Genomic DNA, 129,801 nt, shown 5'->3' with positions numbered 1-129,801 from the left:
GGCCCCTGGGTGGAGAAGCAGCTGTGCTTAAGGAAGCACTGGGGAGAGTGTTGTCCAGACTGGAGGCTGGAGACTGGAGGCCTCTAACAGCCCATGCCCTGGTCTCCTGCGACATTGTGACATTTAGCAAAGGCCAGAGAGGCCAGAGAAGAAGACCTGCACCACAGCTCAGGAGGGCTAGCTGTGCCTCAGACCTATAGATACACCAGGGCTGAGACTTCTGGAAATTGGTGTGTGTGTGTGTGTGTGTGTGTGTGTGTGTGTGTGTGTGTGTGTGTGTGTGTGTGTGTGTGTGTGTGTGTGTGTGTGTGTGTGTGTGTGTGTGTGTGTGTGTGTGTGTGTGTGTGTGTGTGTGTGTCAGTCCCAGGGCTTGAACTCAGGGCTTGAGCACTTGTCTCTGTGCTTTTTTTTTGCTCATGGCTGGCACTCTACTACTTGAGCCATAGTCCTACTTCCAGCTTTTTGCTCATTAATTGCAGACTTTCTTGTTCCAGCTGGCTTCAAACCACAAAGCTCAGATCTTAGTCTTCTTCCTGAATAGCCAGGATTACGGGCATGACCCACCAGTGCCCAGCCCTGGAAGGAAATGTTTTGAGACTTGAAAACTATGTTTAAGTTGCAAAATGTGAGCTCAAATTACAAATTCAAAATGAACACAAGCTTTCATCAAAGTACAGCTCACAAGCATATAGCCAGTGACTCACCCCTGTAATCCTAGCTATTTAGGTGATTAAGACCTTCCAGGTCACAGTTTGAAGAAAGTCTAAACAGAAAAGTTTGAGAGTCTAGTGTCTACTTCCAACTAACCACCAAAAAGCTGGGCTGGAGGTGCCGATCAGGTAGTAGAGCACCAATGTAAACAAACCCAGAGAGGATAAGGACCCTGAGTTTACACCCTGTTAACAGCAAATACAAATATGTATAAATATATATATATATATTTATATATATGGAGAGAGAGGGGAAAAGATGCATATATGCATATGGAGATGAGAAAGAGACACAGAGAAAGAGAGAGAGGCCAAGAAATACACGATTTAAAATGTGTGCAGTTCTGACTCATTTCAGCTTGAACAGTACCCAGAGCAAGAAGCAGGATATGACCACCACCCAAGCCCTTCTCAAGACCCCACAAGGACATTCTGAACCCACCATTCTGAACATATTTTTATAGTTCTGCCCATTTTGACTTCACATAAAGGGAGCCAATAGCAAGCCATTTCTCTGGAAGGGACTGGTTCTTTTTTTTGTCAGTCATGGGCCTGAACTCTGGGCCTGGGCACTGTCCCTTTGACTCCAGGCTAATGCTCTACCACTTGAGCCACGGAGCCACTTCCAACCTTTTCTGTAGTTTATTGGAGATAAGAGTCTCATGGACTTAGAACCATGATCCTCAGATCTCAGCCTCCTTAGAAGCTCAGATTATAGGCATGAGCCACTGGTGCCCAGCTGAGACTCTTATCTCCAACTAACAAGCAAAAAGCTAGAAGGGGAACTCAGCTAAAGTGGTAGAGAACCAACCCTCAGTGAAAAAGCCAACTCTGAGTGCAAAGCCCTGAGTTTAAGCTCCAGTATCAGCGCACATGTGTGCGTGCACACACACACATACACACACAGAGAAGAAAATAGATCTTAGGTGGAATATATGTTCCTTTAATGTGTAGGAATGTCAAAGGGCTACAAAGACCTGGCTCCTGGCCAGGAGGGTGACAAGTCCCTCTAAGATGGGCCAGTAGACACGGGAGGGGATGGGTCCAGGAGATCCAGGCTGTGGCAAGGAAAAGGCCTCATGAACCTTGAGGCAGGGTCTCCCAACACCCATGAGTCTGAGCCCCCATGGGATCTGAGCCTGGAAGTCATTTCTTCCCATCCTCTTTGCAACTCTGCTGAACTAGAACTCAACTCCCACATTGAGCCTAGGTATCAGATATTAGAACTCAGTTGATCAGATATTAGAGCTGTGGTTGGAGAAGAGTGGCCAGTTGTTCAGAATAGCAAGGGCCTTTGGTCCTGAGTGCCCACAATAACTCCTTTCACCCTCAAAGCTTAGGATGTTTGTACCCTGCTGCGACCCGTACTCCCCTTCAACCAGGCAGCACAGGGAATTCCAATTTACAGATGAGAAAACTAAGACACAAAGAGAGAAAGCATCTTGCCTAATGCCCCACAGTAAGTTCACAGCAGAACCAAGCCTGGGTGCAGAGCCCCTGTGTCCCTGCCAAAGAGCTAGAACAGACAGCGATGACAGCTGCAGAGCAGACACTTTGCATGCTCAGGTATCTAGTGAATCCGCTGCCTTTCGCATCAGAGGACGTGTGTGGTATGAAATATGGTTGTTGTGCGGACATGCTGACAAAAAAAAAGGTTCTGATTCACAGAATATTGGCCCTGCACAGGTTTTTCTTACCCACTTTGCTACCCTGCAATGGCAGGCGCCGAGTGGGTGAAGGGTATTTAACTGGAGTTTTTCCAGATAGACGTAATGAGGTAAGAGCAGCGTAAAGGAGTTAAGGTATATGGAAGGAATGACGATAGCTAGACCATGATGCTGACTAGGAAAGTGAGAACGGGAGGAGGCTGAAGATTAAAATGAAGATTGTAGAAAGTACAGACAATAGGAATGAGCTGTCCGAAGGTAATAGTCACACAGAGCGCTGCGTGAAATGATGGCTTGGAGTTGTTGGCATGGACACAACAAAGTTGGCCAACCACAGGAATGAATGGCTAAGGGAAGATAAAGGACCGATCTCCAGAAGAGGAGATCAAGGAATGGAGACCCTAGACTTGAGCGGGATGTTAGAACCACCAAGACTGTCACAGACAGAACTAGTGATACTGAAATACTGCGACCTGGGGCTGGGAAGGTGGCTCAGTGGTAGAGCGCTTGCCTTGCATACATGAGGCCCTGGGTTCGATTCCCCAGCACCACATAAGCAAAAAGAAAAAAAGCCGGAAGTGGCGCTGTGGCTCAAGTGGTAGAGCGCTAGTCTTGAGCTGAAGAGCTAAGGGACAGAGCCCAGGCCCAGAGTTCAGGCCCCATGACCGGATCCCCTCCCCCCCAAAAAAGTCTTATGAAATACTGTGACCCCTGGATTAGGTCTTTTGTCTCTATCGTCGATTAGGTCTTTTGTCTCTATCGTCTTAAAGAATGAGTCCATAAACACCAAGGGAAGGAATAAGCTAGCAAACATTTATTGGGTAGAGAGGAAGATAAGCAGAAGTCCCACTAGACAGGAGGAGTCCCAAGGGAGGGGATACATTGGGCAGGAACAGGGTCATAAGGTGTCTCTAGGAAAAAGCTATGTGACTCTCCAGATCACCAGACAGCCTGTGGCCAATATCAGTCCCCAGACCCAACCCGAGGCTCCACGCAGCCTGCAAGAGCTCTCCATGTATTGTTAGCCGCTCTAACTGGATGTCTGTCCTGGCACACACCCCTGGGGTCCAACCAGATTGTGTTCTGTGCAAGTATTCCTGGGGGCAATAGGCCCTGGGGTCCAATCACATTGTGTTCTGTGCAAGTATTCCCGGGGGCAATAGGCCCTGTCGTGATGCCATGGGACCCACATTCATGACGGCTCAAGGCCCTGCGATGAGATGTCTAGGGGCCACCCATGGGCAGGGTTGTGGAACCTCTATGAGAAGAAGTCTTTGCCCTGATGCCCAACCAGGCTCTTTGCTCTCACTAGTATTGAGAAAAGGACAGCAGACTGGAGCTGAGGTCCTCATCGAGATGAGGGAAGTGTCTGGAGGGTTTATCAGTGACCACTGAAGGGACAGCAGGGCCGTAGTGTGACCATGTGTGACATTTGTTTGGCTAAACCAAGGTAAGTCTCCATGACAGTACCAGACTTCCTTCCCACCTGTACTCTGCTTTACAAGTAGCCTGTCCACGCACAAACAGCAGCTGGTGATGGAGAAGGGCTCTCCTCCATCTCTAATACACAGATGGCCCACGAGCAAACTGAGCATCCATGCTTTCTCCTTTTCCTGAGCTCACCAGGTCCCCTAGAAGCACCACAAACCCCAGGCCTTGGCCTTATCTGGTCCTCACTCCCTGGCCTGACAGAGGAACCAACAGCGTAGCATCCTGAAGTTTCCCACACCCTCCTCTGCTCAGCCTTCTCCACCACACTGTACCCCTACCGGCGGGAAGCCGGGGCTGAAGCAGCTGTGAGTCAGGCTGTCAGAACAAGCTTTGCCAGTTCCACCTTCTATCTAACCAGAATGTCAGCAAAAGCCAGGACAGGGTTTGGTTAGGAATCCCCGTCACCACACAATCTCCAGACAGGCCAGGCACATGGAGCTGCTCACCTAAGCCACCAAGCACGCCGCTTGTCGGTCCTCCTGTCCTCCCTCAGGGACCTTCCTTTCCAGTGGCCTCCAGATCACAGGAAGTTTCTTTCCCGCCAGGATTAGGCAGCAGTGCTGGAGCACACAGAGTATTTGAGACTTGAAATAAAAGCAGAGCCCCAGCTGGATGCAGAGGCTCAAGCCTACAACCCTAGCTATGTGGGAGGTAGAAATCAAGGGATCATAGTTCATAGACCATGAACTTGGGGATAAAGGTTCTAGAGACTCCATCTCACACCTGGAGCACACACCTGTGGTCCCAGCTACAGGGAAGCACAATGGCTTAGCACCGTGGTGCACACCTGTCATTCCCAGCAAAATGGGAAAACACAAATGTAAGAATCATAGTTCAAACTGGCCAAGGAATAATGCAAGACCTTACCTTGAAAATACCCAAGGCAGAAGGGGGCTGGGGTGTGGCTCAAGTGGGAGATCACCCGCCTTGCAAGTGTAAGGCCCTGAGTTTAATCCCCAGTATTGCCTTTAAAAAATTAATAAGGAAGCCCCCAGGGCACAAAGAACTAGAGATCGGTAAGGACGACTGCCTCATAGATCCTGACTAAGGCAACCTGTCTTCCCAGCCCAGTCTTGCCAGCACCAGACTAGCTTCTCACTTGGAAAATGGCACAGAAGTCTCAGCAACCAAAGGATGTCACCTAAGAATCACAGGGATTGTGGGAGGGGGGACAGGTGGGAATTGGAGTAGTATATTCCAACCTCAGTTATTTCCATGGAGTGTTCATAGGAGATCATGGGGGTTTCATTATTGGAAATGTTGGTCTAAATAAAGTTAGCCAGTTTTCTCTACCCATAATTCTCAGAAACTTCCATTCTCAGGAGGCAGAGAAAGAAAGAGAAAATGATGGCCAGAAAAGGCCCAGAGCTCTCCTGAACTTATGTCACTGCAAAACACTGCCTAGCAAAACTCGCATGTACAGCAAGCCATCTGAGTGGCAGGACTTGGATGGAAGACTCTGGAGTCCCGGGCTGAGTGTCTTCTGGAACGTGGCAATAGTAAAGCAGGTGTTCACTGCCAGGAAAAGCCTATTTTCTACCGACCTTGTGAAGTGGACGAGGCCTTGCAGGGGAAATTCTGGCACTCTGTAGAAGTAGGGTGCAGGTGTTAGGCCGGAGCAGGCTCTCTCCTTGTTTATAGAACTTGAAATGTTCTTTCCTCTGTCTCTGGACAGGCTGGTACCAGCTGACACCAGTTCCTAGGCTCTCTTTGGAAGGATTGGAAGGTCATGAGGACAAGGAGAATGCAGCACAGTCGTCCAGTGGATTCCTGGAGATCCTGTTACAAGGCGGATTCTGAGTTCCGTGTGTCTGCATGCTCCATGCTCCCAGGCAACACTGCCCTGCTTCCGCTCCGAGTAGCAAAGTTAAAGCTGATCTGGGAAGGCTTCCCGGATGGGAAGACCTACGAGAGAAGAGCCACGCCAGGCGCTGGAGGCTCACATTTGTAATCCTAGCTATTCAGGAGGCTGAGATCTGAGGATCGAGGTTCAAAGCCAGCCCAGGCAGGAATGTCCATGAGACTCTTATCTCCAATTCACTACCAGAAAACCGGAAGTGGTGCTGTGGCTCAAATGGTAGAGCACTAGCCTTGAGCTAAAGAGCTCAGGGACAATGCCCCAGCCCAGAGTTCAAGCCCCACGACTGACAAAAAGAAAAGAAAACAAAAGAAAAGAAAAGAGAGGAGCCACTTGGAAGGAAAAGAGAAAAAAGAAGAGCTAAACTGCAGGATGATAGGAAGTGGGCAGGGTATGAGTGAGGTGGATTTGCAGGGACGGGGAAATAACGCCTGAGCATTGAGAAGCCTAGATGTCTTCTAAGAGACACTAGGGACTGAAGTCAGGGCCTCACACTTGCGCCTCCAGCCCCTTGAAGCCTTGGTTATTTTCAAGGGAGTCTTGTTTTGTGCTCAGGCTGCCGGCATCTGTGCTGCTCCTACTTGTGCTTTTCTGTGTTGCTGGGCATGACAATCACACACAGCACTGTACCCAACTGTTGTGTTTTTTATCCCTGTAGCTGGCATGTGCCACTCTACTCTGCCAAGTCAGAGATTGGTTGAGATGGGGTCTAATGAATTTATTTTTGCTTAATCTGGCCTCAAACAGGATCCCCCAACCTCTGCCTCCCAAGTAGCAAGAATTATAAACTTGAGCCATCATCCCCAGCTGGAGTCCTGGATTTTAAAGTTAGGAATTGGAAGAAGAATGGGAAAGGACCTGAAGATAGGCACTGAAGCCTGACACCTGGCAAATCTCAAAGACCCTCATTGGGGTAGACAGTGGACTGTTCAGAACAGTCAGGATACTACAGCCAGAAAGAGCTCTAATCCCTCAGGAGAGAGTATGGTACCAAGCATGGTGATAAATTCCTGTGATCCTAGCACTTGAGAGGTAAGCAAAGGATTTCAAGTTCAAAGCCAGCCTAGCACATATAGTGAAATCCAAGGAGGAAAAGAAGAAGAAGAAAAGAAGAAGAAGAAGAAGAAGAAGAAGAAGAAGAAGAAGAAGAAGAAGAAGAAGAAGAAGAAGAAGAAGAAGAAGAAGAAGAAGAAGAAGAAAGAAGAAGAAGACAAAGAAGAAGGAAGAAGAAGGAGGAGGAGGAGGGGGGGAGGGAGGAAGGGGAGGGGGGAGAGAGGAGGAGGAGGAGGAGGAGGAGGAGGAGGAGGAGGAGGAGGAGGAGGAGGAGGAGGAGGAGGAGGAGGAGGAGGAGGAAAGGGAAAGGAGAAAAGAGAAGAGGATGATGGATGTGGTTAGTGGGGCTCTGGCCCTCTGCTGTCCAGGGCGCCTTCCCAGCCCGTCCTGCCCCTGGTCTGCTGCACACAAGCCAGCAGGCCAGGCAGTGTGGGCTGACTCACCCAGCCAGGCCTATCTTCCCATGACCGGCAGGCCTCAGGCCTACCTCAGCCAAGGAAAGGGTGGGGAGGAGCAGCCCAGCCAAACCACCCCCTGTCTTGGCAGCGTAGGAGAACCTAAACTGTGGGGGGCAGAAGGGGGGGGACCTGGGAAGAAAATGGTAGTGGGTGAGCCCCACAATGTAGGAAAAGGAGTAGAGAAAGCCGGGGCACACGCTCTGCCCCTAGCATCCCAATGCCAACAGCAAATGCTCACATGCCTCTCCTGTGAGCCTGGCACAGTTCCGAGCACTGCTATTTACCTACGCTCTCTTAATCCCCACAACAACCTGGTGAGGTCATTGCTAATGTCAGCCTCATTGTAAAGAGGAAGAAACAAGAGCCCTAGCAGCCCGTTCATGGTGGAACTGGGAATGACCGCAGGGAGGTGGGAAACAGAGTTTGTGTTCTTACTTTTCAGAAGCAGATTCTGGTGTGCATGCGACTTCTCTCTCCCAACTTACCCCCCTCCCCCCGATCCAATCAGCAGGATGCAGAACACATTGCTGGTGGCCAGGCAGATGAGGAGTGGCAAGGCAGCTGAATCTCTCCCTTATGAAAACCACTCACAACCGTTTGTTCAGACTGCCACAGTCCTTGGCCTCTCTCTCCCAGCTGAACCACTTCAGAGTATCATATATCCAGTGGCCTCTGCTCCAGAACCCCCACCTTTCTGAAAAGCAAGATTATCTCTCTGCCCTCTCTAGAACTCTATGTGTATGTACTTACTCAATAAAAGAACCCAACCCAAGCTGGGTACAGTGGTTCATACTTGTAATTCTAGCTAGTTGGGTGACAGGGATTGGGAAAGTCGTGGTTCAAGGCCAGCCAGGGCAGCAAGTTCACAAGTCCTCATCTCAACCAACAAAACCTGAGCACAAGGCTTTACATCTGTCGTCTCAGCTATATGGGAAGTGTACATAGGAGGAGCTTCCAAGGTCCTAGGATACAAGGATGGGGCTGGAGGGAAAGTATGGGCAAGAGGCTTACATGCTCCTTGAAAGCATTGCTCTTTTTCCATATCTGATTTCGGGAACTCCATCTCAATGTGCTCTCTCCCCCCCTCTTTCCCTCTCTCTCTTTCTCTCTCTCTCTCTCCCTCCCCCGCTCATTCTTTCGCTCTCTCTCTCCCCTCCTCTTCCCACCACCTGCCTGTCACCAGCTTGCCCCATCAAGTAACTGCCTCTTGTCCAGTCTTCTTGTATAAAACTAAATTACACTAAAACACAAACCAGTGTGTTCTCCCTTTACTCAGGTCACCTGAGGTCTGCCATGATCTGCCTCCCTACCTCTAAGACTCTTCTCCCACCTCTCCTGCAGCCTCTCTGGCCTCATCTTGATCCCTTGACCACGTAACACTCTGCACCTGCCAGCATCCTCTCTACTTTTCCTTGGGCTCACATTTAAGAATATAGCTCAGCTTCTGCATGGAAACCAATCCAACTCTCAGTTTAAATCTTATCCCCACAGGCCTTCCTCTTTGTCTCTGAATTTCTTTATACAACTTGATACATGGTCACACACACAGTTGTGTGTTTATAACTTTCTAGCTGTTCATTGGTTGACCGTTTAATATCTTCCTCTTTCAAGCTTTGATGCTTTGGAATATAGCACCTGATACATCTCCCCAGTCTATAAAAGTACAGATTAGTCTTAGTCTATCCTTTGATATAACTTGATAACCATCTTATAGTACCTCTTGTCATAGAGTAGGTGCTCAATAAATATGTGTTGAATTTATAGAAAGGCTGAATTAATGAATCAATAAGTCTTTCAAAAAGCAACATTGACAATCAAGCAGGTTCAATGCTTACGTTGATGCCATCTGAGAGAGGTAAATATATAATTATTTCAAGTTGTCCTTATAAAGCAATCATTGTTTTGCTCTGTTACGGTGCTTTGACAGCTGCCAGAGACAATACAATTCCATGTGACTCTTTAGTCATATATTTTCATTCCTTCACTATTTGCTATTCAAAGATCAGACCCTGGGCAATATACTCTAATGTTGGAATGAATTCTTCCTACACTCATTCAACATGTTTAGAAAGAGCACTGGGGTCTATGGATGAGCAAGCCTGGGTCCCAGGGCCCAGGAAAGTGCTCAGCCCAGACGGGAGGAGAGATGGGGAATTCAACAGCTGTGATAGAATGAGATGAGGGCCATTATAATTCACCAGCCAGTCGATCCAAATGAAGAGCAGTGGTAACACCTTAGATCCTTAACCTCTGCTGCCCAGAGTTGTCAAAATTTGGCAGTAGGTAGATGTATGCATTTCACATGTTTTCATGTGGAAATGACTGATGTATGTACATTCTGTATCATATAACCAGAAATTCAAGTATTTGTTAACTAGAATACAATCTTGAAAATAGGCTTTTTTCATCAGATATATGACTTAAGAGAAAATGTGCCATGCAAGAAAAATAGAAAGCCTACAGAATGGGAGAAGATATTTACTAGCTATGCATCAGACAAGGGCCTCATAGCTAAACTATACTTTGAGCTGAAAAAATTAAACTCCCCAAAAACAAATCCTCAAAGAAACAACAACCCAATTAGTAAATGGGCTAAAGACTTAAAGGGAGACTTCTCAGAAGACAAGTAAGAATGGTCAAAAGACACATGATAGACAATAGACACATCTCTGGCCATAAAATAAATGCAAATCAAAACACATTGAGAATCCACTTCACCCAGTTAGAATGGCCATTATCAAGAAAACTAACAATAATGGGGGCAGGGGAGATGCTGGTGGGGATGTGGCCAAAAGGGAATGCTACTACTCTGTTGATGGGAATGTAAACTTGTTCAACCACTCTGGAAAGCAGTATGGAGGTTCCTTAAAAGACTAAACATAGAGCTTCCCTATAATCCAACAATTCCACTCCTGGGCATTTATCTAAGGCTACACTAAAGCACAACCATGTTCATTGCAACATTTCTGACCATAGCCAAGATATGGAATCAATCCAGATTCCCCTCAGTGGACAAGTTGATCAAGAAAATGTGGTATATATTCACAATGGAATTCTATGCTTCCATGAGAAAGAATGATATTGCCCCATTCATAAGGAAATAGAAAGACTTAGAAAAAATTATATGAAGCAAAATAAGCCACACCCAAAGAAACATAGGTTGCATGGTTTCCCTCATTTGTAGTAATTAGAATGTGCCTATAAATCTACAAGTAGATAGTAAAAAACAAAAAAAAAATACACTTGGTCATGACAAATTAAACAGGACTCTAAACACAGTGATACCAAAGGAGGATATTCTTAGGAGAGGATCACCAAGGCTCAATAGCTATTTGCATATGATCATATAAAATGATGCTTGTTGAAATGAACTCCAAGAAATGGAAATAGAGGTTTTTATTTAACTTTTTGTGGGTTTTTTTCCTTTTAGCACTGTTTTTTGATTTCTGTACCTTTTGTCTTATATGTAAGTTTATCCAATTTGGGGAGAGTGAGGGGGAGCACAGAAACGGTGGAACAAAGGGTGAACTAGTTTAACAGTGAGACTCTATGACACTATGTTGGTAATGAACTATACAACCTGTGGGGGAGAGCAGTCAGGAGAGAAAAAACTGGGAGAGAACAAGGGAAGAGGTAACACTGTTCAAAGTCTCCTTATGTAAGTGCAACCCCTTTGTACATCACCTTAACAATAAAAATTAATAGAAAATGTACCATGCAAATGGTGTGTGTGTGTGTGTGTGTGTGTGTGTGTGTGTGTGTGTACCAGAACTGGGGCTTTTTTGCTCAAGGCTGGCTTTGAACCACAATCCTCAGATCTCAACCTCCTAAGATCTCATCCTTCCTGAGTAGCTAGGACTACAGGCATGAGCCACTGTCACCCAGCCATGCAAATAATGTTAAAATCATGATAAAAGAAATCCTGATCCTGTCCTCTCTGACCTGAGATGAGTCACCTAACTTCTCTGAGCCTCAGTTTCCTTACATATAAAATGGGTTTATAAATGTAGGGCCTCACTTGGCATGCTTCCGTAATTAGAGAGTACCTAGCACTGTGCCTGACACACAATAGGTCCCTATGGTACCAGGTGGGTGGATATCACTCATTAGTAATGTCCATCGGTTAGAAACAACGTCATGTCCTGGCAGTGCCTCACCTTGGCCTGAGTCAGTAAAGGATGTGGGACCAGCGGAGACTCAGAGTCAAACTCAAAGGGGGGGGGGGACTTCATTTTGTTCACTTTACCCAAGTAGAGATGAATTCTGCTTCATCCTAGCCAATCAGCATCCCAGTTGCTGGTGTCTTCTGGGAATTGGCAAGGTACAGGGGGCGGGGGGAGGGGAGAGGGGAAGATGAGACAGTTCTCCCTCACCAGGCCTCCCCCCACCTGCAAGACCAGCGCAACCTCAGCAGATGCCAACCTGGAGATCTCCCTACCTCTTGGCCCCACCCACCACCCTCCTCAAGAGCAGCCCAGCCTGGTCCAGTTTCCTTCAGATTTCCACTGTCTGCATCTGACCTTATAGGGGAAACTGCTTTGGGGCTGGGTTGGGCTACTGTGACCACACAGGTGCCATCCCATTGGGTGGGGTAGGGTGGGGTTTGGGCACACCCTCCCCCTACTCCATATCCGTCCCCACCTGAGTTCTTTGCATAAGTGTAGGAACATTTTCCTCCTGAGTCTTCAATTGAGAGCAATTTAAATTCCTGCAGCTGTAGGGGTGGGAGCAGAGAACTTTGATGAGCAGGTGGGTGGGGCTGAAGCTGTGGAGCAGTGCCAGGGAGGAAGGCCTGGCTGGGCATCTGGAGCTGATTTCTGAGAATCCTCACCCACAGGAAATAGGTCCTCAATGTGGGCTTCTCAAGATGGCACCAGGGATGTCCATGGAGGGAGCCACAGGAGCTCAGGAAATGGCCAGGAGGCTTCTTGGAGAAACAGGGACCTGAGCAAGGTCCAGAGGGCTGGGGAGAAGCTGGAGAGAGGGACTGAGGGGAACTGAAAGGCAGGAGAAGGTATCACAGAGGCTGGAGGACCTAGAACATCTGCAGGAAGTGAGAGCTGACTCTCTCCAGCTAGAAAATAAGATTGGAGAGACACTGTGGAGGCTCCTGAAACATCCATCTCCTGCAAGCCTCCAGACCCAGGGCTCAGCCCACCCTGAGGTGGGAAGAGAGATCGGGGTTTCCATGACCCACGGGTCCCCTCTACCTCACGATACAGAAAGGGGCTGTTGGTGCCCATCCCTTAGAAGGAGGAGGCTGCCCACCTGTGCCCTTGAACTCCAGCAAGAGTTTTCTCAGCACCACCTCCAGGCTGGCCTCCAGATGCCAGACAGCATCTAGCCTCCCATCAGGCCCTAGGTCTACAGGGCAGGAAAGAAGCAGCAGGTGCTGAGTCCCTGGACTCTTGCCTACCCAGCCCACCCCTAGCCAGTTTCTAGGAGGCTCTGAGCCTGGCTCAAGTTTTGTAGCTCTACAGAGCTTGGGGTATTCCTTCTCAATCTACAAAGTCTCCTTGTTGAGAAGAGTCCTGACTCTGGAGTCACATAGTCCCAGGGTTCAGATCCCAACATTGCCACTAACCAACCAGATGTTTGTCATGGCGCTTTCACTGTCTGAAGGTTCGATTTGCTCACTTGTAGCACAAGAATGTGGTCTGGGATTGGTGAATGACCAGAGGAGAGGAGCCAGCGTAGTGCTGGGCACAAAGCCAGAATAGGAGCCCCTTGAAGTAGGTGTTCAGAGGAGAAGGTCTTCTCTGGGCTCCATGACAGGACAGCTGGACGTTGTAAGGAGAGTCACACCCAGGGAGGTAAGGCCTGCCCACAGTGACATGGTGGGAAACTGGAGTCCAGCCTGGTTTCTCCGGCATCCCCATCTGCCCCCACCCCCAGCTGGAACCTTCACACAGACTGGCCCTGGGGCTTCCATGAGCCCAGCCCCCCCCCCCCACCAGGGTGGTTCCTTGAAAACTGAGGGCCTGCCCCACCTTTCCCAGAAACCTGGCTTTGAGTCAGGGGTGGAGACTGGCCTGAGAGAGAAAGCACGCTCTGCCACCTCAACTAGGTGATGGCAAGGCATGGCCACATGCCCAGAGGGGTACCGTATGTATCACCCCAGTGGTCTTGCCAGGGACGAAGCTCTGCCCTGGAACTCAGAGGGCAAGAGAGGCCCTAGGGGGCTCAGCAGCCTTCCTCCTCCAGAGGGGTTGAGGCAGCCCAGACTGAGCAATGGGGAGCTGGCTTCCAGGACCATAGGTCCTTGGGAGAGGCTGGTCACACGTGATAAGCCGAAAGCAAGCTCTGTGGCTAACACTGACTATGCACATCGCCTGCAGTAGGCACCACCCTAACTGCTACTCATCCTGTAACCATCCTCACCTTGTAGACAGGAGAACTCAGAAATAGAACAGCGAGGAACTTGGCCGAAACCCCAGAGCTGGGATAGGACAAAGCTGGAATCTAATGGGAGAAAGTGAGGTTCCAGATCCTGAGCATTGAAGCTCCAGGTGCAACAGCAAATGAGGTCCTGCAGAACCTCATACCCTCTAGGCTTTCTTTCCTTCCTCTAAGGGCACAAGCAGGGGTGAGCTGTCCCAGCACACCAGCGTGTCTGGAGGGTGAACGCTGATGATTGGACAGAGGCACTGTCTCCAGCTGTTTGACTTGAGGCTGAGTGGAGCAAATGGGTGTGCAACAGGACACAGAGAGACGCCTGGGGATAGGGGTCATGGACCCAATGTAGGGCAAGATGGGAACTGGGAGGAATAAAAATGGTGGATCTGAGGAGTAGGCAGGGGATGGTGGGCACGGCAGAGCTGAGGGTGTCTGGGTTGGCAGAGGGCATCCACTGCTGCCCCATCCATCTCTTTGGGTGATCTCGCTGGCTCTTGGCCATCCCTGAACCTTTCATGTTGGCTTCAGCTCCATGATAACCACAGAGGGGTGAACAGAGGGGATGAACCGAGGACAAAGCATCTGAGTGAGTTCCCATGCATACAACTGTCACCACCCTCTGTTCCCTAGGAACAGCAGGAGAGCGTGCACCACCTCCCGGCCCAGGAGCCCAGGAGGACTCCTTGCCCTGGGTTGATGCCTTCTGTGTGCCCTGCACTCTCTCACTCTGTCCGTGGTGAGTGGGACAGGACAGGGCCACCTCCACAGAGTCTACTAATGTACAACCATTCTCAGCAACATGTGGACCAGAAGGTCTCCCAGCGAAACAGCGTACGGGCTGAGCTGTAACCGGGCAGGGCCTTCTCCACAGACAGAGTCTCAGCATCCAGACCCTTTCTCAGAGGGTGAACCTGGAGTTCTTTCTGTTAAGTGAAGTAAGTTTGGCACTGAGAGACAAGTGATTTCACATGGATGCGGAATCCCAAAGCTGGAAACGCAGAGAAGCGGAGAGTAGAACCGTGGCTGCCAGGGACTGGAGGGGGCGAGATGAAAGGGAAGACTTGGCCAGTTGGATACAAAGTTGCAGTTAGAAAAGGTGGGAAGTTCTTATAACTCAATAATGCATATTTCAAAATACAGAACACCGTCTTTTTCTGGAGAAAAGATTCCCAGCGGATACCTATATACACTGTACACACAGAAGTGTGATTTACAGATAGGCACAATAAAAGATTAGGAAAACAATTAAAAATAAAATAGAACAATTACAACAAAATTAGGCAATTGGCCAGGCACCGATGGCTCATGCCTATAATCCTAGCTACTCAGGAGGCTGAGATCTGAGGATTGTGGTTCAAAGCCAGTCCATGAGTCTCCTGTCTTCAACTATGGACTAAAAAGCTGTAGCTCAAGTAGTAGAGCACCAGCCTTAAGCACAAAAGCTGAGAGACAGCACTTAGGCCTTTAGTTCAAGCCTCAGGACTGGCACGCACACACACACACACACACACACACACACACACACACACACACATACACACACACACACTATCTTGCAATGAAAGTTGTCTGAACATTCTCCCTCTTGCTCTTGCTCGCTCTTCCCCCCCCCCCAAGAACCAACTGAGAAGAGAGGAACTGTAAACAGGACCAAGTCCATGCCATTACCACTTTGTTCCCCCCAGGAGACCCTGGGGTATGGGAGACAGTAACCCATGGAGACTTGATGGTGGCAGGAAGATTCTAGTGCTCCAGTTCTGACTGGTACCTGTCTTGGGCTGCCATCTCCAGCCCCAAGGTGGCTGGGAAGGGACGGGGAGGAGGCTGGGTCCCACCTGCAGACACAGGATGGACTGGGCTCCTACCCAAAGGCTGCTGGTGGGTCCCCAGAACCACAGTGGGCTTTCTCCCTAGTCCTCATCCATTCTCAGGACGCTTACACTGAGGCTTTCTTGTCCCCTACAAGGAGATGCTTAGACTCTGCTGACAACCACAGCTCTCCCAATGTGCCGGATTAACTTCTGCTTCTAGGACTGGCTGTGTGCTGTCTGCCCCTGCTTCTTCTCTGTGGCTTTCTCCTCTTCCTCCCTTCTGGAACTGGGGTAAACACAAAGACCCTGGCTTGCCAAGGCCAGGTGGGGCCCCTATGTGAGCTCCCCTTGCCTCTGAGGTCCCCCTTGCTGTCCCACTGAGCTCTAACCTCCTGCGTGCTGTCTCTCTTCCTCTGAGTTTTATGGCTCCACTGGCATCATGCCTACCTAAGCCACAATGACTGCTCCCAGCAGTGGTTGGTATAGTCAACTCTCAGGAGATAATTGCTGAGCAGTGGATGGATAGATAGAGTAGAAATGAGATCAGAATCACAGGCTAAGCCCCTCCCAGTTTCCCCAGGATCCCATCCTTTTAATTTTTTTCTGCCTATATTGCTAGCATGTATCACAGAATTGGCACTGGACATGGGGCAAATCTAACAGTATGGCGTTTGATGGTATAACTCAGCTGGCAGATACATGGGGCCCAGGGGGCTCAGCTCAAGAAGAGATGGCTTCATTCTGCCCAAGAGATGATGGCGAGGCTTCTCAGAGGCCTCCTCAATTGTTGGACCTTGTGGATGGGTGGCAAATGGAGAGTGGGGCAAAGGCATCTGAGCAAGAGGACACAGCCTTAGCATGGCCTGGCAGGGCCAGAGAGCAAGCCTCCTTCAGAGAGCTATCCTAGCAAGCTGCCAAATGGTTAATCTCCTACCCCATGTCTTCTGCTCACAGGGATCTATACCACCATGACGTCCTTGTCAGCTCAGAGACCCAGGGGTCCCCAGGTTGGGACTTTCAGCTCTCCAGAACAGGCAGACCCTGAGAAGGGAAAAACAGGGGCACCCAGACCAGCCCAGGTCTCTCCAACATTCTGGCTTGAACAGCTGCCCAATGAAACCTCCCCCAGCTCCCCGCCCCTCAGACAGCCAGCTCTCTGTGCCTGGGCAGTGTGAGGAAACAGGAACTACCCGGAGAGGCCTCCATTGTGACTCAGGCTGGGAATACTCCCTCCGCATGCACACCGCTGTGCTTCTCTCCGTTGTGCTGTTCCTGGTGACTCAGTGGCTAAAATCACAAGCCCAGTCCACTGGCCATGCACCCCTCCTAGGCTCTGAGAACATAGGCACAATCACCTGGGCATTAGCCTCTCCCCAGCTGGAGGGGGGAAGGAGGGGAACAGATGGATGGATGGTGGAAGCTCCTCCAATCATGGCAGACCTTGCCAAGGTCACGATGACACCAGACTCCCTGTGATACCAGAGCCTCAGGGGCAATGACAGACCTGCCATTCCATGCATACAGTAGGCATTTGACTTTTATTCCTGGCATAGTGCGAGTGAGGGACAGACAGGTGGACTGGCTTCTAGCTGAGCTAGTTCTCCATTTCTGCGCAAGAATCTGTCTAGGTGAATCCCAGGGTGCAGGGCAGGAATGCGGGCAAGGAGCAGAGCTTTCCTGGAGGTGTGGGGAGAGCGCTCAGCAGCATCTATTTCCAGCGTCCAGTGACTTTGGCCTTCCCACGGGTCTTGGAGCTGCAGGAAAAAGAGAACTCAGTCAGATGGGGGACCCAGGGCAGGGTGGAAGGTCGGTAGGGATGGGGGGACAGGATGAGGGATGGGGAGGATGGAGAAGAGCAACCTTGAGCTGCCTCCCAGAAGCAGAACAGTTCAACAGCCATGAGATCTTTCGGGTCCTCCATTCCATCCCCTACTGGCCAGCCACAGGGAAGGGTGAGAAGAGGGAGGTGCAGGAGAAGCTTGTAAACTGAAGGGGTGGGGTTGGGGTGAGGATGGAGTCCTCTGAGGGGAGCAGAATGAAGAAGAAAGAAAGAGCTCAGACACTCACACTTTCTGGTTGTCATTGATCCTGTTTCGGAGAACATTGATCTGCAAGAAAGAAGGGAAGATGAGGAGTAATGTCGGAGTGTATTCAACTCAGACCCTAGGAGGCCTGGAGTGGGGGAGAACGGGACTGCGCACAGCATCTGGGAAGATGGTGGAGAGGACCCTGTTGGAAGTAGGCATGCACCTGGCGTATGAACTGAATGGCTGGATGACAGGGAAAGGGGCCTGGGACCCATTGTGTAGGGACACAATGACATGAAGAAGCATGGGAGCACAACACAGCACTTACCTCGTATTTCTGCTGCTTGAACTTCTCCTGCAGGTCAAACTTCTCTGCCTCCAGGTTATAGATGCTCTGCCACAGTTCCTTGGCCTTCTCCCTGCATGGGCCACAATGGGAACGAGGTGATCAGCAGTAAGGACGGGGCCTTCCTTTGTCAGCCTTCACTCTGGGCCTCACTCATCCCCCAGTGGTCCCAAGCCCTCTCTCCCGCATTCAGGCCTGTGGACAGTGTCCATAGCCACACTATGGGCTTGGCCAGCCTGAGTCCCAAATGGTACCCAGGGGCTGTCAGGGCAGAGTCCCTGACAGGAAGGAGGAGGAGGAGGAAGAGATCCCATAGCCTGGCAGAGTCTCTAATTCAATCTCCTTGCCCACCTCCTGCGGGCATGTGGGAGAACTGAAGCTTAGACAAATGAGAGGCCTGCTTAATTCTCTTGGCCTACCCATAAGCCCAGTCAAGGGGCCGCTCACCACACCACCAGCTCCAGTCCCAGGAACCTGTCTTGGGAAATGTGTGGTGGCCAGCGCCCTCTGGTGGCTCATGGCAAATAGTTCTCTCCTCCCTGCATTGCCTGAGATGAGTGAGCAGCCCCAAAAGAGCCCCACCTCAGCTGATCTTCATTCAGGTGGTCGATAGCCAACACCTTCCTCCTCTCAGCCAGAATCTTCTTCTTCTTTTCCCGCTCGGTCTGCCTCTTCCCACTCTTCCGTTCTGTCTGAGCAGGGTGGCGAGCAGGAAGACTTGATTAGAAGCTGTCCCCCCTATCCTTACCCTCCTCACCCCCAGGGAAGTGGGGTGAGGCTTGCAGAGGACCAAGTTCTTATTCTCTTGTTCCTGTAACACCCCCACACCATCACCTGACTGGATCCTCCAGAGAAACTGAGGCAGGAGCAAGGAGGGTCATTAGGCCCCTCCGCCTATACCTACTCAAATCAGTCTGCCACGATCCAGCTCCCTCCCATCCCCTCCCACCCCAGGCCAACCCCTGCTCTCCTCCCCAAGCAAGGGACTGTCCCTTCCCAGAATTAAGGGGTAGAAAGGGTTTAAGGTCTCAGTACCCACCTGGGCTTGCTAAACCAGGAAACCATGAGAGAAAGACTCAGAGAGAAAGACCGAGACCGCGACAGAAACACAGAGAGAAGGCAGGGCCGGGGACAAAGACAGAGAGACAGGAAGGAGAAAGTGATTCAGCTGTTCTACATAGGCTGCCTGGTGTAGGGCCCTGAGTCTGGGGTCAGGGTGAGGACAAGCTTGAAGGTTTTTCAGTGGTATAGTCACTGAGGGGACCAAAGCCTGGTAGTAGAGCTAGGAACTTGGGAAATATTGATTCCTCCATGCATAAAGACAACCAATTTTAAGTCTCAAGCATGACAGTGCATGCTAATAATCTCAGCAACCCAGGAGGATCTTAATTCTGAGGCCAAACTGGGCCGAACTTAGCAATACTCTGCCTCAAAAACAAAATCAAAATGAAAGGGCCAGGTAGCTCGGGTTGTAGCATGCCCACCTACTAAGTAGGAGGCCTTGAGTTCAATCCTCAATATCAAAAAAAGAAATCAACCACATATCCCCTCCTGTTTGAGAAGGGGGCTCTAGAACAGATAGTGTATGGCCAGGAGCAAACCTTGCATCTGTGTAACACACTGACCTTCACAGAGGTCCCAGGCAGGCAACATTATGTTCATGGGAGGAAACTGAGGCTCAGAGGCTGCATCCGGCCCCACATCTGGATGTGGCAGTGCTCTGACACCAGGCACAGGGCTCTCCCAGCTGTGCCCAGACATTTGGGGGGCTCTGAGAGTGCTCTGAGGTAGGGCGAGGAGGCACACGGGGCAGGGCCCTCGCCACAGCGGGCTGAGAGCCAGCTCATGGGCTGGGCAGAAGAGGAGGCCTTGGTTCCCACCCACAACTGCGGGGAATTCCTTCCTGTGACCCACAGTCTCTCAGGTTCCCAGGGCTGCTGCTCCGCCTACCTTCTGGATGTATCCTCCAAAGTGCATCATGTTAGACAAAGCCTTCTTCTTCCGGGCCTCATCCTCGGCCTTCCTCCTGTTCTCCTCCTCCTCTCGCCTGGCCCTCTCTTCCTGATTTCCAGGGGAGTGGGAGGAGGGTGGTGGAGAGCAGGGGAGAAAAAGTAGAAAATCCTGATTCTGGGCTGCAGGTCATGACAGGTAAGATCAACTTTCTCCTCAGTGGCCAGGGGTTTTCTGAGGGTACCCTAACAGAGGACAGGCAGGCAGGAGTGGAATGAATGAAAAAGGAATGAATGAATTGGGTCCTGGATGAACGAGAAAGGAATGAATGAATGTGAGGTCCTCTTATGTCTGTCCTGTCCTGTTTACTGGTTCTTGTCAGAGCCAGGCCGTGGTGCACGCTTGCATGGTGCACGTGCATGCTGTCTTTTAGCTGACTTGATGTGCAGACAGAGGGGCCCTGGGCTGGGGAGCAGGGAGCATGCTGGGAGGGGGGGCGGCGCCTGCGGGCCGGGCAGGTGTCACTCACAGCCAGACGGTTCTGTCGCTCTTTCTCACGCTCATTGCGGATGCGCTGCTGCTCTGCACGCTCAGCCCGCCGCTTCTCCTAGGAAGAGAGGCAGAGGTCTGGGTATGCCCAGGAAGGGGTGGACCCCAGTGTGGCCAGGAAGTGAGCGGGGGGGGGGAGGGGTCATCTGAGAGCCAGGGGACCCAGGTGCCCTTCTTCCTGGGCTTCCATTCTCAGCCAGCTCCACAGATGTAGGCAGGGGCCAGTGCCACAGCAGAGTCACGTGGCAAACTGTAGCTCGTTCTCTGCTGCCCCTGGGGAGGGCGAAGGCAGCTGGCAGACTCACAGGCTGTCAGCCAGGGCTCACACCAGGAGAAAGGGGAGTTGGGTGTAGAGGAAACAAAGGGAACCGTGAGCTCTGCACCCCCAGGGGAATAGCCCTGGATTCTGCATGACCGTGCAGCTGTGTTCCACGGCAGGAGGCAGGGACAGTTAGTCATTCCTCAGCCAGAGCCCTGAGAAGACATCAAGTGCCTTCAGCGCCTGCCCTCTAGAGCATCAGACAGGCAGGAACACGGGCAAGGACCCAGGGATGGCAAGCGTCAGGAGACGCCGCATCCTGCAGGTGAGCTATTGAGCCAGGGTGGAGAAGAAGTGGACCTAATGCAAGGGGGGAGTGGACAGGGACTTCAGGGAGCACCATCGGTGGGTGACCGGATACTCACGATTCTGTCCTTGAGAGAAATGAGCTCCTCTTCCTCCTTCTTCCTGTTCTCAAAGTGAGCCTCGATCAGCGTCTGCAGCTCATTCAGGTCCTTCTCCATGCGCTTCCGGTGGATGTCCTATGGGGGGGGGGGGGATCCTGGGCCTGAGAAGCTGCCAACCCCCCTCCACAATCCCCTGGAAGAAGTGAGCAAGAGACCCTCTACCCAATGCAAAAGGAGCTGATCCCAGGCAGTGTCCACACTCACACATAGTCCCCATAGGCTAAGCGCCATCTAGCCTGTGACCCCCCAGCCTACAAAGTCCCCAAATCCTCTGTGACCACCCCAGCCCCAGCTTGCTCTGATCCCAGCCAGACTCACATCAAAGTCCACTCTCTCCCCATCGGGGATCTTGGGTGGTATCAAGTTGGGCATGAACAACCTGTGGGAAGAGGAATAAGGAGTCGGGGAACAGTGACCCCACTGGGGATCTGGGGGGAGGCAGGGTTTTCTTCTACCCCCCACCCCAGACTTCTGCCTCGCCACCAGTCACTGACTGATGCTGACCACAATGACTCAGAGGTTGGGAAGCACAAAGCTCTTTCGTGGGATTTCATTTTGGCCTCATGCTAAATACGCTTATGAAGCAGGTAGTGTTGATGAGCCTCGGGAAGGCTGAGCGCAAGCTAGGATGGGGACCTGGTCCTTGTGTCCTCGTCTCCCCCCAGGTCTGGGTGAGGATGAGCAAGGAGCGGCAGGAGAATCCCATGGCTGGGAAAGATTCCTCTGAACAAAGGAACAGAACCCGGGGCTGGCAAGGGCAGGCTGGGCTCACATGGGCCCACAGAAGTGGGAGGAGGCGCCATCTGCTGGTAGGAGGGAATTTCCTGTCCCCCAACTCCCCCCCCAATTCCCACTGCCTCCCAGTATGCGGGTCATAGCTTACCTGCTCTGCCCCTTTACAACTTTCTGAAGCCACCATACCTAGGCCAACATAGTTTCAGTACTTGATTTCCCAAAAGTAATTTGGCTATCTTCCCCCAGGTTCTACCTCAACCACCGAAGAAGCTGTTCTGTGTGTGTGTGTGTGTGTGTGTGTGTGTGTGTGTGTGTGTGTGTGTGTGTATGCGCACGCACACAACAGTCCTGGGGCTTGAACTCAGGGCCTTGCATTTATGTGGCATTTTCTCTCAAGGATGGTATGCTGCCATTGAGCCACACCTTCAATCTGGCTTTTTGATGGTTAGAGCTAAGAGTTGCAGATGTTTCTGCCCTGGCTGGCTTCCAACTGGGATCCTCAGAACTCAGTCTCCTGAGTAGCTAGGATTACAGATGTGAGCCACCAGTGGTCAGCTTTGGAGGATGGTATTCTAAGCACCCCAAGGGGTAGAATCTCTGTTTAAGGTCATCCCTTTTCTATAGGTGCACATAACCCCATTAGTGCCCTGGTACATGGCGGGCAGTGGAATACACGCTCCTCTCCTGTCTTCACTGTCCTCCATCGGACCTCCTCGTCCAGGGCTTGCTCTCAGGTGCATTCCACTCACCTGGGCTTGGGTTTGGACTCCTCCACTGGACCATCTGGAGGAGAGAGAATCACAGCCACAGGGTCAAGAGGCCAGATCTGGCCAAGACTCTACCCCCAATGGCTGGGCACCTTTCAGGTTTGGGGGCAGGAGGATCCCAAATTCCAGAAGGATCCACAAGCATGAAGCCGTCCCCAGAGGGTCTCACACATGCTCAGCACGGCGTGCCAAAGCCGTTCTGCACGAGGCAGCTTGCTTCCCACACTTCACGGTAGGGAGGTGGCCTGTGGAAAGTTCTCCAGGGGTCCTGGCCCTGGCACCTCTCCCAGTTGCCCCACTAACTTTTCACCTGGGCGCCAGCAGCCCCCACACGAAAGTGACTTGAGAACCCCCCTGGCCCACACAGAACGGGGACCAGATTCCGGTCCCCTTCCCTAGCGGGCAGAGCCAAGGCAGCCACCCTGGGATGAGAAGAAGCAGAGGTTTATAGTTCAGCACCCCAAAACCTGCAAGGGCCACCAAATTCTATGCTGTCCTCACCCCATGGGGTCTCCCCGAAGCTGCATGGGGGAGTCCCACACTCTGCCCAACCAGGCTCACCTTCAGCCTCTTTGGCATCCTCCTCGGGTCCATCCTCTAAACAGAGCAAATACAAGCAATAAAGATCTTGTTCTGAGCTCAGATTTCTCCCCCAGAGTTTCCCCCGGGAGGTAGGCCCTGGCCAAGTCGGGTGGGGAGGGGGCGTGATCTACACACAGGAGCCCCTGGACCTAAGACTGCGTGGTGCAAAAGAAGCAGAAGCATTCACTCAATGGCCATCCATCTATCCATCCGTGAGACAGGGGGCATGGGCACCCAGGGCGGACGCTTCCTCGCTGCCTCTCCCAGAGCCCTGTGCACACTCACTCCAGAGCCATACCTTCTGCCTTGGGCTCCTCTGCCTCCTCCTCCTCAGCCTCAGCCTCGGCCCCACCATCAACCTCCTCGTCCACTGCCTCCTCCTGCTCTGGAGAAGTCAACCAGACACTGTGAACAACCAGGCTCCACTTGGGCCAGCACCTGGGTGCTGCACCCAGGGCAGAGAGTGGACAGGGAAGGAGGGGACAGGGCCCACTGCAGCCCGGTCCACATGAATTGGGGGGCAGCTGATGTGAATGAATGACAGCAGCCGCTGAGCTCTTGGTGTACATCAGAAGTCAGCAAGCTACAGAGGGCCCGTGACTCTTTCTGACTGCACCCAGCTCCCAGACTATTTCTGCAAATAAAGTTGTATTAGTACACTGCCATACTCACTCACCTACACACTGACTGTGGCTTCCCGGGTGCCAGTTTAGGACCACAAAGCCTAACTAACACACAGCGTGTGCCTTTACAGAAAAGGTCCGACACCCCAGTGAACACACAGGACAAGCAAGCCCATGGAGAGTCTGTCTGTCTCCAATCTGCCTCTCTGGGCGCCTAGAAATTCAAACTGGGTCTTTCTAATATGGAGATCTATTGTCTTCCTAGAGACTGGGGTTGAAGGGATGAGGTGTGATGGATGCTCTGGGGAATGCCAGAGACCGCCCAGGGCAGCCCCAGCAAGACGCGCTCTTGGGGGCTGGATCTGGATGAGGGCCTATCAGGCCTCTTTCTTCCTGACTTAGCCCTTCTTCCCAGCCACCTCCCTGGTGATCTGACTCCGCCCGTGCTCCTGGTGAAGGTGAGGTGGGGGAAGCCATGTCCTGAGCCAGGAACTTGACCAATCAGAGCCTCTTCCTCCATAGCTAAGAGAAACCCATGGCGTGCCTGTGTGGGGGAGATACATTGGCATCACCCAGGGGGTGGCCAGGAATGTTCTATTTTCATCTATTTGCTTGGCAGGATGCAGCCTCACCCCTTCCGGCACTTGATACAGAGATGATTTGGACAGGATGGCACCCAGACTGGGCCTGGCCTGTCGGAAGTGTTTGGTGATGCTCACTGACAGATAGATGGACAAGTGGCGACCACTTGGCACAGGAGGAGGCATGACTCAGGACAGAAGGGAGAGGCCAGCGAGGGGGCAAAGACCGTCTCCATTTCCTGCTGCCTCTTCCGCCCTGCCCCGCTTTCTGAGAGCTAAAAGGTAACTCTTCTTCTTTGTGGTAAGCAAGAGGCTTACCTCATGAAAGAATCTTCCAGCAGGCGTGAGTAGAGGACCAGACAGGATGACCCCTTGTGAGGTCCACCTTCAAGCCCCCATGTTTAGCACTTCTGCCCACTGGCTGCTTGTTTTCTCTGTACCACACCTGTTCCCCAGAGAGGTGGGAACTGATTTCCTGGGCTACCCACTGCTTCTGGGGACATTGCTGTGGGGACACGTTCTAAAATTAAGCCTGATCTGTCTCGCTAGCACTGTCTCTGGGCAGGAGGAAGAGGTCCAGCCCCACCTGGCCCGTCAGCAGGGCACATCTGAAGGCTGACGTTTCGTCCCCTCTGCTCTGGCTATTTCCAGTCCCCCAGCTGCTCTTCAGAGGACCTTGTCCCCACCCCACCCCCAGCCACCTGCCTGGGAGTGGCCAGCTCCCCAAGGAGGGGCCTTCACCAAGCCCTTGCATGTAGTCAGGAGCTACTTATTCCGTGGCCCTCCTGTAACCACCCGGAGCAGGTGGGAAGATAGCCCAGCCCAGGTCCTTCCCATTGTCCAACCCAGAACTATGATCCTGACCGCCCCCCCCCCACCTGCCCAACACTCCCCACCCCAAGCCCAGAGCCCTGAGTATAGGGTGGTCGGGGAGCGGGAAAGCAAGGCAGGAAATGCTGTGTACCATCATCGTCTTCTTGCCAGTCTTCCTCTTCTTGGTTCAGGGAGTGGCAGCAGCAAAGGGGAGAAGCGAGACAGGTTAGTTTGGAGCCAACGGTCCCGGCAGCCAGCCGTGCAGGCCTGAGCGGGGGCTTTGAGGCGCAGGGCCCGAGGTTAGAACTGAGTGGCGGGTAGCGTGTCCACAGCCCAGCGGAGCCTGGCCCGGGGGAGCAGCCTGCAAGCGCTGACGAAAAGCTGTGTGCCCTGCCCGGGGCCCACAGAGCCTGGGCTTCTCTCTGAGACCCCAAAAGAGCAGGAAATGAGCTACAAGCCTCTCCCATCCAACTTCTCCTGAGATAGGCGGAGGCTGCAGGAGGCTCAGTGGGGAATTATTTTTGTCTCAGGGCCAAAATCATACTGTGTGCAATAGCCAGGCTGGTCCCAAACCAGACAAGGTTTATTTCCCAAAGCCACCGCCCCCCCTAAAATCTGTTGTATCAAGTGGAAAATCCTCCAAAACAAAAGACATCTTCACCAGATTAAGAGTCAACGCAGGGAGCAGGGCAGAAGTTGGAGCCCGCTAGGGTTTTGAATGGAAAGGTGTTTCGGATGATTCCAATACACGTGTGGTGTGGTGGTCTTTGAAAACCGAACTAATGTTTGTGGGGCCTTCTGATTTCACCTGTGTGTCTCTCTTCCACCTCAGTTTTGTCTAGATACCCCCAAAGGAGGCTTAAATAAGCAGGAGGCTCCCCCATTTTCCCTAGAAGTCCCAGAGAGCAAGAGAAGGCAGCTGCTGAGCTCCAGCTTCTGCCCTTGGATCTTCACGGAGACCTCGTGTGTGCACACCGCGTGCTGATATCATGTGTTTGAGCATCAGCAAAGCCATTGTGGGCTGGCCTTTGGTGTAGAAGCCTAGAAGCCTAGGGGCCACATGGACTGAATAAGGGCTGGAACAAGGTCTCTCAATCATTTCCTGGGTCAAGATCTCTGGAAAGTGAGACCTGGCTGTTCTTCCAGTGAGATGAAACTGTCATTTATCACCATATCCAAGAGCAGGGACAAGACGGCTCTTTACCAGGTAATAGTAGTAACACTTCATGCCTTTATAAAAGGTTCCAGGCAACTGAGTACTTTTGTATTTGTCATTGCATTTGAAAAATATATTAAATGTAATGTTCTTAGGGGAGGCTGTGGTATTTGGTTATGATTGTGTGTGTGTGTGTGTGTGTGTGTGTGTGTGTGTGTGTGTGTGTGTGTGTGTATGTGTACCAATAATGAAGCTTGAAGTCAGGTCCTGGGCACTCTCCCCTGGCGTTTTTACTCTGGTGCTCTACCACTTGAGCCATAACTTTGCTTCTGGCTTTTCACTGGTTAAACAGAGATAGGAGTCTCATGGACTTACCTGCCTGGGCTGGCTTCAAACCTCAACCCTCAGATCTCAGCCTCCTGAGTAGGTAGGATTTCAGGTACAGGATGACATAACATTGTTATCTCAAGATCTGAGCAGCCAAAGTGGGGCTAACTCTCATGGTAAGGGAGTCTGCTTGGCTGAGAATTGGGCCAGCGGAAGACAAACTGATTCCCCAGGGCTCCAGGGAATTCTAGCCCGCTGCAAGTCCTCCCTCCGTCCCTTCGCTGCCCAAAGCACATACCTTCCACAGCATCTTCTGCTCAGAAAAGAAGGCAGGGCCGCAGCAGCGAGAGAAGGGAGAGGAGCTGGGTCAGTTTCCAGCTCTGCCTTCCTTGTCCTCAATAAGCACACGCGCACACGCTTACCTTCCTGCTCCCTGCGTGCAAAAGAAGATGCTGTTAGTGCTGTGCACATGCTCACACATGCACACACACCACATACACACACACTCACACTCGGTGCCTTTCTTCAAGTGAGCCTGTTTTTTATTTCCCTCTTCAATAGTGGAGCTGACAGTCTTTGGCCTCCCAGCCAGCAGTCTCCTCCCGGGCTGACCTCAGCCTTCTCCCCACGTGCATCTCTCCCCGCTACCCATGCCTGCTCCATTCTAGAAAGCTCTTCCCAAATATCTTCTTTCTCCAGGTGCTCTGCAGAAAAGGCATGCCTTCCCCACCCAGTAGCAACTGATCATCCATGTGCCCCTCCCTCTCTCCTCTGAGCTCCTGCACCCTCTCAGCTGCACCCCTGCACCTCACACCTGCTGGGAACGCCCTCCACAACATCCATTGGGATGTCTCAGCATCCCAACGAGACAAAGAGTGGTGTGTGTGTGTGTGTGTGTGTGTGTGTGTGTGTGTGTGTTGTGTGTGTGTGTGTGTGTGTGTTTGTGTGTCCCCTTTGGACACCTCTACCAGAAGATCTCTTGGTTGGATTGCCTGAATGTGCCCCAGCCCTGGCTTCTCTCTAGGACAGGACTTTGGATTGGCACCGCCCAGATGACCAGGATGGAATGATAACGCTGGCTCTGAGCTGGACCTGATGGACTATGCTCAGCTTTGTGGCTTTGGGAGAGGCAGTGAGCCACTCTGATTGGTTCAGGAACCCCAGCTTCTCCATTCCCATCACCCCTAGAGCTCAGCTCCTGTATTCCCAAGGTCCCCCACAGAAGATCTAACTGGAATCTACTGCCTGGAGGTCCAGACATGGGAGGAAGTCAGGGGCAGGGTGGGAAACCACCCCTCTGGGTCCTGGAAATAGGCCCAGTCACTTCTGCCAGGATAGCAGCTGGACTGCACTCGGAGCAGGCGCGAGGGTCAGGCAGACAGGCCGGCGCTGGGAGCAGGGTGCTTCCAGATACTCACTCCTCGTACTCCTCCACCACCTCCTCTGCGTCAGACATGGTCCTGCGCTCCCTCCAGAAGAGAAAAGCAAGCGTCAGTGCGGTGGAAAGGGAGGTCTGCCTTCCTCGGGAGCACACTGGCCCCGTAGGAGGGGGGCCAGGGAACCTGGGGGAGACTCTCACCTTCACCCTGATTTACTGCAAAAAAAGCAGCCCGTTTCCTCCTCTGCAAATGGGCAGTGGTGACACCTGCTCACAGCAAGGCAGTCCGTGGCAGTCCCTCCTATTACCTGCCCTTGAGCAGGCAGGGCTGTAGCAGATTCATGCTCCTACTTGGACCTCTCTAAGCAATCGTGGCAAAGTTTCTCTACCTTTCCAGCCCACAGGGGTATTCAAGGAGGCAAAGCACGGACAAGTCCCGCCTCTGTCCTCACTGACAGGTGATTCCCTGTCACTAGTCTCCCCAGAGAGACCTGAGCCTTTCCACACCATGGACTGCTACTCCGCAGTGAAAAGGGATGAAATATGAATAATACACAGGACAATCTGATGGGTCTCTGAGTGGAGAAAGCTAGCTTCGGAAGGTCATACGCTGCTTGATTCCATTCCTATAATATTCTTGAAATGGCAGGGATGCAGAAGTTGACAGGAGTGTAGGGGATAGTTAGGGGATGTGTGAAGGGTCGGAGGGAAGTACTTTCAAGAAGCACCCTTGTGGGTTTGCAACTTGCTTAGTGTCTGACTGAAGGAATGAATGTATGAAACTTTCCAGGTTAAAACTATATAGAATTTAGGAGCTGTGGGTATAACTCAAAAGGTACAGCCTACCTAGTGAGGTCCTGGGTGCAATCCCTTAGAATTGAACACATGGGCCAAAAATAAAAAACAAAACAGAATAATACTATGGATTGATTATATCAATGTCTTCGTTCTGGCTGTGCTATTGTCCTACATAGTTATGTGTTTTCAGCAAGGGGTCTTGGGCAAAGAGTATAAGCAATTTTTCTGTATTTTTTTCTTAGTACTACATGTTAATCTATGCTTTCTCAATGAAAATCCAATTAAAAATAGTGTCTCTGGGAACTTGGTTTTCAGAGATTCCTCTCACGGTGTAGGAACAGGTTTGGATTGAAAGTCCCTGTTATAAGTTTCTGGGCATGTTTGGAAAAGTCTTTCTGAACCTCGGCTCTCTCTGCACGGTGGAGATACAGCGCAGGGAACACTTTACGGGGACCAAACTGGTCTTCGTGGCAGTAGAAGGCGTCAGACACAGCCAGGCGTTGCTGTGCCTGTACCATCATGGGAGAAGCTTCAAGAAGAGGTGCAAAGAGCAAGGTCTGAGTGTGAGATGAATCTGGTTTTGAATGCTGGTTTCTCGCAGCCTTTGTGTACAACCTTGAGAAAAGCCATTTCACCTCCCTCCCTCCCCATTGAAATAAAATTGCTCCTCCTTAGGGAAGAAGGTAGAGAGTAGGGTTATCCCAGAGCAGAAACTCAACTTACAAAAACAAACAAACAAAACGATTATAACTCAACCCTCTTGAGCCTGCACAGCAGGAGGGGTAGAGGTGGAAGAGAACAATCACATTGATTGCGGTGTAAACAGCGCCCCCTGCTGGCTGCAGTAGGGTGTCGCTGTGACCTTCTGGACAATCGGGTTCCCAGGGAGAGAAGGGCTCAGACTCAGCATGGTGAATGGGACTGCCCTGGAAGCCTTCCCCTGTGCCAGGTCGCCTGCCTCGCACTGGAGCATGCCAGAATGAGGACAGCAGGACCCAGAGCGTTCTGGCTCCCTTCTTCACAGCCTCAAAGCAGTGATTGAGACCAAGTCCAGGTACCCATCTATCCATCCCCGAGAGCCACTGCTCTGGTGTACTTCAGCGATGTCCACCCCAAGGCGACCCCGTTGAGGCTGAGAAGTTCCAGGAGAGCGGCCACTGTCCCAGCGGTCCCTCTAGACTCAGGACCCTCTGCAGCTTGGATTGGCTTAGGGACATCATGGCTGTCCCCGGCTCTAGGGCATGACAGACGCATGCTACCCTTCGTCCCCCTCTTTGGGAAGGTGGAGAGGAGACCTCAAACACGTCAGGCATCACAACAGGGTTTGAGCAGTCCTCTGCTAAACAATAAAAATAATTTTAAAGAAAAACAAACTTCAAATGGGTCTCGGGATGAGAGTGGCCAAAAAGCCTAGAGTGCTTGAGAACCTTGTCCCAGACAAACATTACTGGCACCCTCCTGGGAGCGGCTAACCTCTGTGAGCTAAGGGTTTGGGGAGCACTCCCTGAGCCCCAGGAGGAGCCTGTGGCCTCAGGGAGGAGGGAGAAGAGCGTCGGGAATTGTGTGTGGCTGGTATTGCTCCCAGCAGCTCAGGTCCCCAGGCATAGAGCCGGGCTTGGAGCCACAGAAACGGAGCTGGGCTCAGAGGAGGAAAAAGCAACCGAAAATAGCACACCGAGCACAGGGGCTGGAGGAGGGCTCTCAGCCAAGGGGACATGGCCACGCCGCCCACCAAAGGCAGGACTTCACAGAGGAGTTATGGGGAGGCTGAATGTGGAGGCTTCAAATGAGAGGTCAAGAGCTGGGCAGAGTGAGGTATGGCATGTGGAGGTTCCACACCTCCCCCACACACACATCCAGGCCCATGCTTCCACGGGCTGCTTGGCAGCCTAACTCTGTCACTCACAGCAGGAGATCAGCATCCATTTTCTTTTTTTTTTTTTTTTTGGGTCCGGTTGTGGGGCCTGAACTCTGGGCCTGGGCGCTGTCCCTCAGCTCTTCAGCTCAAGGCTAGCGCTCTACCACTTGAGCCACAGCGCCACTTCCGGCTTTTTTCTTTTTGCTTATATGGTGCTGAGGAATCGAACCCAGGGCCTCAGGCTTGCAAGGCAAGCGCTCTACCACTGAGCCACCTTCCCAGCCCAGCATCCATTTTCTTGGGGAACAAAGGAAAACAAAAAACAATGGAAGGTGGAAAGAAGACTGGCGTTGAGGGTCAAAAAATCAGGGTGCAAAAGCATTGGGCTAGGTGGCCTTTGGTAAGTGACCTAAAATTCTCTGGCACTTCAGTTGACTCTCTATAAAATAGTCTCTGAGCTGCTGAGAAACGCAGGCCCTGTCCCTGAGTTGTTTGTCCCTAGATCTTCCTAAACCTACAGCTGTTAGCCCAGGGCAGGGAGGAAGGCAGGCTGGGCCCCCCCCCCCCCCGGGGCAGGGGGCGGGGGGGGGGGGGGGGGGGGGGGAAGGGGAGGGAGAGGCGCAGGGAACTTGATCCTCTCACATTCCTCTTTCCCTCCAGAGAAGAGCTTGAGCCCTGTGTGAGGGTCAGGGGAGGAATCCCAGAGGTCAGGTGGCTTCCTGGCTGTACTCCCAACAGAATGTGCTGGAAATTCCTCACCGCAGGCAACCCCCTCTCTAACATCCCTTCAGAGAAGCTAGAGAATCAAACGGAATCTTTCTCTGTTCACATGGAGCTTGTGGCTGTGCTCAGGTGGGGTATGCCTGGGTCATACCTAGGGGGAATGAGCAGGGCAGCTAGACCCGCGGTTAACCCTTCAATGCCAACCAGCATGGCTGGGCCCAAGAGGACGTCCAGGGAGGGAAGGTTGGCCCCATAAACCTCCTCCTGTGGCTCCATCCCCAGGGAGGGGACTGGCACCTGGTCAGGGAGCCCAGTGGAAATGAGGCATCTGCTTGGAGAGGCCCGGCCAGCCACCTGCCTGTGGACCTTTGGCCTTTCTCGGAGGTGGGGGGGGGGGAGAACAGGGGAGGGGTCCAGAACCCTGAGTTCCTGGGACACTGGGACTCACCCTGCTGTCTGGGCTTTAGAAAAACTCTAACTGCAAAGGTTCAGGTAATGTTTGGCCAATAGCCAAGTAAGGAGGGGGTGGCGAGACTAGGCAATTTAGGAGACCCCCTATTGGTCAGAGCTCCACTGCCTTTAAGACGGGCAGAGAGGCCCAGCAATGACTCCACAGATGAGGAAATTGAGGCCCAGGAAGAAAAGTGGCCTCCCAAGACTTTACAGGAATACATCATCTTTAGTGGCAGACTGGAGCCTCCAACCCCCATCTGTGGCCCCTGATTATCAATGCAGTGCTCTCCACTCCCAGCCCTAGTCCTGGCCTTCTATTCCCACAGCCCCTCCTCTGAACACGGCTCCCTCTGGGAGGGCCTGTGGACTTCACCCAGCCTGGCGCCCACTCCGAGTGGACACTGGAAGATGCCAGGGAAGATGCTAGGACCCCCCTAGGTGCCCCCTGCATGCTCTACCCTTCCTCAGAGCCTTGCTGGAGTCTTACCTCTGATCAGGGTCGGCCCACAAGTCCTGGATAATGGCTGGGCTCCGGCGAGGACTGACAGGGGCAGGAGATGAGGATGGCTTTAAGCAGGCATGTGGGCCGGAGCCTGAGAGCCAAGCCCTGTGGTGGGAGGAATGTGCAGCCCCAGACTGCGGGGCGGGGGGGGGGGGGTGGGGGCAGGGAGGGGACACAATGGGGGGTGTTGGCTGCTATTTTGGCAGGTGCCAGGCACAGGGCTAAAGGGACATGTACCCCACGCCATATAAGCCCATGTGGTCCTCCAGCTGCTCAGATAAGCTATTTAAAACCGGAGCAGATACGCAGAGAACAGGCTTATGACATAACCCAGCTGTCCCTCTTGAGAATCCTGATAAAGTAGATGGCAGCAATCCAAGCCAGAGCAGGGCTGGGGGAGGGGGTGGGGGGAGAAACAGATGAGTTAGGAGGGATGTGGTAAAGAGCTTCATTGTAGCTGATATGAGCCATGTGTTCTTCCAGACAGGTGGTTGCTCCTAATGGGCCAAACAGCCTTAGGCAGAGTGAGTTTTCTCCACGACTGACCATCGAGGCCATGTACGAGGCTCTCCTCCCGAGGACCGGACTTAAACCACCAGAGGTTAGATACCAGTGAGAAGAGCCATTCCCTTTAGATGGATAGCCAAGCTATAAATGCATGGCTAACGATTGGGACCTGCTAACTCACCGGATCACAGAGCCATCGGGGTAAGGCCAGGGCTTTTGTTTTTAGCTCTGATGCATTATAGCCATGACCCTGGCGACAGTGACTGGAACATCACAGAGCTTGGCGTATGATGAAATGGAGAAAGGATGACACCAAGGCCGCTGACAGCTGAGCTGCCTCTCCCCAGCTTTCTCCTTCCATCTCCCTCCATCTCCCTGGCTCAGATGGCATCTGACTTTGAAGAAGGACAAGATGCATAGCCTCCTCTCATCCCCAGGCCCTGAAACCCTGGGGGTCCTGGTCTCACCAGATCTTGCTCATTCAAGAAAAGCGATCCACTCTTCTTTCATGGACCAAGGAAGCCATCTTTGCCCGTTCTCTACCCTGCTCCCCTCCCCTCCCCATGCATCCCACCTTCCCCGGCTCGTTCTCCCTCAGTCCCGCTGCTCTGCTCACACGCTCTCGCCCCTCACTTGGCTGACACTGTCCTCTGTGATTCCAAGCAGCCTCCTCCGAGGCCGGTGGCCTCCATCCCCGGACTCACAGGAGCCTCCTCACTGCCAGGAAATGAGTAGCAGTGAATGCTGAAGCCAGGCCCCAGTGGCCAGCCACCAGGAAGAGGGCTACAAGGACTCAGGGGGAGTTGACAAAGTCGGATAGAGGGAGCAGAAGGGCTGACGAGGAAGAGACCAGGCTGTAGGGAGAGAAAGCGGAGCAGCCTCAGCAGTGTCTCCCATTCTAGCCCATCAGGATCTGCTTTGCCTTGTGTCCTGGCCTGGAACGTCCCAGACATTAGGAATGACGTTTCCTAGTTTCAGGGTCACTATTTCTCCTTCAAAAAGCCATGTTCTTTTTCCTAGATGCCTAAAAAAGGAATGTGGGTATCTCCCCAAGATCCCCCAGGTTCTTTGTGTCTACAGACCATAGGCATGAACTTCTGACTGGGTCTCCTAAGAGCGCTCCATCCAGAGAGCCCTTAGGTGGCCGCTCCATCATACACAAAAGCTAGTGACTGGCCGGGTTGCCCTCACCTGCCACCCAGTCCGCAGCTGCTGCTCTGTCACCAGCTGCAGTCTTGTGTGTGATGTGTCTCCTAATTCATCCGTTTGCCCAACACACAGCCCGACAGGAGCATGAATGCAAAGGCAGAGCTGAGTCCAGAGTTCCCCCCAGCAGCCTGTCATCAGTGTGCACCCCACAAATGCCACCACATTGAGGCAACAGCCCTTCCACTGCCGGAGGAGAGCTTTCGGGAGCCTCCGTTCCTAAGAAAAGTCTGACACCATCGTTTTGATGGCTGGCCAAGTTCCACTGCCTGGCACTTCACAAAGCTCAGAGCCCAGAGCACTCGGCGCTCTTGAAGGTCACTTGCTTGAACCCTGAAGGTCAGAGAAAGGAAATGTCGCAGGCTTATACCTAAGTCCCCAGCAGACTTGGGGACTGGCACCGGGGTCTCCTGAGTCTCCAGGTGGCACAGAGCACCCCTCCATCCTGCCCAGCTTCCAATCAACCTGCAACCATAGCATTGGGCTTTTGCCAAAGCTGCAACCCGGGAAGAGAGGTCAGACAGACTCCCAGGGCCCACTCTGCTGATTCAGGCCAGCAGGAGGCCAGTTTACAGGGGGCTCATTGGCAGATGTGGGACAGCACAGGGCACTGGGAGGCTGACACACATGGGACCCAAAACAGGATTGTCAAGCCTGGGTCAAGCTGGGGAACTGGAGCATGTTGCTGCCCTTATGAGCCCTGTTCCAAGAAGCTCTGGAGCTTCTACAGCTGGGCAAGGGGGGAGCAGACAGAGTCCTTACCTGGTCCCACCCACTGTTGGTTCTGGATGAAATCTGAGCAGTCACCTGGGAGTAAGAGCTCTAACTATGAAAGAAGGTATTTTTCCCATTACATCCTCGAAACATCTGGAAGATACTAGAAGGCCTTGCTCAGTCTGGTCATCCCTGTATTTCAGATGGTTCGGTATCCCCCAAGCCCACATGAGCCATGGGGTTGAGGAAATGAGCTGGGGAGAGGCTAAAGGGAAGACGGCATGCCCCGGTACATGGCGATTCTAGCCTCCCAAGTCACCATGCACTGAGCATAAAACCCTGGCACCTTAACATTTGGGGGTGGGGGTGGGGGCAGAAAATGATCCTTGTCCCACCCCAGCCAAAACCACCCTCCTCCCTCTCTTCAGCTGGTTCCCTTGGAAAGCAAAACCCCGAGGAAGGAATTCACTTCACTTGAAAGAATCATCATCATTTGCGCCTGAGAAAATGAATTTTTAACAGATTCTTCCTGAGAACAGGGTTTTCTGAGCAAGGGGAGGGAGGCTAAGTGACTCCATAAAAAGCCACCGAGCTCCTGGACGGACAACGCAGCAGGTCAGGGAAGGGAAAGGACACAAAGCAGGAAGACGGAGCAATGGACCAGGCCTGGCAATTCCTTCCCAATGTGGTCGGAGGGCCTTGGCAGGCTGGAACCAGGTCCCAAGGTCCACGTCTTGGTAAGGCGACATCATGGGCACACAGAGCACCAGCCAAGAGCAGATGAGACAGATGACCTTGGGAGTCCTTGAGAGATGGTCCCACCCTGACCCGGAAGGAGTCATCTTTGAGGAAGCCACCAAGACTCCCTCCAGCGACCCAGTGCCAGATCCTGGCTGCCAGTGGGACCAGGACCTGCTGTGCTTTCCATAGGACAGGAAAGTGCCAAGGCTGGGAAGGAGGTGGATGACAGAGGTGGCTGAGTTGTCACTCATGTTCCTGGTTCTCAGGAGCCACAGCCAGAGATCCAGAGGCAGATGAGAGACGAGGGTGCTGCTTCGAGAGGCAGGGGCCCAGCATCCCAGAGAGGGCCCGGACGAGAGGGGGCCGGGGTAAGAGAGGGCCGGGACGTTCTGTCTTGCAGGCTTGTCACACCTGTTGAGGTCAATTAGAACAAATGAAGTGGGTTCCTAGGCTGGAAGGAAAAGGGAATCTTTGAGCGGGAAGCATCCCTTTGCCCAAGCCTCACACCCACAGTGGGTGGGAGAACCAAATCTCCTGGTTTAAAAAAGAGGGGCTATGAACCAGGCACCAGCTGCTCATACCTGTCATCCTAGCTACTCAGGAGGCTGGGGGCTGAGGATCATGGCTCAAAGACAGCCCAAGCAGCCAATAAACTACTCAGAAAAAGCCAGAAGTGGCGCCATGGCTAAAGCGGTAGAGCGCTAGCCTTGAGCACGAAGAGGCTCAGGGACAGCTCCCAGGCCTTGAGTTTAATCCACAGGACCAGAAAAAAAAATTTTTTAATAGGGGGGCTATGTCTCAACAAGACCGGCAAGCTATCCATGTGCCCATGAGAGAATCATCACAGTCAAACATGCAGGGACTGGGGGATTCTGGGAACTAGACTATGCAATGGCAGGCTAGTGAGTGTATACACACAAGTGACTATTTAGTGGGGGAGGTCTCTCAGTGTGCCCCATAATCCTGTGGGTCCCCACCTTACTCACCTCAGCATCCAAGGAAGAATCCGATTTCTTCCCCCACTGAGTCCTCTTGGTAGCTGCCAATTCTTTCCGCACCTCCTGAAGTGGGGGCATTATGAGGGAGATCAGAAATGCTAAGGAGAAGTTTGAACCCCCAGGCTCACCCCTGCTCAGAGTGCCCTCCCTCTTCCTGGAGGGGAAAAGGACCCCGGGTCTCTTCTCTGCTGCAGGCAATCCGTGGCCACCCTTCCTCTCCACCATCCCCACGTCTGAAACAACCCCCCACTTGAGGGTTGTCCCTCCCGACCGCATCATCGCACCACCATGGAGACAGGGTACCTGGGGGTCCTGCTCTCCAGACTCCTGGGTCCTGCTGATCCACAGGTTGAGCCTTGATGTCACCACCCCAGACAGCCTCAAGTTCTCCTAGAAAGAAAGGTGCCATCTCAGGGTTTGGGAAGAGAAAGACTTTCTCCAAGGCCCGGGCACAGGAACAGAACCCCTTTCTCCCCTCCCCCAGCGCAGGCTATGCTCAGCTGGGACAGCGCCCTCCACAGGGAGCAATGTGCCCAGCTAGAAGGAGCCGGGCTCAGGGACACCAATGCTAAGGCCACACTCTGCCAATGCTTATGTGTGAAAATACAGTTTCTAGCACTGCCCAGGCCGAGGCTCACATGCTGGAGACGTCAGAACTCATCGGCTTAAAGAGCCCCAGGTGGGCTTTGCCCCTCACCTTCCGGCTGGAGGCTGGCTCTGCCCGGCTCTGGCCCCCTGCCAGCTCCTTCTCAAAGATGTGGCGCTTGCTGGCTACTCCTGCAGGAGTCACAAAGACCTCGGCGCGGGAGGAGCCTGATGACCTCACGGACTCTGATCGCTGGAAACAGAAACGCCAACTGCTGAGCCGAGAGCATGAGGTCCCTGGGTCATACCAGCCCCAGCGGTGAAGGACCCCACCCCTCCGGAAGAGCCCCCACCTGTATGGCCGTGTGGTATCGCTCCAGCTTCTCGCCTAGCTTAACCGTGCTGGCTGGTAGCCTCACACTGGCACTGCAGGATGGGAAGACAGGAGACAAACTGGATGAGACACTGCCCGTCTTGGAGCTAAGGCCCGGCAACTCAGCAAAGAGAACATGCCCACCACCGCATCACAGACCCCATCTTAACCAACGAAAGTTAGAGCTGGTGTTGCATACCTGCTCTCACAACTGTACAGGAAGTGTAAATATGAGGATCACAGTCAAAGACAAAGATGTAAGCCCCTACCTAAAATATAACTAAAGCAAAAAGAGCTGGGGGTATGGCTCAAGTGGTAGAGCACCCACCTAGCAAGCACAAGGCCCTGAGTGTGAGCCCCATACCACCAAAAAAAAAAAAAAAAGAGATCAGACAAGACAGTGCCAAAAGTTCCAGGCTTCCCACCTGCGAGTTAAGGTTGCTTCTGAGTTGTCTTTCCTAGGGCTCATCTGAAATGAGAAGCAAGGTGTTGGTGAGTTAGGAGTTCCAGGAAATTCCACAGCTCCTCTCCATGAGGGGCACAGTTCTCAGTATGTTTTCTCCCCCTTCACAACTTCCCCCTACTACCACCACCAAAGAAATCAGCCTTCATTAGCGGCCCTCATCTCCTCAGGAAAGCCCTTGTCTCTACATTCCAGTCTGGGTCCCAAGGCCTTTCCTAGGCGCCCACCAAACTTGCTAGGGAACCTGTTACCACTTGACTTTCTCCCTGCTTCCCATGACCAAAAACCCATGGGCACCAGCCAGCCTCAGGCCTCAACTCCTCCCCAGGGCCTGGCAGATATTAGTACAAGTCAGAGTCAAGTGATGAATGAGTAGGTGATCCAAAGGCTGGATGAGGCTTCCTATGCTCATTAATTATACTATGAGGCAGGGACAGGGGACAGGCAGAGGGCACTAGGACCACCCTGCTGAGCTCCACCTTACTGGTGCCTCCTGGGTTGAGGAGAGGGACTCATAAAGGCAGGTAGATTCTGGCTCCCACAGCCTAGCCAAGTGGGGGCATATTCCTGCAGTTCTGGTTGCTTCCACTAGGTGGGGGCTGCTCATATGTATTCACTCCCACCTTCTAAGTCATTGACCAGATACTCTTTTATTGAGTAAGACCAGGTCTGGTTTGGGCCACCCATGGAAATGAAAAGCCCCTCTCTATACAAAGAATCTGTCTTCAGGATAACCCAAGGCTCCTAACGCTTAATGGTGGCTGTATTCCTGGTGACTTGGAGTTAAGGAAGGGATCCCTGGTTCTCACCCGAAAAGAGATGGTCCTGGGGCTAGAGCGCTTGAGGGAGCTGCTGTAGGTGATCTGGGTGGGTGAAGACGTGTCTGCCTCATCCTCCTTGCTGGGGATTTTCACCTGAATGGAGCAGGGGATGTGTCACACAAGAACTCACCTTCCTGGAGAACAGTCTAGTGACCACCCAGGCCCAAGCAGCCCCCTGGCCCAAGCTGCCATGTGGCCTGGCCTTCCCAAGCAAGCACTGAAGAAAGTGGAGGACAAGGAAACAGCCCTGCGTCACTCTCCTGTGTCTGCTATGGGGCAGCTGGCATAGTCCCACAGGGCCAGCCGGAGCTTTGTAGGAAAGTTTCTGGAAGGATCCAAGGCCTTCCACAAGGCTGCTAAGGTCCTGGAGTCCAGGTCCCAGTTGGGGATACAGTATGGGTGGACCTACTGCTTTCAGCTCTAAAACCCTGCCTCAGTCTTGGACACCCTATTCTGACAATGGCTGGGGTGATCCCAGAGGAGGGAGAAGGGGGAGGGACAGGAGCACTGCCAACCTGGAGTGTGATAGGTGGGAGGCGGGAAGCTGCGGTCGGAGGCTCTGGCTTTGCAGAGGAAGGAGGGCTCGGCCCAGGGAGAGCTCTTCCTCTGGGCTCCTTGGTGGTGGCCTGGCTTCTTGGGGGAGGCTGGGGCTGCTCTGTGATGACTGCCCTCTTTGGAGCTGCCTTTGTCTCTGAGACTGACCCCTTCTCAAAGATGGACGCCTTCTCAGACACTAGCCTCCTCTCTGGCATCTTCTCGGAGATGCCCGCTCTTTCTTCAGGTGGCTTCTTCTCCAGGCTGGATCTCTTCTCTGATACTTCTATCTTCTGGGACACAGATGTCTTCCCAGAGATCAATGACTTCTCTGAGACACTTGTTTTTTCTGGAACCAACTTCTCCCGGCCACCTGTCTTCACCAAGGCTGCTGACCCCTCATCCGGGGACCCTTTCTCCGCGGCCACCCCCTTCTTGGAAACACAGGCTTTCTCTGCAGCCAGTCTGGTGGCAGGCGATGCTGGCTTCTCTGGCACGGGGGATCTCTCAGAGACCAAACTCTTCTCCAGGAGCTCCTTCTTCCCTGTTCCTGGCTCCTGGCTTTCTGCACACTCCTCCTCCTCCCGGGCCCAAGGGCCCAGGCGCTCCCGGTTCAGTCTCCGGCGAGGCAAGGACTCCAAGTCCCTCTTGGGCACAAGGGGGCGCTGCTGTGGCTGCTCGGGGCCTGCGCTCTCCTGCCCCTCCTCTGCCTCGGGCCTCTCTTGGATGGGGGCCTGGGCAGCCTCCACAGCTTGCCGCCTCTGCCTCCGCTCCTGTCGCGTTCTGAGGATGGTCTGGATGTCCTCCACCTCTTCTTGGAAGGCTGGGGATGCTGGCTTTGGCACCTCTGCTTCCTCTACACTGGGTAGCCTGAGTTAGAAGACAGGGTGAGAGACTGAGTCAGAGGATTTCAGACGTAACGGGGACCAGGGGTGTAACCGGGCCCCAAACCAATAAGCACAGGTCAAAGAAGCCAGGCCCTGGCCTTCCTCCCCTCCCCCTACCACCTAAAGAAGGCTCACATTTCACGGCTATATATACAAGCACTCCATGCTTTTAAAAAGGATACAAATCCCTGTAAGGTCCAATCAGCTACATTCAGACATTATCAGCCAAAACTGATGGAACAACTTTTCTCCACATGCGTTGGCCCAAGGTGGGGTGGAGGGGGGAGAAAAAGAGTAACACAGTCCAGGTCCCTTAGAGCTAAGATGGAGAGCAGAGTGTTCAAGATCTGTCAGAGGTCGCTGGCAGCTCCCTGTCAGGGGCTGGGTGGTGAACCTCAAGTATTCTAAAGTTCTACCCCCACACTCTTGTCCTTTGCTTGGCAGACACAGGTTCGGGTCATCCCCAAACACACAACCTGGTCCCCCTTCTCTGGGAAGTGAAAGGGAACAAGACCAGATCAGAGACTGGCCCAGACCTACCGGGCTTGGTTTCCATCTGAAAAAGATTCTTGGCCAAGCCTGTAATGCTCACTATACAAGAGACTGAGATCTGAGAATCCTGATTCAAAGCTGGCCCCAGCAGGAAAGTCCATGAGACTCTTATTTCTAATTAACTGCCAAAAATGTGTCAGTACAGAAGAGAAAAGGAGATTCTTTTCCTTTGACTACCCTGCTCCCTGTGTGAATTCAGTCAAGTTTACTTTCAGTGTGAGACTCAGTTTTCACATCTGCAAACTAGGCTTGTAAGGAGACACAGAGGCTGGCCAAATAAAGGACACAGTCCTGACACACTGGCAGTACTCAGACAGTTCTGGGCCTTTCTCTTCCTTTCCCTCATGACCCAAAATCTAGATGGCACACTGCCACACCCCCCACCGCCCATTCCTGCCCTCAGAAGCAGATAATTGCCAGGCACCAGTGGCTCACACCTGTAATCCTAGTAATCCTAGCTACTCAAGAGGCTGAGACTTGAGGATCCCGGTTTGAAGTCAGCCAGGGCAGGAAAGTCTGTGAGACTCTTACCTACAATTAACTACCAAAAAACCAAGCCTACTTCAATTCACCACCAAAAATGGAGTGGTAGAGTGCTAGCCTTGAACAAAAGAAGCTCAGAGACAATACCCAGACTGAGTTCAAGCCCCAGTACCAGCACAGAGTGAGGGCTGGGCTAGAGAGCCAAGGCTGAGTTTAATGGAAAGAGTAGTTATAGACCCGGACAAAACTGGATGTTACTGTCTAGTTATATGATCTCAGTGAGTCACCTAAGTACCCTTTGACCCAGTTTCTACAACTGTAAAAATAATACCTGTCTCTCAGGATTGCTGTAAGGACTGAGTGAGACTGAGTGAGTGACGTCCATAAAATCTCCAGCCGAGCATGAGCTCACAAATGTCTCAACCAACAATAACACGGTCAGTGTGAGGAGAGCGGGAAGCCCAGCCGCGCTGGGGAACAGTGAGGCACTGAGAAGTTTATCATCATACACCTGCGCCTCACTCTCACGTGGCAAGCCAGCCGCTCTGCTCGTCATCTAGCGGGGGCCGGCTGCGTCCATCTTTGTCACCCAGGATGGGGAAATGATACCCGGGGCCCCTCCCCAGGCCGACTACCTCTCTGTAGCCCGCCGCTCTCCATTCTGGGTGAGCCCAGAAGATTCATCCTCCGTGGTAGAACTCAGGTTGCGGTGCCGCCGCCTGCGTTCTCGCTCCTGCTCCTCCTCATCTTCCAGAGTCCGCTGCCGGGCCAGGCTGGGGGAAAGGAGGTAAGAATCAGCATGGCCTCCAGATACTTGAGCACCCTTCCACAGGCTGGGAGAAGACACACCACCCTGTAGGTATGTGAGCAATGCTCCACCTCTACCATCTAAACTGAGAGGTGGTGTAAGTAAAATACACACTGGATTTCAAAGACCCAGGATGGAAACCAAGACATAAAGGCTTAGCTGAGCCGGACACCCGTGGCCCATGCCTGTAATCCTAGCTACTCAGGAGGCTGAGATCTGAGGATCTTGGTTCAAAGTAAGCCAGGGCAGGAAATTCCATCAGACTTTCATCTCTAATTAACCACCAAAAGGAAAAAAAAATCTGAGAAGTAGAGCTGTGGCTCAAGTGGTAGAGCACTAGCCTTGAGTGAAAAAGCTCAGGGACAGTGCCCAGGCCCTGAGTTCAAGCCCAGGACTTGCACCAAAGGGGGGGAAAATAATAAAAGAATTGTGTGGCTGAACTATGATTGTCTCCCATTCCAACTACTTGGGAGGCTGAAGCAGGAAGATCACATGAGCCCAGGAGGTCAAGGCCCACACAGGTGCCATACCAAGACCATTCTCAAATGGTAGATATTATGTGTGCAAATGATCTTTTGGGTATATCAGGGCATAAAGTTTGGGGATCTTTTTGTTTGGGGAGGCACTGGGGTTTTAAACTTAGGGCTTTGCACTTGCTTGGCAGGACCTCTACCATGTGAGCCCTTTTTCACATGGCTATTCTTTGAGATAAGGGTCTTGTTTCTTAACCAGGGCTGAGCAGAAGAACCACGATCCTCCATTTACCCTTCCCACCATAGCTGGGATGACAGGTGCATACCGACCGCCACATCCAGCTTTTTCTGTTGAAACTGGGTCTCCTGAACTGTACTGACTTCAACCTGTGATCCTTTGGATCTCAGTGTCCTGAGTAGCTAGGATTACAATGACCTGTACCCAGTCAACTGAAGTCTTTGGTTAAAATTCTTTTTGCTTCTTTTACTTTTCATATTGACTACTAGAAAATAAATTATATTAGCAATATGGTTCATATTATATACGTATTATGTTCCTACAAAAGCTAAATAGATCTGAGGTAAGTCAAGCTTTCTCCTGAACACATTGACATTCCAGTCAGATAACTCTATGCGTAAAAGCTATACTGGTTTGTCCCTATTCGATGTCAGCCACAACTCTCAGTTGTGACAACCAAAAACTGTTTTTTAACATTCTCCCAAATCCCCCAAGGGTCAAAATCACCCCCAGACAAGACCTATTGTGTTGGACTTCAGTCTGGGCTCCAGGTAAGGAGAGGCCCTCCCTCTGTGGGGTGGCGAGGAATGTGGAAAGGTAGGTATGGTCCTGCCTGAAGAAAGGCAGGTAAACTTGACAAATCCCTTTCTCTTTTCAGTCCTGAGATTCTTAGATCATATCCCCTGATGGACAATCACAGAAGTATGTCCTCAGAGTGACTCAATTCCCCATAAAAATGCTTTGCCTTTGGTGGCAGGGGCGGAAGTTAAGACTTACAAACAAGACCAGTTATGCCTAGAGAAATCCAACACACACCTTCACTTAAAGGTGACTTCTCTCACTTTTAGAACTTTGGCTTGTCCAGAGGAGCATTTGATCCCTGCCACCCAGAGACCTTTCTTATACTCCTGGGGCCAGCCAGGCACTCTCAAAGCCAGCCAACCAACCTCCTTGAATCCCTCATCTATCCAGCCAGCCACCCGTCAATCCAAATACCCATCCATCCCGTTACCCACCAACATCTCTCACCCTTATGCACCTGCACTGCCACGTGCACACTCACCTTCCCATCAGCCCATCAGCCCGTCTTCCCTTCCATCCATCCACCCACCCTGCCCATCAAACCAAGAGCAAATGAACGCTTGCAATTACAATGGGCTATGCTGACCGTGTCAGCAACTGACATGGTCACAAAACAATATAACAGGGTCTCTAACGATAACCTACAATCTGGTGGTCCAGAGGTAGGTCCAGCAACTCGGCCAAGCAAAACTCAGAAATGGCTCTGCAGAGGAACAATGATTCCTCTGGGGCAGATTATCAGGACCGGCTCACAGCAAACACTGAACCTGGAGCAGACCTGTGGGCAAACGACTTCAATAGGGGCGATGGAGGTGGGAGACAAACTGGCAGAAATAAAATTAAAATTAAAATACAATAAAATAAAATGGGCTGGGCATCACCCCAAGAGGCAGGAGTCTGTGAACGGGGGGGGGGGGGGCTGAGAAGGCCAGCTAGAATGAGCCTTCCCCAGAACCTCTCTCCAATAACCTCAGTGATCTGGGACTCAAATCAGAAAGACTAAAAAAAAAAGTCTCCATGTTCCCATCCAGAGCAGCTGACCAACTCTTGCCTGTCTTCATTTAAAGCTTCTCTTCTTCTGAAGGGCATCACAGGGCAGCCATTCCTTGATTTAGGGAAGAGTTTGTTTTCTGAGAAAACAAAAATCATGGAAATGCACCCATTTTAAACACTGAATACACCTAAAAATGCAACTACAGGCCTCCAGGAGGAGAAATCCCTCACTGTCTTTGAAGGCAGGGACAGCAGTGTGGTTCTGGTCCCCCAGTCCTGGGACAAGTCATTGTTCCCTGTGTTGTTGTTACTGATGCTCCTGCTGCTGTGGGAGGTAGAAGGGGGAGACTGTAGCTCTGTAGCTCAAGCTGGCCTCAAACTCTTAATCCTCCCTTCTAGACCTCCGAGTGCTGCAGTTCCACCTGGCTATCACTTCCTTTGCTCTTCCTCAGTTTTTTTCCCTAAAACGAGGCAAGGACTCTGATTTTTTCCACCCTCACATTGATATCACATCAATAGAGACAATCTTCACTAATTTTTTGAGCATCTTGTGACCAGGCAGATACTAGGAGCCAGAACACAGAAGACAAAGAGACCGCCACGTCTCCCTGGAGCATGGTATGAAGGAGAGGGGAGGTGGTGAGCAAGGAAACTGCCCTGGAGCAAAAGCACATCCACCAGGTGTCATGAGCGCAATGGGACAGGTGAGTGAGCTAGAGGAGGCCTCTCAGACACACCTGGCTCAAGAGAAAGAGAGAGGCAGTGGAGCCCGATGGTGGAGCCAGTGAAGATGTTGAGAGGGGTGCAGTACAGAGCCCGGGCGGGGAAGGGGGAGGGGAACTGGGTGTGTAAGAGGGTAGCCATAAATAGGCCCTCAAGGGAGCTGGACAGAGATGCCAACTAACAAATGTTGGTCTCTTCCTCCCTGGGACTGACCACATCTCAAGACTTAAGTGCCCAGGCTGGCTTTGAACTGTGGTCCTCAGATCTCAGCCTCTGAGTAGTTAGGATTACAGGTGTGAGCCAGCAGTGACCTGCAGGGCAGCTAAACTTGATGATAATCCACACCTTTCTCTCACCTGGTGCAGTTGGAGAAGGGCGCAGCCAGAGGCTTCCCTGACCTTGGCGATAAAACTCAGGCAATGAACTCAGGGCCTTCTGCTTAATAGACAGGGGCTCCACTGCGGAGCCCCACCTGTAGCACTGTGCCACAGAGCGTAAAAGGATTTCCCTGGACCTCCACTGGATCCCTGTGAGCTCTCTAGTATTTGTCAGTAGATCCTTCCTTCATTACTCATTCATTCACTACTCACAAACTGATGGTCTCTCATGAGCCAGGGCCTGGTGTCCCATCTCTCCTCAGCTGTCTTCATTCAGACAGAAACGCCATCTTCTGCTGGCTTTCATCCGAGACCACATCTGAAAGGTCTCTCCTCTATATCTAGTTTGGAGACAGCTCTTGCACTCGGAAGAGAGAGTCCATGTATGGAGGAAAGTGGCCTGCATGTCAAAAGCTCCTTCCCCTGAGCATGTGTACAGCAGGGGCGGCTGCAGTCTCTGGGATTCTCTGACCCGAGCAGCCCGGCTCCCACACACAGCTTCAGAGGACGCACATATGTATTTGTCCTCCCGTGGGGCCCTTTATGGTGTCCCATCGGCCTGAGCCTGGGCTCCTCGCAAGCAACTCACTTCACTGGCAGGGCCACCTGGAGAAGATAGGGCCCAGCTATCCCTGAGGAATTCCCAAGTTTGACACTAAGACCCCAGCACTCACCAGAGGTGACATGGTCACTGCCCCTGCCACTCAGAGATCACAGAGCTGCCTTCAACTCCTGACACCTAACAAAACACGAGTCCTTTCACACACACACACACACACACACACACACCCCAGGGCAGGAATTTTATCTCCAAGAAGCCAAGATTACTGCTGGCCTTGAAGATGAGGAAATAGCCAGAAATGAAAGGGAAGGAAGGGCAGAAGGGCAGTCCCCAGAAGGGAACTCAGCAGGTGCAGCAGCTGAAACCCATAATAAATGAGGGTTCTGTTAGAACAGGGCAGGAGGGGACTAATATGTAAGTGCTGGCAATAACGCTAGACACTGTCCTAGGTGTATTAAAACAATGTGGATATTAATCTTTAGACTCAAGCCACTCTGCATTTGAGGAACCTGAGGCTCAGAGGAGTTAATAACATTCTGAAGGAAGTGCAGCTAACAAAAGCAAAAACAACCCAAGCCGGGCAGGCGCGTTGATGGCTTGCACCTGTAATCCTAGCTACTCAAGAGGCTGAGATCTGAGGATCATGGATCAAAGCCAGCCTGGGCAGACAAATCCAAGACACTCTATCTCCAATTAACTAGCAAAAAGCCACAAGTGGAGTGCCTACCTAGAGTGAAAAAGCTAAAGGGCTGTGGCTAGGCCCTGAGTTCAAGCCCGAGGAGGAGGAGGAGGAGGAGGAGGAGGAGCAGGAGGAGGAGGAGGAAGAGCAGGAGGAGGAAGAGCAGGAGGAGGAAGAGCAGGAGGAGGAAGAGCAGGAGGAGGAAGAGCAGGAGGAGGAAGAGCAGGAGGAGGAGGAGCAGGAGGAGGAGGAGCAGGAGGAGGAGGAGCAGGAGGAGGAGCAGGAGGAGGAGCAGGAGGAGGAGGAGGAGGAGGAGGAGGAGGAGGAGGAGGAGGAGGAGGAGGAGGAGGAGGAGGAGGAGGAACCCAGACTTCAACCTAAGTCAGCTTTCCATGTCCTTAACCAGGATATCAACTTCCACAAAAGGATGCTAAAGGGCTGGTCCTAAACCAGAGGGAGGCCCCACCTTCTGGGAAGCCCCAAAAGCTGAATACTCAGGGGAATGAACAAGGGAGTCTGGTGGGAATGGAGGAAGAGACTCTGATAATGCCAAATTCTCCAGCCAGAAGGCCCAAGTTCAGGGAGGGAAAATGTTTAAGGAAAATCAGACATTTTCAAACCCCAGATCCAGGTCCTGGGTAGAACCCAGAGGCCCCAACAGCTCCAGGCGACTCACTCCCTACCTCCCACCACAGCCTTGGCCTCTGCGTCCTGGCCTGCACCAGGAACACACTTCCCTCCATTTCTGTCTCATGAGGAGCTGCTCCTCCCCAATCCCCAACTCACTCCTTTGGGGCTAGGGAGCTTCTTCAGCTAAGATCATCTGAAAGATATGTGCCCTGGGCTCTGCTGGAGAAAGCTTGCTTTTCCCCCTTCCCTGGGGTTTTCTGAGCTCTAACTTCTTCTGCAACAAGGAAGAGCAGGGGCTTAAGTGTAGTGGTTGTTAAATGTTTAGCAGTGGAACCTAGTCTCCCCCATCTGAATCCCATTGAAGTAGATCAAAGCTCAGCTGATCTGGCTAGAGCAGGGAGAAGATAGTGAGGCATTTTGTGGGCTCTGAGGCTCGAGGAGTTGGTAAGGAGAGAACGAAGGAGGAAGCTAGACCTGGCCATGACTTTGGGCCACTCTTCAGCACCTGAGAGGGCAGACCTCAGCCTCCCCCCTGCACACACTGAGGGTGTCACTGCAGGAGACCTGAGGTCCCACCTAACCCAGATCTCCCATGTTGGGAGACCCTAGGGAAGCACCTGCAGGTGGGAGGGCTGCTAAGACCAGGCAGAGAAATGATTAACCAGTGTCTGCCTAGTGCCAAGGCTCTCAGACCCAGCCCTCACCCCCTGCAGACAGGCCTGGCCTCACAGATCACCAGGTCAGCCCAGAGAGGAAAGGAAAAGGCTGCTGACCAGGGAAGCCAGCTGGTCAACTCACCATCGCCCCTACCCCAAGGCTAGAGGATCTGGATTTCTATGTATTGCCCTGGCCAGGCTGCAGGCTGGCCCTCAGCTCCTCCTCCTCACACCCTCCACTCGGGCTGCCCCAGCCTGGGAGGCTCGGTTGACAGTGACTCACACACAGCCTTTCCTGCAGCCCGCTGAGGCTTGTTGCTCATTCAGGGAACGGGAGCGGTCCTCTGTTCCAGGCGCCTCACCAGGGTGACTGTTGGCAGCAGCTGTGTCTGCCCACAGGGTTCCGTGAGGGCTGGAAGCCAGGCCAGGGGCCCCTAGGGCAGAGCTGGCTCCCCAGGGCTTCCTTGCCACTTAGCCTGGACATCCCATGGGAACCTGGCCTCACCCCTGCAGGCACAAGGCTCCAAAAGTCTGTATGAACAATGGCATTCACTCCCATTTAAAAGTTACACACACACACCAACAAACATACCTAAACATGCTCTCGCACAAAATCACACATAACCCACCCAAAAAATGGATACTTCTGAAGAAGTATTGTGTGGTATGGATTTTTAACCTAATATGATAGGAGGAAGATCTTCAATAAACATTCAAGCTCAACATACTCGAGTTTCAGCAACACAAGAATCTACAGAGCACACAAGGCATCTCACTACACAGGCCATAAACACGCTCGCCCACACAGCTGGCCCTACGCACATAGCTAAACAGGCCTCCATCGGCCCAGATGTGTCCAGACACCCCCACCCCACTGGCCCACAGGCAGAGTCCAAGGGCTCGATTCTCAGCCCCACCCTCGGCACAGACCTTCCCTAGGGTGTGTCTGACCTCTAAGGCAACCTGGGCTCCTTTTCTCAAGCACTGGTTCTCCCCGTTCTTCAGGCTTACTATTCCCCTCCGTAAGACCTCTTGGGCCTCTGCACTGGAGTTAGCAGACAACTATGTTTTGGGGTAGGCTGGGGTCCTGTGCTGGCCCCAGCCCCAGGAAAGCGAGCTGCTGGGCAGAGATGGAATCGGACACTGGAGAGGCTCCCAAGCCCTTCTGAGAGGAACAGTAAGAAAAAGGAGAGATTCTAAGTGCTGGCAAAAGTGTGAAGGATGTCTTGATTGGGAAGGCCTGAGATACTCAAGCTTCTAGGGAGCTGCTGGCTGCACCTGCAGTGCCAGCCCTGTCCCCACTACAGGCCCAAACACCCACCTAAAAGATCCAAGAGGCCAACTGTATCCTGGCTAGAGCCTGAGGAAGGAAAGGAACAGGGCTCCAGCACTGAGCCACTTACACCAGCCTCCAGTTCCTTAGCACACAGGGGGTGGGGGGAGGGAGGAGGTAAAGAATCACCTTCCAGCAGTTTCAGAGAGAGGTGGGGACAACTCCAAGAAGAGTCACCAACCACCAGGTGGGGAGGGGGTGGGGGGAGCGTCCTTCCCTCCCGTCTCTGACCCTGTAGGCTGTCCCCTGACCCCTGGCTTACATGTAAAATTGCAGCACACGAGGATCCCAGCCCAGATGCCACCCCCAAAATACTAAACTCAGAATTTGGGTCTCCCTGGGTGGAGGGGGGGGAGGGTCGGTTTCCCTCAGATCCCATTCACAGATCCCTGCTCAACTGGCCCTGAAGGAGGGCTGACCCCGTTCTTACTCCCAAAAGGAGGCGAGGGACACCTCCAGGAGCCACTCTGGGATTCTGTACCCCGTCGATCATAGATAGCTTCTCTCAAGAATGAAGTTGAGGAGCAACTCCTGACCCATCAAAACGTTCCCACCCGGGGAACTGTGCCGACTGGGGAGTAAGTAGTTCCACCCTGCCACCTGAGGGGTCCCGAGCCGGGCCCCGATTCTCGATCCAGCCTCGGTGCCAGGCCCCGGCGGGGAGGGGCTCGGAGGGAGAGGAGCTCCGAAGTCTGGCCGCGGACCCTAGCCCCAGGCCGGCCTCGGGTCCCGGCCCTGGTCCCCACACAGCCCGGCCAGCGACCACGCTCACCTGGACAGCGCCGACCAGTCCTTCCTGCTGACCGACATGCTGCCGAGCCCCCGGCCGCAGCGTGCGTGCGCAGTGCTCCGCGCGCAGTGCTCCGCGCCCGCCCGTCCGCCGCGGCCGCCTCACCTGCGGCCCCGCCCCGCGCGCCAGGTGCGGTCACATGGCCGCTTATCTCACCGGGCTCGCGCCCCGCGCCCCCGATCTGAGGCCGGGAGCGACCGGAGCAAAGCAGGGCGGATCGCCGTCCGGAGCACGGAGCCCCGCGCGCACCGGAGCACGCGAGCCGGACCCGGAGCCCCGCGCGCACCCGGGCACGGGCCCGACCCGGAGCCCCGCGCGCACCCGGGCACGAGCCCGACCCGGAGCCCCGCGCGCACCCGGGCACGAGCCCGACCCGGGCACGGGGGCGGCGAGCCGCACCGACGGACTCCGCGGCTAGCGCAGCCGGGCTGCGCGGCGGCTCGGGGCCGGGGCGGGAGACTGACTTCCTGCTCAGAACCAGTCGGACCAGCTTGGCGCTGGGCCGCCTCTCCCCGCCGTGTCTCGGCCCGGAGTGCCCCGGAGTGAGGCTGGGCGGGCGGGCGGGGGTTACCCGGGCACTGGAGTCAGGCTGATATCCCTGCCTGGAAATCGACTTAATCCTGAGAAACCTAAGAGCAGGAAACGAAGCGTAAAAGTTAGAGCAAGTATCGTAATCCACCCCCCCCCCTCCCGGCTATCTGGACAGCAGGCAGCATGGGGGGGGGGGAGTTCCTGGAAACTCCCTTTGCTAGGTTCCCCCCTGGGGTCAGGACCACCCACCCCATCCCCCCCCCAGACCCCACGGAGGTGAACAGGAGTTGTCATTCAAACAAGCCCCATAGAAAGCCAGCCCCTCTCAAGGGGAGCCTCTGAGACTCGAACCTGCAAAAACGGGAGTGTCCACGGCTCTGAAACCCAAATGTGCCCAAAACACCCATCTCGCTCCCTGATACCAGGCTGTGGGGTGGAAGAGTGGACATAGGTGACTGGAGCTAGAGCCCTAAAGAGGCCTGAGGCAGAAGGGCTCCCTCTGGGCCCAGGGCGCGCCAGGTGCTTCCCATCCAGGAACCTGCCAGCGGCTGCCCGGGAGGTGAGGAATCGTCTTCACTCGAGAATCAAACAGCGTGGAGCTGGACACTGGTGGCTCACGCCTGTAATCCTAGCAACTCAAGAGGCTGAGATCTGAGGATCGCAGTTCAAAATCAGGCCAAGCAGGAAAGTCTGGAGAGTCAGTTAACCAGCAAAAAGCCAAAAGTGGAGGTGTGGCCCAAGTGGCAGGGCACCAATCTTGAGAGAAAAAGCCTAGGGACAGCTCCTGGGCTCTGAGTTCAAGCCCTAGTATCAGCAACACATGCATGAGCCGCTGCATTTCCTGCCTATAGAGAAACAGGCCCAGCCCCCTGCCACTCTGGCACTGGATGAATGGGAGGCGAGCACAGCTACCTGCATTTTCATTGGCCTCCATGCCCAGCTTCAGCCTCTCTTGGTGCTGATCCAAGCTAGTGGTCTTCAGAGCCCTCAAGCTCTGAGACCTCACTGCCTCAGTCAAGCAGAAACCACAAGCATCCAGCCAGCCTGCCAGGGTGCCTCCTTCCTACACACCCCTTCCTCCAGGAAAACTTCCTCACATCGCAGCCAGACAAGGGAATCAAGGTGGGGCTGGAGACTTGGCCTTGAGCCCCCCTTCTGCCTGTTAGAGAATTATGTGATTGGAGAGAAATGCCTCAGTTTCCCCTTCTGTGAAGGGAGAATGTCGTTCTGAAATCTTGTTCTGTTTCCTTCCAGGTGGTGGAAATCAAGTGACTTCTCTCCTAGTGACCCTGAGTGATCCTCCTGAGTGTGGGCAAGCCCAAGAGTTTTCAGCAGAGGCCAAGGCAGGACCCTGAACGGTTTGTTCTTTTCCAAGGAAAAAAGAAAAGGGATTGCTTGGTCACTGACCCTGCACACACTGATAGTATGGTCCTGGATACCTGGTACAGCCAGGAGAGCCTAGTCTCCCGGGAGCTAGCCAGTGTTCTCATGGTTGGTCAGGGTTGGCATCTCAGCAGAGGAGGAAAAGCATTCCAGGTTATTTGAGGCCTGACCCAACACTTGATGAAACCAGGGGGACTGTCAGGTATCTAAAAGCCCACCCTCTCTGTGAATGTAAAAACCCCCATATGTGGGAGGTTGGTATGCAGACAACTCCCCAAGCAAGGAAAAGTAAATTAAGTTTCCAGTGAACTCATTGAAGGCAGAGAGTACACATACCAGATGCCAGCATCTAGTGCTAGATTTGTGCTTAGTGCTACATCTGTATCCATTTGCTAGGGCTACGGTAACAGAGTGTCACAAAGCAGGTGCCTTTAAAACAGCAGAAGTTTATTGCCTTCCAGTTCTGAAGACTAGAAGCCTTACACCAAGCACTGGCAGAGCTAGGCTCCCACCAAAGGCCCAGGAGGAGAAGCCTTGCAGCTCCTGTGCCTGCAGCTGCATTGCTCCAGTGTTACGTCACACGGCATCCTCCATGTCTATGTTTCTTTCTTCTTGTAATAAAAATATTAGAAGGGGCTGGGAAGTTGGCTCAGTGGTAGAGCGTTTGCCTTGCATGCCTGAGGCCCTGAGTTCGATTCCTTAGCACCACATAAGCAAAAAGAAAAAAGCCGGAAGTGGTGCTGTGGCTCAGGTGGTAGGGAACTAGCCTTGAGCTGAAGAGCTGAGGGACAGCACCCAGGCCCAGAGTTCAGGCCCCACAACCGGACCAAAAAAAAAAAAAAAAAAAAAATTAGAAGCCTGGTACCGTTGGCTCATACCTATAATCCTATCTACCTCAGATCTGAAGATCCAGATTCAAAGCCAGCCTAGGCAGGAAAGTCTGTGAGACACTTATCTCCAATTAACCACCAACAAGTTAGAAGTGGAGCTGTGATTCAAAGTGGTAGAGCACCAGCCTTGTGTGAAAAAGCAAAGGGACAGTATCTAGGCCCTGAGTTCAAACCCCAAAACAGGCACACGTATGCATGTACATACACATGCAGAAGCGTGCACACACACACACACACACACACACACACACACACACGCACACACATTAGGTAGGACTCACCTAATCCAGGTGACTGTATCTGCTACAAAGACCATATTTCCAAAGAAAATCCCATTCAGGGATGCCATATTTTTAGGGGATATCATTCTACCTGCAACTGTGGACAAGTGGCTTTGACACCAGTGACACTGCCTCAGTTCCTGATCTCAGAACATCCCCAGTCTAGCAGTGAAGACATACACACACACACACACACACACACACACACACACACACACACACACACACACACACACACGCACTATTTCTTTATAGTCCACAAAAGAAATGAAGGGGCTTGAGCAAAGGCAGCCTGGAGGAGGGGAGGAAATGTCATTGGCCAGAGCTTTGAACAACCTGACCCTTCAGGATCCAAGTGACTGATTGTGGCTGGGGACTCCCCTCTCCCTGGTCTGAGAGACTGGGTAAACACAGATGCTGTTGAGGAGATTCAGCAGGTGACCTCTAAGGGTCTCTCACGCTCCACTCTGTATGACTCACACTTTATTGTGGTGCTTCTTGGTCGTGGGGCTGTCTGTGCATCGTAAGCTGTGCACCAAGCCTCCATGGGCTTCTGTGCCTTTGAGTTTAAGGCTGTTGGTGTGCCAGCTCAGGAGACAGCTTTGCACTGTGCTGCCCATGTACCCTATGGCCAATCCTGGGTGAGGAGGCAGGGAGATCTGTATCCGAGCCTGCGTCCCGGCCCCCAGCTTTTCTGGAGGAGGAAAGAATGTTCTATTCACCTTGTTATCCTCTCATGCCTGGCGTGGCTTCTACTCAGTTAGGATTTGGGAAATTGCATTCATCTGGTTTGGGAAGGCCAGGAGAACCTGGAGAATATCAGAACCACCACCCAGGGTGTCCCGGGGAGGCGGAGTCAGGGAGAAGCTGAGATGAAGCACCCCTAAGCGTCCAGGACCCTGGGCCTCCAGGGTCCAGCCTGATGTGGAGCCTCTGCTGCCCTGAGAGTTGCAGGCGGAGTGTGAGTGGCATGCCCTCACGAGGTGGGCACCAGCAGTCACACTTCGGCATCAGGAATGGTCTCAGCAGTGCTTTTGGTTGGTTTCTTGCTTGCTTACTTGTTTTCTTACTTCCTTTTTAATATAGAAATGGGTTGGGACTCAGCACCTTGAGTTTGCTAGACAAGCCCATTACCACTTGAGCCACACCCCAGCCAAGATTCACAAATTGCAAGAAGTTACCAAGAGAAGCAGCAGTACATCTCCCAACCCTCAGAGAAACATTCTAAGCACTCACAGGGAATATCTTAAGCCACAGATCGTACCTAGCCTTGTATATTAATTTTTGTCCTATGCTCACCTGTAATAAGGTTTAATTTATACCAGGGCACTGGTGACTCACATCTGTAATCCTAGCAACTCAGGAGGCTAAGATCTGAGGATTGTGATTTGAAAACAGCCCAGGCAGGAAAGTCCATGAGGCTCTTATCTCCAATAAGCTACCCCCAAAAAGCCAAAAGTAGAGTTCTAGCAGAAGTAATACAGTGTTAGCCTTGAGTAAAAGAAGCTCAGGGACAGTACCCAGACCTGAGTTCAAGCCCCAGGACTGGCACAAAACAAACAGTTTCATTTATAAATTAGGTAAGAGATTAGCAATGATAACTAGTAATAAAGAGGATAGGGTGTAGCTCAGTAGGAAAGCAGGTGCTTAGCATTCAAGAGGCACCAGTTTCAGTCCCCAGCACCAAAATAACAAGAACAACAACAATAATAATAATATAGAACAATTTAAACATACACAGTGATAAAACTGCCAGCTACATTACTCCTGTGCTTTGGGGCTATTATTAAGAAAAACAAGGACTACTTGGCTAGAGCACTGGGCTGCACAGAGTTATCTTCTAGTGGAAAGTGCTAAGTGATTGGCAAGGAGGAAGCATGTATTAAGTGCACACTCTGCAAATAGACATGATTTGTGTCCTGAGCAGGATAGTGCTAAGACTTCATCACACTACCAGAAGAGCGTGCGATTTAAACTTTAGGAAATGTCCATTTGCAGGACTTTCCACTGAATGTTTTTAGACCATAGTTGAACACAGGCAACTGAAAACATAGATAGTAAAAACTCTGGATAAGAGGGATTCTGCTAAACAAGAAAAAATGGAGCATCGCATTTGTTTTGCTGAAGAGGACAGCCTTAGGACGAAAGGGAGCACTGCACGATTCTTTCCCAAGTATTTTGCATATCCTAGTTCTTAAATTGAATGGCTGGTATCTGCGGTGTTGCTCAATGGTAGAAAACTTGTCTAGTAGGCACAGGGACCAGGGTTCAATCTCCAGCACTGCCAAAGGAAAGAAATAAAATGAATGGTTGTTAAATGGGTGTTCACCTATCATTCTTTAAATGACTGGACACACATTTAAAATGCCAGCAAGTGCAGATCACTTCCCCAGGGAGAGTCCATAGGGCATGGCTTATCAGAACTGGGAAGCCCCTGGGATCCCCCTGGGATCAAGGACAGGGGAATTTCAGTATTTCCCAGTCAAAGGTGGGCAAGGGATTGCCCTCTCCCCCTCCCCCTCCCTCGGGGTTCTGAGGCACCCCAGAGCAGATTCAGGCTCCAGAATCTCCCAGAGCAAGGACTGGCAGCTTCTTTTCCAGAAAAGCTAGAGTGGAAATCTGGGGGATCCCCAGCCCCAAGCAGCTGACCTGAATGTCACCCTTAACAGATCAGTTCTGTTCCTGTTCTGTTTTTGTTCTAAGCAGCTACTAAGCCTATAACATCATTGCAAATAGAATCCAGGGCAAAAGCTTGGGATTTTTTTTTAAGGTGATGAGCTTGGGGGGGAGGTTACTTGGGTTGTTTTTTTTATAATTTAAAATCATTTGTGTGGGTGTGTGCACACATGGGACTTGAACTCAGGGCCTATATGCTGTCCCTGAGCTTCTTTTGCTCAAAGCTAGCACTCTCTCACTTGCCACAGCTCTACTTCCAGCTTTTTGGTAAATGATTGGGAGATGAGAGTCTCACAGACTTTCTTGCTTAATCTAGATTCAAACCACGATCCTCAGATCTCAGCCTCCTAGGTAGCTAGGATTAACCAATGTGAGCCGCCAGCACCTGGGTCCTAATAACTTTTCATCATTTGATAATTCTCTTAATAATATTTTTAATATGGATACTGGAAATAGTGTTGTCAATTACGACCATGAGTAAACAACAATTACAGGTGGTCATGGCAGCACATACCTGGAATCTCAGATACTGGGGAGGTAGAGACAGGAAGATAAAGCCAGCTCAGGCAAAAGTGCAAGGCCCTTCTGGGGGGAGGGGGGGAGGAGGAGAACTAAAAAAGCAAAAGGACTAGGGGTGTGGTGGCATATTGTTTTCAGAACAAAAGAGAACACTTTCTCCTAAAAACATGTAATTTTAGGAAAACCTCGCAGCATCTATGCCCCGGTTTCCTCGTTGTGGAGCAGAGCAGTTAGAACTGGGATCATGAAGAACCATCTGGAGAAGGCCCTATGGCTGCTTTCCCCATAGACAAGCCAACAAGCCAGGCCGGGGCACTCACGAACTCCCCCTTCAAGTTCGAAGGGCACCCGGGACCCAGCTTCCCCCAGCCCTGGCCAGCCAATGAGCAAAGCTACTTGCTAGCCCTGGAGCCTGGCAGGTACCAAGTCAGGAGTCAAGACAGGCAGGCTGTTGAGATCCCCCAGCCTCAAACAAAAATGAACTGGAAGCCCAAAGTTACCTCAGGAGACAGGGAAACCTCTGCCCTAACCCCATTCCCAGATCTGTGACCTTGAGCACAAGGCTTTCCCTCTCCACACCAATCCTACAGGACTATCTCGGCTCACCCTGCTCAACCTTGACCTTGGAGCCGCCACCCCAGCTGAGGAGTATGGCCCTGGGACGGGAGAGGCCCCTGGTCTCTCCCTGAGGTCTGGCAGTGCCTGGGGATGTCTGCGGGAGGACAGTCCTAGTGGAGTCAGAAGGGAAGCATCCGTCTGCACTGGTCCCAACGATCAGTCCCAGGCCTCAGCAGCGTGGTCACCCACCTGGAACACCACTGCCCCCAGAGCTGCCCAGCCCAGAGCCCTGTGGGGAGTGTGACTCACTTCGCGGGGGGCCATTGGAGCTAATGTTTAACTTGCCCCTCCTCTGGCAGGGCCCTTTAGCCCCAGCAGCTCTGAGCACAGGCTCTGCCCTGGGTGCCCATACTGCTAAGTAAGTGGGCACCTGGGGACAGGCATGTGATAGGGGAAGGGAGACACAGCCTCTGGCCTCCCGAAGCCTCTGTGACAGGCTGGATGACATGCTGAGAACTGCGGCATCCTGCCTAATGGTTCCTCTCCAGAAAGAAGTTCCAGGTCCCATCTCCAGCTTCTGACAAAGGAGCACCCACCTGGCCGGTACAGGCTGGCTCTCCACAGAGGAGAACCAACCCAGGCCTCCACCCCCAGTCCACACCCCACTGTGGGGGAGACTGGCTTTGCTCATTTGGATATTGTGTTGACCTCACTTGAATGGGTTTTCCCTTTGGGGAAGGAGGACTGGAAACTCCACAGTGTATATTCAGGGCCCTGAATGTACCCAAAAAAAGGGCAGCCCCAAAGGACCATGGGCCTGGGTTGAATGTGTGGCCTGTAGCTGTCAAACTCTGTATCTGAGAGTGATTAGGCTCCATCCTTCGGAAATAGAAGATAGTCCTATCTACTTCTGAGGCTTAAGAAGGGGCACGGGCAGAGTCCTGATAAACTATTTGACATGATTTTATTATTATTACTACTGAAATATGTTGCGCTTGCATGACCATGGGAAGTCACTAGCCTCTCTGTTCCTCAGGGTCCCCTCTGCACTGAGGATGGTCACTGTGCTTTGTCCTGGGATAAATGATTGCAGTGTCCACAGCCATGCCTGGCATGTAGTGACGTGCTGTGCGTGGGAGCTGTCTGTCAGTGGGAGGCCCCTGGTAGCCTCCTGGGGCCAGGCTGGGTCATGCAGACCTCCACGAGGAAGGAGTCAGGATACTCCAGAGACCAAGTTCTGAACCCAGGCCCTACGTATTGCTACAACTACAGAGCCCCCCACAGAGCCCCAGCTACCACAAGGGCCCCTGGGACAGGTCAGGAAGCATTGGTGCCTTCACTGGCATCTTCAAGAAGATAGATCCGAACACTGGAAGCAGCAGCAGCAGCAGCCTGATGACCTCCAGGAGTCCTCTTGTTGGGCCCTGTGCCCTTTCCTGGACAGCCATAGGCATGGGTGTGTTTAGCGCCCGTCCCCTCCTCCCAGGGGCCCTCTGCACCCATGTTGACTTTGAGTCAGTCTCTGTATTTGTCTCCAGCTTCCCCATTTATTAGTCCACTGGCAGGCTGAGATTTGGTTCTAGAACTTGGGGCCCGTCTCTTGCTAAGGGCTGGGAAGAGGTAAAACAGAGGCCTGCTTTGGAGCCACGCCAGCTGGAAGGAGGCCTGTGAGGCAGGGCAGGGTGGGTTTTCTTTGGCTGCCCAGGCATGAAGCCTCACCCCATGCTCTGTGGCAAGGACCAGCCCTGTCAGGTTCCCCAGCTGCATGGATGTGACTTGGGTGTGTCTGGGCCTGAGGGGGTGTGTGTGTGCACGGCAGGAGCGATCTTTGCACACCTCTACCTCTGTCCCTTGACCTGTTTGAAGCAAGAGCCCTGCTCAGAGTGCTACCTCCCTTGATGTATCCCAAGCTGCTGGACTCCACTGTTATGGTGCCTGGAGGGGACTGGTAGAGTGAGCCCCGCAGTAATGGCAGTAATCAACTCTGCACCAGTCTTTGGCATGTATGGTGTAGAACACATGAGGATTCAGGATACTAGCAAGGGTGAGTGAAGGGGGGGCTGCTCAGCTCAACCCTTCTACTGGTCCAACGCTGAGCAGTAGAAGCCAAAGGGTTCCAGGGCCCTGGACCAGCCACTTCCCTGCAGGCTCAGCTCCAAAACCCCCATAACACAGCCCTGAAAAGGCCTAGAACTTGAATCTCTGCTCCTTAGGAGCACACACTGCAAAGATGGGAGGCAGACCCCATCTCTTCATTCCAGGCTTAATACCCCTCACCACGCTTCTGATCCAGATTTCAGTGAGGTGGAGAAAGGCCTTGACCCAGAAAACGGATCTCTTGCTGCTGCCCCACCTTGGAGAAATAAATCAGTCCTAAGGAATAGACTAGGACCGAAGCCTGCTGGGAAGTAATGGGGAGGAGAGTGGAAGGGCAGGAAGGACTTGAAATGCCCCAGAGCCAGAGGTGAAGGATGGAGACACCTGGTGGCCAGGCTTGGAACTGCAGTGAGTACCTGTGACAGCTAAAGTGGCCAAGGAACTTGATGAGCCTGGGTGATACAGGATTGACAGGACCCTGTCCTTTTAGCCCAGAACAGCTGAGTACATCTGCCAGCGCCAAATGATCTAAGTTTGTGAAGATTAGGGAGCATGAAATCAGAAATGGAGATGCCTTGAGCCAGGGAGGTGGTGGGGAGAGGGGGAGTGAGTGGTAGGGAGCAGTAGGCTAGGCTCAGAGGTCAGATGAGCCATGACTCCTGAACACTGATGAAGGTCATGTGACTTGGACTGGTCAGAAGGGTCCCTGGGGACCTAAGCAAGCAGCCACCAATCCTTTCCCTTTCATTCTGATCCCGATCTCCTGACTGACAACCATGCCTAGAGCCCAGCCCTCCCTTCCCCCTCCCTCCTGACTCCTGTATTCTCTTTCCTCTGAGTGCTCACATCTGAGCTATCAGGAAATCAGGTTTTTAATAGAGAGCGATGTCTGTGGACACAACACATCACAGTAGCCATGGAGGAGGCTGCATGGGCCTGCCGGGAAGATGTTCTCCCTGCTCCCGTCCTCAGTGTTCCGCAGGAGGTGACCGGGCAATCCCAGTCCCAGAGTTCCAGCAGCTGGAAATCCACTCTGCTGGAGTGAGGTCTCAGACACCAGAAGGGAAGGGGAAGTGGCGGAAATGGCAACGTGGTGAGCAGGGCTGGAGAGAGGAGCCCAAAGGAAGGACCCAAAATGCAGCACAGCAAGCAGGGCTGGAGGGACAGAGAGGAGACACGCTCAGTTCCAGGCAATGTGTGTGCTGCTCACGTACAAAGCAGTTCCTAGTGCTTCTCCCTCACACCCCCAGGCCAAGCTCTGGCTTCTCAGCCCAAGGCCTGAGTCCCCCGCCCAGATTTCTAAGCCTTTCCCAGGCTTCTTAGCTCTCTCAGCCTCACCATCTTCCTCCCAAACTTGTTCCCTCCCACCATTGTGCTTTTACACTTTTGCATGCTCAACCCTTCCAACAAGCCCTTCCACATGCAGTTACCAACCTTCACTTATCAAAGAGCTCCCCTATCCAGAAAGCCCTGTGCTGTCAACAGAGCTTGCCCTAAGGCTAGCCTCTCTGTTTCTCCCACACAGGGTCTGTGAGACCTAATTCTACTGCTCTGTCAGGTTTTCCAGACATTTCTTTGGAAGGTGGAAGGCCTTACCTCCTCTGAATGGTGTCTCTCTGGGAACAGAGACTAGGGGCACTAGGTACTTAACACAGTGCACAAAGACCTCAGCAAAAAAACATTTAAAAGCACTAAGATGGCCCATATGCCAGTGGCTCACACCTGTAATCCTAGTTACTCAGGAGGCTACAATCTGAGGATCACAGTTCAAAGCCGGCCCAGGCAAGAAAGTGTATGGGGCTCTTATTTCCAATTAGCCACCAAAAAGACAGAAGTGGGGCTGTGGCTGATGGGGTAAAGCACCAGCCTTGATCAAAAAAGCTAAGGGACAGTTCCCAGTCCCTGAATGCAGGCTCTAGTACTGGCTGAATAAGTAAACACACTTCTATTGTCAGAAAAGCAGAGCTGGAGGAATCTCAGGGTTCCTCTAATCCTGTATTTCAAACTCTTACAGGCCTCAGGATCACCTAAGGAGTTGGTCCTGCCTCACATTTTCCCACTCAGCAGGTGCAGGGTAGGGCCCAGTCATTTGTACCCCCAGAAATGTAGCAGATGCTGCTTGGCCCCAGGACCACTGATCTGATACAGCCCCTCATCAGATGAGGGGAGCAACAAGGGACCAGATGAGAAACCCTGGATCTCACGGTACTAGAGCAGGCCTAAGTCCATAAGAACAGCCAACACTTCCCCTGTGCATACTGGGCACAGTCTACCAGCCCTTTTCCCTGGAGCCTGGTTACCCGGCAGAGCCAGAGCCCATCTCTAGGTGCCTGGCAATGGTACCTCTACTGTGAGGTTGGAGACTTGGCAGCATCAAACATCTTCTTCCGGCCTTCCATGCCAGACATGGCCTCCACGTTCTTTCTCCAGTCACCCACCTCCACAGGCCGCTCCTGTGGGAAGGCCACACACATGTCAGAGAGATAACAGGACCACCCCCCTCCGAAGCACAAGAGAAACTGGGCAGCAGAAAATCAGTCTCCTTAAAACAATAGGAAATCCCAGATAGAGAGGTATGAGGACACAGCCAGACAGGGAGACAGTTCAAGCTGAGTTTCCATGGAACACAGAAGGCTGCAGGGCTGGGGCATTGGGGTGATCATGAGGGAGTGACAGGGCCAGTTCCTTCCCCAATACTCCGCAGGCTGACTTCACCTCCAGGACCTACAACACACTAGTTAGTGTCTGATGTCCTGAAGCTCAGGGCTGCCTCTTCCATGAAGTCTCCCTGGGCCAATCTTGGGCACACACACATGATGAGATCAGTCAGCTTAACAGATTTGTTTTTGAGTGAGTAACTGAGCTCGCTTCTCTAATTTCTGTGCTCAGATGAGCCGGTAGCCATGATAAGGATCTTTCTCCTTTCCCTGTATTGACAGGGGCAGTGGTCAGCCCTATCATCCTCAGTCTCCACCTTGTCTTCACACAGGAGCAAGATTTCCCCTTTATTCCTCCATCTCGCTTTCTTTGTGTCCAGTCTCTTCTTCAGACTAAGTAGCCTGAAGAAAAGGGGCAAATCTTTCTTCTGACAATGGCTTCCTAGGAGGGGCTAGAATGTTCTGGCTCATGGACTGGCTTCCAGCAAGAGAAGTAATTGTGTGAGGGGCAACAGGTAAAGGCTGGTGGGAGCAAGAGGTGGAACGCTCTGAGGAGCAGGATCCTCACCTTCTCTGTGTCTTCCTTCTTCACAGACTTGAGGTTGGCCCGCAGGTCCATGGACACCTTGTGCTTGGAGCCCAGAAGGGCCCTGAGCATGGCATCAGCCGAGACGCGGACCCTGCGCAGGGCGGGGCGTTTGAACTTCCCACGGAGATCCAGCACCTTCAGTTTCAGGTCCTTAATCTGCAGAAAAGAAGGAGCCAGACTCAGTGAAGGAAGGAGGGTGTCGCTAGCTACAGGGTCCCCTTCCTGAGGATCCAGGCCACTAGGGTTCCAGTCAGAGGCAAGCCCTCCAGCCGCAAGGCCAGACCCTCTGGGACACTGAGAACCACCCATCCCCTTGCAACAAGTACCATACGTGTGCTGACAAATGACTGAACACGTTTACAGATGAGGCTTTTAGCCATCTCTGTCATAATGAGTTAAATAGAAATGGGTGGTCCAGCAAGCTGGCACTCAGAAGGCCTGTTTGCAGTACAGGCTGTTTCCTTTTGTTCTTGAGGCCTGAAACCTTACAGCCAACCCGTTCCTACCCAAGGGGCCTTCACAGCAGCTCCTGTCAGGTCTAGCAAGTAAAAAAAGCCCAGTCTCTAGGCCCTAGGAGGAATTGTCAGGGTGTGATTTCTGGAGGGAATTCTTTGGAGCTTAGTAATCCATAGATCATCCCCTCTCAACACATGCTCACAGAAGCAGCCCACCAGCAGCAGGAGTCCTGCTCTCCTCCCTCCCCCCTCCCCTCCCCCTGCCTGGAAGCCAGGTCTGCACAGGTCCAATGTTTGCCCTCCCCAAGAATTCTGAGCAGTGGAATGGGAGTCAGAAGCCAGCATGCGTGCCAGGACCCTTAGCATGCGACCTGGGCTGAGTTGTTAGTCTCTCTAAAGCTCAGTGTCCTCATCTGCAAGGTGCACGAAACAACCCCCCACTGTACCCACAGGCGAGCAGGGAGGATCAAAGCGAGATGCACATGAAAGCCCTTCCAGAGGTAAGATGTCATTAGTGGGCATCTGACTACTTGTGTGGGTGAATAAAGAAGACAGCTTTCTGACGTGCCCACGTGGCAGGTGGGGAGGAAGTTTGTGCTTTTCATGTGCAATTATCCTCCAGGCCCATCTCCAGCCCTGTGGGGCGAGGGTGGAGAAGCCCAGCTTCCTACTCAGTGGCCAACTCCCAGGCTGTGCGGGAGTGGGGGGCCCACAACAGTGCCTTCCCCACCTCACCCAGACCAGTCCGGCACCCCCCTTCCTCAGGCTCACCTCTCTGGTGTTGTGAAGGCATTTAGCCTCGATGTCATAACGCTCCTCATCCACCACCTCCACCTTGGCATGCAGCTCCCGGCACAGGTCCTGGCCGAGGAAGATTGGGGGTGGGGAGTGGAAAACAGGTGCAGATTGCCACCAGTCTCCAGCCTCCATTTTCAGCCTCCATTCCCAGCCTTCCCTTTATTCAGAGGCTCAAATTGTGGGTCCTTTGTCTTCCTTTCTGTTCTACTTGTTCTCTCTGTCTCTCTGTCTCTCTGTCTTTCTCTCTCTCTCTGTAAGAGTCTGAGAGACAGACAGAAACAGAGACAGATGTGTGTGTGAGAGGGTGAGAAAGAGAGGGAGACAGAGGGAGGGAGGGAGGGAGAGAGAGAGAGAGAGAGAGAGAGAGAGAGAGAGAGAGAGAGAGAGAGAGAGAGAGAGAGAGAACTGGAGCTTGATTTCAGGGCCTTGAGCTTTCCTTTTCCATTCAAGGCTGACACTCTACCACTCGAGCTACTGTACACTTCACTTCCTTTTTTTTATGGTTAAATGGAGATAAAAGTCTCATGGACTTTCCTGTACCTGCTGACATCTAACTTCCAACCTCAGATCTCAGTTTCCTGAGTAGCTCTGATTATAGGCATGGTCCACTCACCAGCACCTGGGTCTACTTGTTTTCTTTTAAAAAGAAAGAAAGAAAGCTAATCTAGTTTCCAGATCATAAATGTAATATAAGTTAAATGTGGAAATTTTGAAAATTATGTATTAAACAAAAACTAGCAAAAAAAAATAGCAAAACATTAGCAAGAACTTGTATCCAAAAAAAGTATATAACATCCAAAAGATAAAAATGACAGCTACTACCATGGGTGACACATATCTTCCCTTTCACTCTCTTTTCTCTACAATCTCCATCACTTAAACTGTTACAATGTTTTGTTTTAAGTTAAAGACCTCTCAGGAAAAAGTGTAAAAAAAATTGCACCTTTCCAGAGTCCAGCCCACATCCAGGATCCGTGCCATCCCATTGGCTAAAGTGAAGCCTCATCCCGCCCACACACCCCACTCCTGCCATCTGAATGGCTAACGTAAGTCAGAGTCCCGCCCACGTCCCAGCTCCGTGCCTTCCCACTGTAATGGAGCCAGACCCTAGGCTTTTCCTAGTTCCCCCAAGTCCCTTCTCCGCTCTAAGATTCAACTGCCCCTGCCTGTAAAATGGAAGCCAACAGCAGCACCTCCCTGAGAATTGGAAAAGGAAGAAAGCCCCCTGAGCTGGGAGCTCCGGCCACGGGCGCTCCTGCAGGTATGCCCCGCCCTCCCGGCCCCGCCCCCGCGGAGGCCCCGCCCCCGCGGAGGCCCCGCCCCCGCGGAGGCCCCGCCCCCGCGGAGGCCCCGCCCCCGCGGAGGCCCCGCCCCCGTGGAGGCCCCGCCCCCGTGGAGGCCCCGCCCCCGTGGAGGCCCCGCCCCCGTGGAGGCCCCGCCCCCGTGGAGGCCCCGCCCCCGTGGAGGCCCCGCCCCCGTGGAGGCCCCGCCCCCGTGGAGGCCCCGCCCCCGTGGAGGCCCCGCCCCCGTGGAGGCCCCGCCCCCGTGGAGGCCCCGCCCCGTGGAGGCCCCGCCCCGTGGAGGCCCCGCCCCGTGGAGGCCCCGCCCCCGGGCTCACCTGCAGGGCGCTGAGCGACAGGCCGCGGGTCTGCAGCGTGGGGATGCGCTCCGCCAGGTAGCGCTCCTTCTCGGCCTCACGCTCCTCGTGCTCCTGCTCCCAGCACTCCTTGGCCTTGGCCAGCATCAGGCTCTGCACGGGACACACCCGCTGAGCCAGCTCCACAGGCAGGTGGTGTCACACACGCGTGTGCGCACACACTCCCACACATCCTCCAGAGCTGTTCCCCTCAGCCTTTCCCTGTCTCCCAAGAGGCTTCCCACCCCGAGGCTGGTCTCCACGACCTTCCAGGCTCAGAGCAGCCCACCTCCAGGTACTCTGATCCTTTGGGCCTGCCTCTTTGCTTGGTCTGCTTCCTTTCCGCATCCTGACCCTCCAGTCCCTCAGTCTGCACCGCAGTTACCAAGACTGAGAACGGGAAAGGGAAGAATACCTTGTAGATTCCAGAGCTGGGAGCTCCCGCCGTGCCCCCTCCCCCAGGAAGCCCCCCATGTCTCACAGATCCCCCCTCCCCTTGGGGTGGCACCCAGCCTCACCTTCAGCATGAGCTTTCGGGAGGCAGTGATCTTGGATTTCCTCTGAGATTTTAAAAAAGAGAAAGCAAGAAAGCAAAGAGGGAAGGAAGGAAGAAGGGAGGGAGAGAGGGGAAGGAAGAGAAGGGAAGGGAAGGGAAAAGAAAAGATGTAATTCTGGTCCAGACCAGGACAATAACACCTAGGCTTCACCATCATTACCCTGAACCCTCTGCTCACCTTAGGGGGATATAATTCCTCAAATTCATAGAATTTCCAAGTATAATTTGTGATATAATTCCTCAAATTCAGAGAAGGCTGTGGTCAGCTGCTTTGACCTAGGGCCTAAACCTACACTCCTCACCAGCTAGTGAGGTAAGGGCGTGGTAATGTAGCATTATCTTGATGCTCTGTCAAGCCAGGGATGCTATGAACTGCCCAAATCAATGGAGCATATCATGAGGCGTGAAAATGCTAAGATACGAAGATGCTTTCCTCTTCTTTTTTTTTTTTTTTTTTTTTTTTGTCGGTCGTGGGGCTTGAACTCTGGGCCTGGGCGTTGTCCCTCAGCTCTTCAGTTCAAGGCAAGCGCTCTACCACTTGAGCTACAGCGCCACTTCCGGTTTTCTGGTGGTTTATTGGAGATAGGAGTCTCACGGTCTTTCCTGCCCGGGTTGGCTTTAAACTGCGATCCTCAGATCTCAGCCTCGGCTGCTTTCCTCTTCTTATCAAATTAGTAGACATATTCTTGCTAACCAGTTGTGTGTGTGTGTGTGTGTGTGTGTGTGCTGGTATTGGATCTCGAACTCAGGGCCTCTTGATCATGTTTAGCTTTTTTGCTCAAGGTTGGTGTTTTACCACTTGAACCACAGCTCTACTTCTACCAGTTATCTTCTAATAGTTCTTAGTAAGCACGAGCCCTGTGTCACAGAGTTTCCCATAACTAACTAATGAGCCTATGATACCTCCAAGCCCCTCTGTCTCTGCTGGTCATAGGCAGACTCTTCTTGTTGGTCCCCATGAGCATCCTGCCTACTTCTAAGATGCTGGGCACTGGGCAGAAGCAGAGATCTAGTTTGTTACTGTAGTGTAAAATGTAGACATGACCAAGAGTTAAGTGAGAAGTTATGGGAGACAATAAATGAGCTTTTAACACAGGCAATGTCTACCTTTTTTGTTTTTGAAATAGGGTTTCTCCATACATACACTGGCCTTAAACTCTCTATGCAGCCCCAGCAGGCCTCAAACTTGAAATCTACCTGCCAGAGCCTCTTAAGTGCTGGGATTACAGGCATGTGCCACCACACCCCATTCACAACATGCACTTCTCATAAGACTACTGAGAGTGGTTTGTTTTTTCATCTCTGAAAGCCTAGACTTTCACAACATCTCAGATGGCACAACTTTGAAAGAAATGGCCTGTTGGTGTAGCCATCGCTGCCCATGTCACACTGAGATGTTCCCCGGGGAACGTGGATCCTGTTGCAGTCTTTTCTTCTCCACCATTCAGTGTGCTTATGGCTCCCTCGTCCGCCCATCAGTCGGTGGGACCTCACTTTAACAGGAATCACAGCACAACTTTGAGATTCCTATGACTACTGAAGAATAACACATTGGTTTCTTACTGGGAATCTCTGGGCCATGTGTCCCCTTCCATCAAGACATCTCATTGCCACCCTTACTGTCCGGAGTCCCCAGCTTCCCCTGTAGCCCCCATCCCTGGGCCGCACATAGGCCGAACAGCAGCCTGAGTAAACCCGCATCACGCAAGTTGCTGTGTCAGGAAAGCTTAGAGCCCATCTTGGCTCTTCTCTCCATGTTTGGTCATAACCCTGGCTCTTCCAGTGTGGCTTGGAAAGGACAGCATGGAGCCTTCGGGGATGAATTAAACTTTCAGAGCAGGTGAGGGGGAACTTGAACTCAGGGACTGCAGGGAGTCGCATAGGAAGTTATAGCCTTTGTACACTGGGGTGGCAACTCCCTGGAACCAGAATCTTCTCACCCAAGGTTCCTATTCTTCTGGAAATTTCCTCAGCAATTGAGCAACACTGCCACCACTTCCCCCCCATACCCACCCCTACCTTCACCAGTCTGAAGAGGTGACCAGTACAGAGACACCCCAAGTATCACTTACCTCACTTCAGGCATCCACCACAGGCAGGGCAGGGGAGAGAGCAGAGCACAGAGTGAGTGTGAACACAGTACATTGCATACACAGGCGCTGAACACTGTGAACAACTCAGGGGCAGTTGGTAGCGTGCCAGAGAGAAATCAGAATGAGCAGGAAGACCAGGGTGAGGTTCAGCAGAAGATAAAAGCCCACCCATCCTTTGGGTCCCTGGATGTCCGTATTGGAAGGGGGTCCTTGGCAGTCGGGGAAACTTGGTGGGAAGCCAAACAAACCTTGCCAGAGGTTATGGTGACTCAAAAGCTTCTATCTCTGAGTTGGTGGGTGAATTCTCAAAGCCTCACCTGCTGGGCCGGGTGAAATGGTGGCCGGGCACATGCAATGGGCTAGGTCAGTGCAGCCAGGCCAACTTGGAAGCCCAGGCCATAAGGTTTCCCAGGGCCTTCTGGGACAGTGAGTTCTGCTCAATGGCTGGGGGACGCCTGGTCACTTGGGGCGCCACCTAGTGTTGGCCCAGGCACCCAGGACCATCCCTGACTTAGGATCTGGTCTCTTGGGAGCAGCTTGGGGGTGAATGTGGTCCTCAACTTGGTACCCCAAGTGTGCCTCCCAGGAGTCCCTGGTGAGGGGGAAACAACTTACACTTCCGGCATGGTAGCAGTTGGACAGCACCTAGAGGACGAAGGGGAGCATTAATCAGGAAAGAGGAGCCTCCTGCTCCCACCCACCCAGCCAGCAGCTGACCCAGGGTCAGCAGCACAGCCTGAGAGAGTTGAAGGAATCTGACAAAACAGATCCCAGCCAGGTAGGGATCAGGAAACTGTAGCCCCCAACTAGCCTGTTTTACTTAAGAAAATAAAGAATGCATTGACACAAACCCAGGACCCCATCAGGCAACAGAACAGAACATCATAGGAAACAAGGTTAGGAAGCACAGATAGGGCCCACACTTGAGGGCCTCGAGCAAACTGAATTTAGACTTCATCCCGTTAGTGAGACTTAGGAAAAGGAGGGGTGAGGTGAATGGAGCAGAGTGGAAGCTGACAGCAGGTCGCTATCCCATAGCCCAACTCCAGGGGGCGCCATTTAGCAGATGCCTGGCAGTCCTGGATTTGGAGATACCAGGTCCTCAGTGAAGAAGGGTAGGCCAGGAGGCAGGGAAAACCTGTTAGACTCATATCTACGTTTACCCTCTCTGGACCTGTTTTTTTTTCCCCCATGCAAATTTAGAGGCAGGGTAAGTGGTTTACTACTCTTGAATCTTTGTTCAAAGCAGATTTTCCTTGGAGGCAAAAGAAGCTCAGTGGGTTGGGCAGAATGGCCCTGGTGGGAGGGGTTGCTTTGGGAACCGTGTGTGGAGACATTTTCCATGTGGAGCACAGACAAAAGCCCCCTGACAGGTGGCCTCTGGGGCGCAATCCAGAAAGGGTCCTTGAGGCTGTAGAAGAGCAACATCTCACCCCCCCCCCCCCCCAGTCTTCCTGGAGCTCAACCTAATGCACCTCAGGAGAGGCACAGGAAGATTGTACACCTTAGGGGGAGTCAACTGGGGTAGGAACCGAAGCGCAAGGTGGGGTCAGGAAGCCTGGGCTAGGTTACAGGTGTGGGCTAGGAGGACCGACGTGTGTGGAGAGGTTGAGTGTGGAAGTCAACGTTTGCAGCTTGGATTAGATTCAAGAACCAGGATTGCAGCAAAATCTGCTGACTGAGAACTGCATCCCTGAGTCTCTCCTTCCCCTTGTGTAAGGAAGACACTCCTGAGCCCATGATCAGGCTGCACTTCCTCTCCACCCCCCTTCCCACCGCCATCAGAGAGCCTCTGCCATTGCAGGGAGTGAGGCTGGAGTGGAGCAGGTGGAGGAGAGGGAGGGGGACCCCAGAGTCTCAGCTGTCTCTGTGGGGCATAGAGGGAGAGGTGTGGAAGCAACTCCTACATTCCCCAGATGCTTGGCTGAAATTAGATTTTATAAGCAGCTGCTTATTCTGAGAGCTCTGCTCCGCTGAAGACACTGAGGAAGTCCAGAGAACTGCTAACCCTGCCCCCATGGGTGTCTTTGCTCTGGAAATGCCCGTCTCCAGGGAGTGCCCTGTCTCCCTGGGCTGTGCCTCACCCTCAGTGGGCGTCTGGGTACAGCAACCCTCCCTCTGTCCCTCACATCCCACTGTCGCCAGCGTGGGGCCCACCTGCTAGGGCCAGCGAGGTCCCCTGCCAAGCTCCCAGGCTTGCCCCCCTGACAAATGCCAGACCAAGGGGTCCCGTGTCAGCGTTGGCCTGCGCTCTGACACCCACCAGACAGGACCCCTTGACAGGCTCTGTGGAGAAGAAGCAGAGACCCGATAAGAAGCCAGGATGTAGATAGCAGAAAATAGGAGGCTTGAGAGCAGATTCCATGTCCAGTGTGAGTGCAGAGCGAGAAGACAGAAAAATCCACCATGCCAGGGTGGGCAGAGGCTCTGGTGCCTGCCTCGGGTGCTGATATCCCAACCCGAATCCTGGGGCAGGAGGGGCGGGGACGAGGGGGTGGGTAGGGGATAAGACCTATCAACTAGACCCTGGGTGAAAGCTGAGTGTGTAAGTACAAGTATACATGTGATTGTGTGTGTGTGTGTGTGTGTGTGTGTGTGACAGACAGACAGACAGACAGACAGACAGACAGAGGATAAGGAGAAAACTGACCTCTTGGCACACCTAATAGATGACACAGATACCTAGTTAGGCTCATGCTCTACCCCTCCTCTCCACCCCTGACCTTGGGCCCAATTCAAGGACATCTCCATCCTCACTAACAAAGGCTGGGCTCCCAAGCCCACCACCCTGGCTGCCTGCCACACTCCACCTCGAACTCTCAGCAGAACTTAATGTAGGAACTGAGACTCTCACACCTTGGGGATGAGCTGCTTTCACCCCCACCTCAGAGACCATCCCCAAGCCCAATCCCACCCTGCACACAGTGCCCTAGCTCATGGGGTCCACCCCCTAATGCTGCGTCCATCCGCCTCCCCTCAACAGCTGGCCTTCTACCCCTCAGATCCCGGAGTGGTGAAGAAGGATCAGGGCCCACCTTCACCCCCTTGTGTTACTGTACAGGTGCGAGGGGCAAAGGGAGCTGAAGGTGCCCCTCAAAGACAAAGACCAAAGTGACCAAATGGGTTCCTAGGGCGGGGGGCTGGAGAGAGGGCTCTGGTCCTGGGGACTCGGGGTACGTTGAACCCCTTTCACTCGCATGCTCATCTGGTCCCTCCTAAGCATCCTAACATAGCCCCCCTCTCTCCACCTGCCCATGCCCAGTGCCGTCCCCTCCCCCTGGCTGGGTCTGTCTCTCAAGAGATGGTAAGCACTGGGCTCCACTTTCTGCCCCCTGACTCTGGGTCTCCAGGGCAAGGCCCTGCCTCCCTGCCGGAACCATCCTGCAGGAGAGATGGCGTTCCACATGATATCCAACAAAGCCATCTCTCGTCCATCTCCAAGACCTCAGTTCCTCCTTAAACAAAAGCCCCAGCTTCTCTACCTGGCCTTGACCCACAGCTGCCAGTGCCAGGCTTCAGACACTTACCTCGTTCAGTCCTGACTCTCCCTGCAGACTACAGAGTGTGGACCGCGCCGAGGGCAGGCTATGAAAACTGTGACCCAAGGCAACTGGCCAGTAAAAATAGAACAGCCCGCGGCCCCTCTGCTGCCCCTCCTCCCCAGGCCCTCCCCCCACACCCCTCACAGGGCAGTGGGGCCCTGCACATGAGCCACACACACACACACACACACACACACACACACACACAATCCTGCACACACAGGTGTGGGTGCCACCAGCACCCTCCTGGGGTGAAGGGAGAGTGAGCAGCCAGACCGGGTCCTGAGGACTGAGTGGAGATGGGCCACAGAGGAGAACAAAGGGGGCAGAGGAGCCAGTGGGGCTGGGGTAAGGAAGGCATCAGGCTGACCCTGCCTCCTACAGGGAAACACAGAGATCAGGCTCCAAAAGCCTCAGGAGATGGAAGACTTTCCGGGGTGATTTGTGGCTCGGGAGGAGGCCGGGGAACATGTCCTGGAGCCAGCGGTGGTAACGGGGCCGCATCGTTCGTGCTCATGGAAGTCTGAGAAATGGCAGGCACTCCACACTCCCTCCAGGTGGGCCTTCTGGAATCACTCCATGTCTGGAACTCAGAGAGACTTACCTCACCTCTCCCTGCCTAATCTTCCTCTCTCACCAGAGGCCAGCTGACTCCAGGAAGGCTGGGGCCACACCTGTTGGCGGGGTATTTTTAGGACTGTTGATGAACACATAATACCCAGCCTATAGTCAGGGAAAGACAATGCCTGCTATGTTAATCCCCGTGGCTATTATAGTCGGTCATGTCATGGGCCAGGATCCCAGGCTGGAGCAGGGCAGGCAGGACACTGACTCCTCTGGAAGGTCAGGAAGGGGCCTTACAAGCTTCCAAACATGAGGAACACTGACCACACTCTATGCTGGAGAGGGAGAGCGCTAGGGACAGGGGTGAAACAGCCCCAGTGCCCAAAGAGGGAAAAAGGCCCTGTGGACATCCTGGTCTCAATGCTGGGAGAGACTCGGGGGAAATGATGCGGTCTGGGAGGAGTCTGGAGTCAGAGGAGGAATCTGGGGGCTGAAGAATGTGCATTGGCTTTTTAGGGTTATAATATATACAGTAACTTTCTTATAAGACTAACATATTCCTGGGACAAATTGTCAATACGAATTGTCCTGCTTTTAAAAAGGAAAAAAAATCACATTGATAAATAAAAACACAAAAGAATCAAGGCAGCTGGGCACTGGTGGCTTGTGTCTATAGTCCTAGCTACTCAGGAGACTAAGATCTGAGGATCACAGTTCGAAGCCAGGCTGGGCAAGCAAGCCCGTGAGACTCTTATCTTCAATTAACCACCCAAAAGCCAGAAGTGGAGCTATGGCTCAAGTAATAGAATGCTAACCTTGAGCAAAAGAGCTCAGGGACAGCATCTAGACCCTGAGTTCAAGCCCCATGAAAAAAAATTAATTCACATACACACACACACATGCACACATGCACACATGTACACACGCATGCACAGACACAGGTTCTGGTTCTGAGGAATCAATAAGAATAAAAGAGCTCCAGGACTAGCACAGGAAAGGAAGAAGAAGAAGAGGATGGAGGAAGAAGAAGAAGAGTAGGAGGAAAAGGATGAAGAGGAGTTAGGAAAGGGAAGAAAGAAGGGAGGAAGGGAGGGAGGAAGGAAGGAAGGGAAGAAGGAAGGAAGGAAGGAAGGAAGGAAGGAAGGAAGGAAGGAAGGAAGGAAGGAAGGAAGGAGGAGAGAGGGAAGAAGGAAGGGGAGAGAAGGAGGAAGGAAGGGAGGGAGGGAGGGAGGAAGGAAGGAAGGAAGGAAGGAAGGAAGGAGCAATGCAAACCTAAAATTAGGTGACCAAATGTTCACAACTTTATTTGGCAAATGCAAGCCACCTGGGGGCCCTCCTCTCAAAGGGTCTTGGGGTTAAGAGTCATCCTCAGATTGGACAGAGTGGGGCCTGGACCCCTTATCCTGGTTCCCAATGTCCTGATTCCACCCCCCCCCCTCCAAACACAGGTGGTTTCCAAAGTGCAGCTCTCCACCCTCCAGTCTACCCAGACTCATGCTTCTACTTTGGGTACAGAGGGAAGGGTGGCTTTGCCTACAGATACGCTGACTTCTCCAGAACCACTGTCCTGCTGACATTCAGAAGTTTCCTTTACCATGGCACCCTGTTATCCTTACGCCCATCCATCTTCCCACTCCACCTGTGTCTGTGGAGTGAGTACCAAGCTTCCAGAGCCATCAGCAGCCCTGTGGCCCCGGGAGGGAGGATGTCCCCACCCGGCTGAGGCCCACCACGGGACAGTTCTATTCCCCCGACCATGACCGCTCTCCCTGCTCAGTGTCTCTGTGGTCTTTCTCCTGCCTCCCTGGCTTTCCTCCTCCTCGGGGCACATCTGTCTAGACACCAGGTCATCACTTTCCATTCTATCTGCACGAACAGCTGTCCTGGAGCTATGAAGCTATGTCTGCACACAAGCCAAGGAGGAGCTTTCAAAAACATGAAGCCAGAAACAATGTTCATGCCTGTTAGAGCCCAGGAAGAAACCCCTGTGGTCAGTGGAAAATGGTCCCCCAAAGATGCCCATGTCCTAATGAAAGTGTGAATATGGTGTCCTCTATAACAAAAGAACCTGTGGTAGACATGATTAAAGAGGAAGAACTGCCCTGGATCATCTGGGTGGGCCCTATCACATCACACGAGCCTTTGTAAGTCCTTTGTAAGACCTCCTGAAGCAAGAGGTCAATGTTGGTAAAATGGAGAAGGAAGCAGAGATCAAAGAGGAAAGAAGATACTAAGATGCTGGTCTTCAGGGTAGAAGAAATAACCAGGAGTCAAGGAACACAGACAGAGAGGAAAGGAAATGGCTCCTTCACTGGGCCTGCCAATACCTCATCTTTCAGCCTTAGCCTTCCAGAATGATAAGATAATAAGCTTTCGTGATTTTGAATCACTGAGTTTGTGGAGATTTGTTATAGCAGCAATAAGAAACTAATCCTCTCTCCCCTGCCTTGCCAGGCCTCGGACCTCAAGCCAGGAAATCAGTTTGCATGACCAGGACAGGGAGAAGAACCAGCCCAGGTAGGATGTCCCCAGGCCAGGCTACTCTTAAGGCAGACCCTCCCAAATCTCCAACGAGGGCCCAGCTTTTCCTGATCTTTCTGAGAGGCTCCCAGCTTGCCAGATTAGGAAGATCCTCCATTCCTAGTTGTGGACCCATCGGCTCAGGTGTCCTAGCTCCCAGCCTGAGCCTGTCATGCTGCCCCGAAGCCAACACTTCCCTGACTCTTGTGTTCATCTCCTTCTAATTCTACTGCTATGCCTCTTTCTAATCCTAACATAACCCTGTCCCTGCTTTTAACACTAACAGAGACACTGAGGCTGGCAGGTGCCATTGGTGCAAATCTCAGAGGACAGCGCCCCCTGCTGGTGGCCTCAGCCCTTTCGACACAAGGCCGCTCGCTCCTCTCCTGCACTGCTGGTACTGACATGAGAGGGAACACACACTCGTCCTGTCCAGTACCTAGTACTAACCGAGCACCTTCAGCTTCCTGATCTCTACTCGCTGTTTCTTTGAGGTGTTTGCCCTCTTTCAGTCCACTTTGCATGCCGCACACATAATATGAAATAAAACTGGTCTTGTTCTAATGCCTAATCCCACTTTATTGTCATGTCCTGCTCTATTCTGAACCAGCAAGCCAAAGTCTAGTTTATCTCCACCTCCAACTCCTGTACCCGCATCATCCCTGACCCAAATGCAGACATAGATCCTCACCTAAATGCAGGTGCATAGCCGGGCGCTGGTGGCTCACGCCTGTAATCCTAGCTACTCAGGAGGCTGAGATCTGAGGATCGCGGTTCAAAGCCAGCCCGGGCAGGAGAAACTGTGAGACTCCTATCTCCAATAAACCACCAGAAAAACGGGAAGTGGCGCTGTAGCTCAAGTGGTAGAGCACTCGCCTTGAGCTGAAGAGCTGAGGGACAGCGCCCAGGCCCAGAGTTCAAGCCCCATGACCGACAAAAAACAAAAACAAAAAACAAAACTAAATGCAGGTGCACAGCAAAATGGACGCAGAACCCATGTTTCCTTTGTAAATTGGGTTAAGGATGTGACCCAAGGCTGAGCCTGACTGCTCAGGGGAAAGCTGGTGATCTACTCTCAGCCACTTTCTAAAGGTCCACAGAGATGTGGGCACTGATGGCTCCTGCCTGTAATCCTAGCTACTCAGGAGGCTGAGATCTGAGGATCATGGTTCAAAGCCAGCCCAGGCAGGAAAATCCATGACATTATTATCACCAATTAATCACCAAAAAGCTGAAAGTAGAGGTGTGGCTCACTATAGAGTGCTACATGTGAGCAAAATGGCAAAAAAAAAAAAAAAAGGCAAAAAAGTTCAGGAACAGCAAGCGGACCCTGAATTCAAGCCCAGGACTGGCACACTACAAACACACACACACACACACACACACACACACACACACACACACACACGCACACACACACACACACACACACACACACACACACACACAAGTCCAGAAAGAATCAGAGATAGGCTTGACCAGATGTTGGATCTCAGAGAACCACCTCTGTGTTGGATCTTCTGTGGCTGCCCAGCTCCAAGGGAAATCATGGGCTCATTTCCAAAAGGAAAGCATCAGCAAGACCAGGGTTCGCCCAGGACCAGGGCTTGCCAATCCAGTCCCAGGGGAAGGAGCAAGGCTAGGCCTTCAGGATGGAATTGGTGAAACGGGAAGGTGAGGCAGCGCCAGTCTCTCCTGTCACTGGCTTTTTCTGTCATCCCTGTCCCTCTCAGAGCTTGAAAGGCCACAGGGCTCAGGAAGGAAGTCTGTGTCCAAAAGAGTTAAGCCTTGTAAGGTCATAAATTGTGAAGCCAGGGCAGTCACCTCAGTGGCTGCCACCCCTCAAGCCTGACACTGTGTGGGAAGCAGAGGAGCCCAAATTAGCAAGTGACAAGGCCCAGCCCATCAGCCCCTCCAAGCCATCACCCACTGCTCTGCCTCAGTGACAGGCACAAGCCCAACCCCCCCAGCACCTCTCCCTGGGTCAAGCCATTCACTGTTCCAGGGCCATGGCTGACCCAGAGAATGGTGGGGTGAGGGGAAGGGAAAGTACAGAAGAAGCTAGAGCAGAGGAAACCAAAACCTAGATTTTCTGCCACAAATCAGAAGGTCGGTGGCAGTGGAGACGTAGCCTAGTGAGCTGAAACAACACTCAATCTTGGAAGCAGGCGGCTCTGCCACCCACTAGGAGCGAGGTCTGGTGTCACCTGAGCAGTTTGACCCAGCCGAGACTCCATTTCCTGGTCTGTGAAATGGAGATCGTAATAGTGCATAGCTCCGAGGGTGCTGAAGCTTCATGTGTTCACAGGGCTAGGCCACGGTCTGGCTTGTGGCGTGCTGTCATGGAGCCGCAGTATCACTCTGGGGTAGACCCTGCTGCCCACCTCATTTCACCAAAGAGGAGATGGGGCTCACCAACACCCCACAGTTTATTACTTATTGTCATTTTCAGCTTCTAACAGGAATTTAATATGGGCCAGACTTAGGTCCCCAAAGCTCTACAATTTATTTCAAAATGTGTGTGTGTGTCTGTCTGTCTGTCTGTCTGTGGCTGTGTGCTAGTGCTTGGCTTTTTTGCCCAAGGCTAACATTCTGTCACTTAAGACACAACTCCTTTTCTGGTTTGGGGGAAGATAAGAGTCTCACAGATGTTTCTGTCTTTGATCCTCAGATCTCAGCCTTCTGAGTAGCTAGCATTCCAACATTGTAAAAAGAGGGGCTGGGAAGGTGGCTCAGTGGTAGAGTGCTTGCCTTGCATGCATGAGGCACTGGGTTTGATTCCTCAGCACCACATAAATAGAAAAAGCCAGAAGTGGCGCTGTGGCTCAAGTGGTAGAACGCTAGCCTTGAGCTGTAGTGCCCAAGCCCAGAGTTCAAGCCCCATGGCCGACCAAAAGAAAGAGGGGTTGGAGACATGGGTCAGCTGCTAGAGTGCCAATGAGCAAGAGCATCAGGTACCCGGTCCAAGTCCCAATCTTGGACCTTAAAAAAAGTAAGTGATAGTTTGAGTGGCTGATTCTTCCAAAAGTTTTGGTCATGTAGTAACAAATAGTGGTTTTTATCCATGTGTGTGTGCATGTATGCGTGTGTGCACACCAGTACTAGGGCTTGAACTCAGGGCACTGTCCCTTAGCCTTTTCTCTCAAGGATGGTACTTTACCACTTGAGCCATTGCTCTACTTGCAGCTTTTTGGTGAATATTTGTAGATAGGAGTCTCATAGACTGCCTTTGAGCCTCAATCTTCAGATCTCAGCCTCCTGAGCAGTTAGATTACAGGCATGAGCCACAGACACCTGATTCTTAGCTTCTGTTTTCAGCACTGGGAAAGTAGGAGGCCCTTCCTCAGCCTTCAGTGAGGCCTGGAGAGGAAAGAAGAGCCAGCATACCCTGCCCTGGCTGGGCAGGGCCCGTGGCCTTCAGCTCTGTGTTTGCATTGTTCATGCACTGCCCAGCCTTCCATTCACACACCTCTGACTTCTTCCCACACCCACTGCCCAAACCTGCTGTTGCTTCTCCTTGCAGCTCCCTGCTCCAGAAGTCATCACCCCACACACCTCCTCCAGCCCCTCTGTGGGCTTTCTCCCTCCAGTGGCATCCTGCCATAGGACAGGGCCACCCAAGAACAATCCCCCCCTTCCCCAGCTCTTGCTGCCCCCACCCTCTGACTCCCATGCCAAGTCTGAGGCCGGGCCAACCATGCCTCCACACATCCCTGCAGAACGAGCTGCCTCAGCCAGAAAGCTCTAGAAGAAGGTGAGGTTTGGGGCTGCCCCTAGGGCCCCAGAGGAGAGATGTGGAGTACAGAGATGGAAGGAGCTGGCAAACCAGGTGCAGACCTCACCCTAGATAAACAAGAAGTCAGCACGGGTGGGAACCGGCACACCAGTCAGTGACGCTACCACCACTGCCTCAGCCTACCCACTTCGCTGCCTACTGCACCCAAGTCCTCTCCTGCTCTACCCCCTGCCCTGGCACATGATTCTACTTTCTGCATTGAAATCAGGCTCCAGTTCCACTTTATGCACTGTGTGTGTGTGTGTGTGTGTGTGTGTGTGTGTGTGTGTGTGTGTGTGTGTGTGTGTGTGTGTGTGTGTGTGTGTGTGTGTGTGTGTGTGTGTGACTGAATTTAGGGCCTCCCTCTCTCACTTGGCTTTTTCCTTCAAGGCTAGTGCTGTAGCACTCAAGCCATACCTCCACTTCTGGTGTTTTGATAGTTCATTGGAGATAAGAGTCTCACAAACTTTCCTGGCTTTGAGCCACAATCTCAGATCTCAGCCTCCTGCTTAGCGAGGCTTACAGGCTGTAATCCCATTTTCAGAGAGCTGATCTTAGTCCCAGCTAGGGGGAACTAGAGAGTGAGCAGGGGGTTCAGGGACAATCCCAGCCTGCAGTATTATCTGCTTCTCCTGCTTGAGCCACCCCAGCACCTACCCATGCCCAGAGCCACCATCTTTGCTCAGGACCCCCAATCCCCCCCCCATGCTCCATCCCATAGCTACAGCCTGAACCGTCTCCTGAAAGGACTATTATGGCAAAGACAACCTAGTCTTTGGGGCTTGTGGAGCCTCCAGCTCTCAGTTCCAGCCCGTTCCTGGAGAAGCCCATCCCTTCCTCTACCTGCCCTCCACCTTCCTCCAGGTCTCTGCCCACCCACCCATCCTGCCTGCGTAAAAGCCCCTCCTCCAGGCCCATGTCTGTCTTCCCTTATATGTCCCCCACAATTCTGAAGTCATTTGCTTGCTTAAAGTCATCTGGGAGAAACTGGATTGTCAACACAACCCCACTTGTTCCTTCCTGTCCTGGGAGAAAGGCACGTGTGGCACATAATAGGTACTGACACATAGTAGGTACTCAGCAGGAGTTCACTAAGTAAATGAACACCTAAGTAGATCACACTAAGAGGTACCTTTTAGCACCGGGGCAGGGGCAGGACAAGAATTGGCCTCTCAGGCTAAGAAAAGACCCGTGCCTCTCCTCGGGTCCTGAGATGTGGCAGAGGGAAAGGCGGGCTGAGAAGCCATCTTGGTACCAACTGTCCCCTCCTCCTCCTCCGGGGAGCAGCAGCCTCGGCTTCTTTCTGCCCTTGACCTAGGGGATGACCCCGTCTCCCCTCCAACAATGTGCCTGGGCAAACAAAGAAACAACAGCTGGGCAGCTAGGCCTTTGTTGTTAAACTTAGCTCCTCAACAATGACCCTCCCCCACCCCGGGGGAGGGGGGGCGGGGCATGGCCAAGCTGGGGTCAGCGTGCCAGGGAGGAGCAGGTGCCAGGGGGGTGAAGATCCCTAGCTTGTGTCTAGTGACCACTCGGCCTCTCGCTCATCTCCTCCTCCCCTCTCCGGTCCCCTCCAAACCAGAGTACCACAAAGACCTCAGCCCTCTTCTCCATCTGGACAGCCTCAGGCGCCTCCTGCCCCACTCCAAGAAGGAGTTGCAGGGGCCTTGGGAAAACACAGGCCCGGGAGGGGCCTTCTGGGTCAGTGGGGCTAACAAAGCTCCTTCTCAAGCCCCCAGCCGGCCTGGGAGAGCCTCTCCCCAACCCCAAATCTCCTCCAAAGGGGTCCCAACCTTTCCATATAGGGCAGGGGGGGAGGGGAGCTGATAACTCTTTACAGCTCAAGAAAAAAGAGGAGGCCCCTCCATTATCTCCTATGCAGACCCCAGCCACGCCTCCTGCATCTCCTTTCCTCGCAGGCGCAGGCCCAGGCGCGCTGAGCTGGTGGGAATGCCTGCTCTCAGTGGCTGGGGCAGACAGAGCACACACAGCAGGTCACTGCTGGAACAGAGGCAGGAAAGAGGGGCTGGGAGGGCGAAGTCAGTTCTAGCCACGATGGGCCTGGAGGCAGTGTTGGGTCCTAAGACAGACCGTCTGCGCCCCATCATGGACTAATCCCGTACCGGTGTGCACCAGTGTGCCCTTGCTGGAGCTTGGGCTGCTGTGGTAAAACCTCTGGGGAATGTGTGTTCATCAAGGAAGGCAGTGGGGTCAAAGAACGCCAGGAAGTGCCAGGTTTCCTTAAGAGGCTTGCTATCCCCAACCAAGTACACAGAACACGTGTGGAGCACACACACACTCCCAGCTATAGTCCATCACCAAGTTTTATTGTAACCTGAATGACTGGGAGAGTTTTTCTCCCAAGCTAGCAAGCTTTAGGCCCAAGCTTTGGAAGAACACAGGTGAGAATATTTGTTGCCCATTACCAAATGGGGGCTTTCAAGCAAAGCTTTGAATCTTAGGGAACTTATTGGCCAATGGAAGCTGGATAGACAGGTAAAGACTTTTCAGATGAAATCAGTGGGGATATGAAGGTGTGGGTTTTGTTGTTGCTGTTTTCTTATGATGCTGGAAGTGGAGCAAACCCAGGGCCTTGCACATGCTAGGCAAGTGTTCTACCTCTGAGTGAGCTGCATTCCCAGCCTCAAGGACGTGACTATTAAAATCGTTGTGTAATATATGAAATCTTCCCTAATCAGAAAATCTAAGTAACTTAGAACCTCCTATCTTCCCAAAGGTCCATTCAAAATGTTACAGAGTCATGCATGAGTAAAATATCCACTCAAAGTACAAAAATAAACGAACGGGATTTTATGTAACATACGATGGAAAAAGTCACTCAGATGTTTTGAGGTTGCTCATGGTAGCTTACCTTTTAGAAATGCCCGGGGAAGCTGGATGCTGGTGGTTCACACCTGTGATCCTAGCAATCCAGGGGGCTGAGATCTGAAGACCAAGGTTTGAAGTCAGCTGAGGCTGACAAATCCGTGAGAGTCTTATCTCCAATTAACCAACAAAAAGCCAGAAGTGAGGTGTGGCTCAAGTGGTTAAGCACCAGCCTTGAACAGAAAAAGCCCTACTTGAGGGAGAAGCACTGAGTTCAAGCAGGGTAATGGCACAAAAGAGAAAGAAACAACCCTGGTGAGGTTTAATGTAACACCTAGCAACAGCCACACTTTTCTGAAAAGGCTGTAAAAATACTTCTCTCTTTTCCGACTATATTTCTGTGTAAGGCTGCATATTCTCTTGTGCATTTCAGAAAAATCATAGTACAACAGACTGACTGCAGAGCAGATATGAGAATCCAATTGTCTGCTTTGAAATCAGATTAAAAGGATTAGAAAAATAAAACTATTCCTCTTTTCTCATTAGATATTCTGGAGTGTTTTTCATGCAGGAGTTTGTTTCTGAGGTTTGGGATGGGTGTTTTTTGGGTTTGGGAGATATGGAGTTGGGGATGAGAAGTCTTTTGGGGGAGAGAGGTGTTTTTTAAAGACAAGGTCTCACTATATAGACAAGGCTGGCCTTGAACTCTCAATGTTCCTGCTTAAAACTCTTAAGTGTTTGGATTACAAATGTATACCACCATACCCAGCTTGTTATATTCATTTTGTCATTTTATTGGAAAGAATTTTATTTATAACAAGTAGTAAGCTACTTGTATTTATTGTACTTATATTATTTGTTTATAGTATTTGTTTAAAGTGAACATGTAAGATAGTTTTAAATTCTTAAATGGCTTAATAAACTTTAGCTACTCAGTTTTATTTTTTTATCTTTAAGATATTAGTAAATCGTCAATAACAGGTCCTTGGGATTCTCAGTAAAGGGGTCTTGCCCCTTAAAACAGAGCCACTGTCCTACATTTTTTAGCAGACTATTATTGTTAGTATCTTGATCCACAGTATCAGCTATAAGATGAAGTAAAAAAACAAAATATACAAGAAAAAATAAAATATCATTTTTATCCTGAAAAATGGCAGCTAGTAACAGGAAACAGTTGAGACATTTTTAAAAATCTAAGTTATTGAGAGTACAATTGACCATTGCCAGTGAGTTCTGAGGATTTTGTGGCCTAACAGAATGTCACAGAACTGTGATTCTTGCTTCTGTTCTTCTGTCTTTGTGCCTTTGTAGGAGAAAACTCAAGCCTGTGTTTTCCAGCTCATTCATTCCCAGAAGCTGTTTCTATTCCTAGACCAGATGCAATTATCTTTCCTGCCACCAGAGGGAGCACTGGCAGAGGAACACCAGAAGAGGGGGAAAAAGTCTCAGAGAGAATGCCTGTAACCTGTGACCTGCTGACTGCGCATGGGATTAGGGATTACTGTGAGTGAAAACTTTCAGAATGGCTGACCACATGTGAATATCCCATCTCCCATTCCATCTCCTCCTCCTCCTCCTCCTCCTCCTCCTCCTCCTCCTCCTCCTCCTCCTCCTCCTCCTCCTCCTCCTCCTCCTCCTCCTCCTCCTCCTCCTCCTCCTCCTCCTCCTCCTCCTCCTCCTCCTCCTCCTCCTCCTCCTCCTCCTCCTCCTCCTCCTCCTCCTTCTCCTCCTCCTCCTCCTCCTGCTCCAAAACAAGCACTGCCCCTGATCCACCATCACTCACTGAGACTTCTTGTTCATAACCAGGTTATCTGTGTCCACACACAAAAGCTTGGAGAGGAACCAATGCAGGTTCTCAGACAGAAGCAGTTGCAATGCATGTCCGACCACTCCAACCTAGCTGCTTGGAAAACGTTTATCTTTCCAATCCAGGAGTTCCCTTGAGGAGCTAAGTGACCATGCAGTTCTGCTTAACCATTGGAATGAGGGATGAAACTTTTCTTGGAAACTTTTGAAATCCACAAACATTCACATGCCTCATTTTTGGACAGCCATGAGCTCTTACACACCTCAGATTTCAGGGGGCTCAGGGACTGACATGGCGAGGGGAGTATATTGTCACTGTCATCAAGGCTGAGAGGGCCTTCATCTGGAGAAGAGACACCCGCAGCCCCTGTTCCTTTGGGGAGCATGACAAGGTGATCCTGAAGGAGCTGAAGAACCAAGGGCCTGTAGAGAAGGCTGAGGACACCAGGTGGCAGTGTTGAGTAGGGAGGGACAGGTTCCTGATTCCTTAGCGGCAGAGTTCTGAAGAAAATTCTTGCTACTGTTGCCACTATTTAAGGATGTGGAAGCTCCCAGGGGACACGTGGAATCCAGTGAGCCAGGAGTTTCACAACCTGTAACAAAATAGCAACCGCTCTCACCAGCATCTCCGCCTACAGACAGTCACCTCCAAATAATTCCAGCCATTCAGCCTGGAGTGAAATTCACCTCCTATTCCCTCCCCAAGCTATGACAAACGTCACCCCTTTGTGAGTCAGAATAAAATCTAGGCAGAAGGGAAGCTGCCACTTTGCTGTCCACACGACTATACAAGTTTTCCCAAGAATCTGTAATCCATGCAATAATATATGTGTGTTACTGTACTATTAAGAAGGAAGTGGGCTGGGAAGGTGGCTCAGGGGTAAGAGTGCTTGCCTTGCATGCATGAGGTCCTGGGTTTGATTCCTCAGCACCACATAAGCAGAAAAAGCTGGAAGTGGCGGTGTGGCTCAAGTGGCAGAGCGCTAGCCTTGAGCTGAAGAACTGAGGGACAGTGCCCAGGCCCAGAGTTCAGGCCCCACAGCGGCGGCGGCGGAGGAGGAGGAGGAGGAAGAGGAGGAGGTGGTGGAGGTGATGGCTGGGTGTGGTGATGTACACTTGTAATCCCTGCCCTTGGTAGGCTGAGGTAGGAGGATCTTGAGTTCAAAGCCAGTGTGGGCTATAAATCACTGTCTTTAAAATCCAAGGCTGAAGCTGGGCGCTAGTGGCTTACGCCTGTAATCCTAGCTACTCAGGAGGCTGAGATCTGAGGATCATAGTTGACCAAGCTGGAAAGTCTATGACAGTCTTATCTCCAATTATCCACCAAAAGCCACACCAAAAGCTGTGGTTAAAGTAGTAGAGTACCAGCCTTGAGTGTAAAAGCTAAGGAACATCACCCAGGCCCTGATTTCAAACCCCAGTTCCAGCATGCATGCATGCGCACGAGCGCGTGAGCACACACACACACACACACACACACACACACACACACACACACAGAGTCAAGGCTGGGGTTGTAAGCTTATTGATACAGCAATTGCTTAGCATGTACAGAACCCTAGGTTCAAACTCAGCACTAAAGTGGGAAAGGACAAACGTTTTTTAAAGGAAACAACTTTTCTAAGAGGGAACACAGTAGACACTTCATAGAGGACTGAGTTTTGTAGGAAGTGTACAAGTTTGTCAAACAAGCAAAAACAGGCATCATAGATCCCAGGAACAGGCAGTGGCCTGAGAAAGCGTAGGGCATGGGGGACTGTGGACAGCTTGCTGTTGGTAGGGGTAAAGCACTGGCCTGCAGATGCGCAGGAGATGAGAAAGCTGGGAGTGTGGTGGAGGTGGTGACGGTGGTCTTCATGCCAGGTGTCACAGACCCCGGACCTCCTGCATTTCATTGGGGTCTGCTAAAGATGAGTCAGCTGGTGACACTGTCAGACTCAAATTTTAGGTAGTTCCTACAGACTGGCTGAAATAGAGGGTGTAAGAATTAGAAATGAAGGGATGAGGAAAGGCAGTTCCAATGATCATCAACACCAGCTTCATCCATTCTGTGCGGCTGTAACACAATGCCAGAGGTTGGGTATTTATAATGTGTGGAAGGGTACTGGCTCACAGTCCTGGAAGCCTGGAAGCCCAAGACCCAGGTGCAGACATCTGGCAGAAGTCTTCTTGCTACCTCATCACGTGGCGGACACGCCAGTGTGAGAGACCCCACTCCTAGAAGCCCTTTTTTAGAGGATAAAACCAGCCAGTCCTCAAGATCAGAGCTTCTAAAGAGGCCACTCACTCCTGCTGTGTTACACTGGCAATTGCATTTTAGCCTGAGTGTTGGAGGGGACCTTCCAACCATCCTTATCAAACAGAATAAAGATGTGGTATGCATAGTATACAAAAGTAACAAATAATCATAAAAGGTGGCAAGGGCCTTTGCCTGGTATGCACAAGGTTGATATCCAAGTCTCTGAAAGAATGTTGGCTAAGTACTTGCTAACCATATCCACGTTGCTGGAAATGATCATCTAACATACAGCATATACATTTTAATGCTATAGAGATATAGATATCCAATTTTAAAGTTAAAATATTGGGTCTTAAAACTACAAGTTTGGCCAGGCACTAGTGGCTCACGCCTGTAATCCTACCTAATCAGGAGGCTGAGATCTGAGGATCATGGTTCAAAGCCAGCCCAGGCAGAAAAGTCCATGAGACTCTTGTCTGCAATTAAGCACAGAAAACTGGAAATGGTGCTGTGGCTCAAAGTGGTAGAGTGCTCGCCTGGAGCAAAACAGAGCTCAGGGACAGCGCCCAGGCTTTGAGCTCAGGCCGTCCTCCTCCCAGGTCTATCTTGGGGCTCCTCTGGCTCAGGGTCACAAAGAGAGTATGAGTAAAGGCAGCATTCCTATCCTGCTGTCTTCAACCCACAGGTGGTGTTGGGATGTATTTAAATTTGGTGATACTGGAGCTTTGAGGTCTTGCCAGACAGGTGCTCTACCACTGAGCCACACCTCCAGCAGAGGTGGGTTTGGGGGCCGTATTTGGGTCATGAGTCTCGAGGCCTCATGTGTGGGATTGGGACTTTTAGAAGAAGACATGAGAAATTTGACTTTTCTCTTGACTGTGTGAACATACAACCAGGAAGCGGGCGTCTGCACATGCAGAAGCAAGCCCTCTCCCCACCTGGAATCGGAGGACCCTAGGTCTTGGGCTTTTCCCCTCCAGACACAAGAGAGGACAGGTTTGGGTTTTAAACCTCCAAGGTTATGGGGTGGTTTTTTGAGGGGTTGGGGTTTTTTGTTTTGTTTCTTTATTTGTGTCAGTTCTTGGGTTTCAGCTCAGGGCCTGGGCACTGTTCCTTGATTTTTTTTTTTTTTTTTTGCTCATGTCTGGTCCTCTACCATTTGACTCACAGCTCCACTTCTGGAGTTTTTGGTGGGGATTTTTGGTGGTTAATTGGTGATAAGAGATTCATAGATTTTACTGCCAATACTGGTTTTGAACCACAATCCTCAGATCTCAGGCTCCCCCAGTAGTTGGGATTGCAGTGTGGGTCCCTTGCACAGCGCTCCATGGGCTGTTATTGCTGCCTGACAGGAAGAAACTTCATGAGCAGAAGTTTAGCGAGGGTGGAGGAGCAGGCAGGGAGGAAGCCCTGGACAGGTTTGTGTGGCCAGCATTTAGGAGGCTGGTGGGATGGTGCATTAGGAAGGGAAGGATGGAGTTATGGGAGAGAGGCTTTGCATACTGAAGAAGCAGTGTGGGCCCCGCCCACGAGCAAAGGCATCCTTTGATGGATCTCCTGGGACGCAGAATCCTTGGATGTGATTTCTAGGAGGGCAGGAACTGCCTGCTGCCCACACACGTGCAGGCAGAGGTAGATAGAAGAGGTCAGGGCGGTTCAGAGCCTGCTGAGCCCTGGCTCTGGGCAGAGGCAGTGGGTGGTAAGATATGCATCACTTACCTGCTCTCAGCCAATTTCCTTGAGGACCTCAATGCACTCATTCACACTAAGATGTGAATGAGGAGATCTGACTCTTAGCATCCCCAGAACATTTTTGTTTCACCCCCAAAGAGCCTCCTGGTGGAAACCCATGGGATTGGAACGTTGTGGCTCTGCGGCCAGCACACGGCCTTGCTCTCATTCCTAGGCCTCTGTGAACTTCAGGCTCATCTTTAAAATGGGAGCCAGGGTGTTGCCCCCCCCCCACAATCCTGGGGAGGACCTAATGAGATCATGGCAGTGAAAAGAGCCTTTGTGAGTCACAAAGTGCCCTGGCTTTGAATGAAACCAAATGAATTAAGTGTTTATGGTTGAAGTCCGGGGCAGTAGTGGCAAAGCCTGGGCAGACAGCACTTCTAGGAGTATACCCTGGGGGATACCGCCTCCACCCTGGGGGGTGGGGCTCTCCAGGAGAAGGAGAGGTGGGCATATACATTGGGAGTGGTAATAATTCCAGCAATGAGCAGTCATCGGTGATATGTTCAAGCTTTGCAGAAAGACTGAAATAACGGTAGGCGAATCTGGCTGTTTGTCATGGTTACATTCTACAGAGTCATTCTGCACACAGAATTAGCAAATACTGACTGTCTCTCAGGGAAATACAAAGTTAGGGTCCCATGAGCCCCTGGTCCCCATCTGCCTATCAACTAATAGACTCATGATCTTGTCTCAGTTGTATTTCTGCTCAGAGTCCTGATTTTTTGTTGATTTTTGGGATAACTCACTCCTGCATGAAAATTATCTCACACAGACACATTTTCACATTAAGCTGTCTGATACTTAGGAATCCCAGACAGCACTTTCAGCTCTATGCTTAGTGATAATTTGTAAGAACACTAGCAAAAAGCACAAAAGAAGAAGGAGGAGGAGGAGGAGGAGGAGGAGAAAGAGGAGGAGGAGGAGGAAGAGGAGGAGGAGGAAAGAAAGAAAGAAAGAGAAGGAAGTAAAGAAGGAAGAAAGGAAGGAAAGGAAGGAGAGAGGGAGGGAGGGAGGGAGGGAGGGAAAGGAAATGTGGTCAGGCCTTGGTGGCTCACACTTGTCATCTTAGCTACTCAGGAGAATGAGATCTAAGAATCATGGTTCAAAACCAGGCAGGAAAGTCTGTGTGAGACTCTTATCTCCAATTAACCACAAAAATGCCAGAAGTAGAGCTGCTTTGAAGTAGAGGATAGCTTTGAACAAAAAATAGCTCAGGACAGTGCCCACAGCCTGAGTCTAAGTCCCAGGACCAGAACACACACACACCACCACCACCACCACCACCACCACCACCACCACAACAACAACAACAACAACAGCAACAAAAAAGTGGCACTAACCAGACCAAAAGAAAGGTAAGTGCTGCTTACACAGGATGAGAGCAGAAATGAGAGGCCAAAGCCTCACCTTATTTGACCTCAACTAATGTGTGCCTTGAGCAACTCAAAATTTTCCAACACTCTCCACGTTGCACACAACCTCAGGCCCCATGAGAACTGATCTGCGGGTTACAAGTAAATTGTAACAATGGACCAATTTGCACACACTGAATAACAAAGGTCAACTATTTCTACCACCGCTTTGCACAGCAAAAAACAACCTTGGCTTGTCAGGTCAACAGATAGTTCCCAGCTAGTAAGTGGCACAGCCCAGATTCATACATCCCTCATCAGAGAGGATTCTATTGCAGACTTTAATATTATACACTGTTCTCCAGGCTATGTGTCTCATTTTACAGATTAGACCCTAGGCCTCTATGGGTTTCAGGACCACCAACAGCAACAGTGGTGTTGGGATAGTTCATAAGCTGACTTCAGGCTCTGGACAGATAGCCTATCCCTTCTTTCAGGACAGCTTTTTAAAGCCTGACATGCTTGTGCTGTATTATTATGCCTTCTTGGCTTGTATAATATTTCTTTCCAACTTCTCCCCAGGACACCTGAGAGCAGGACAGGTTGTGAATGACAAGAGTCTGGTAGGACCATGCTAAAAGCAGAAGGGTGTTTGCAGATTGAGCCAGCAGGGGGCACTCTTCCCTGTCCTCCCACCCACCCCTGAAACACAGGGAGCGCCTTGCCCACTCCAAAGAGTGGTTCAGGAAAAGGCAAAAGGAACAATGGGGCGATTGATGCAAATGCACCATGAAAGACAAATTGTTCTGATGAAGCACATTCCGGGTTCCTGCCAAACGCCCAGGGTGTGTGGAATTTCAAGGAAAAGCTGAGTCGATTTGGGCTGTCCTGTAGGCCTCTGGGCCTCCCTCACCCTGCTTCCCGCACCTCCCTTCCCTGGAATGTTGCAGGCTTGGCCCGGGCTCCCAGAGGCCTGCCCTGGCAGAAGCCAGAGGAAGGCGATGGGGGACGAGGCGGAGTAATGGGCAGAGGGCTCTGCTGCAGAATAAAGAGCCTGACTCTCACCGCAGATCAGGCCCTGGCTCCCTGGCTGCCTGGGGCTTCAGAAACCGCACAGCCCAGCTCCCACCCCGATTCCCAGTGCGGTGTGATCCTGCAGCCTCCTCTCACTCCCCCGGGGGAAAGCCTTCCATGCTTCTGAGTCTGTGTTCCCATCTGTGAGGTGAGAGTGATCATCTTGTTCATGTGTTCCCCACTGATGGTTGTGAGAAAGTTCTGGAAACCTCAGCATCTCTGCTGCTTTCTAGCCCAAGGAGGACAGCCACCTCCCCCCCCCAGCCCCCCCCCCCCAGACCGCAGAAACACAAGCCAGGCTACCTGCCACACCCCAGCCCCATTGCTTCCAGCCTCCCCTCCCTCCCACACCAGGGCCTGAACTTCCGACCTAGGCCAGAGAGGGTGGGGCAGGATCTGAAGCTGAGGCCTGCACAAGGGCCCCCTTGTCCTGATGGGCAGCCTGGCACCGGCTGTCCCCATCCTGAGAAGTATTGTCATTCTCTTGTGTCTGGGGGAGGGGAGATAAGGGCACAACTGGGCAAGGCCAGGCCCACAGGTTCATGTCCAGCCATCTCCTGGTGGCCCAAGACCTTGGGTCTTCTTTTATTTTTCCAGTGTTGGGATACAACTCAAGTTTTGCATGTAGCAGCCAAGTGCCCACTGTGAGTTTTGATTCCTCCCTTCTCGTGGCCTGCCTAGATGTTGGCTGGGTTTGTTCTGCATGTGCTGCCGCTGTGGATCAAAGCGCCTTTGTTCATGCCAGCTCACAGCCTGTCTTCCTCCTGCTTTTGCTGTCCGAGCACATTAGTTGTTAGTAATCCATGCCATGCACCCAGCATTACCAGACCACAGGTAACAGTCAGTAAAATTCTATTACTGCCCGGCTACACCCTAAGCCACACACCACAGGGATTAAAACCCCTAAGCCTGCAGGGCGCCAGTGGCTCATGCCTGTAATCCTAGCTACTCAAGAGACTGAGATCAGAGGGTCACGGTTCAAAGCCTGCCCAAGCAGGAAAGTCTATGAGACTCTTTTCCCCAACTAACCACCAAAGAGCCAGAAGTAGAGCTGTGGTTCAAGCGGTAGAGCACCAGCCTTGAGTGAAAAGGCTCAGGGACAGAGCTCAGGCTCTGAATTGAAACCCTAATACAGGCACAAAGCCAAATAGTAACACGCATACATAGAAGCAAGCCTTTATTCTGGGACCCACATTCTGGCTTTTGTCCTCTTTCCCGCTGGCTGGCTCTGCTTCCGTGAGGGCTTCAGCATCACAGGGTTCCACGCAAGGCAACTTCTCCAGCCCCACAGACCCAGGCTCCCGTCTCGGCTCTCAGGCTGCACAATTACTGTGTGATTTTAAAGAAAGCTACCAAACTTCTCTGTACTTTCAACGTCTTTCTCCACAAAGTAAGGAAGGATCATCTGTGCTCCAATTGGTGGGAAGATCAGACAAGACAGTGGTCATGGAAACCCCATGAAACTGTCTCCCGAGCCACACGGCAAGGAGATTCGAGAATCACCGGCATGCTGGCGAGTGGCCTGCCCCTCTTCCGGCATCTTGGAGACTCTAACCGTAATTACCAAGATGCAACATGTCCTAGCTTTGCAATGTATTTTCCTAATCCTTCGAACCATTATACCTTTCCAAAGTAGATCTGATATCAGAAGAGCTAGCAAGGGAGACTAAGGACTGGGAATGCTTTGGGTATGTAAGTCTGGGAAGGGGGCTGGGAAGGTAGCTCAGTGGTAGAGCGCTTGCCTTGCATGCATGAGGCCCTGGGTTCAATTCCTCAGCACCACATAAGCAGAAAAAGCAGGAAATGGCGCTGTGGCTCAAGTGGTAGAGCACTAGCCTTGAGCTGAAGAGCTGAGGGACAATGCCCAGGCCCAGAGTTCAGGACCCATGACCGGACCCCCCTCCCCCCAAAAAAAGTCTGGGAAGGGTGGCACGTATCTGCAATCTCAGCACTTGGGAGAAATGAGAATTGAGAATTTGAGGCCAGCCCTACTACATAGTAAGTTCCAGAGACTATATAGTAAGACCTTGTTTGGAAAAGGAAGAAGAGGTAAAGGAAAGGAGGAGAGAGGGAGGGAGGGAAGGAGGATAATTTGGACAGCTGGATCCTTCCAGCATCCATCAAGTCATTTATAGAGTACTTACTATCTTCCAAAGATAAGCATAGCCCCACAGTCTGCTTACAGACAGAGAGGAGAGGAGACCACAGACCAGGAGGACCTGGCTTTGAACAAAGTCTTCTTGATGCTAAGGATGACCACACAGGAACCCCATGTATCCCAGGCCTAGACAGCTCCTGCATTGGTGAACACACAGCCCTTCCTGGCCCCTGGCAGGGTGGACAGCCTTCACCTCCTCAATAAACAACCTAGGCTCACTGGCCAGCACATGGGCAGAAAATGCTGTGTCCCTAAAAGGACTCCACTCCATCCCTGCTTAGCTCCAAGAGGGCCTGCAGGCCTAGAAGGGCTCACAGCCCCAGCCTGTGCCTCACAGCCAGCTGTTTCCGTGGGTGGCGGGAGATTGACAGCCTCCTGCCCTTCAGAGGGACACAGCTTGGACTGGTGAAAGATGCGTCGCTTCCTCTTTCTCTCGGGACAGGAAAAAAGAGTCCTTGCTCTGAGACCACACTCCCCTGTCCCATGGCCAGGGCCTCCCACGCCGGCGCCAGTGGAAAGGAGGGGGCAGGGCAGGGGAGCCAGGAGCTAGGAAAAGGCAGCCTGGACTCCAGACGCCACGTCGGCCAAGCTGACCCTGTCTGTCCTCAGCCTCTCGGCCATTTGGGATCAGTTGTTGATGGCAGGGAAGTGAGTCCAGGAGTTGAACTTCAGGCTTCAGAGGAAAAGATGGTGTTGGCTGGGTGCCGGTAGCTCACGCTGGTACTCTTAATTGTGCGGGAGGCTGAGATCTGAGGATCATAGTTTGAGCCAGCCCAGGCAGGAAAGTCTTGAGACTTATCTCCAATGAACCACCAAAAGAAAGGCTGGAAGTGAAGCTGTGGCTCAAGTGGTAGGGCGCTACTCTTCATTTGAAAAAAGTTCAGGGACAGTGCCCAGGCCCTGAGTTCAAGTCCCAGTACCAGCACACACACACACACACACACACACACACACACACACACACACACACACACACACACACACCCCAGCAGACAAGATGATGTCTGTTTCTGTCTCTCCGTCTGATCACCCTTTGGGTCCTACAATATTCATGCTCTGGAGCCCATAAATGTTCCCACATACAGCCAAGATTGTCCATGTAAGGACTTGTGATGGGGAGAAGATTCTGGATGACCCAGACAGGCTGTAAGTCCCATCACCACACCCTTGGAAGAAGAAGAACGTGGAAATGTGGACAGCAAAGAAAGCACTGTGTCATGGAAGCAGCCACCAGGAGGGAGGCAGAGCGGCCAAGTGGCTTCTCAGGGAGACACTTAAGGATCCCTGGCCGGGAGTGAGGTCTCATCTGAAGGTGTGAGAGAGGAAGGGCTGGCCACAAACACACATAGCTGGCTGGTGGGTTTTGGTGTCTCCTGAGCTGATTGCCAGAAGCCACCCTCAGCCCTCTGCCAAGGAGACCTTCCCACCATGGCATCTGCCTCACCAAAATGAGCCAGGCAGGGAGTCCAAATGAGCCAGAGGGAAGTGGCTCTCTCCCACCCCCACTCTTTGGTTAGAAGGAAGTCACCAGGCCAGGTGGGAGGGACTTAGTCACCCCTGGCAGGATTCCAGGAGCAGAGCTCGCTGGAGGGGGCGGGGCCAAATGGATATCATCTGGAGTCCAGACCCCCATGCAATCTTGGAGCAGCAGTTGGGAGGAATCAGGTGAAGGTGGAGACAGAGGCTGAGGGAGAACATGGAGATCATGAGGCACAATGTAATGCACGGGATACACCAGGCAGAAAGGGCTGCTGGGACAGAGCCAGCCCACGGAGATCACTAGCAATCTGCCTGTGTGCAGCTCACTGTCTCCATATGTTGTACTGTTGTGTATATGGTATATGTAGTATTCCTGGAGGTGAGGGGGCAGGGATTATATCCTTCATGTGTGAAAATGGATGCCCAATGAATGAGACCAGAGGCTTGTTGTCCCAGAAGATTCCCTCCTCCAGGAGGTATTTGATCACTGGCAGGATCTGAGCAAAAAAAAGCAAAAGATGAACCACAGTGCAAGAAGGACAGAGCACAGACAAGTATGACATTGTCCTTGTTGCCAGATGGCACAAGTAGGCCTCAGCACAGAAAACCAAGTGGATGGAATACAATCCATTGGATAAACTCCAGCAAGCACCTGGGCCTTATACCCCAGGGCCCAGTAGCTCTGCCATGTTTCTGTGCCCAGAGCTCTTGATGAAAGTCACTGAGATCACTAAGTAGCTGTGCTTGGGCTGACAACTCGGATCACTGTGGGGCCCAACCCTAGATCAATAACTGCTGCTCTGCTTCTGTTTTATGCGAGGAAAGTCAGATAGACATAAAGCCTTCTACTAGGTCAGAGCTGGGTCCTGGCCCAGCCTCCATGAGAACCCAGAAGGACGGCCTCCAATTCCAAGTGACCACCTTAGCCCCTCCGGTATCTCTCATTGTAGTCCACCTGACTATGTACCCATCCAACTTCTTCCAGGGTCTACTTGCTTGAAGTGTGCCAGGAGCGAGTGTGAACACACACACACAGTCTATGTGCACAACTTTCCACAGGTCTTTCCTGAGCACTTACCACCTGCCTACCAGCGCAGCTCCAAGCCAGAGAAACCAGCAGAGAGGATAGTCAGGAGACCCCAGGCCTTGCCCCACGGTGCCTGCCAGTCCAAGGGCAAACCAAGGGCTTCAGGCCCATTGCAGCAGTGGGCTCTTCCCTGGCCAGGCACAGCTGGGCATGGGACCAGGTGTGTGGCTGCTGTGACAGGTGCCAGTCTCTCTCCACACTGTGTTGGGGAGGTTCAATAACTACCAAGGCCACCCAGCACCTCCTGCGTCCTCTCAGGCATCTCTGAACCCACCTCAGGCGTCTTTCCTGTTGAATGTGGCTCAGTGTGGACACGGGCGATGGGTAGACGAGCCCCTGACACCCCACAGAGGCCAAGAGCTGGAGACACCTCCTGCTGATATCTGGGGGGGAGGGGGAGTCACGCAGGCCATACTGCCAACAGTATGCCCTGGATGGGGACACTTGTCTTTGTGATTCCAGACTGGATGTTGGTTATGGACACCATGGTCCAACCAGAGGGAGGACACAATACTCCCCAAACCTTAGATTGACCATCTTTATTTTATTTTATTGTCAGTCATGGGGCTTGAACTCAGAGACTGAGCACTATCTCTGAGCTTTTTTTGCTCAAGGCTAGTGCTCTACCATTTGAGCCACAGCTCCACTTCCAGTTTTCTGGTGGTTAATTGGAGAGAAGAGTCTCATGGACTTTCTTGCCCAGGCTGGCTTTGAACCACGATCCTCAGTCTCTAGAGTAGCTAGGATGACAGGCATGAGCTACCAACACCTGGTTTGACCATCTTTAACTATCAGGAAAAACTCACAAGGCTCATGTAGCAATGTATAAGGCCTCTCCACAGGGCTCTGTGACAATATGGTCAGGGGACGTCTGAAGGGCCTCGGACTCTGAGCCCTGGTAGATGCCCAGGAGCGATGAAGACTACATGATGAAGCAGGTGGCTCACGCCTGTCATCCTAGCTACTCAGGAGGCTGAGATCTAAGGATCGGAAGCCAGTTCAGGTAGAAAACTCCAGGAGACTCTTATCTCCATTGAACCAGCAAAACAAAAAACAAAACAGAAAGCCAGAAGTGGAGCTGTGGCTCAAGTGGTAGAGCACCAACCTTGAGCAAAACAAAAGTGAAGCAAGAGCAGGAAGCTGTAAGTTCAAGCCCCAGTACTGGCACAAAAGAAGGAAGCAATGGGTTGGGCTTTCGAGATACTTTGCAGGGAGGGCCCTATGTCCCCTCCCACTGGAGAAATCCCCTGGTGGGACTTGCGTGGGTCCCCACTCAGACGTCAGGCAGGGCTGGTGGCTGTGTGTGGGGAAGTGGGGTGAGCACGGAGCCCCTTGAAGTGTCCTCTGCATAAAGAACCGGAAGCTCTAAGGCAGCGCTGACCACGCCCAGTGAAGGTAATTCATGCCTGTGGGCAGTGCCACCGCAGCAGCCTCCGGGGCTCTCGGCCTTCCTGTCTGTTCTGGCTTGCTTAGCAAGGGGCCTCGTCCCTCACCACAAGGAGCCAGCCAAGGCTTCCCAGGGCCGAAGTCATACCTTCTCCTCCTGGCTTAGTCTGAGACATGCCTTGGGAGCTCAGCTAAGTCATGGGTCTTGCCACGTCCTCCCTGGTAGGGGGACCAGAGTGAGACATGCTTGATGTAAAGGGCATTGCTAGTGTAGGAGGGGAGGTGGGGGAGGGGGGTGGTGGATAAGAGTGACAGCTGACAGTGCAGCCCAATCCTCTGACATGGGACCTGGATAGAGCCAAGCCTGTTCTCCGCCCTCACCTCTCATCAGGAAGCTGGGACACTAGGGAGGCAGAGGACCCTGAGGCTGGAGGTCGGAGTCCACTGTGAGCCACTGGGGCCAGAGGATCCTAGACACCACTCCAACCTCCTTATCCACAAGGTATTTAACTTGATGGGAGGGAAGTCCTGCACCGAGTCTGACATTCAGACCACACTCCATGAAGGCTGAGCATTGGTATTATTAGGTAAATGCACTCAGTTAAGTGTTGCTAATTTAAGTTGTTAATTACCTGTCTTTTTTTTAAAGTGGGGATTAGGCAAAGTGAAGTTGCTAGGAGGATTATTACCCTACTATAAAAACAAACATTTAGGTGCACTATCTCCGTGCTTTATCTACTGACAGGCATGCTCTCAATTACTTCTCATGGTGAGCCTAGAAAGTACAGCTGTTAACCACTGCTTTTAGCGAGAGCCAAGTCACTATTGGTTCAGTCCCAGAGCCGAGAAAAGGGGAAGATTCATACACAGGACCCTGGCTTTTTTTTTTTTTTAACTGTTGTTGGAATGCTGCAGTGCGATGTACCGGCCCACGGTGGACATTGACAAACTCTGTCTTATCATGGCTGCTCACCTCCCTTTTCCAGTCCCAGGTCTCCAGGCCCACATCACCTCAACTCCTGCCTTTCCTATCCCAGCACCTCCTTCTCTCCTCACAGACCCAACCCAGCTCCTTCCTGAGCCGCACACACCTCCCGTCCTCCAATGAGGATACCACAGAGACTCAAATACACACATGGCCATCTCAGCCTGATACGCCATGTTGAAAAATTAAGAGGGCATGAGGAGCAATGGGGTAGGGCAGGCTTGTGGAATAAATAATCGTAATTAGAATAGATTAATACATAGGCCATAGAATAGATTAATACATAGGCCAATAAAGAAGCATTTTCAAACTGAGGTCCCTTCACTTGAATATGCCCACTTCCTTAGGTCTTTTCCTATTCTTAGGACCATTTCCTTGTTCAAATTGTGTTTAGTTAGGTCTTTCTGGTTTTGTTTTTGTTTGTTTGTTTTGGTGGTGGCAGTGGTAGTACTGATTTTGAACTCAGGGCCTTGTGCTTGCTAGAGAAATGCTCTACCACTGAGTTGTGCCTTCAGCCCCCTTATTTTGTTTTTTGTACTGGTTATTTTAAGATATGGTCTTGCTTTTGCCAGGACCCACAGCTGGATCACAATCCTCCTACTTTAGACTTCCTGTTGGGATGACAGGCATGTACTACCATGCCCAGCTTCCCCTGTTGAGATGGAGTCTCACAGATTTTACTGCCCAGGCTAGCTTGGAACCACAGTTGTCTGATCTCAGCCTTCTAAATAGCTGAGATTACAAGTCACTAGCACCTGGCTTAGTTTGGTCTTTTGAGACACCTCATTGTATATCCCAGGCTGACCTCAAACTCTCCATCCTCTGACCTCAGCCTCTTCCTGCTGAAATGATCGGTTTATACCACCACACCTGACTAGACCTCACCTTTATTTGGGGGCCTGGCTTCATTCCCCTTTGCCATGAGATTCTTGCCCACAGATGTCCTTTTCTCTAATATGTCACCTTCTCTCCAGTGCTTCATCCTGCTGTCTACCCACTGGGTTCTTTTCCCTCAGCCCATTGTAGAAGCACTTACTCACCTATTCACTCAGGCAATAAGACTTAATCTATTTGATGTAGAATCCTGCTGTGGCCATATTGACTCCTGGCTCCACCTCTTATTAGCAGCTGTGTGACTCTCTGGGCCTCATTTTCTTAATGTAAGATATGAGTCATAATAATAGCCCCTACTTCACAAGGCTGGAGTCACATTACTTAACACTGTATACCTTATTGTCTAGTTTTTGGATGGATGCCTGGCACAGAGTAAACACACATACAGTATGAAGTATATGAATATGCTATGTATTTATAGTTTATCATTATGGTCATTAAAAATCTACTGTGTGTCAGGCTTTCTGAAGCCCCAGAAATGCACATGAAATCTAAGAACTGACCAATCTAATGCCAATCTAATGCCAATCTAATGGCACAGGCGGACACAAACCAGCAATTGCCCCGCAGTGTGACTAATGGAGGTGTGGCTACACACAGAGAAAGGAGAGAGTGATTGTTGAGGCTGGCTTGCAGGCGGCACACTCAGGAGAGGCCTCTGGGAAGTGGTGACAGGAGAGTCAAGCTAATGAAACCCAAATGTGCAGGAGTGGAGGTATAAGCCTGGCGGTGTGTGGCTGCCTTTGCCGATGCTGAAAGTGGGGTAGCTGCTGCACGTGGAGGCCAGGGCATTCAGAGACGCTCGGGACATAGCCCTGGTCATGGAGAGCAGGCCCTGCCGGGCTGCGGGGCCTTACCCCCAGCAGTGGAGAAGTGGCTGATGGGTGTTGGCAAAGTGCACTGCATTCTGATCAGACCGCTTTGATGGACTGTGGTAGGCAGACAGGAGGAGACTGGAGGAGGCTGATTCTCTGTGAAGCCTCAGGGCAGCATGGCGTCCAGCCAGCTAATCTTACCAGTACCTTTGGGCCCTAGCTTTGGTGGGACAGCTGCCCATGATACCTTACACATCTGCTCCAGATCCTCAAATGACAGTCCATCGGGCCCTATAGATCTACCCTCACTCCCTCCTGCTGCAATTCCTGCTCTGGATTCTTACTGGCTGGCCACACTCATCTCCGTTCTCTCCCTGGCAACAGACTCACTCTTGCCAAAGCCTTAGCTCCCAGCCCAGCTGGCTGAGACCAGAATGAGCCCATCCCTTTCCCCTCAGCCTCCCCGCCCCACCTCCTGGGACTCCAGTTGCCTGGCTGAGACTTGCCCTGTCCCATTTTCCCATCGATGACTCATGGATCAGGCGGGGGTGAGGCCAGGACTGCCAGGGCCAGGCCAGTCAGCGGCGAAGGCCCCTCCCTGGCTGCCCGGCATCCTCTGGCACCACTGAACCAAGTTTTTCCATCCCATGCATGCTGCTGCCACTGTCTGGGCTTGTTGGTGTCCCTACAAGGACCCTGACCCCACTCTGCTGTCCAGTCAGGCATGCCAATGGCCAGGGCCTTTGTTCCTTCGAGATCCAGAGTCGCAAAGTTCATAGGAGGGCACCCCTGATCCCAGAAAGCAAGCTACTCCCTTCTCCCTCAAAGAGGCAAAGACTCCCCAGTCTTCTCCCAAATACCTGGGTGCCCCAGGCCTTTGCGCTGTGTGCGCCTTGAGAATCCCCATGCAGCCCTCCACTCAAATATATTACTGCTCTCAATGGGCACCTGTGGCTCATGCCTATAATCCTACCTGCTCAGGGGGCTGAGATCTGAGGGCTGAGGTTCAAAGCCAGCCCAGACAGAAAAATCTATTTCCAATTAATCACCCAAAAATAAATAAATAAATAAAGGAGCTGTAGCTCAAGTGGTAGCCTGCCAACCTTGAGTGAAAAAGTCACAAAAACAGGAGGTTCTGAGTTCAAGCCCCAGTACTGGCACAACAGATAGATAGATGATAGACAGAGACAGATTTTGCACCAACTACTGCCTGGGTCTCTTATAGCAGTGTATTTTAGAGAGCTTTGGTTGTTCTAGCAAGGGGAAAGTAAAGCTGGCTTTGGGCAAGAACCAAAGCTTACTCAGATCAAGCTGTGCTGAGTGATCTGCAAAAGTAGGGAGTGCCAGAAACCGAAGCCTGCCTCCTCTCTCCCATTCCGCCTGCCCTCTGCCCTTAACAGCCTCCATGGGCTGTACCCCGCCGCCCTTTGCAGCCCAGCTCCCATGACCCCTCCCAGCTCTGCTGAGGGGAGTATTACCTGCTTCCTCGGCTCCCTGTGGCCGGCTCTATTGGCACAGCTGGGGTTGGGGTTTCTCTCTACACTGGGCTCAGATGAGAGCATGTCTTTGTTGTCTCTATTTTCTCAGGAGGAGAGCACGTCCCCTAAGAGGCACTCAGTTTGTGAATGATTGTGCCTAATCACAGCTGCTCACACACTCCCATTTCTGAGTGCCTGGGTGCCTCTCTTCTTCATGCCTGAATTCCCATCAGACACCCTTCCATTTGCTTGCAATAGCAAGGATTCTGTTCTAGAATGCCTTATAGAAGGATGGAGAAGCCAGCTGTTGCCATTCACATTGCTTGTATGAAGGGAGGGGTGGCAACCACCTTGTCTCCGTCACCTACCCTGTGTAAGCAATGCCATTCTCCCCACACCTGGGCTCCCAAAGCCCACAGTAGACATCACCAATCAAACACAGCCCTCTGGTTTAGCCCAGCTCATTCTCAGTCCTGGTCCAGAACCGCACCGAAGATGATGCTTATTTGCTATGGCAGGATAAAGCTACCCACGGGGTGATCAGGTACAGCCTTAAGGAGACAATGAACACGAACTCTAAGAGTTCCTTTATGAATGAGAAATTCATGTTCAATGGTGAAGTGCAGTTCACATTTCAGTGAAAGATATTTCTGAGGACTGAGGGCCTAGGACACAGAGGCAGGGAAATCTTGATTAGAAGGCAGGAGAAAAAAATCTGAAAGGGAAAGAGATGGGTCAGAAGCTCAGAGAGGTTATTAAAGAGACCTCAAATTGTTGGAGGGACCCCTCAGCCTTCTTACTCCTTCTGGTGACTCAAGAAATCTCTGCTGCCCTGGAGCAGGGAAGGTCAGACGTGGCAAATGACAGAGGAAAGAAGCGTGAGCTGCCATCCCAGAGTGAGGCAGCACCCCAGGTACCAGATCAAGTTTCAGTCTAACTCAGGACAGCTATTTCTCTACATCTCAGTTTCTCCCATGTTGATGACTCATTTTCAACCATCAGGAAAGATTCACTCTCTCACAGTAATCCTGAGGATGCAAATGACAGGGAAATAAGGCTCTTCTCCGAAGTCTGAGCCACCTCCTACCATGGCAGGGACAAAGTCACTTTCTAGAGAAGCAGCATCCATGGGGCCTGAATGACCACTGTGGTCTTCTTGTCCCATTGAGGCCACCATCAGCTGGCCCTGCAGGACCTCCCCTTATCCAGGCTAGAGATTTCAGAATAGGGAATGGACCGGGAAGGTGGGCAAAGGAGATGCTCCCAGCCCTGGGCTCTTGTGGGAAAGAAATTCACTCAGCAGCCAGCGGGTTACTGCCTTCTGCCAGGCATCTTCATTTGGGAAATAGACATGAAATGGTAATGGCCAACCCCCACCCCACCCCCCACCACCTCCAGGCCCTGCACCACCGTGGGAGGAAGAGGGGTAGAGGTGGGAGAAGAAGTGTGCAAAGAGAGGGCCTGGATTGGTGGGGGTCCCAAAAGGACAAAAGCAGCAGGAGACCCCCTCCCAAATGTGGGCCTCAGGCCCAGCGGCTCCTCCTCCTCAAGCCGAGTCCCGAGGATGTCCAAAGGCGCTTGTCCTCCAGATGCCAGGCTGCCGTCCTGAGGCATCAGCTTGGCACCCCACAAGGGACATGGCACAGAGCCGGGGGGTCAACAGCAGTCTGCAGAACCAATGGAGGGCCACCAGAGAGGGCCTCTGATGACAGCTCTCCACCATGACAGGTGATACAGGGTCCACAGCTGGGAGTCCTGGAAATGGGTATGAGAGTCTTGAGTGTCCAGGAGCTGAATCTTCATCCTCAGCCCGCAAGGTCTTCCTCCCTTCTCTCCTGGCCCATCTCCCACACTTGGTCCATGACCACAGCTGCGCCCATCATGTGGACCAGTGAGGCCCCCAGCAGCCCAAGTGGGCAGAGAAGCTGAGGAGAAAGAAGAGCAATTAGGGCAGGGACATCACTGAGTATCAACTACGAGCTGGGGGCATCACAAGAGACTGCCCCAGGCCAAGGAAAAAATAATACAGCCACATCTCATTACCACAGGGGACTGTGCCAGAATGCCCCCAGAGATACCAAAATCTGGATGCTTATGCCTTTCATGTAAAATGACATCATCTCCAGGCACTGGTGACTCAGACCTGTAATCCTAGCTAGCCAGGAAGCCGAGGTCTGAGGACGGAGATTCAAAGCCAGCCTAGGCTGGCTTAACCAATTAAAAAAAGCCAGAAGTGGAGGTATGGCTCAGGTGATAAAGCAACAGCCTCAAGCAAAAGAGACAAGCAAGAACACAAGGTCCTGAATTCATCCCAGTACTGGCACTAAATATGTAGTGTGTGTGTGTGTGTGTGTGTGTGTGTGTGTGTGCATAAAATACATACTACACAATCATAGTCTTTGCATATAATCTATGCATATCTTCCATATCAATCATCTCTGTATTACTCATTATACTTAATATAATGTAAATAACACATAAAAAGTTGCTCTACTGAAAAAGGTCTGCACATGTTCACTCTAACCTTCCCCCCCCTCCGATATTTTCTTATTTTATTTTTATTTTTTTGGTCAGTTGTGGGGCTTGAACTCTGGGCCTGGATGCTGTCCCTCAGCTCTTAAGCTCAAGGCAAGCACTCTACCATTTGAGCCACAGTGCCACCTCTGGTTTTCTGGTGGTTTGTTGGAGATAAAGAGTCTCACAGACTTTCCTGCCCCGGCTGGCTTTGAACAGTGATCCTCAGATCTCAGCCTCCTGAGTAGCTAGGATTACAGGTGTGAGCACCGGCGCCCGTCCTCTCAAGCTATTTTCAGTCTCCAGGGTATTGGTAGAATCCACAGATGCAGAATCATGAACTTGAGCATACAAGGCCAAGGGTATTTGTGCAACTCACTGCGGTCAGTAGCATCTGCTTCCTCCCACCCCCACCCCCAGGCCTGCAGGGAATCAAGGCAGATCTACTCAGCTCAGAGGGTCTGCCTTACACCCTGCCTCTTAGCCAACCCTCACCACAATGTGGGAGGAAATGAACAAGAGGATCAAAGGGGATGGGTACTAGCTGGGCCGCAGGCTCAACAGGACTCTAGTTGTCGGGGCAAGAAGGTGCAGGGTTAGGCACTCCGGGTACTGTGGGAGTGGAGTGAGGGTGTGGGGGACGCAGGTGTCTGCTGGAGAAGAGAAAACTTCAGCCAAGAGTGGTATCAAGCCTTCCCCAACCCAGCTCCTCGTTCCCATGGGGAGGGAGTGGTATCTGGGGAAGAGGGCACTGGGCTGAGTGCCAGGGCCTCTAGGTCCTTCCTCTGAGCTGCCCTGACTACTAATCGACCCCCACCCTCTACCCTGCTGCTCAAGAGAATTAAGACATCACAGATACCAACACGTGACCCCATCCTGTCCTCATGCACCTACCCAGCCCCACACCCTCTTCTAACTTCTCCCCTGGTCCCTGGGCCTTAAGTAAGGAACCCTCGTGGGCAGGCAGAGGTACTGGTGGCCTGGCCACAGTCTGCCTGGGTCGGTCCCAGCTCCCCAGCCTTCCCAACAGCTCAGCCCCAAAGCCACTGTCCGCAACAGCAATGGCCTCAGATAGGCCCCGCCAGGCCCTCCACTGAGTCCCACCTTAGAGCTGAGGCTCACCAACAGAAGGTTACTGCCTCAATTCAATGCCTAAACTCCATGTTCGCCCTAGCAGACAGAGAGCAGGTTGATCTCCCAGCCTTGGTTCTCCCCAGATGACAGAAAGCCACAGTCTAGGAGCCCTGGGGGGTGGGGGGGTAGAGGCTAGAGGCCTGGGACCTGAGGAAATGCTCAGGCCAGCTGCCTGGACCTGAGTTAGGGCCCCCACCAGCCAGTGGGAAGGCCCACCCCATCCGATCCCATTGGATCCCATCCGATCTCCGACCCAGGGTTCCCACCTTCCCTTCTCACCCCTGAGTCATATTCAGGACCCTGGGCCCTAGGAGAAAGGCCAGCTCAACTGAGTGGGCCACCAGTCTCCTGGGCTCCTATTCTACTGGCCCCAGAACTTTCCCTGGGATGGTCTGCCTTTGCAGTGGAGTACTGGTCCCCGGTTCTCCTCCTCAGGGTCAGAGGAGGGGAGGAAGAGGGCCTAAGGCTTACCTGGCGTGACCTCTCGGCACCTCAGTGGTGAGGCGCATGAAGGTGAGCTGGTACCCCGGTGGTTTAGGACACGAGGGTCCCGGTCCCCAGGCTCTGCCGGGCGCGCACGGTCTGGATGGCCTGTTGGTTCTTGAACTTGACCAGGCCCAGGGTGATCTGGGCATTCCAGCCGGGGTCTTCGAGGGGGCAACGGAAGTCGATCTCACCGCCGCCCTCGGTCACTAGGGTGAAGTAGATGTGGCGCCCGGTGCTCTCCACGCACTCCACGGCCTTGATGCGGGCGAAGCTGAGCTCTTTGGGCCGGCCGCCGGCGCCCTTGGCCTCGAAGAGCTGCAGCCCGCGCTCGGTGAGCACGCAGCGCTTGCGTTTCCACAGCTGCAGCAGCCCGCCGCTGCGCTTCTCCAGCACGCCCTCCTTCAGCACGGCCGCCGCCGTCGCCGTCATGGGCGCCCGGGGCTCCGAGGAAGCCGGAGGCTGCGGCGGGCGCGGCGCCCCTCCGGGATCGGCGGCGCGGGACTCTGGGCCCTCCCCGCCCCGAAGCCGAAGCTGGCTGGCCGTGCGCCCCGATGGCCCTGCGCGCTCCACCTGTGCCCCGATGGCCCTGCGCGCGCTCCACCTGCGCCCCGATGGCCCTGAGCGCGCTCCACCTGCGCTCCGATGGTCCTGCGCGCTCTCCGGACACCGCCGCCTGCGCAGTGCCCGCCGGGTGCCCACCGTGTGTTTCAGTCCGATCGCTGTCCTCCCCGCCGATCCAGCCTCCCCGCCGCGCCTGCTGGGTCCGCGCGCCCCACCGTCCGCTGGCTCGATCGCTTCCCGGGGCTCGGCGTGCGCGCTGGGCGGCAGCTCGCGGGATGTGTCCTTACATGTTCCGCCGCCCGCCCGCCCGCCGCGCATTCCAGCCTCCCGGCCCTCCCCCGGCGCCTGCACCGCCCGGGCAGAGCTCCGGGGGCGGGGCCGCAGCGGGGCCCGGCCCAGAGGGGCTGCTTATCCAACAGCCAGCCAAGCCTTTGGCCACCACAGGTTCCCCCCCTCCATTCCCCCCCACACACACGCACCAGGTCCTGAATGGAAGGGTGGGGGTGCGGGAGAGGAGCGAGGTCGCTGCAGGCGGGCGGGGGCAGCCTGGAGGTCGCCTGGTGGGCGGAAGACAGCTGTCGGCTGTTTCCTGGGCCTCGAGGCCCGTGTTGGGTTCCCCATCGACAGATTTTTCTGTGCCTAGACCAGAAGAGGTTGTCCACAGCTGTCCACAGCTTGTACAACCCATCCCCTACCGCTTCTTCGTGCCCCCATCTGTTGCAGGGAGAGGGGAGCCAGTGGGAACTGAGGAGAGAGGAGTCTCTGGTGTCACTAATGGCCTCCCTCAGCAGTGGGGGGAAGGGACTCCAGCCAGGACCTGGGATGCCCATGCCTCCAGTGCTCTCTCTGTGGCTGTGCCTGTGGCCTCCTTGCTGCAGATTCTGACCCTCTGGCCCCTACCCCAGAAAATGGGCTTCTCCCTGCACACCAAGCTTGAAGAGAAAGGAAAGCCGCCTCTTTGCAGTGGGCCCCAAGCCTGGCTCTCATCCCTTGACTGGCCCCCTGGGCAGCTTCATTAGCCCTCCATTTCCTGTCTATCCAATGGGACAACTAATCTAGCTCATCTCATGGAGTTGCCCTGGTGAATAAGGTAGAGAACACGTAAGAAATGCCCAGGAGAAGGCCTGGCAACCCTTTGGTCAGGCCCTCCAGGCCAAGGTTTCTTAAAAGTCTATTCACTATCACGTTTTGGTTTTTTAGCAGTCCTAGGGTTTGAACTCAGGGCCTGGCACTTGCAAGGCAGGCACTCTACTGCTGAGCCAAATCTCCAGCCCTTATTTTATACTGCTTATTTTTGAGATAGAGTCTGGCTTCCAGCACTGGGATTGTGTCTGCCCTGTGATCCCCTATTTTAGGGTTTCCTGTTACCTGAGGTGACACACGTGTGCTGCCATGCCGAGCTCCTTCCACTGAGATGGAGTCTGAAAGACTTTTCTGTCCAAGCTGGCCTCTAACCATGATCCTTCCTGTCTCAGTCTCCCAAGGAGTAGGATTACAGGCCTGAGCCACGTGTGTCTGGCTTCATTGACATGTTAATAATAGATTGTTCTAGGAATCATAAGACCTAATGACAGTAAGACAATTTTCTTTTACTTATATCTCTCACATGAGTCCTTGATGAGCAAAAAGTAACAGGCACAGGGAAGCCCAGTTGTGGGCCAGGGGTTTCCTTCCCCAAAAGCACTAGGCCCAGGGGTAGAGGAAGGCAGCTATTGGTTTCCCATGCTTGATCTTTCCCTAAACACACACGCACACACACACACACACACACACACACACAGAACGGCTAACCCCTTGCTCCCAGAATGCCCCTCTCGGAGAGGAGACAGTACCATAATATGACACCACCAACCCCCTCCACCATCCTTCCATAGGAATCTCTTGAGCATATCACCTTGCAGAGTCCTGCCATGATCCACCTTCTCTCCTTGAGAAAGTGGCTCACGCCTATAATCCTAGCTATTCAAGGAGGCTGAGATCTGAGGATCTTGGTTCAAAACCAGCCCAGGCAGAAAAATCTATGAGACTCTTATCTCTAACCACCAGAAAACTGTAAATGGTGCTGTGCTTCAAAGTGGTAGAGTGCTAGCCTTGTGCAAAAGAGCTCAGGGACAGCACCCAGGTCCTGAGTTCAGGCCCCATGACCAACAAAAACAAAGAAAGATAGTGGGTTATAGGCCAGCTCCTACCCCTACTTCTGCCTACTGTCTATCTCTTCCTCCTCTCTCCACACCTGGGCACAGACTCATCCATGCCTGCCCAGTTCTGTGTTAATTCCCAAGGTTTTAAGGGTTACAGAACACTCTCACATTTTAGATTGTCATGACGTATGGGTATTATTATTTTGCTTATTTTTCTGATGAGAAAGAATGAGATACAAGGTCAGGCAACCAAAATGAAGCTGCAAAGTAAAAAGCTTTATAAGTGAAAAACCCAGGCTGAGAATGTTGGGGGCTCAGAGGACCCATTATATAAATGCTTATGCTTACAGAAGCCTCTCAGCATCTCAGATGCAACCTGGCCACTGTAATTTGCTCTTCAGCTACTGAGGGCTGAAGGCTTTTGGACCCATAAGAAGGAGGGAAGGCATTGGAACATGTGTGTGGGCAAAGAAGGGCCATAGGCAAAACCCCAGCAGGGTATACTCTACTGTTAGGATAGCTGCCAACTAGACATTTGGTTCCCAGCACTACCACATCTTCCTAAGGGCCTGAGTTGGTCCTTGGAACCTGAGAGTCCTGTCCGCCAGTCTCATGACCTCCTGGGCCTAGAGGAGATGACTCATCACCCACAATTGGCATCTTGTCTAATAGCTCCATCTGGGAGACACTCGGGCTCAGGTTGGATTATTTGGTATCAGAAGATCACAAAACACTCGGGCACTAGGAGGAGCAGGCTGCCCAGGGGCCAGTGCCTGAACCCCTCCTGAGAAACAAAAGCTCCAACTGGGCTGACTTGGGTCACTTGGTTGGGGAGGCGTTGGGCCTGGGGATTCTTACTCGGTTCTTATTGACTTGTTGACTCTTTTATTAGACAAATGGACAGAATGTCCTCCATTTGCTGCCTTCAGTTGGCTCCTTCTTCTTCCCGTCCCAAAGGGAAAGCTGATCTTCCCTGTCAGTCAGTCAGAGTTCAACTGGAACGGACTGGCTCTAGCGAGGTTAGGTCAGCACACCCTGTAGGTAGAGGAAGGGGACCACTTGGAGCAGGGTTCAAGTGGAAGAAAAAAATGGAAGAAGGTGAGGTAAAGGCAAACATGGGACCTGGAGAGATTCAAACAGAGCTCCTGTTTTCTACAGTCTAAAATCTGAACACAAATGATGTTTGGGAGTAAAAACATTGATTGACAAACTAAGGAAAGCACTGGAACTCTGAAAGGAAGCAGATGGTAATGTGGAGGGAGCCACTGGGCCAGACAGTGCGAAGGCAAGTACAAGGGCCCTGAAGAAGGGGAACTGGCAGGTCAAGGGTTGATGAGGAGTGTGTGAGCAGGGGCAGGGAGGGGAGAGGTCAGAAAGTAAGAGCCACTCCTGGAAGGCCCTGCAGGCGACATGGCTGTCATTTGATTTACTCCGAGTGACATGAGAAGGCTCTGGTGGAGTTTGAGCAACATCTTATTTTGGTTTTAAAGTTGTTGTTTTTGTGTGTGTGTATGTGTTTGCTCAAGGCTAACATTCTACCATTTGAGCTATAGCTCTACATTCAGCTGTGTGTGTGTGTGTGTGTGTGTGTGTGTGTGTGTGTGTGGTTAATTGGAGATAAAAGTCTCGTAGATTGTCCTACTCCGGCTGGTGTTGAACCATGATCCTCAGCCTCTTAAGTAGCTAGGATTACAGGTATGAGCCAGCAGTGCCCAGAAGCCAGTGCTAACATGGGAACATGCTCCCTACTGAAGGAGAGAGTCCCCCGCTAGGGGACAGGACACTCCAGGTAATAGCAGTAATCTCCAGGACACCTTGGAGAACCATGTCCCTTCTCTGACCTCGGTTTCCCCATCTGTCTTGTAATTTTAGTATGGAATTCCAGGAAAGGTTGAAGTTAAGAATACCCCTAGAAAGACAGGAAAAGAGCTTAGAACTTCATCCGACCAGGTAGCCCCTCCTTGCCTAGATAGGGCAGGAAATAGTTCCCTCCCCCCCTCAGTATCACAGCACCCCCAGATCACAGTTCCCTCCTTGCTCTTCTCTCCCACCCCCAGCTTCCTAAAACATCTCCCAACCCGTTCATACAGCTTTGATGTATAGCCCTTTGTTCTGATACTTTGGGTTTTTCTCCAATCTCTGTTTTTCTTAAAAAAAAAAAAAAAAAAAAAAAAAAAAAAAAAAAGAACCCAAGTCTCTAATGGCTTGGGTTTTATGAGCACCAATTACGACAGACCTCAAGTGGGCAGAGCCTGTGCTGCTGACCAGCCCGGGCCTGCTCCTGGGCTTGGCTTTCTCCCTGGAAATCCCCTCCCACGCTCAGCCTTTTAATCACTTTCCAGCCCAATAACTTTCCTGATTCACCAGCGAGCCCTTTCGTCTTGAGAGCGCCCACTGCCCCTCTCTGATGAGGCTGCGTCTGGGCTTGAAGGCATTTGATCCCAGCTTGGGTCTGATGGAGATTGGATTTGTGGGCTCGGGGTTCAGGTTCAGACCTGTAGAATTTTTCCTTTTCCCATGCCGTCTTGGTAGCTGGGTGTCCATGTTGCTGGAGCAAGGGGGTTGCCCCAAGATAACTTTCAGGGATGCTGGGCCAAGGGAGCAAGGACACTGGAAGGAGACTGACTGGGGTCCAAGGAACAAAGAGGCCTTCTCTGAACTTCCAGGAATATCTAAGCAACACTCAACATGCCAGTCGTTTCTGTTTCATAGCATACTGGCTCTGTCTCTAGCTCTGTCGGTCTGTCTCTCTGTGTCCTATGCTGGGATTTGAGCTCTCAAGACCTCATCATTGTTAGGCAGGAACTCTACCTCTTGAACCATGCCCCCAGCCCTCTTTGCTTTATTTTACTAATCGGATCTGTTTATGCCCTGCCCCAGACTGGACTGTGATCCTCTTGTTTACACTTCCAGAATATGTGGGATGACAAACACACACCACCACACCCAGGTTTTATTGTCTGAGATGGGAAGGGCTCCTCAAAAACTTACTGAGGCTGACCTTGAACTGTGATCCTCCTGATCTCTCCCTCCTGAGTAGGAGTATAAGTGTGAGCCACCAGCAGCCAGCTTCTCTTTACAGTTAATAGTAATAATACATTGCAAATGTAAATGATGTAGTCATGTAGGATAGAGGCTCATTGAGGAAAGTGCAATGTTAGGTGGTTTTATCATCTGCACACATCACAGTGTGTACATACACAAACTTGCATGGTATAAGTCAGCCACTAAACACAACTATGAGATACAGGAAGCTGCTGGCGAAGCAGTCCAGTGTGCTTTGTGGTAAAGACACTATCCAAATAACAGAAGCATAGCATAGGTGCTGATGGCTCAAGCCTGTAATCCTAGCTACTGAGGAGGCTGAGATCTGAGGATCACGGTTGAAAGCCAGCCTGGTCAAGGAAAGCCTGTGAGACTCTTATCTCCAATAAACCACTAAAAAACCAGAAGTGGTGCTGTGGCTCAATCTATAGAGTGCTCGCCTTGAGCTGAAGAACTGAGAGACAGCACCCAAGCCCAGAGTTCAAGCCCCATGACCGACAAAAAAAAAAAAAAGTGTCAGGAGGCTGACATTTTTTTTTAAGCTAGTCTAGGCAAAAAAAGGTCTATGAAATTCTTTTTCCAATTAACTAGTAAAAAGCTAAGCAGCTCATGTGATAGAACTCAAGCCTTGACTGAAAATTCCAGCTAAAGAGCAAGGCCCCAAGTTCAAGCCCCACTACCACAGAGAAAAAGGAAGAAAAAAAAAGCATAGTATAGTATGATCATAGTCATTTATGCCATTGTCAAGTGTTACCCAGAAACACAATTGCACTTCCATGTACACATCAGATTTATTTGTCCCATGACCTCAACCTTGACAGTAATGAATTGTGCCCACCCCATTAGGAGGGCTGTGACAAAACCAGGTAATAGGAATTACTCAGCCCTGTTACAATCAACTTGCATGCGGCCTGAAACTGACCCATGTGCTATGAGGTGCATGACTTCCGTAAACGCATTTTTATTGCAAAAGATTGAAAACGTGACAGCATCTTTTCCCAGCCCTCCTAGTCACCCCGGCCCCCACGGGGGGATGACACCCCAGCTTGGTGTGGGTCTTTGCTTTTCACACATTTGCTCCCAGATGAATATAGAGCGGCGTTCTCTTTGTCAGGTGGGGTGGGGTGGAGTCTCGAACCCTAGTACTGACACTTTGTGCACTTGAGTGTGGCTCTTTCCTCTTTTCCTAGAGAGCAGACCTTTCCAGCAGTCTCCTAAAGTCCCAGGGGCCAGGGGAAGCAGAGAGAAAGAAAAAGAAAGGAATGAACAGTGCTGCCTGCTGGTGGCTCACGCCTTTAATCCTAGCTACTCCAGGAGGCTGAGATCTGAGGATCATGGTTCAAAGCCAGCCCAGGCAGTAAAGTCTGTGAGACTCTTCCAATTAGTCACCAGAAAACAGGAAGTGGAGCTCTGGCTCAAAGTGGTACAGTACTAGGCTTGAGCAAAAAAGCTCAGGGATAGCACCCAGGCCCTAAGTTCAAGTCACATGACCAACAAAAAAAAAAGAAAGAAAGAAAAGAAAAAGAGAGAGAGAGAAGGAAGAATGGAAGGAAGGAAGGGAGAAGAGAAGAGAAGAGAAGAGTCCATAGTAATTCCTTCCAGGTCAGAGGCAGGATGATTTTTCTCCTGCCTCTGATATTTAAGTGTTTCATGGTGATACTCATGAATATTCATGAATATGAAGTTCCTGTGAGTACCAATTGTCGCAATCAGGCAGAGTAAGAGGCTGAATTCAAGGTCAAGGAGAAATTAATAGATAGCTGGAGGCTGAGGAGGCAGGGAGGCTCATGGCACATTCTTGGAAGAGATTTATCAGGGGATTCATGAAAAGCAGCTTCAGAGTATGTCCTACTCTGTGTGTGTGTGTGTGTGTGTGTGTGTGTACGCGTGCACACACGCATGCACACCGGCCATGATACTGGCTTTGTGGGTACCTGGTCTCTAAGGAGGCACCCCCATATCATGGCGGACGCTGGCATATACTTCTCAGGATGAGCTGTTATGCTAACCCAGTAGCTTTGTCAGCAAAGGTCTTGCCACTCATGACAATTTCCTACCCAAGCTGTCAGGGAGGTTCTGCTCATCCTGAGACACACTGGCCTGGCACCAAAAATAAAGACAAAAAGTTAAACACAAGAGAACGTTACCCTGCCACAGCTAACTTTGAGCCCAGAAGATTAGAATATCTGTGAATGATCCTAAAGAGCTAGATGCGTGGCTGCCTGGGATGAGTGGGTTCCCCCACAGGCCAAGGGTTATAGGGGCCCTCTTCACACCTCTTGTAGGGAGCAACAATCCCCTAGGCCCACACTCAAGCCTTCAAACCCTCTGGGGGAAGTTAGGCTGAGGTCAAAGGGTGGATGTACACAAGGCTCAGGGGCAGATGCTTTAGAATAGGGCTTGTCCAGGCCTGGAGAATGCCCACTAAGAGCTTTATTCACCCTACTCAACTTCCCGACTTTTCATGGCCTTTGGGGCAAGCCTTCCTAGGCCTGTAAACTTAGAACATCAGAGCTGGGCAGGTCCCAGGGAGCCTGGCTGCACCCGTGTGGTCCCGCAATCATCTGCAGCATCAGCACCGCCTTCCCCTGGGAGCTGGTGAGAGACATCCGGTCTCAGGCCCCACCCAAGCACTACTGAACAGAATCTGCCTTTTACAAGATCCCCGGGAGATGAGTTTGCACATCAGAAGCTTCACTGCTTCACTAATGTAGGCCAACATTTTCATTTCACAAATGGGGCGCTGACACCAGAGGGGAGGAGGCAGGCCCAAAGCCACACAGCTGGTTCCAATCAAGGCTCCTCTGCTTGCCAGTGACTTTTGAGTAAATCCCTTTAACGCTCATTGAATCCTTGCTGCTCACGCCTGCAATCCTAGCTGCTCAGGAGACAAAGATCTAAAGATGGGGGTTCGAAGCCAGTCCAGGCAGGAAAGTCCATGAGACTTGTCTCTAGTTAACCAACAAAAAGCTGGAAGTGGAGCTGTCATACGTGGAAGAGGATCAGTCTTTAGCAAACAGGCTCTGAGTTCAAATTCTAATATACACAAAGCACGCATGCGCACGCATGCACTCACACAAAACCACTGAACCTCACTTTCCTCTTCTATGCTAGTGAGTTCTCCAACCACCTGCTACTTCTCATGCAGGCACCAAATAAAGATAGCACTTAGACCACTGGCAGGGACCTCTTACATGGTTGCTATCTGTTGACAGTTCCTCGAGTCTAACTCACTGTTTTAAGGCCAGTTTTCATATCTTCTAGCCGGCACATGTCAGTTTCTTACAGTGTTGAGCCCAGCTGTGAGAGATGAGACCCGGGCCCAGCCACCTTTTCTTCCATTTCACCTTGAGCTAGTTCCTCAACTGCATTTGGTTCCTGGTTTTCATTTTGATCATGTGTAAATAAATGGTTTGACACTGTCTTCTCATAAGGTTACTCTGAGCATTAAGTGAGTTAATACACTGAATGAGGTCTTTGAACGGTCTGTGGCAGGGTCATGTCAAGATGATTGACAGATGTCTCTTAACTGTTCAAGAGAAGGAGTCAAGGTAGGGCAAGCGACAGGGTGGGTGGTCCATCAGGATACACTGAAGGATAGGTAGAAATGCCACATTGAGATTTTCCTTGTACAATTAACATATGCTAATAAAAGTTAAATGAAGGGGCTGGGAATATGGTTTAGTGGCAAAGTGTTTGCCTACCATGCCTGAAGTCCTGGGTTCGATTTTTCAGCACCACATAATCAGAAAAAGCCAGAAGTGGAGCTGTGGCTCAAGTGGTAAAGTGCTAGCCTTGAGCAAAAGAAGCTCAGGGACAGTGCCCAGGCCCTGAGTTCAAGCCTCAGGACTGGCAAAAAGAAAAAAGAAAAAGAAAAGTTAAATTAAGCTGAGTGCTAGTAGCTCATGTCTGTAATCCTAGTTACTCAGAAAGCTGAGATCTGAGGGTTGAGATTCAAAGCAGCCCAGGCAGGCAAATAAATCCATGACACTCTTAATCTTCAATTAACTAGCAAAAAGCCAAAAATGGTAAAATGTCAGCCTTGAGTTAAAAAGTTAAGGGAGAGTTCAAGGCCCTGAGTTCAAGCCCCAGTACCAGCACACACACAGACACACAGACAGACAGACAGACAGACACACACACACACAGACACACAGACACACAGACACACACACACACACACACACACTTAATCTAAAAATGAAGTACGGGTTATGAAGTCAAGCCCCAGGCAGGGTATAGGTCCTTCCAGAGAATCCTCCTGTTTGTACCATCCATGTTATGCTCTCTCGGTCTCCACCCCTCTCTGTCCGCTCCCCCCCCCCAGATTGGAATCAAAGGCCTCACACATGCCACCCACGTGCTCCACCACTGAGCCACACCTCTCCCAGCCCCACAAACTCCTCTTTCTATTTCTCAATGGATGACAGGGACCCCCAAGGCCGGGACCCCAGCGGCCAGGGAAGTCTGTGTCAGAGGACTTGGGCATCTGTCTTCAGATCTGTACCACTGTTGGGCAGGAGAGGATTGGACTTGTGGATAACCCTCGGGGACAGAGACAGGAAGCTCTCTCCAATCATGAGAACTGTTTGGAGGCAGAGCAAGCAGCCAGGTGGAGCTGGAGCTGGGCAGCCCAGGGTTGCCCGGTCAGGCAGGTGAGCTGCAGGGTGGAGCTTTGCTGGCTGGGAAGCTGAACTATCCCACAGGTTCTCAGGCTGGTAAGCCTGAGCATCAGAATCATCTCAAGTGCTTTTCAAATATACGTTCTCATCCCCACCCCTCCAACCTGATCAGAATCTCTCAGGTTAGGGCTGGAATCCTTCTTTCTTTCTTTCTTTCTTTCTTTCTTTCTTTCTTTCTTTCTTTCTTTCTTTCTTTCTTTCTTTCTTCCTTCCTTCCTTTCTTTCTTTCTTTCTTTGCTTTTTCAGTACTAGGGCTTGAACACAGGGCCTTGCACTTGGCTTTACCACTTGAACCATGGCTCCAGTCCTTTTGTTGTTTAGTTACCTTTAAGATAGGGTCTTCCATTTTGCCCTTGCTGGCCTTGACTCACAGTGAATCTTCTCATCTCCACTTGTAGAGTAGTGGGATTACAGAAATGTGCCACTACACTCTCCTAGGAACTTACTTGAAAACTTACCCTCCTCTCCATAATTCTCATCACATGGGGATAGGTTAGAAGGTAAGACTGGGGGTGGGGGAGGAGTGAGCCAGAACCATCTAGAGATCCATTTGCAAGCTTTCTCTTTTCCATTGACCACCATGACCCTTACCCCATGGGTTTGGGGACAATCAGGATCCTAGCCCCAACCTCTCCCGGACTGTCTATGGCCTTTGACCAGAGGATTACTCACACACCTAACAGCCTCTCTAGCCGCCCCTCCCCACACAGGTGCTTCTCATATACACTTCCTTTTCCACCCCCTCCCTCTGCCCCTTTCTCTCACCTTGAATTCAGGGCCTGCACACTACCCCTTAGCTTTTTTTGCTCAAGGTGAGCACTCTACCATTTGTACCACAGCTCCATTTCTGGTTTATTGCTGGCAAATTGGAGATAAGAATCCTACAGATTTTCCTGCCCTGAGTTGGCTTGGAGCTGTGATCCTCAGCTCTCTGCCTCCTTTCTGAGTAGCTAGGATTACAGGCGTGAGCACTGTAATCAGAGAGGACTGCTCCCTGTCTCTCACTCTTGCTCTCTCTCAGCCCAGGCTGGCCTTGAACTCACAGTCCTCTGTCTTCCTGCCCCTCCTTCATCTCTTGTTCCAGTTCAGTCTGGCTCCTTGTGTCTCTCAGGTGACACCGCCCCCCCCCCCGCCCTGCAAAAGATGCCTGGAGGATGGAGTCAGTGCTGCTGCCTAGGAGGGGCTGCCCTTTCCCGACGCGGGCTACAGAGAACGCCTTCCACCCAGGCCTTGCTCAGATTGGAGAAACGACAGTGGAAACACCTAAGGGACACAAAGATCGTTGCCCACCCTAGGCCTTTGGGTCAGTCCCAAGGGTTGGTGTGCCACGGGGCACCAGGAACTCAAAAACCCCCCTCCTCCCCCCCCCCCCCCTCGCCAGGGAGAAGCTGCGGTCTGGATCAGACAGATGCCCGCCAGTGTAGGGCCAGGAAGAGGAGGGGGTACTGACCCCACCAGGGGCGGGCCCCAGGAGGAGGGGGATTGTGGACCCCCAAGAGGAGGGAGCAGGACGGGGGAGAAGAACCCCAGAAGAGGGGGGGGGCGGACCTCCAGGAGGAGGGAGCAGGAGGGGATTGTGGTTTGCAAAGGCAGAGGCCGCCTTCAACCCTGGCTCCACAGCGCCTCCTGGCGTCGTCATGGCGCAGCGCAGTCGCCCGGCGGGCGGATTCGCGGGCCTCTCCGGGTCGCAGTGCCGCCCCCCGCCCCGCCCCAGTGCCCGGCCCTGGCCCGAGGTCCCGCCCTCCAGGCCTGCGCTGCACCGACCGCCCCGCCTGCCCCGCCCCGCGTGCACCGGCTTCCAGGCCTCGCCCGCCGTGGCTTACAGCCCTCGGCTTTTCACCCCCTGAAGGTGCGCTCCGACCCCTTCCCCACGTCGGGTGGTGGCGCTGCGGACCGTAAGGGGCCTGGGAGGACGGTCCTGGGCGAGGGGACCCGCGAGGCGCCCGCGCAACCAGCAGAGGGCAGCGTGGCCCCACCCTTGGGCGCCCAGGCGCCCGTCCCGGCCACTCCTGGGGGCCGGCCGGGAAAGGAGAACCTGGAGCTCGTGGATCCCAAGTGTGTGCAAGAATCTCCGCCCAGAAACCTCCCCAGCCCCTCCAGCGGGCCAGGTCAGGTGCAGGCCGCAAGGGCCAAGGTCACCTTGACCCTACAGCTGGGGAGCCCAGGCAGGGCCCACCCAGGACGGGCAGTCACCTCTCATCTCTAGCTTTCACCTGTGCCTCCTGTGGTGAAGGTGTGTGTGTGTGTGTGTGTGTGTGTGTGTGCGCGCGCGCGCGCCACTGTTGGGCTGGCTGGCCTTCTGGACACACAAGGCCTTGTTGTTAAAGCTTCTGCTCATATTTTTGAAAATTCAATGTGGACCATTTTCAGGAAGAAGCTCAAGCCCGCAAGCATGACATATTTGTTCTCTACAAAATGAGGTACCCTGCAATCTCAAGCACCTGTTTCCTAAAGTCTGGCCTTACTAGGCAGCAGACTTCCCTGGTCTCTCCACCCCCTTCCCCCAGGCAGAAGCGAGCTTTCTGCATTTGACTTGGAAGTTCCTCTGGCTGAGTTTCCTTTTGAGGCTGGGGCTTTCCAAGCTGGGAGAAGTCCTGAGCATTTTGGGGATCTAGACGAGCCCCTCAAATGCACAAGTCCATGCAGTTCCCAGGCAATGACATTCAGTTGGTAGAACCACTCAGGTTGCACGAGTCGCTTAGAACTGATGTTGAAAGGCCAGTGGACCTTCGAAAAAGCTGGCGTGAACTCATTCCCACCTTCTTGCTAATGTTGATGGCTCTGATCCAGTTCCCTCCCGGATTCCAAGGGGATGGTGTGGCCACGCCTGGCAGACACAGGGTCAGGACACCAGAGTTCTGTTCTAAACAGCTTTATTGACCAGATGGAAAATCAGCTTGAACGCAGCCTGCTTCTGCAGCTACAGAGGCGTCCTGTCAGTGGTTGGGAACGCTGCCCCTCCCTCTCAGCCTGCCGCTCCTGACCTGCAGGCCTGGAACAAATGGAGCTATAGGACCAGCAAAGGTGCCCAGGGATGGAGGTACAAGGGGGAGGTGTAAGGAGTGGGCACAGAGAGAAGGAATGTTGAAAGAAGGCTGAGGCTGTCTGCCTCCCTCCACATCCAGGGAACAGTGGGCTGGGCTGGGAGCAGGGAGGAGCTGGCCACTGCAGCCTCAGGACCCATAGTTAGGGCCAGCACCAACTCCCCTAAGAGGTGGACCACTAAGAAACTCAAATGTGTATTGGAAGTATGTCACTCTGATTCTCCAAACCAGGAACTAGATGCAGAAGGGGGTCAGACGACCTCCTGAGAATGGATCCTCCAGTCCTAAATGGGAGTCCACCAGTTCCACAGACTCAGGCCAGAGAAGCAAGGGGACCCTCTCTAAGGGTTAGGGCCATGCCTGTACACATCTCAGCCTTCCACAGTGACTACTCCTCTGGGACTCCTCAGACTTCTTCTGAGAGACACCAGCAGCCTATCCTCTACCACAGGAGAACCCCTACGGTCCAGTAAGCCACCGCCTTTCCCTGCCTATTTCTGGGTCTGCTTCCTTTTGGCCTATAGCTGCTGCTCCTCCTTTAGACTTCAAGATGTGGCCCAGGTGCCCTGGCTGGTTGCTGTCAGACATTGAGCTTAAGAGGCCAAAAGCCGAGGTCTGTGGGGTGAAGTATAGGGAGAGGAGGTCTGGTCCCACTTAGACTAAAAAGACAGGTGTCTCCTACTGGTGGTAGTATCAGAGGACAGGAAGGGGGAACTCCTTAGTGAGGTGGGAGCTCAGGCCAGACCCCCCTAAACCAAAGGGAGCCAGATGCCCAAGTTCAAGTCATTAGTGAGGTGTGGCAGGGCTGAGTGAGCGAGGTCCTGGGGGGGCGCCGAGGCTGCTGCAGGGGGGTGGCGATGAGAAGCACAGGAGTGGACGGTGCAGCAGGCAATGGCGGCTTCACTCTGAGTGGACCAAGGCTCCAGCTCCCTGTCCGAAGCCGAAGCCTTTGGGTCCAAAGTTTTTAGCATAGCATCCTGCAGAGAGAGGACACAGGGTAAAGACATTTTGCTCCCTGCCTAGCAGCTCCTCCCACCAGCCCTGGGAGTTCCCCCCATGACTACAGCAACTGTCCAGCTCAGTTGTGAGAGGGACCCATTTCCTGTAAGGATTGAAGATCATCGGATGGGAATCCAGCGGAATCCGATCAAGTCCTTTCCTCCCTCTGGCTTGTTTCCCCATCCATGACCGGAAAGAGTCACATGAAATGGCTTGTGGATATTAAGGCAAGGAGAGATACAGCTTCCATCTCCCTCCCATCTCAAGCCTCCTGATCCTCAGTAAGAAGTGAAATTATTGCCTGGTGCCAGTGGCTCACACCTGTAACCCCAGCTACTCAGGAGGCTGAGATCCCAGGATCATAGTTTGGAGTCAGCCTGGACAGAAAAGTCTGAGAGACTCTTACCTCCAATTAACTGGCAAAAAGCCGAAAGTGGTGCTGTGGCTCAAATGGTAGATTGTAACTAGCCTTAAGCAAAAAAGCTCAGGGACAGCACCCAGGCCCTGAACTGACAGCAAAGAAAAAGAAAACAAAAAATGGCGAAACTACCCACCTTTGCAATAGATCTCGCCATCCTTGTCTGCCAGGGTGGTAGACTCCAGGCCTTTCCCACACTTGGCACACCGGAAGCAGGACTTATGCCAGGACTAGGTAAGAAAGGAGACAGTCAGTGCTACTGCTAGTAACCAGGATGTCCCTGTGCCCTTTGAAAGCCATGATGGAAAGGTCCTCCTAGGCAGGGGCTGCTGGGAGGTGACCCAAGGTTGCTGGATCCCTTGGGGAATTGGGGCAGGGACTGACCTCAACCAACCTTACCGCATTTCCAGATGCATGCTGCAATAGTTTAATGTAAGTGGCACCAGGCACACCACACAAAGGAAATATGGGGCTGAGGCCACATCCAAAGAGGTACTTCCCCGTCGGCAACTAGACAGACCTTCCCCACACCCATTCTGCCTGCAGACTAGCAGGATGAGCAAAGGCCTCTGGACTCCTCAGGCTGGCACACACTGGTGAATGGCCTCTCTAGTGTCCTCCCCTGGGGACCTCTGCCTACCTGGCAGGAGCGCCATGTGGACTCACTTCCTAGATGGCTGATGTCTGGCCACACAACACAAACATTTGTTTTTATTGTTTTGTGCAGGTCACAAGGCTTGAACTCAAGGCCTGGGTCCTGTCCTTTAGCTTTTTAAACACTCAAGGCTGGTGCTCTACCACTTAACCTCCAGCTCCAGTTCCAATGTTTTGATGGTTAATTGAAGGTAAGCGTCTCATGGACTTTCCTGCCCCAGCTAACTTTGAACTACAGTTCTCAGATCTCAGCTTCCTGAATTGCTAGGATTACAGGCCTGAGCCACCAGCACGTGGCCCATCACAGACATTAGTAAACAGGATTCTTCTAGAAGAGCCCACCTGCTGAGGTCCTGGAACTCAGGTCTTACTTTATCTTAGCCAGCAAGCTCTGGGAGTGGTCTGGCCATACCTCCCTCACGAGGTAGCAGTGAGCACTAAATGACTTCTTCAGGGGGTCCGGCAGGGAGGAGGCCCTGGGGCAGTGTTGTCTAGTGGGACTGAGGAAGGAGAGTGGGTCTCTACAAAGAATCCAAGTCAGCAGGGGCAGGCCATAGAAGGCTATGAGTAGTTCTAAGAGGTGACCAGAGGTGGCAGCACAGGCTCAGGTCTGTGCACAGTAATCACACATATACTCTCTCTCTCTCTCTCTCTCTCTCTCTCTCTCTCTCTCTCTCTCTCTCTCTCTCTCTCTCTCTCTCTCTCTCTCTCTCACACACACACACACACAGTAATCACACATATACTCTCTCTCTCTCACACACACACACATACTCTCTCTCTCTCTCTCTTTCTCTCTCTCTCTCTCTCTCTCTCACACACACACACACACACTCTGGCACAGCAGCAGCTGCACAGTCGGTATGACTGCTTGACAGCTGGCTCCCATCAACAACAGCTGAGAAGGCTGAGAGGCTGCTGTGTAGACCACACTGCTAAACTCTAAAAACACTGCTAATCTAAAAGCAAGGGGCCGGCAGCAGTCGGGCAGGACAAACAATGCCTTTTAAGGACAGACAGACCTCAGCACAGCCACGGGTGTCCAGGCTGGAGGTAGTGAAAGGAAGCTGGGTGCTTTCAGATTTCCATGCCACTACCCCTCGCCCCAGGCTCCTTCCCCTGTGCTCAAGCAAGAGTGGCGGCGTCCGGGGAGCTGACGTGGGGGTTCCAGGCCTCTCTCAGTGTCTCATGCAACCTCACCCAGCCTTTGTGTCCTCCTCTATAAAGCAGAGGCTGCTACCCTCGCTCTCCAGGCTGGAGAAGGACTGGGTCACAAATGGATCACCACCCACCTCACTTTTCCAAACCAGCTGCCTCAGTGGAGCTCTGACTCTGCTCCTTCCCACAGAACCTACAAAGTATGTCCTGCTCCCTGCTCCCCAGGGTTGAACTTCTCCCTGCCTTTCCCTTTTCAACTCTTACTCACTTCTCTGCTGCTTAGTACTTAGTACTTTACCTTTTATGCCCATCTATGTCATCAAAATAGCAATTCCTAGGTATTTTGTTTGTTAATTATGCTTGTGTGTGTGTGTGTGTGTGTGTGTGTGTGTGCGTGCGTGTGTGTGCGTGTGCGCCAGTCCTGGGGCTTGAACTCAGGGCCTGGGCACTGTCCCTGAGCTTCTTTTGTTCAGGGTAGCACTCTAATTTGAGCCACAGCACTACTTCCAGCTTTTTTCTATGGTTTATGTAGTACTGAGGAATCGAACCAAGGGAGCCCAAGACTTCATGCATGCTGGGCAAGCATTCTACCACTAAGCCACATTCCCAGCTCCTGTTAGGTATTTTTTTTGGGGGGGGGTCCGGTCGTGGGGCCTGAACTCTGAGCCTGGGCGCTGTCCCTCAGCTCTTCAGCTCAAGGCTAGCGCTCTACCACTTGAGCCACAGCACCACTTCCAGCTTTTTTCTTTTTGCTTATGTGGTGCTGAGGAATCGAACCCAGGGCCTCAGGCATGCAAGGCAAGCACTCTACCACTGAGCCAACTTCCCAGCCCAGGTATTTTTTTTTTTTTTAATGTTTTCCATTTCATACTGGACAAAGCAAGAAAGAGAAAAAGTAATGTGATCACAAGCAGAGGTACGGTCACTATTTGCAAAGTTCTGTGGTCTACCTTTCTGGAAGGTGTCTTCTTGCCATAGCACCTTGTGTCCATTAGCACCTTACCTTCCCGGCACCAATCACCTTCTCTGCTGCATAGACGGCCTGGCTACACCGCGGGCAGCGCTCGGAGCCGCCGATCTTCTGGGCGAACTTGGATGCATTGGGGTTGGTGGTGGGCCTGTGGCCAGGTGCTCTGCATGGAGGAAGTACACAGGATTAACTGACTTTCAGTAGCAAATACAGGTGGGACTGGCCTTCCACGGATAAGATCCACAAATGCAAGGGCCGTCGTCCATGGCACAGATGGACGAAGCAAGGCTCTGCCGCGTGTTACATTCACGGACACTTCATACTTCCTTCCATCACCCAGTTACAACCCCAGAATCATTTCACTCCTCGTTTGCTAAGAAACCCCTCCTCAGCTCCTCATTTCTGCAGCTGGTCTATTCTTAGATTCTTTCCGGAAGAAATCCAGTAACAGATCATTCCCCAAGGGCAATGACCTTGGCTGAAACTTAGTAACTCGTCCATCATCTCTGCCTGTTTCCCCAGAACTGATGCACTGGCCAGGCTGACAGACAACAGCCCCACACACCAGCAGGTCAGAGGCCAGGGAGACCCAGTGTCCCCCTGTGGCATGTCCAAAGCAAAGAAATGACTTTCTCTCACAGGTTGACAGCAAGGCTGGCCTGGCGGCGCTGCTCCCAAACCCTGGGCTGGGTCAGAAACCCACTTGTCAGGAATCTCCTGCGTTTTTTTCGTCTTTAAAATGAGGAAGTTGGATACAAATATTTGTTGGGGCCCCTCCCAGCTCGGGTGATGTTTATAGAAATATACGACGCATGCTCAGTGCCAGGAACAGCTTGACCTGTTGCATTCCTGGCTGGGTCCTTGGCTGCTCTATGGCTCCCTTTATTTTTTTAATTGTATTTATTTACATTTTTTGTTTTGTTTTTGGGACAGGATTACCCTGTGTAACCTAAGCTGGCCTTAAACTTGGCCATCCTTCGGTTGTAGGCTCCAGAGTACTGAGATTATAGGCGTGTGCCACTGGCCTAGCTTTCTTTTTTTGTCTGTTTGTTTGTTTTGTTTGTCCAGTACTGGAGATTGAACTCAGGCCTCAAGCTTCATCAACTAGCTTGCTCAGCTGGTGCTCTACCCCTTGAGCCATACCTCCAGCCTTGGTTTTTTGATAATTATTTTAGAGATGTACCCCTGAGGATTTTTCTGCCCAGACTGGCTTTAAATCATGTCCTTCGGATCTCAGCTTCCTGAGGAACTGGGAGGCTGAGACTAAGGATCACAATTTAAAGGCAGACCAAGCAGGAAAGTCCATGAGACTCTTGTCTCCCAATTAACCACCAAAAAGCTGGACATGGAGGTGTGGCTCAAGTGATAGAGAGCCAACTTCAAGCAAAAAAGCTGGGGAAAAGTACACAGGCCCTGAATTTGAGCCCCAGTATTCATTCTCATTCTTTTTCTCTCTTTCTCTCTTTCTCACTCTCTCTCTCTCTCTCTTTCTCTGACACACACACACACACAAACACACACACACACACACACACACACACACACACACACACACACACAGAAAAAGAAATTCTTGGGTTTTTAAGAGTTTAGTCTTTGTGGCCCTATGGGTTGAGCCATAACCTCTAGACCCACAAAATGCACAAGCGCTCTAGCTTTTGAGCCATGCAGCAGCCCTTAGCTCTCCCTTTTAGATCAATCGCTTTCTGAGCTTTCCACTGCTTAACCAAAACTGGATGAAAATGCACAAATTCAGGGGCAAGGTAGAGAACCCCAGAAAGGGCGGGAGAAGATCTTGTACTTACTCCTCATGCTTGATGCCCAGCGACTCCCCCTTGTCTGTGCTCAGGGTGCCTGCGCCCTGCCCATAGCCGTAGCCTTTTGGCCCATACTTCTTGCCATAGCAGGACTTGCAGTAGATCTCCTCCCCGTGCACGGCCACAGTGGTGCTGTCCAGATTCTTCTTACAGACCACTGTAGGGGAGACACAGGAATGGTGAGCCATAGCCAGTTTGTTCCTGAAGCTCTCTGGGCATTTTGCACATATTATCCTGCCCTCTTAGGAGCTGTGTAGAAACGGAGGGCAAGCCTGGCACTGTTGACTCATACTACTACTCAGGAGGCTGAGATCTGAGGATTGCAGTTCAAAGCCAGCCTGGGTAAGAAAGATCATGAGACTCATCTCCAATTACCCAGGGGAGCTGTGGTTCAAAGTGGTAGAGTGCTAGCCTTGAGCAAAAAAGCTCTAGGACAGCACCCAGGTCCTGAGTTCAAGCGAGGAGGAGGGAGGGAAGGAGGAGGAGGAAGAGGAGGAGGAGGAAGAGGAGGAGGAGGAAGAGGAGGAGGAGGAAGAGGAAGAGGAGGAAGAGGAGGAGGAGGAAGAGGAAGAGGAGGAGGAAGAGGAGGAGGAGGAAGAGGAGGAGGAGGAGGAGGAGGAGGAGGAGGAGGAGGAGGAGGAGGAACAGAGGTGACCAATGAGCCGGAGGGCAGAAGGATGGTATGTGTACATCCCCACCTCCCCATATACTTCCAAGAATCCATGTTTCCCTCAGACCCCAGGGATCACATCCTACAGGGCATCAGATGAAGCTCTTCCCTCTGACCTTGACCTCTGTCCCACCATGGGAGGAGAAAGCAGAAAAGAAGAAGGGCAGGAGTTTCCTACTCCAACAATGGAATTGGGAGACGTCTGTGCAGTGATGGAGTTGAGAGGGGGTGTGCTGGTGAACTGGAGAAATGTTGAATATGTATGGGTCCTGAATTGCAGAAAAGTTGAGCAAGTATTAAGTACCCAACATGGCGGGCTTTGAAATGAGACACAGGCCACGCTAATCAGGATTTGTGGTTTCTCAGAAATCACTATGTCTTAGGGAAAAGCGAGCGCAGACACTGGAAAGAACTTCTTGGTCCCCAGGAGAAAGAGAGATTGGAATAGGGTGAGAAAACCTGTGGGCCTCCTCCGCCTTCCTGCATAAGAAGATCCAGAGTTGGCATCAGAGTCCAGCCTTCCTTCCAAGCTGTGGCTAGAGCAAGAGATTTTGAGTTCGCAGCCTCTGTGGCCTCATTTGTAAACACAGGTGATTGTGTCTACCCCAAAAGGTGGTTCTAAGACTCCACTGAGGTCTTACCTGTGACACATTGCCCACAGTAGCCAGTGTAACAGGTCCACAATAAACATTGGCTACTTTATAGAACTCTACAAAGCTGCTCCCACTGGGAGACAGAGAAGGCAAGGGTCAGGCCCAGGCCTCAAGAGATCACAAACTTTTCCAACCATTTTTCTCACAAGACCTCACTTCATCTTTAAATCTCATCCTGTCATCCTAACTGGGTGGGATTTGGTGGGCCTGAATGAACATTCACACACACACCTCTGAAGCCAGAAGCCAAAGGATACCTCTGAAGAAGCAGAGCCTCTTAAGTCTCTGAGAGGAGATAGAAGATCGGTTTAATGGCTAACAACTTGTTCTTGCCTTTAAAGGGCCCAGTCCTCCACCAGAAACTCTCACCCTGAGCCCCAGAGGTTGTAGGCTTCAGACTAAATAAGGACCTCCTGTCCTGCCCTGGAGATCTCCACCTAATTCCTATAATCTGGGCCACCCAAATATGGAACCTCCCATCACCTCCCCCCCACCCCCCAGGGAACAGAAGGCTAAAGGCTCCAACATTCCCTTCTAGGGTGAGGAGTCAAGAACTGGCCTGAAATTATTCCCACCAGACCTACACTGAACTGGAAATTCCAAGATCTGAGGGAAGGCAGAAAGCAAAGAGTGGTTGGGGAACCAAGCCTCTTTGGCTGATGTCACCAGCAAGACTTCAGCACAGAGGAGACATCAGGGCCTACTTGTTGCTACCTTCAAGATGGCTGCCCTGTTATGCTGGTCAGGAAATGCCTAGGACTGTGATTTGAGTTCTCTTAGACATGTGGCCTGCCCACCCCGGCCCACTCTACACTTCTCCCTAGGGCCTCCTGTCCCTTCATCTCCTTCCAAATTTCATAGTAGAGAACTCAGCTCTTTTGTAAGGTCTAAGGGAAGGTTTGGAACATGCTCCCTACTCCTTCTATCCCTTATGAATAATCATTTCTACCAAATAATACTAAGATAATAAAAAAGCAGGCAACCAAGGTTCATGCCTACAATCTTAGCTACTCAGGGGGATTATGGTTTGTGGTTAGCCCAGGTAGAAGTATGCTAGACCTCCATCCTCCTAATAACCAGCAAAATGCAGGGTTAGAGGTATGGCTCCAAGTGGTGGTGCCAGTTGAACAATCTTAAGGCCCTGAGTTCAAACCCAGTACTGCCAGAAAAGAAAAAGAAAAACAAAACCAAAAAACTGGCTTAGTGTATTTGTCAGGGAAGGTGTACTTCCAGATACCACCTGGCTGGGTGGGGCCTAGCAATGCCATTTGGAAGTACAAGAAAGTGGCAGTGACTTTGCTCCAGCCAAGACGGAGAGTCATTTTTCTCTAGAAGGAAAACAAGGCCCACAGGGGAGGGGGAAGGACGACACACAGTTCAAGTTCACATAACCAGAGGCAGGGCAAGGCCAGATCCTGGCCCCTGATTTCCACTGCTGGTTTTCTGCCAGCCCAAGGCTCCCTAGTGTTGGTCAAGCAGTAAGCCCAGAAGGGTGAAACTGACTTTCAACTTCACCCTGAAGGTCAGAGGGCATATTCATGCTCTGCAAGCTTCCTCTGTGCTCTACGCCTCTGGGGAACAGCAGAGGGCCAGTCTGCAGGCATCAGTTTTCTTAGCTGCCACCATCAGGCTAGGACACGTGGTCCTTCTTGTCCACAAGGTGGCTGCTCACATCAGCCAACCCTGGTTGCAGATGAGAGATAGGCGCTGAGCCTCCAGCAGGCTCCAGGCCAGAGCTGAGTTCTCCTCTGAGAGAGCTGAACCCTCCGCTAATGGGAACTGCCTGCCCTACTGAGACTACAGGGGTGTAAGTCCTGGGAAAGTGCTAGTACATCATGCAGTCTTCTTGTGCCCATCCCAGACTCTCAAGAAAGGAAATGTGGGCACCAAGCTGGGCTGAACCCAGAGCCAAGAACCTGAATGATGAAAACTTCTTTTGGGCCAGGTGCTGGTGGCTCACACCTGTCATCCTAGCTACTCAGGGGGCTGAGATCTGAGGATCACGGTTCAAAGCCAGCCTAGGCGTTGAGCCACAAGACTTTTATCTACCAGAAAACCAGCTGTGGCTCAAGTGGTGGGGCGCCAGCCTTGAGCACAAAATCTCAGGGACAGTGTCCAGGCTCTGAGTTCAAGCCTCACAACTGAACACACACACACACACACACACACACACACACACACACACACACACACACACACACACACACACACACACACACACACACACACACACACCTCTTGTGTTCCATGCCATCTAGGCCCAAGCCTCACAACTGAACACACACACACACACACACACACACACACACACACACACACACACACACACACACACACACACACCTCTTGTGTTCCATGCCATCTAGGCCCAATCTCTGCCAGCCTCCCCCTTCTTTAGGAGGTAAAGTCCTTTAATCTGTGGGTTACCTTAAATTCAAGCTGGACACTGACCACCCAATAAAGCAATTCCTAAGCAAGTCTCAAAGGGCTGGCACACAGGGTGAAGACCCAGAGCACTGGGCATAGGCAGTGCCCTGACATCCAGGAAGAGCTGCCCAGGCCCTGAGACCCCAGAGATACACCCAACCATTTCTTTCCTCTGCATAATACCCTCCCTCCCCCTGCTCCCCAGTCTGACTTTCTGCAACGGTTTCTAATCCCTGACACCCCCTCAAACCCCCACTTCGTGCTGCCCCAGGCACTGTTCCTTCCTTCCCATGCCACCCCCTGAATTCCTGACCTCCCTCCACAGCAGGACTGCAGGCAGGACTCTGGGGCACAGCTGGCTTCTCTTCATCTATGATTAAGTAACACTTGGGAGCAGAGGCCCTTTGGAACCCCGCAGCCTAGAGCCTCTTCCTAGTCAGGGCCAAGGCCTCCCTGATTCTCTTGGGGGGCGGGGAAGCAACTGCTGGAAAATCTGAGTGATGAACTGTAATAAGCAGACTGCAGACCGGAAGCCAGCAGAGCTGGCCTGGAGCTTGGTGTCACACAAGCCCTGAGGCTGTCACTCCAGACTCACTGGGCAGTGTGGGGCCCTGTCTGTCCTATGCCGGGTGGCTTCAGGGTGGATAAAGATGTGGACAACATTCCGTGAACAGGTAACCCTTGGTCCACATAGATTCTTTTCAAGAGCCCAGTCTACCGGGGAGCAAAGGAAGCTTAGATCTCCCAACGATCTCATACAATGCATGATGTGCAAGTCATTCTTTCCCTAGAGCATCCAAAGAGGCTGGGACATCAAATCCCCAGGAGCTCTCTTCTCTGTCACAGTACATGGCGTAGATCCCAGGGCAATAAACATGATGTGTATGTGTACACATAGGCATGCGTGTACACCAAAGAAGTGTCTGTCATTTATTGAACATCCACAGTTGCTTTAAGTGCTTTTTAGTTTTTGGTGCCAGTCCTTTTTTGTTGTTGGTGGTAGTCATGGGGTCTGAACTCTGGGCCTGGGCGCTGTCCCTCAGCTCTTCAGCTCAAGGCTAACACTCTACCACTTGAGCCACAGCACCACTTCCGGCTTTTTCTGCTTATGTGGTACTGAGGAATGGAACCCAGGGCCTCATGCATGCAAGGCAAGCACTCTATCACTGAGCCACCTTCCCATCCCTGGTGCCAGTACTTTTTGACCTGGGCACTGTCCCTTAGTTTTTTTTTTTTGCTCAAAGCTAGTGTTCTACCACTTGAGCTCCACTTCTGGGTTTGTTTTTTTGTTTTTTTGTTTGCTTGCTGATTAACTGCAGTTAAGAGTCTCATAGATTTTCCTGCTCAGACTGGTTTTGAACTAAGATCCTCAGATCTCAGCTTCTTGGATAGCTAGGTTTACAGGTGAGAGCCACCAGTGCCTGGTAAGTGCTTTGTTTCACAAGTTCCTTTCAGTTCTCACAACAGCCTCATAAAATGCTGATGAGAAAAATTGATAAACTTGTCCTTCATCTAAACAGACAATTCAACTGTGTTTCTAAAATGCATTTATGGTAGGTGACTTTTCTTATGTGGACATTCTGCTCTGATCATATCACATCAACCATTCAGGAATCAGAAGAGAGGCTCCTCCAAGTTGGCACTTTCTGGAAACTTCATCAGGACTAGGTATGAACCAGAGCAGCATCGAGGAGACAGGGTTCTTAGGTAGACCTGACTCTCGCGGCTTGGCATCCTGTGCCTATTTCTTACTCTTTCAGACTTGTAAATGCAGTAACTCTCATTCTAGATTTTTAGGAGGGGATAGCTACAAACTTGGAGCCTCTTCTTCCTCTCCTCGCAGGAGAGGAGTAGGAATGGAATGTAGAAAGTGGATGAAATAGCTTGAAAGGGCTGCGGAAGGAAGAGCCTCACCTTCCTCTACATTGACCTTCATCAGAAGTTGCCGCCTTTTCACGAGTGATCATTTGGATGTGAAGGCTAGTAAAAATTTGCACGAAAAGTGTCCTCTTCTGCCGAGGTAATGTGGCTCATGCCTGTAAGTCTAACCACTCAGGCGGCTGAGATACGAGGACTGTGGTTCAAAGCCAGCCTGGGCAGGAAAGAACATGGAACTCTTCTCTCCAATGAACTAGCAAGAAGCCAGAAGTGGCCAGAAGTGGCTCACATGGTACAGTACCAGCCTTGAGCGAAAAAGCTAAGGGACAGTGTATAGGCCCTGAGTTCAAGCCCTAGTATCAGCACATACACACACAGTTTCCTCCTCTGAAATGATGGAATTGGGGCTGGGAGAAAGGACAAGCGAGTGAGTGAGAGAAAAGAAGAGAGTGGAAAGTTTTCCTAACCAAGTCTTTCCAGCTTGGCTCTCAGCCCCTGCACGCCTGCCACCCCAACCAGCCCTGGCCAGTTCACCCCTCAGAAAACAGCTTCTAAAGGGAACAAAGAGGCCCTTAAGTGTTTCCCCTCCCCAACTGTGCTTCAGCCAAATGTCAAGCTGTTTACATCCCATGGGACCGTTCCCTGGGGTGTTGACAGGCCCCGACTGTAGGGGCAGGCCTGGCCGGCCTGGGTGGGACTTACTGCACAGGAAGCAGGATTTGTGGAAGCTGTTGCCTTCACACTGGACCTCCTCAGCAAAGTAGACGGTCTTCTGGCACACCCCACATTTCTTGCCTCCTCCCCAGTTTGGCATTCTGAAAAGGAACACAGAAATGGGAATTATGTTCACAAAGCAATGAGAATAGATTACCCATGGCAAAAAAGCACCAGGCAGAGACTGAGAAGCAAAGGGAAAAGTGGTATCCCTCTGGGGACCACTGGATCACTTCCTGCTGGATCACTTCCAGTTTCTTCTCAACAACACCTTGCAGCTGCTCCTGGGGACCCTCCTTCCATCCAATGCTAGTTACCAATGGCTGCTGGGTTGTCAGCTCTGTGTCCAAGACA

The 129,801-nt window shown here is 52.2% G+C and overlaps 4 protein-coding genes and 2 long non-coding RNA genes across 8 annotated transcripts in view; 1 reads left to right on the top strand and 5 right to left on the bottom strand.

Annotated features, from left to right (window-relative positions):
* Positions 1-16,963: 16,963 nt before the first annotated feature.
* LOC138841195 (troponin T, cardiac muscle) lies at positions 16,964-50,242 on the bottom strand. Of its 2 annotated transcripts, XM_070041849.1 has the most exons (16): positions 50,029-50,081; positions 41,934-41,975; positions 26,925-26,941; positions 25,295-25,324; positions 23,425-23,511; positions 23,106-23,141; positions 22,527-22,560; positions 21,361-21,421; positions 21,001-21,117; positions 20,297-20,374; positions 19,768-19,878; positions 18,857-18,865; positions 18,400-18,509; positions 17,800-17,890; positions 17,512-17,552; positions 16,964-17,198 (listed from the first exon to the last, which is right to left on the bottom strand). In XM_070041849.1, the coding sequence occupies exons 1-16, from the start codon at positions 50,064-50,066 to the stop codon at positions 17,153-17,155; spliced, it is 948 nt and encodes a 315-aa protein (XP_069897950.1). In that variant the 5' UTR covers positions 50,067-50,081; the 3' UTR covers positions 16,964-17,152. The 2 variants fall into 2 exon arrangements, with proteins under 2 accessions (XP_069897950.1, XP_069897949.1); XM_070041848.1 differs by lacking the exons at positions 16,964-17,198; positions 17,512-17,552; positions 17,800-17,890; ... (9 more) ...; positions 25,295-25,324; positions 26,925-26,941 and adding exons at positions 35,258-35,917; positions 36,493-36,567; positions 36,808-36,894; ... (3 more) ...; positions 38,735-38,839; positions 39,262-40,150 and having other exon boundaries at positions 41,838-41,975; positions 50,029-50,242.
* LOC138841196 (uncharacterized) lies at positions 28,043-33,493 on the bottom strand. The gene is made up of 3 exons (XR_011376343.1): positions 33,479-33,493; positions 32,324-32,472; positions 28,043-28,095 (listed from the first exon to the last, which is right to left on the bottom strand). It is a non-coding gene; the product is annotated as an uncharacterized lncRNA (long non-coding RNA).
* On the top strand, positions 49,702-52,480 carry LOC138841197 (uncharacterized). Its single transcript, XR_011376344.1, has 3 exons — positions 49,702-49,834; positions 51,832-51,935; positions 52,422-52,480. It is a non-coding gene; the product is annotated as an uncharacterized lncRNA (long non-coding RNA).
* Positions 52,481-61,322: 8,842 nt separating this feature from the next.
* Positions 61,323-71,811, bottom strand: Tnni1 (troponin I1, slow skeletal type). The gene is made up of 8 exons (XM_070041427.1): positions 71,690-71,811; positions 71,293-71,359; positions 68,381-68,410; positions 65,635-65,676; positions 65,099-65,230; positions 63,454-63,543; positions 62,207-62,383; positions 61,323-61,434 (listed from the first exon to the last, which is right to left on the bottom strand). Exons 1-8 carry the CDS (start codon positions 71,809-71,811, stop codon positions 61,327-61,329), a joined length of 768 nt encoding a protein of 255 aa, XP_069897528.1. The 3' UTR covers positions 61,323-61,326.
* A 28,295-nt stretch (positions 71,812-100,106) lies between these two features.
* On the bottom strand, positions 100,107-104,467 carry Phlda3 (pleckstrin homology like domain family A member 3). The gene is made up of 2 exons (XM_070041469.1): positions 103,602-104,467; positions 100,107-101,407 (listed from the first exon to the last, which is right to left on the bottom strand). The coding sequence occupies exon 1, from the start codon at positions 104,043-104,045 to the stop codon at positions 103,665-103,667; it is 381 nt and encodes a 126-aa protein (XP_069897570.1). The 5' UTR covers positions 104,046-104,467; the 3' UTR covers positions 100,107-101,407; positions 103,602-103,664.
* Positions 104,468-116,901: 12,434 nt separating this feature from the next.
* Csrp1 (cysteine and glycine rich protein 1) overlaps positions 116,902-129,801 on the bottom strand; it is a 23,090-nt gene continuing 10,190 nt past the window's right edge. For both annotated transcript variants that reach the window (XM_070041847.1, XM_070041846.1), the window contains exons 2-6: positions 129,436-129,548; positions 123,094-123,262; positions 121,322-121,451; positions 118,643-118,736; positions 116,902-118,066 (exon numbers count right to left, since the gene is read on the bottom strand). In XM_070041847.1, coding sequence (XP_069897948.1) covers positions 117,990-118,066; positions 118,643-118,736; positions 121,322-121,451; positions 123,094-123,262; positions 129,436-129,547 — 582 coding nt within the window. In that variant the 5' untranslated portion in view covers position 129,548 and the 3' untranslated portion in view covers positions 116,902-117,989. The remainder of the gene's footprint in view (positions 118,067-118,642; positions 118,737-121,321; positions 121,452-123,093; positions 123,263-129,435; positions 129,549-129,801) is intronic.

This window comes from Dipodomys merriami, unplaced genomic scaffold (genome assembly GCF_024711535.1).
Source record: "Dipodomys merriami isolate MVZ:Mamm:240054 unplaced genomic scaffold, mDipMer1.0.p SCAF_31, whole genome shotgun sequence".
Lineage (NCBI taxonomy): Eukaryota > Metazoa > Chordata > Mammalia > Rodentia > Heteromyidae > Dipodomys > Dipodomys merriami.
Note: the sequence above shows the minus strand (reverse complement) of the source record. Positions and strands in the feature narration are given on the sequence as shown.

Bases quoted from the DNA above. Each gene is read 5' to 3' on its own strand.
- LOC138841195 (XM_070041848.1), bottom strand. From the start codon at position 50,066: ATGTCGGTCAGCAGGAAGGACTGGTCGGCGCTGTCCAG. The intron at 38,840-39,261 runs GTTGGCAGTGCT...TGCTCCATTCAG, and splicing joins TCCCACCTATCACACTCCAG to GTGAAAATCCCCAGCAAGGA. The intron at 36,568-36,807 runs GTACCCTGTCTC...CCCCCACTTCAG, and splicing joins CTGGAGAGCAGGACCCCCAG to GAGGTGCGGAAAGAATTGGC.
- Tnni1 (XM_070041427.1), bottom strand. From the start codon at position 71,811: ATGCGGCCCCGTTACCACCGCTGGCTCCAGGACATGTTCCCCGGCCTC. The intron at 65,677-68,380 runs GTAAGTTGTTTC...TTAAAATCTCAG, and splicing joins ACTGCTACCATGCCGGAAGT to AGGAAATCCAAGATCACTGC. The intron at 62,384-63,453 runs GTGAGCCTGAGG...TCTTTTCTGCAG, and splicing joins GCCTTCACAACACCAGAGAG to ATTAAGGACCTGAAACTGAA.
- Phlda3 (XM_070041469.1), bottom strand. From the start codon at position 104,045: ATGACGGCGACGGCGGCGGCCGTGCTGAAGGAGGGCGTGCTGGAGAAG.